The following is a 144,179-nucleotide window of genomic DNA, read 5'->3' as shown; positions in this document are numbered from 1 at the left end:
GTAGATTTGCATTAAGTTTGGTTGTGTGTATTTTGAGGGAGTGCAAAATCACGGTTTCGGTTTCGTATAAACCCCCAATTAGTTCAGGGATTTAGAAACAATATTTGCCCTAAAACCTTCCCAAAGGGTAGGTGGATTCTAAATATGAAGTTTGGTGGAAATATATCCAGTAGTTTTCAAGTTAGAGAAAGACAAACAGACCAAACAAACAAACAAACAAACAAACAAACAAAGAAACTAACTAACTAACTAACTAACTAACTAACTAACTAACTAACTAACTAACTAACTAACTAACTAACTAACAGACACCAAGGAAACCTACCCTTGGACAGATGGATGCTATATATAAAATTTGGTTCAAATATCTTGTTAGTTTTCAAATTTGTAAGAAGTACGCTTTACACGCACCCGCTCTTGCGTTAAGTCCGCTGGGATTTGTACCGAAAAACGGTCCGTTAATGATATCTCCCTTACTAAATCCTGTTATCGAAATGATGCACATGAGAAAAAAGGTTTAGAAATTAATTTTCATTAAGGCAGGTTGATTTCCATTAAGTTCGGTTGTGTACACTTTGAGGGAGTGCAAAATCACGGTTTCGGTTTCATAAAAATCCCCACTCAGTTCAGGGATTTAGAAACGATATTTGCGCTAAAACCTACCCAAGGAGAGGTGGATTCTAAATGTGAAGTTTGGTGGAAATATATATTTAGTAGTTTTCAAGTTATAGAAGGACAGACAAACAGATAAACAGACAAAGACACTAACAGACAAACAAACAGACAAACAGACACCAAAGCAAAAAATGATGCAGATGGTCATTATTACACCTTGAAAGGATACCTGTACGGAAATTTCGCCAAAATTATCAATGTACAGACACACAGTCGTTACGATTTTATTTTTAGCGCTAAAACCTACCCAAGGACAGGTGGATTCTAAATATGAAGTTTGGTGGAAATATATCCAGTAGTTTTCAAGTTATAGGACAGACAAACAGACAAACAGACAAACAAACATACAAACAGACACCAAAGCTAAAAATGATGCAGATGGTCATTATTACACCTGAAACGGATAACAGTAAGGAAATTTCGCCAAAATAATCAATGTACAGACACACGGTCGTTACGATTTTATTTATATAGATGACAGATAAGCATGACCACGTTGAAAAGTGCAGACTTCCACTTCGAGATTCATATCTCCTAAACAGTTTACGATATTAAGAAACGGTTTGCCCCATCAGACGCCTCATTTATCGCTCTACATGTTTGTTTCTAAACCATTTCCTGGTATCTCCCATATTAAGGGGGTAAATTGATTTCAAAGTTTGAATAGGGTGAAATTTGGGTGCATTTTTAACACTTTACATTACATTTTGCCTACATATGTATAAGCTAGCATCATGAAATTTGGTACACATATGTCCCTTAATCGTGCCAATGTGCGCACACAACGTGATGATCCTATCATTCTTATAAGTGTGTCAAACAATAAACTATACTTGTAAAAATCACCAAATTTACGAACAATCCAGAAATACGGCCAAATTTAACGTATAAGGGAGAGAGATAGGACAAAATGTCACAGGAACAAAGTTGTAGATCACTCCGAATTGAAGAGACATTGTGCCATCCGTTTTGTGATACGACTTACCGTTTAGCCAAAAAATAGCTCAAAAGGAATGTCTGCACAGTCATTAAAATTGCCTCAATATTTCGATATCTTTGGGGGTAAAAAGTGAAAAATTTGAACATCTTGGAATTTTCCCGTCGGTTAGGGACCAAAAGCTATAATTTCACCAAATTTCAATTGTCTACCTCGTCTCGCAGGTTGTGCCGCCATCTTGATTTGGGGGGATGGGGGATAAAAATGAGGAAATTCCCGAAAATTTTTAAGCCCACGAAACCTATAGGTTATCGTTTTGGATATACTATACGACTGTGTTCTTATGCTGAGCCCAAAATTTGAGCCCCCCCCCAGCGTGCCCCCTTCAGGGAATTTTGAGAATTTGCGATTTTTCTAGGGATCCTGGGGTCATCAGTTTCCCTCGTACCAAGTTTCAAAGTTCTGAGATTTCTGGAAGTGCCTCATTAATTCACGTCTTTTTTCATTTTTAAATAGTTATATATACATCGCTCCAGCCCGACTTGCTTTTATATATATAGATGACGGAGAAGCATGAGCACGTTGAAAAGTGCAGACTTCCACTTCGAGATTCATATCTCCTAAACGGTTTATGATATTAAGAAACGATTTGCGCCATCAGACGCCTCATTTATCGCTCTACATGTTTGTTTCTAAACCATTTCCCCATATCTCCCATATTAAGGGGGTAAATTGAGTTCAAAATTTGAATAGGGTGAAATTTGGGTGCATTTTTAACATTTTACATTACATTTTGCCTACTTATGTATAAGCTAGAATCATGAAATTTGGTACACATATGTCCCTTGATCGTGCCAATGTGCGCACACAACGTGATGATCCTATCGTTCTTATAAGTGTGTCAAACAATAAAATATACTTGTAAAAATCACCAAATTTACGAACAATCCAGAAATACGGCCAAATTTAACGTATAAGGGAGAGAGATACGACAAAATGTCACAGGACCAAACTTGTAGATCACTCCGAATTGAAGCGACATTGTGCCATCCGTTTTGTGATACGACTTACCGTTTAGCCAAAAAATAGCTCAAAAGGAATGTCTGCACAGTCATTAAAATTGCCTCAATATTTCGATATCTTTGGGGGTAAAAAGTGAAAAATTTGAACATCTTGGAATTTTCCCGTCGGTTAGGGACCAAAAGCTATAATTTCACCAAATTTCAATTGTCTACCTCGTCTCGCAGGTTGTGCCGCCATCTTGACTTGGGGGGATGGGGGATAAAAATGAGGAAATTCCCGAAAATTTTTAAGCCCACGAAACCTATAGGTTATCGTTTTGGATATACTATACAACTGTGTTCTTATGCTGAGCCCAAAATTTGAGCCCCCCCAGCGTGCCCCCTTCAGGGAATTTTGAGAATTTGCGATTTTTCTAGGGATCCTGGGGTCATCAGTTTCCCTCGTACCAAGTTTCAAAGTTCTGAGATTTCTGGAAGTGCCTCATTAATTCACGTCTTTTTTCATTTTTAAATATTTATATATACATCGCTCCAGCCCGACTTGCTTTTATATATATAGATGACGGAGAAGCATGAGCACGTTGAAAAGTGCACACTTCCACTTCGAGATTCATATCTCCTAAACGGTTTATGATATTAAGAAACGGTGTGCGCCATCAGACGCCTCATTTATCGCTCTACATGTTTGTTTCTAAACCATTTCCCCATATCTCCCATATTAAGGGGGTAAATTGAGTTCAAAGTTTGAATAGGGTGAAATTTGGGTGCATTTTTAACATTTTACATTACATTTTGCCTACTTATGTATAAGCTAGAATCATGAAATTTGGTACACATATGTCCCTTGATCGTGCCAATGTGCGCACACAACGTGATGATCCTATCATTCTTATGAGTGTGTCAAACAATAAAATATACTTGTAAAAATCACCAAATTTACGAACAATCCAGAAATACGGCCAAATTTAACGTATAAGGGAGAGAGATAGGACAAAATGTCACAGGACCAAAGTTGTAGATCACTCCGAATTGAAGAGACATTGTGCCATCCGTTTTGTGATACGACTTACCGTTTAGCCAAAAAATAGCTCAAAAGGAATGTCTGCACAGTCATTAAAATTGCCTCAATATTTCGATATCTTTGGGGGTAAAAAGTGAAAAATTTGAACATCTTGGAATTTTCCCGTCGGTTAGGGACCAAAAGCTATAATTTCACCAAATTTCAATTGTCTACCTCGTCTCGCAGGTTGTGCCGCCATCTTGATTTGGGGGGATGGGGGATAAAAATGAGGAAATTCCCGAAAATTTTTAAGCCCACGAAACCTATAGGTTATCGTTTTGGATATACTATACGACTGTGTTCTTATGCTGAGCCCAAAATTTGAGCCCCCCCCAGCGTGCCCCCTTCAGGGAATTTTGAGAATTTGCGATTTTTCTAGGGATCCTGGGGTCATCAGTTTCCCTCGTACCAAGTTTCAAAGTTCTGAGATTTCTGGAAGTGCCTCATTAATTCACGTCTTTTTTCATTTTTAAATAGTTATATATACATCGCTCCAGCCCGACTTGCTTTTATATATATAGATTTTGCATTTAAGCCCTAAATTTAATGAATCGAACTATCACGACACGTTAGCCTCTAAGCTAAGAGTAGCAACCATCTTGCGCAAGCACCCTTAAAGCGTCTCATAAGGAGTTATGTATAGCCGCCATCTTGTGTCCGCCATCTTGCGCAAGCATCCTTAGGGCGTCTCAAGCCATTTTGTGCAAGGACCCTTAAGCCGTCCCATAAGAGCAGCCGCTATCTTGCGCAAGCATCCCTAGGGCATCTCATAAGGAGCCATGTATAACTGCCATCTTGCGCAAGCATCCCAAGGGCGTCTCATAAGAACCTGTGTATAGCAGCCATCTTGCGTAAGCACCCTTAAGGAGTCATGTATAGCCACCATCTTATGCAATTAGCGTCGAGAGAGGGCTGCTGTAGAATTTTTCTTTTTAAATTATCCGCCACCACATTTCAAAGGTATCTAGCTAAAGATGGCAGCACTGCGGATGACAGGTGACGAATTTACATCTACTACGATAAAGAGGGCAGCACGGTGCTCTCTGTATTAAAGATGGCGGATGACAGCTGTCAAAAAAGCACATGGCTATGTTTACCAAACAAGAGCACGTGGAATTTGCTGCCATCACATTTCAAACTAAAGAGGGCAGCACTATGCTCTGTTGATTAAAGATGGCGGATGGTAGCTGTCGAAAAAGCACGTGAGTTTGTTTCCAAACAAGAGCACGTGGAATTTTTCAATTTGCCGCCACCACATTTCAAAGGTATCTAGCTAAAGATGGCAGCACGGTGCTCTCTTGATTAAAGATGGCGTATGATAGCTAACAGAACTTTTCAAATTGCCCGCTACTACGTGCTTAAGGTAGTAGCCATAAAGAGGGCAGCACGGTGTTCTGTGGATTAAAGATGGCGGATGACAGGTGATGAAATTGCCCGCATGATAGTAGCACAGTGCTCTGTTGATTAAAGATGGCGGATGACAGCTGCACGTAGCTTTGTTTCCAAACAAGAGCACGTGGAATTTACCACCACCACATTTCAAACTAAAGAGGGCAGCACTGTGCTCTATAGATTAATGATGGCAGATGACAGCAGTCAAAAAAGCACGTGAGTTTGTTTTCAAACAAGAGCACGTGGAATTTTTCAATTTGCCGCCACCACATAGAGGGCAGCACTGTTCTCTCTGGATTAAAGATGGCTGCTTGTCGAAAAGCATTTTTCAAATTATCCGCCACCACATTTCAAAGGTAAGTAAATAAAGAGGGCAGCACTGTGCTCTATAGATTAAAGATGGCGGATGACAGCTATCAAAAAAGCACGTGGCTGTCAAAAAGCACGTGGATTTGTTTATCTCGAGCTAGTGAGGTTAAGTTGGTAGCACTAAGGTTTAGGCCCGTCAAGATGGCAGCACTGCCGATGACAGGTGACGAAAGAGGGCAGCACGGTGCTCTGTAGTTTAAAGATGGCGGATGACAGCTGTCAAAAAAGCACGTGGCTGTCAAAAAGCACGTGGCTTTGTTTATCTCGCGCTAGTTAGGTTAAGTTGGTACTACTGAGGTTTAGGCCCGTCAAGATGGCAGTACTGAGGTTAGCGATGCGTTGTTGTCGATGACAGCTGTCAAAAAGCACGTGGCTTTGTTTATAAATCTGTCAAAAAGCACGTGGCTGTCAAATAACACGTGGTTTGTTTACCTCATGCTAGTTAGGTTAAGTTGGTACCACTAAGGTTTAGGCCCGTCAAGATGGTAGTACTGAGGTTTGCGATGCGTTGTTGTCTGTCAAAAAGCACGTGGCTGTCAAAAAAGACGTGGCTTTGTTTACCACATGCTAGATAGGTTAAGTTGGTACTAGTGAGGTTTAGGCCCGTCAAGATGGCAGCAGTGAGGTTAGCGATGCGTTGTTGTCGATGACAGCTGTCAAAAAGCACGTGGCTTTGTTTACAAATTCAAATCTCGCGCCAAAATTCAAATTTCCTGCCAAAATTCAAATTTCCCGCGGGCGGCGGCGGCGGCGGCGGAGGAGGAGGCGGGCGGCGGAGGAGGCCGCAGAACTGTCCCATTATACTACTACTCTCGTATGTGACCACCTTCAAGTACCGCCGAGCAACGTCGGAATTGAAACCGCAAGCTTGAGCTCAGAAGGCTCTGCCGTCTGAACTACTCAGCCCGGTACAGCATATAACAAGTTCCAAACAGTTCGTACCCTTCAATAAAAATTGAAATGGCGTATGACTTTTAGTGCCGCGAGTGTCTGAGGACAAGTTCGGCTTACCAGATGCAGGTCTCTTGATTTGATTCCCGTAGGCGACCTGCGCGTTGTTATGAGGATGAAATGATGATGAAGACGACACATACACCCAGCTTCAGTGCCAGTGAAATTCACCAATTAAAAATAAAATTTCCGAACCTGCCGGGAATCGAACCGGGGACCCTTGTGAAAAAAGCCCAGCACGCTAAACATGTAGCCATAGAGCCGCACGCGTACTCTGCCGTAATAAATGAGCTACGAGTATAATTAATGTAAGAGCATCGTTTATAATACATGTTTACATGCAATGGACTATAATTATTACTTAAACTTTTTACTATTAATAATATTGTAAATGCATTTGCAACGGTATAACATTAGCCAATATTCAATCTACAGTATTCTATCCACCTGTACCTATTGCAAACTGAATGTCAGCTGATCAAAATATGTTATTCATAGCGTAACAATTAATGCGGCGATCTTGAAACGACTCCAGCATTTGAATGACAAACGTAGGGGAACACATGCATCTGTGGAATTAGTAATGAAATCTAAATTGGAATTCCTCCTAATATCACCGTTACAACATTGCCCACATTAAAGCATTTGAATTTTCCGCCAGTGAATTCAATCGGAGGACTACCGGAGGTCTCCGGAGGACGAGCGAAAACAACTGCTCCGCTCCGCTCCTACCGTTCCCAGCTCTAGGCCTACCTGAAGTTATAATTGTTGTTGTTGTAGTTGTTGGAGCAGTTATGGGCTCTATTATTTCACCCGGTCACAACACATTACCGTGACATCACACGCAATTATTCTATTTTTCACTACGAAGGTCTCAAGAGAGTTGAACACCATGTCTATGTACACATCTTAAGCAACGAGGAACATAAAAAAGGAATTGCGCAGAAACAGAAAACAATGGAAGCAAGAGTATGTAACCGTGCGAAAGAGAAAAAAGACAGTGATTTACAAATGAATATGAGAATCATCCAAATATTGATTGATAGCATGTAGACTGACTGACAGAGCAAATGCAACACCAAGAAGGAGTGGTTCGAAAGGGATGAAAGTTGGGGAAAAAACAGAGACGGTACGGACGAATAATTGATGTTTATTTCAAACCGATATGCAGGTTACACAATGCGCACGGCATCGACTCAGTAGGATGTAGGACCACCGCGAGCGGCGATGCACGCAGAAACACGTCGAGGTACAGAGTCAATAAGAGTGCGGATGGTGTCCTGAGGGATGGTTCTCCATTCTCTGTCAACCATTTGCCACAGTTGGTCGTCCGTACGAGGCTGGGGCAGAGTTTGCAAACGGCGTCCAATGAGATCCCACACGTGTTCGATTGGTGAGAGATCCGGAAAGTACGCTGGCCACGGAAGCATCTGTACACCTCGTAGAGCCTGTTGGGAGATGCGAGCAGTGTGTGGGCGGGCATTATCCTGCTGAAACAGAGCATTGGGCAGCTCCTGAAGGTACGGGAGTGCCACCGGCCGCAGCACATGCTGCACGTAGCGGTGGGCATTTAACGTGCCTTGAATACGCACTAGAGGTGACGTGGAATCATACGCAATAGCGCCCCAAAACATGATGCCGCGTTGTCTAGCGGTAGGGCGCTCCACAGTTACTGCCGGATTTGACCTTTCTCCACGCCGACGCTACACTCGTCTGCGGTGACTATCACTGACAGAACAGAAGCGTGACTCATCGGAGAACACGACGTTCCGCCATTCCCTCATCCAAGTCGCTCTAGCCCGGCACCATGCCAGGCGTGCACGTCTATGCTGTGGAGTCAATGGTAGTCTTCTGAGCGGACGCCGGGAGTGCAGGCCTCCTTCAACCAATCGACGGGAAATTGTTCTGGTCGATATTGGAACAGCCAGGGTGTCTTGCACATGCTGAAGAATGGCGGTTGACGTGGCGTGCGGGGCTGCCACCGCTTGGCGGCGGATGCGCCGATCCTCGCGTGCTGACGTCACTCGGGCTGCGCCTGGACCCCTCGCACGTGCCACATGTCCCTGCGCCAACCATCTTCGCCACAGGCGCTGCACCGTGGACACATCCCTATGGGTATCGGCTGCGATTTGACGAAGCGACCAACCTGCCCTTCTCAGCCCGATCACCATACCCCTCGTAAAGTCGTCTGTCTGCTGGAAATGCCTCCGTTGACGGCGGCCTGGCATTCTTAGCTATACACGTGTCCTGTGGCACACGACAACACGTTCTACAATGACTGTCGGCTGAGAAATCACGGTACGAAGTGGGCCATTCGCCAACGCCGTGTCCCATTTATCGTTCGCTACGTGCGCAGCACAGCGGCGCATTTCACACCATGAGCATACCTCAGTGACGTCAGTCTACCCTGCAATTGGCATAAAGTTCTGACCACTCCTTCTTGGTGTTGCATTTGCTCTGTCAGTCAGTGTATTATAAAAGGAGACGTATCGGTAAGCAAACAAGAGACGTTTGTAGGGAGAGATTTCTGGAGACTGATAAGACGAGAAATAAAAGCCGGACGAGAAGAATCATACACACGGCATTGGAAAATTAAATGATTTACATCAGCAACCGGAGTACCACATAGACAAGAGGAATGGGGAGAGAGGTTAAATCGATGTTTATACAGAGGAGTAAGGGCATGATTAAAACGAAGGCGAATAATGTTTGTAATGTGACGGCGAGAATAGTTACCCTGCAGATACCAAGGATGGGGAGAAATTCAAGGCTGGATATTGTATTAAAAGCGACCTTTATAAGAAGCAAAACGAGTCCAATCTTCTTGCCACTGAGGATAAGCAGAATGTTTAAGAATAGGGTAAAAATCGGGTAAAGGAACGGCAAGTTCAAGTAGGGATTTCCCATCATGAGCAGCTCGCTTAGCGAATAAATCCGCTTGTTCATTCCCATACATACCCATATGACTACGGACCCAGACGAAAGTGAGAACAACCCAAGATTGATGTAAGGTATAAATTAGACTTTTAACATGATACAAATACCAGTTAAAAGGAAGATGAGAGGACATTAGCGACTGGACGGCACTGAGAGAATCGTATTAATAGCTGCTTTAGGTATACAATGATGCTTAATGTACACGAGAGCTTGACGAATAGCAAACAGTTCCGCAGTATAGATGGAAAAGTAACTGGGTAAACGATAGAGTTCAGCAACATTGGTATCGACAATAAAGACCGCTGCTCCGACGCCAGAAGAGTTTTTTGAGCCGTCTGTATATATATATTGACGCCGGAATCACTTAGAGCAACACGTAATTTTTTAAAGGGAGGGCCAGTCAACGAGGAACCAGGAATAGCGGAAGGAAAATAAGATGTATAGGAGATAATGATAGAAGGGAAAAACAATAAACAGTCAAAATGTACTGAATAAAATGGAGGAGAAGGAGTGCGTAAGATAGCATTTTTATAGGAGAGAAGAAATTGATATGCATACAACAAAGTAGGCATCTTACGACGGCGGTCATGTGAAAGAAAGGAGTATTTATCTAATAACTGCAATTTAGGAAGCAATGGGTGTTGAGCCACGGCAAATCGTTTAAATAAATATTTAGATGTTATTATTTTACGGCGAATTGGAAGAGGGAGCTCACCGGTCTCGACAAGAAGAGCATTAGTACGGGTAGACAACAATGCTCCAACACAAGTTCTCAGGACTTTAAATTGTATAGTATTTAAGTGGCTGAGAGAAGAATCAGGCGCGGTACCTATAACATGATCGCAGTAGTCGAGTCTAGAGCGAACAGTTGCCGAATATAACATCTGAGCTGTGCCAGGATCAGCACCCCATGATCGTTTGGTAACCGCTTGGAGAATTTTAATATACGCATCAGAAGAATTACGTAACTGATTAATGTGATGTTTCCAAGATAACGAGCGATCTAGCATGACACCAAGGTATTTATGGGAGGAACAAAAAGGAATGACATGAGAATCGAAAACAAGTGGCTCAGAATTAAACCGACGCTTAGAAGTAAAAAGCATAGCACAGCATTTGGAGGTGCAAAGTTGAAGACCATGGAAAGTAAGCCACGTAATGACTTGCTCCATTAGCTGATATATATGGTGACGACACACATCGACATTACTATGAGAGTAATAAAGAACTATATCATCAGCATAAAAGAGAATGCGAGCTTTTTGGGTAACCAATTGTTCAAGATTACTCATATACAGGGCGAAAAACAGACCACTTAAAATGTCTCCCTGAGGAACACCGACAGATGACAGACGCAAAGGAAGAGAAGAATAAGCGGATTTAAGTGAATGCTTCCGATAGATAAATAAATTACCTACGCAAGATGTGGAGAAAATGAGCAGGAAAACCTTTCTGCGCGCGATTAGCTCAGAGAAGACGAAGGGGTATGGAGTTAAAAGCTCCTCTTATGTCCTAGAAAATAGCAATAGTACTGTCCTTACGAATTTGCGCTAATAAGATATCTATAATTAAAATGTTAGTAGCATCTTAAGCACAACGACCTTAAAAGTAGGCGAATTGATATTTGGGAATTGAATTATAATATTCAAGAGACCACAAGTGTCCTAGAAGGAGAATTTTTAAAAAAAGCTTTCGGATACACGAACCAAGGACAATTCCTCGAAAGCTGTTAGTGTCAGTGTGAAGTTGACGAGGTTTAAGGATAGGCACCAAAAAATCATTCCAAGAGGTAGGAACAGAAGTAGTGAGAAGAATGTTATTATAGAGAGCTAATAAAGCTTGTTTAGCGCGTAAGGGGAGGATGTGGAGCATATCGTATGATATATAATTAGGGCCTGGAGACGAACTCTTTGCGTTACACAAGGTGGCCTCAAGTTCAGGAAGGTGTATAGGTTGGAGTAATGCAGCAAAGCGGGAAGAGCAAGGAGACGTGGGAATATTAAGATCGGGCACGACATAATCAGGAGTGAGTGAATTGAGAAAGATAGATAGGACCTGTGGAGGGGTAACAGAGGGTGGAATGTGTTGAGAGGCTCGGGTGAGTAAGCAAATTTTACTCCATAATTGAGAAGATGAAGTATGAGCGTTTACGGAGGAAATAAAGGATCGCCATGCAGCGCGGCGTTTAGAAAGAAATACTCATCTAGCATAAGCAATATGTTGTTTAAGACGGAAATAATGTTGAGGGGCTATTGTTTTTCTATATATCCGAAATAAGCGGCGTCGTTTGAAAACAAGATTATGGCACTCAGAATCCCACCATCGTAAAAAAGAAGAGGGACGAGAAGAGTGGGGGAAACAAGTTTATAGGGATGGTAAAGATCGAGATAATCTTGTATAATTTGAGAGTAGAAAAGGATAAAATATTATCCAAAAGAAGCTCAAGACGATGGGTAACATAAGAGCTGAAAGGTACTCGATCAAAGTGATGGAGGGAACGAACATTACTGATACATGTAGGAGTGGAAGAAGAACTAGGAAACCTACCAAGACCATACGTAAGTATAATAGAGAAATGGTCGCTAGAATGTGAATCAGTAAGGCGATGCCAAGTTACAACCAAAGCCACTGCAGTACGGCATAATGATAAATCGACAGCACTTGGAGGAGAGCCGGGAGGAGGGAGGCGCGTGGGAGAACCATCATTTAAAATGACAAAGTCGTGCGATTGAGAAGCAGTGAGGAAATAAGAACCCAGGGAAGTATCACTACTGCTTCCCCACACTCAATTATGAATATGCTATAATGCTATAATGAAAGGGGAAATTTCGGTTATCAAAAATTGTAACTCATATTGTTTAGAAGGAATACTCCTAGCTTTCCACTGCAGGATTCGTAGCATCTAAAGAGAACATAGTGTGCACACAATCACGAAGCTTATAAAGTGTATGTGTAACATGTGGCTGGTCCCCTAATAATTGAATAAGTTTAGAAGTAGTTGATGAATACCATTTGAAGATGAGCCTCTTGGCGTAGCACAGGGGAACTAGATGATTGAGAAGGAGCTGAAGGGAAACACTGAGAATTACGGGACGTAGACGGAATAGGGGACGGGGAGGATGAATATGAAGTGGATGGAAGGACCGAGGTATGTGAAGACACTGGGTTGGGTCTGATGAGATTGAGATACCCAGACTTATCAAAACCAGGTAGTGGGATAGGACGGGACTCTTTCGTAACCACCTGAGTAAATTTACGTTTCCTGGGGGCTTCCACGGGTGAAGAGGAACGAGTAGAAGGAAGAGGTGGAAAATGATGGGTATTATTGGACATGTGTAATTGGGTCGAGGGCATTCTAGCGGATGCCCCGGAAAAGGATAGATTTTCTGTACACATTAGCTTTTTAAGGGCAGTTTGCTGTTGATGAGCAGGACAGTTTGATGAGCCTGTATAATGTTCCTGGTTACAGTGAACACATCGGTGAATGTTTTCCTGACACTCAGATGTAAGATGATGTAACGCACAATGTCCACGTCGGGGTGACTTAGCCTGACAGTTCTTCATCGTATCTCCATATCGCTGACATTTGGAGCATATTACCGGAGAGAATACGGAAGTGTGAACTTCCAAACTTATTGGGGAAGAGTCTGAGAGCGAAAGACAATCGTAATTGTTCCAGTAGGAACGTAGGTCACTCCACTAAGCCGCTTGACCGATTTAACCCGAACATCAGATTTGATGTGTTCAAGAATGTCAGAATCAGAAACGTTCTTTTCCAGACCAACGCGGAAGATATTTGAACTGGGAATATACGCTTTCAAAGAGTGAGTTTCAAGCACTGAATGACGTAGAAAGGAATTAGCTTGGATCGCGGAACTAAATTCCACCAATAATCTATTTCGTCCCTTGGGCATTATACCTTTCACAAAAATATTATCGTAAAACAATCGCCCAAGCGCCATGGGATGCAGCCCACCAATGTTTTTCGACTTAGCTGATTCACCAAAGACAATAAATGGACCAAAATCAGCTTGTTGATAAGCCTCCAACTCCACAGGAGATGGGGGAGATGGCTGAGCGTCATTAGACTGTTGAGGTTGTAAGGGCTGCTGTAATGAATTCGTACTTCAAGTGAGATTAATCAAATCAGTTTGCATAGGCACAGCTTCTTCATGACCAACATTGTCATTGGATGAGGGGTCCGGTGCCTCATCTGCTCCACTATCGGTATCCATCGCCGAAGCTTACACGGACACACACTCGTCCAACTTTCACACACCACTTGTCACCGCAAGCAAACACTAGACTGCAACCAAAGAACGACCCGCACCGTACGAGACACACGGAAGAACTGAGAATACTAGATGCACTACACACACAAGTGTAATGAAATCATCTCAAACTAGCACGACATCTGTCGGCATGAAGTTATAGAACACGATCACGGAGGAGCGTGTGTCCAAAGAGTAAATTATTATTAGAAAAGCTCACGAATGTGCATTACATAGATTATTGACCATTTTGGTCCTCGCTGTAATCACACAGAGATTTGTCGAAGTTTTTACATCTTGTGATGTGATATATGTCACAGAACTGATCACACAACGAACACTCACATTTTTCGCTTGGGTCGTGATAAGACATATTTCATGGTGCTACCCGTGCACTGCTAATTTGATTATCACATGTCTTTAGGCCAACACCTCTTAGTTATAACGCCTCACAACTGTTCCGGATGTCTACTCTGTCGTCACCACCAGGAGGCAAGCTTGAACCTTCTCATGGCCGAGTGCATCAATCTCGATTAACGAGCTGCTAATCATAGATTACTTAATGTACGTTTACAATTTAACCTCCGTTTAGGAAGACTGCCGTGCACCAACCGTAACCATTGATTAATCGGTAATTATTACTGTTTATTTAGCGTGGGATTTAATCAGTGATCATACGAAACCACGATACTGAACGCGCTCACTTGTATTTCGTTCGGCAGTTGTTTCGTGGGAAAAACGAGTACGAATACACGGGTATCAAAAGTGCGCATATAAGGTAACGGTACGAAATGGAAGAAAATAATAGGAAGGGATGTGCAAATTGCACTGATTTCGAGACAGACATCTTCACTGAATCAGTTGTCAAATATAAGGATGTTGTCGAAAACAAGAAGACTGCAAAGAACAAGCTGAAGACCTGGAAAATAATAGAAAATGAATTCAATGTAATTCCCGGTGAGCATATTTATTTACAGTCTTACTGAAATGTCGAAATGAAATGTCGTATGGCTTTTAGTGCCGGGATATTCCAGGACGGGTTCGGCTCGCCAGGTGCAGGTCTTTCTATTTGACTCCCGTAGGCGACCTGCGCGTGGTGATGATGAAGATGATGAAATGATGATGAAGACAACACATACACCCAGCCCCCGTGCCAGCGAAATTAACCAATTAAGGTTATAATCGCCGACCCGGCCGGGAATCGAACCCGGGACCTTCTGAACCGAAGGCCAGTACGCTGACCGTTCAGCCAACGAGTCGGACACAGTCTTACTAATAAACAGTGTATAACTTTTAGACACCGTTTATGTGCAATGTGTAGAATTCTTCTGTGTGTACACCTGTTATAGTTATTCACAGACGAGGGCCGTTGTATAGGACGAGTGATCACTGTGGTAAAATATCCAACTTGTCCATGAGAGAAGCGCGCAGTGAAACATTAATGATCTCCACGATGTTTTAATGCAGAAGTAAAAGACTGGAAATGTTAGTAAAACTAAGCACTTTAAGAGAAGGGGTAGTCCATTCTCCTGGCTAATGAAAGTTTTAAAATGAAATATCGATTTACGATATCGGAATTAATTTAATGCAAAATCCAGCAGGTGGCTCTATGAGACTGGTACTTATTACCAGTGACAGAATTATTAGGTACTAGTGGAAATAATCTAGCGCTGAAATATTTGTATTACCGTTCTTTTCTTGTTCATTTGAACATTCTACTGCAATTTTTTCCCTCTTTCCTAATCAAGAAATACCTACAAGATGATCATAGCATGAGTGAAGAGACTATAGCACATGAGGGTAGCCACCGCTCTCGCCGGCAGTGGAAGTCTTGTGAAAAATATAGCAAATTCTGTGTTGTTTTCTCTCGTTTTTCAATGGTAGACCAGCCTAATAAATATTTGAAGTGTCGTGTGATTGTGTAGTCAGCTAAATACTCGTAATGGTGATGGTTCGAGGCCTGTTTATGTCTCCACCAAGGTAGTTTCCATGCAACAAGTTGTGACATGTTAAAATCCCAGGCTAAGCAAGGGACATGTAGCTATCTGCATGATAGATCCCAGAAGGCACTGGCGCAATGTGAGTAACCCATGTTTACTCTACTTCACAGCTGTCGATGGTGATTTATTCAAAATGTATGTCTGTGCTCATTATCACTTTGATATCTGAGCCAAGTGAAGGCCATACGGTTTTCAGTTTAGTTAGAACATGTGGGCAGTATAATTTGTATATGGATTTCGGTGTCCGGCTCCATGGCTCAATGGTTAGCGTGCTGGCCTTTGGTCACATGGGTCCCGGGTTCGATTCCCGGCAGGCTCGGGAATTTTAACCATAATTGGTTAATTTCGCTGGCATGGGGGCTGGGTGTATGTGTCGTCTTCATCATCATTTCATCCTCATCACGACGCGCAGGTCGCTTACGGGTGTCAGATGAAGAGACCTGCATCTGGCGAGCCGAACTTGTCCTCGGGCACTCCCAGCACTAAAAGCCATACGCCATTTCATTTCATGGATTTCGGCGTGTGTATGTGCATGTTTCTATCTTTTGGAATGGCTAGTTTGGGTATCTGGGCATAGGCTAGGTATTGAATGGTCAACTTGTTGAGTCAGAGTGAAGACGGATATGACAGTGTATCAGCTCTGCATTGTAGCGTATTGTTTTAAGTGTCTTAAATTTGATATCTAATTCAATAACTTACGACCAAGATTTGTGTGTTCTAAAACTGTTTTCAGTTATGTCATGTTCATGAAATACTTTTCAGGTTAGGTTTGTGTTTTCTTCTTGCCATGATGTTGTAGTGTAACCCGCCGGTATATTATTATAGTGTAAATTCAGTATAGATCCTTGTTGTAGGTTGTAGCAGGAGGCTAGTGCCTATTCCAGTGTTGTTCGATATAATACATGCCTTTATGATATTTCAAATCATGTCTTTGATGGAATATAAGTTATACAGGCCAATAGATAAGTGGTTGTAATATCATCGATGAAATATATGTTATACCGGCCAGTAGATAAGTCACACAATGTCTTAAATGAAATATAAGTCTGGTAGGCTAGTAAATAAGTTCAATAGCGAGTCTTCGAGGAAATATGTGCCCTGTTGTGTTGATACGAGTTGTTTGTGAGTCTTTGGTAATGGGCCATGTTTTGTTATGAAGGATGTGTTGAAAACAATCTTACGTGTGTATCCCACTGATCTCTATACCTGGATGGCTGGTAGCTTGGGTAGCAGTAAGCCAAATAGAAGATGACTGGCGTAGTAAGATGGCAGCGAGCGCACGGTGCAGTAGACCACGAGGAGCGCGCTTGCTTTGTTTATGCTTAGTTCAGTGACGCCAGGCCTCTTGATTGTAGTTCCACGAGTGTTCTGTGCTGTGTTATTGCAAAGTAAATAGTAGTGTATTTTACGAATCTAGGTTCGTTGCCTTGTACTATACTTGTGGATTACAAGATTCAATTTAAATATGTACGTGTTTATCTGAAATATGAATGAAGAAAGATTCTACGGGGTATTAACATACCGCAGTGTTCAGCTTATGGATGTACAAACAGAACCGATCAGGTTTCCAGAAACCGAAATCATTTCATCGGGGAGTTTTATACTGTACATAAGAATCTTCCTAGGGTAGTGTTTTGAGTTTTAGGTTTATTGTATCTTATTTCGCATATTCTGGGAGCAAAATGGCAATTAATTTTTGTAGGTTTCCTTTCTCGAGACCCGAACATCTAAGATCATCGATTAGGAGTATCAGGTGGGAGAATTGGGAGCCTTCTGATACAGCTGTTCTCTGCTCGGATCACTCAGAGGAAGACTGTTTTGATAGAAATGGACAAATTGTACACCTTAGAAGTGATGTACAGCCAACTGTCTTCAATTTTACTGAACACTAACTGCAAGTAAAGATTTACTTATTTTTTTATTTCTCATAATTAAACTGACGGTTTCGATGAAATAATTGACGCGACCTTATAACAATCTTAGAAAATTAAGTCTGGAGGAATTCTAGACCTTATTTACATCAGTAATAATTATGGGTTTCAGACACTGGAGTGGTGGGAGAAGGGAAAGTGTGGTGGGTGTTTGGGGCTATCCCATTATACTATTCATGGTATTTGGGACTCTTTTAACTGGTGTTACATATTTCTGATGATGACTATCAATATCGCTTTGCTAGCTGAATTTAATTAAAGAAGTCTGTAATAGTAAATTAAGCTGTAGGTAATGTGATATATTGACAAGTTTTGAATATTTGCTGGTTTTATAAATGTGTACATTTGCTTCAATGATATTTTAATTTGATAATATGCGCGTTCTTTCATGGAATCAATCAATACTGATCTGCATTTAGGGAAGTCGCCCAGGTGGCAGATTCCCTTTCTGTTGCTTTCCTAGCCTTTTCCGAAATGATTTCAAAGAAATTGGAAATTTATTGAACATCTCCCTTGGTAAGTTATTCCAATCCCTAACTCCCCTTCCTATAAATGAATATTTGCCGCAGTTTGTCCTCTTGAATTCCAAATTTATCTTCATATCGTGATCTTTCCTACTTTTATAAACACCATTCAAACCTATTCGTCTACTAATGTCATTCCATGCCATCTCTCCGCTGACAGCTCGGAACATACCACTTAGTCGAGCAGTTCTTCTTCTTTCTCTCAATTCTTCCCAACCCAAACATTGCAAAATTTTTGTAACGCTACTCTTTTGTCGGAAATCATCCAGAACAAATCGAGCTGCTTTTCTTTGGATTTTTCCAGTTCTTGAATCAGGTAATCCTGGTGAGGGTCCCATACACTGGAACCATACTCTAGTTGGAGTCTTACCAGAGACTTATATGCACTCTCCTTTACATCCTTACTACAACCCCTAAACACCCTCATAACCATGTGTAGAGATCGGTACCCTTTATCTAAATCCCATTTATGTGATTACCCCAATGAAGATCTTTCCTTATATTAACACCTAGATACTTACAATGATCCCCAAAAGGAACTTTCACCCCATCAACGCAGTAATTAAAACTGAGAGGACTTTTCCTATTTGTGAAACTCACAACCTGACTTTTAACCCCGTTTATCAACATACCATTGCCTGCTGTCCATCTCACAACATTTTCGAGGTCACGTTGCAGTTGCTCACAATCTTGTAACTTATTTATCACTCTATAGAGAATAACATCATCCGCAAAAAGCCTTACCTCCGATTCCACTCCTTTACTCATATCATTTATATATATAAGAAAACATAAAGGTCCGATAACACTGCCCTGAGGAACTCCCCTCTCAACTATTACAGGGTCAGACAAAGCTTCACCTACTCTAACTCTCTGAGATCTATTTTCTAGAAATATAGCAACCCATTCAGTCACTCTTTTGTCTAGTCCAATTGCACTCATTTTTGCCAGTAGTCTCCCATGATCCACCCTATCAAATGCTTTAGACATGTCAATCGCGATACAGTCCATTTGACCTCCAGAATCCAAGATATCTGCTATATCTTGCTGGAATAATACAAGTTGAGCTTCGGTGGAATAACCTTTCCTAAAACCGAATTGCCTTCTATCGAACCAGTTATTAATTTCACAAACATGTCTAATATAATCAGAAAGAATGCCTTCCCAAAGCTTACATACAATGCATGTCAAACTTACTGGCCTGTAATTTTCAGCTTTATGTCTATCACACTTTCCTTTATACAGAGGGGCTACTATAGTAACTCTCCATTCATCTGGTATAGCTCCTTCGACCAAACAATAATCAAATAAGTACTTCAGATATGGTACTACATTCCAACCCATTGTCTTTAGTATATCCCCAGAAATCTGATCAATTCCAGCCGCTTTTCTAGTTTTCAACTTTTGTATCTTATTGTAAATGTCATTGTTATCATATGTAAATTTTATTACTTCTTTGGCCTTAGTCTCTTCCTCTATCTCGACATTATCCTTGTAACCAACAATCTTTACATACTGCTGACTGAATACTTCTGCCTTTTGAAGATCCTCACATACACACTCCCCGTGTTCATTAATTATTCCTGGAATGTCCTTCTTGGAACCTGTTTCTGCCTTAAAATACCTATACATACCCTTCCATTTTTCACTAAAATTTGTATGACTGCCAATTATGCTTGCCATCATGTTATCCTTAGCTGCCTTCTTTGCTAGATTTTATTTTCTAGTAAGTTCCTTCAATTTATCCTTACTTCCACAGCCATTTCTAACTCTATTTCTTTCCAGTCTGCACCTCCTTCTTAGTCTCTTTATTTCTCTATTATATTAAGGTGGGTCTTTACCATTCCTTACCACCCTTAAAGGTACAAACCTGTTTTCGCATTCCTCAACAATTTCTTTAAACCCATCCCAGAGTCTGTTTACATTTTTATTTACCGTTTTCCACCGATCATAGTTACTTTTTAGAAACTGCCTCATACCTGCTTTATCAGCCATATGGTACTGCCTAACAGTCCTACTTTTAAGACCTTCCTTTCTATCGCACTTATTTTTAACTACCACAAAAACAGCTTCATGATCACTAATACCATCTATTACTTCAGTTTCCCTATAGAGCTCATCTGGTTTTATCAGCACCACATCCAGGATATTTTTCCCTCTGGTTGGTTCCATCACTTTCTGAATCAGCTGTCCTTCCCATATTAACTTATTTGCCATTTGTTGGTTATGCTTCCTGTCGTTCGCATTTCCTTCCCAATTGACATCTGGCAAATTCAGATCTCCCGCTACAATCACATTTCTTTCCATGTCGTTTCCCACATAGCTGACTATCCTATCAAATAATTCCGAATCCGCATCAGTGCTACCCTTTCCCGATCTGTACACTCCAAATATATCAAGTTGCCTATTATCTTTAGAAATGAGCCTTACACCTAGAATTCCATGTGTCTCATCTTTAACTTTTTCGTAGCTTACAAATTCTTCTTTCACCAGAATGAAAACTCCCCCTCCCACCTTTCCTATCCTATCTCTACGATACACACTCCAGTGCCGTGAGAAAATTTCTGCATCCATTATATCATTTCTCAGCCATGATTCAACTCCTATTATAATATCTGGTAAATATATATCTATTAAATTACTTAATTCTATTCCTTTCTTTACAATACTTCTACAGTTCAGCACTAACAATTTTATGTCATCCCTACTTGATTTCCAGTTCCCTGTTCCCTTATCACCGCTCCCTAGGCCATCCCGTTTCCCTGAATGTACCTCCCTATTACCCTTCCAAACAAATTTCCTAACTTATACGTACCACTGCGGTTTAAGTGAAGGCCATCCGAGCGCAGATCCCTATCTCCTACCCACTCATTAGGATCTAGAAATTTCACTCCCAGTTTCCCACATACCCACTCCATAGTCTCATTTAAATCCCCAATCACCCTCCAGTCAGTATCCCTCCTACACAGTATTCCACTAATAACAATCTCCGCTTTCTTAAACTTCACCCGTGTTGCATTTACCAGATCCCACACATCTCCAACTATGTTGGTACCAACGTGAAACACTACCACCTTCTCCTTCCCCTCCTCTCTCTCTTCTACTTTCCTCAACATCTGCCTCAACCTAATTCCTGGATAACATTCTACCCTGGTTCCCTTTCCTCCACACACTTTCCCCACGTGTCTAACGATGGAATCCCCCATGACCAGAGCCTCAACCCTACCCACCTCATTTGATCCCCTCCCCTCTTGGTCAGCCCTATCTTTCCTGATAGCTGCAGAAGCTACTTCCTCCTCCCTTTTCTCCTTCCCATGACCCTGTTCCACCTGTCTTTTCCTATCCTCTACTCTACATTTCCCTTTCCTACCTTTTCCCTTCCTCCTACTTCCATGCATCTCAGCAACAGTTCCCTGTCCCTCATCTTCCCTCTGTTGTTCTACCTGGAGTGACTCGTACCGATTTCGCACAGACACCTGTCCTGAATTCTGATCCTGAATAGAGCCCTTGGCCTGCAATCTCCTTCCCCTTAGAACATTAGACCACCTGTCTTCTACAACTCCTCCCTTTCCTTCCCCTCCCTCTTGTACACCTACTGTAACCTGTACATTGTTTGAGGGAGTCCTATCTTCCTTCCTGTCTTCTGTGAGAATCCTAATTATCTCCCTCAAATTTTCCAACTCCTCCCTCATACCCCTCAATGCCTCACCACACCCACAATAAGTACACTCGCGCTCCTTAGCCATTCTTTACGGGGGGAAAATTATAAATTAAAAAAATTAAGTAACTTATTTGCAAAAAAATAAATGAACGGAGGGATATATTGTCTGGGATAGTACACAACAATAAGGTAATTTATATACGACTACACTACAATACTACTTAGTCGTGCTCTATTTTTTATCCTACAACCCCTAACAGGATAAAAACTGCTGTTAATTACTGAATATCGAAAGTGATACACAAGAACTACACAATTCCAAACTGCAATTAAGCCTATCCTAATTTCAACAATATTTTAGTAAGAGTTTCTACGGATACATCTACTACACCAGTACTACACAAATATTTTACAATAATAAAATAAGCACACTAAATTCTAATAGGATATTACTCGTATACTACTGTACAGTACACTACAGTAATTTTTAAACTACTTTCAGACGTATCCTAATTACGATACTGGTACCGTACCGTATGTCACTACTAAGCACAACAGAAATGAAATTTGCAAGAACTACTGTACTCAAAGATTACCAACGAAGCTAAATGCTTAGACAAATTATTATTAGTATTAGGGTCTAATAGAAAAATTATTATTAGTATTAGGGTCTAATAGATACACACGAAAGATAACACACGAATATAGCAGGTAAGATACGGCACTATCTAAATGTACTGTATCTATACTACAATGTATCTGCACTACACTATACTGCGTTTGGTTAAATGCTTAAGTATCAAAAGGATTGTCGTACACGGAGAAAAACACGAATATAACTGGCAAGATACTATCTAATATATTATACCTTATCTTCACTACAATTCTACTGAAATGTGGTTATGTGATTATTACAGCTGGTTGATTACTATTATTATCCCTACTCCACGGGACGGAGAAAAAAGTCCTTAATTAGGCCTACTGAAAAGTACGAGGTTGTCTACAATAATTTTTCAAATATTTCTGTCAAAACAGTAAACAGAAATGCATTATCAAGCACTGATTACGATATGTCGAATCGAGGCCTGTATAGTGAGCTACGTTTATAGGTACATCATTTTAAGAATGCATAATTTCGTGGCATACACGTATACCATTTACAGCAATGTTTCCAGAAACTGATTTTCACTCGTATTGTGTTACCGATCGCTAATTGCATGTATTCAGCACCTAAGTTAATATTTGTCGGCCGTTACTATACACTCATGTTTATTGCTATCCCGGAGATCTACTGAGCTCGGAATGACGTGTCAGTGATCCCAATATCCTTATGCTTTGAGTGAACATGTCTCTATATTTTTAATTATTCCAATGCGCCATTAATTGCGACTTAAAATTGACTATATTATCATTGCTTGCCCATAAGGAGAGCTCTATGTTGAGTACGCCAACATGGTGAACCGCGCGCTCAACTTGGCGTACTTTCTCCTGAAGCGGAGACCTGCCATCAGCGATCCATGTATAGAGATCAGTGGTGTATCCCCTTGAGCACTACATGTGATGACGCATGTGTCTCTTCAGGAGTAGATTTCCCTGATAGAGTGTTGAAATATCATCTGTCTCTTATACAAGGCAAATACGTGGCAAATACTGTACGTTGTATTTCATGAAGTAAGGTTAACCGGAGTCATCTAAGTTAATATCAGGTCAAGATGATGAGTGAGACATATTAATTTTGTAACCCTATTTAATGAGTAAATTAAGTTGCGGCTAGAGTAGAAACCTTGTTAGCATGTTTAGAGACCATTCTGTTAAATTTCATATGGTATTCAGTAAGCATTTTTGCCTGGTGTAGTGTTTTAAGTTAGTGATATATGGACAGTGTCCTTTAAGTGAAATTTGACATTGTCGTATGAAATTTTGCCCTGTCACCAGCAGGAAGGCCTTTTTCAGCTGCTATAAGAGCTCACTTCTGATCAGTGAGATGCTCAGGGCCTCAACCATGCTAGATCCTGGTTCATTGAAGAAGTGTTTTTATTAATGCCAGACTCAAACATATGTGCATGCATGAATTGCATCTTCTTACCTTTGTGAATGTTAACAGTTAATGTTAGACAATCCAAGAGTATCTCTTTTCCTTCATGGCATCATATGTCTGCCTGTGTGAATGGTGTTTTGACACATCGTTGTCATGTCCTAGTGTGGAGTGTAGAGTAAGGTCACCTGTACTCGCGTGACGGTTACGTCAGCTGATTTAATGTTGTGTGTCGCCTGTGTTAATACTAGTTCATGTTCATTCTAACCATAATTCCTAAACCTAATAATAAAGGTGGCATAAATAATAGTGAACCTATGCTAATATTTGATAATTAATTAAATAATATCTTATACCCAATTTGAGCATGGATGTTTGATATTTTTGTGGTGGTTAATCGGTTTAGTTTGACGTGATAGTGAGTCATGTATGCCACGTCATCCAATACCAGCATTAACCGTCGCCAATTTGACTGACCAGCTGCAACGGGCGTGGCACTCGATCCCACAAAATGATATACGGTAGGCACCTGCATGCACGTTCACATGTTTGAATTCAAATTCGTGACAACTACCGTGGTCGCGCATGCTTGAACTTGTGACTCGGAAACTTTCAATCAATCAATCAATCAATCAATCAATTGATGAATCAAGCAAGCAATAAATCGGTCAATCAATCAGTCAACCAATCAATCAGCCAGCCAATCAATCGATCAAGCAATCAATCAGTCAGTCAATCAATCAATCAAGCAATCAATCAGTCAGTCAATCAATCAATCAATCAATCAATCAATCAATCAATCAATCAACCATTAATCAATCACCAGTGTTCTGCATTTAGGGCAGACGCCCAGGTGGCAGATTCCCTACCTGTTGTTTACCTGGGCTATTCTTAAATAATTTCAAAGAATATGGAAATTTATTGAACATTTCCCTTTTAAAATTATTCCAATCCCAACTCCTCTTAGTATAAACGAATATTTGCCCCAATTCGCCACCTTGGTTATCTACGTAATGAGATCTCTCCTACTTTTAAAAGCATCACTCAAAATTACTCGTCTGCTAATGCCCTTCCACACCACTTCTCTACTAACAGCTGGGAGCATACCACTCAGTCGAGCAGCTCGTCCCCTTTCTCCCAAATCTTCTCAGCCCAAACCTCGCAACATTTTTCTAAAGCTAAAGTTTTCTCGGAAATATCTCCGAACAAATCAGGTTGCTTTTCGTTGGATTTCTTCCACTTATTGAATCAAGTAATCCCCGAAAAGAACCTTCACCCCATCGACGCAGTACCTCAAACTGAGTGAACTTTTCCAGTTGTACAACTCACAATCTCACTTTTCACCCCGTTTATAAACATATGCCTGATGTCTTTCTCCAGTCGCGCCCAACTTCTTTGTTACTCTATACAGTAAGACGGCGTTCACAAAAGCCTGATTACTGATTCCAGTTCCTTATGCATACCTACCACTTATATATGTACAAGGAATATCCAATAACACTGACCAGGAATTCCCCTGTTATACATATTATTGAATAAATCAACGACTTCCCGCAATTACGGGCTGCGACAAAGGACAAAGGAAGCGTACCAGGATGCAGAATGTTTCATCATATGTCTGTCCGTACAAATGAGATTTCAGGGTATGAACACGTTTACATACGGTGGTGGTAACTGGGCTTCTCTAACTTCTTCCAGGGCAAGTTTTGTGCCACGAGTACCACCATTAGGCTCTTATTTCTCCAAGTAATTCAGCTGTTATTTATTTTTATAGAACGGTAAGGTGCGCCCTTTTTAAGGTGAACTTCAGTCGGCTGGCCGACATAGCACTCGAATGGTTGGATCGATAATGAAGGCTTTCTTGTCCTTATCTTTAAGGGCAATTATGTCAATTCGTTTTGTTATAAACAAATCGTGGACTTCTTCATGTACACCCAAGTTTTTACTGCGGAGTTCTGCAATAACTGATCTTATCTTGTGGTGAGGTTAGTTTCTCAGTACTTCTCCGCAGGCGTTAGAACCGAGAACCTAAGATAGTGTTTCTCTCTGATCCATCTGCGACAAAGGTTTCCGTCCTGAGTTCCGAACTGCAGAAACATTTGATATCATCTTGATTGTCTCTCGCCATTCGCTACACGACAGTCCGATTGTTGGCCGCAGTGTACTCTTTATACTGCTTTACATCGATCCCCTTCGGAGGCAAAAAGCACTAAATTGCCATTTCACGACTTCTCAGTTCTTGGCGGATTTTTCTTGGATTTGGGAGGTCGCTGCATTTATTGCAGAATCTGTTAATATCTTTGATGTTAAAGGCCTGTGAACAATGCGTCGTTTCAGTTGGCAGATCATGCATCATTTCTGGCTCTGTGAAGAGCGTTGCATGCGCTTATTTGTTGCAGATGTACTTCACAGGTTGCTTTAAAAGGTCCGAGGTATTTGAATCTTATATCACGATACAGAGCACTAACTGGTGTATCCATATGTAACTGCGAAGTTTCCTTTAGGGAGCTCTTTAAACTGGTCTTATTTCACAAGTCTGAAAAACATACACAAGAGTTGGGCTGCCTGCTTTATTGAAAACAATGAACATTTGATCTGCCCTTAAAATAGGTGAGGCTCTAAGCGCATCTAACTTCATGCGCATTATTTTTAAAGAAGACATTGCATCAAAGGTGCGTGTTCCGTTAAATGTGACACCAATATATCGATTTTTTCCCTTTCGTTTATAGTACTAATTTTATAAATTTCGTTAATATCGAAGATTCCATCTCCGAGCTTCCCATTCTCAATACATATGCCCACAAATTTGTTGCCATTTATGAGCAAACAGATATCCTCGAACAACGTGATAGCATTGCGTGTCAATTCAAGAGCTGCTTCACGCACACTAAATCTCTCAAGTTCTATTTTCTAGAAATATAGCACGCATTCAGTCACTCTTTTGTCTAGTCCAAATGCACACATTTTTGCCAGTAGTCTCCCATGATGTAGGTAGATCACTCATGAGCTTCAGTGGAATAAGCATTCCTAAACCCGAATTGTCTTCTATCGAACCAGTTACTAATTTTGTAAACATATCGAATATCATCAGAAATAATGCTTTCCGAAAGCTTACATATAAAACTTGTCAAACTGACTGGCCTGTAATTTTCGTCTTTTCCTTTATACAAGGAGTTACTATAGCACGCTCCGATCATTTGGTATAGCTCCTCCATGCAACAGCAATCATATATTGTACTATATCCCAAGCCAGAAATATTAACAAATCCAGTTACTTTTCTAGTTTTCAATTTTTGTATGTTATTGCAAAAGTCTTTATTATCGTAGGTTAAATTGAATAGTGTATTAGTATCAGTCACCTCCTCTATCTGGACATTTTACTTGCAACCAACAACCTTTACATACTGCCGACTGAACAAATGTGCCCTTGGGCTATGACCTAGATGTTAGGTCCTTTAAACAAGTATCATCATCTGCCTTGTGTATATCTTCACATACACACACCTTTTCTGATTTTCTGGAACAACGTGATAGCAATGCGTGTCAACTCAATAGCTGCTTCACGTACACTAAATCTCTAAGTTTTATTTTGTAGAAATACAGCACTAGTTCAATTACTGTTTTGTCTAGTCCAGATGCACTCATTTTTACCAGTAGTCTCCCATGATGTACCCTATCAAATGCCTTAGGGAGGTCAATCATGAGCTTCCTGGAATGTTATTCTTGCAACCTGTTTCTGTTGTAATAGTAGGTATCCATATTCTTCCATTTTATACTAAAATTAGCAAGACTGCAAATTTATGACTGCCATTATGCTATATTTAGCTGACGTCTTCGCTATATACAATTTCCTGATAAATTCCTCCAATTTCTCGTTACTTTAACAACCATACCTATCTCTATTTCTTTCCAAACTGCAGCTCTTTCCAGTATTCCTACATTTCTGTTATAATACAGCGGGTCTTTACCATTCCTTACCACCTTCAAAGGTTCAGACCTGTTATCACATTCCCCAGCAGTAGTATAAGTCAGGGATTCGGCAGCCACCGCCACCGAAGGACCCTCCGCCGCCCCCACCTCCATATGCTTCACCGCAGCGACCTCCGGCGCATTGACCCCTGGCAAGGTCATGTTTGTAAACAAAGCAACGTGCTCTTGTTTGTAAGCAAAGCCACGTGCTTTTTGACAGCCACATGCTTTTTGACAGCTGTCATCCACCATCTTTAAACAACAACGCATCGCTAACCTCAGTGCCGGTATCTTGATGGGGCTAAACCTTATAATTGCCAACTTAGGCACGTGGTAGAGGGCAATCTGAAAAATTCTACATGCTCTTGTTTGTAGACAAAGCAACGTGCTCTTTAACAGCTGTCATCAGCCATGTTGCATCGCTAACCTCAGTGCTGCCCTCTTTATGATACCAAACCTTATCGTGGTGATGTGTAATTGGAAATCCACGTACTTTTTGACAGCTGACATCCGGCATCTTGCATCGCTTACGTCAGTGCTGCTTTCTTTACGGTACTAAACCTCAAACTGGTGGTCGGAAATTTAAAATCCAGGTGCTTTTTGACACAGCTGTCGTCCACCATCTTGCATAGCAAACCTCAGTGCTGCCCTCCTTAGCTACTACCTTTGAAATGTGGTGGTGGGTAATTTAAAATCAACGTGCATTCTTGGCAGCTGTCATCCGCCATCATCAATCAAGAGAACACCCTGCTGCTATCTTTACGGCAATTCGGGCAATTTGAAAAATTCTACGTGCTGTTTGACAGCTGACATCCGCCATCTTTAATTAACAGAGCATCGTGCTACTCTCTTTACGACACTAAACCTTACGAGCGGGCAATTGGAAAAATTCCACGTGCTTTTTGACAGCTGCCATCCGCCATCTTGCATCGCTAACCTCAGTGCTGCCATCTTTAGCTACATTTGAAATGTGGTGCTGGGCAATTTTTAAAATTCTACGTGCTTTACAAACCCACATGCTTTTTGACAGATGACAAGCGGCAATGTTTAATCAACTACTAATTTTTAAATGTAGTGGCGAGCAATTTCCACGTGATTTATGGCAGCTGTCAGCCGCCATCTTTAAATACATGCACATGGCTTATTACTACTATCTTGACGAAAGTAAAACATTATAGCGTGGGACTTAGCCACGCCGCAAGCAAGCAAGCTACCCCATAGTTATAAAGCAAGCTGCAATTCTCAACATACTATTATTCTCTATCGAACAAGTTTAAACATGCTTCGCGAAGGCAAGAGTGAGCACGTGCTGCAGCGATGACGTCATTGTGCATGTTTAGATTTGCAGATTACAAACGAAACATAACAAAACTAGAATCGAACACTGTACTCGATGTCGCTAACTTCAACATGCGGTCAGAACATTGTTTGATGCGTTCAGATCAGTAAATAAGTGCTTAAAACATAACAACACTAGAATCGAACACTGTACTCGATACAACATGTGTTTACATCATGTCAGGGAATACCTCTGTTCTAAGAAGATCACATCACAAAAGAAGTGATTGAAACATAACAAGACTAGAATCGAACACTGTACTCGATACAACATGCATTCAGAACATTGCTTGATGTGTTCAGATCAGTAAATAAGTGATTAAAACATAACAAGACTAGAATCGAACACTGTACTCGAAGTCGTTAACTTCAACGTGTGATCAGAATAGAACAAAGAATAAGACTGGAATTCTTAACAGCTTGCGCAAGATAGCGGCTGTTATAACCTCCACCTCTACCTGCTCTGTCAAGGCATACCTCTATCAAACATACAACGCGATCTTATGCATAAGGCAGTGCACATATCGCGTAGCCAACTCGCTCAGTAAACGATAATATGAATATAGCAATAGTACAACCTCAATGATTTGCCTAGTGTAAAAATAAAAACTACAAAAACACACTGTGCACATATCGCGTAGCTAAATCACTCAGTAAACTATAATATGAATATAACAAAAGTACAACTTCAATGATTTGCCTAGTGCGAAAATCAAAACTATGGAAACGCACTGTGCATATACTGCGTAGCCAACTCGCTCAGTAAACGATAATGTGAATATATAGTCCATCTTCGTAGTAAGCGTCTTTCTGGACGACCGGAGGTGTGGCCTGGCCTCGTGTGCGAGGAACTATGGGAGCGTTCGCGCTGGTGGTCGGGGAAGAACTTGAACCTTTCCTCCAGCTGACACAGTCGAGTTCAGGCAGCGGACGTAGCCCTGGGAACTGACTGAAATAGTGTGGAAAGCTTAGGCGCGATACGTTCCCGGGTCGGGGTGGTCATTATGCAATGGCTCATTGGTGTACATACATCACACTAACTCAAAGGTGTAGGAATTACTTAATATGATAAACTAGAGAAAATAAAATAGTACCGTACATTGTACAAATCGAGTCTTATATTTCGATTGTCTGCCTTAAAACCTTGTCAATTAACTACACAGGCCTTTGAGCATAACATTCTAAAATTTCAGTTCTATTCCAGCACGGAAATACTTCGTAACTTTCGTCGTAAATGTTGGTGACGTCAAGAAATCAGAGGGTCATGCCTAAAAGAATTCATATCGGATGATGCTTTCGACACAACGTGAAATAAATCTCAGTGTATAGTAAAAGTGGAGGTCAATATTTTGGCACACTGTAGCCTTTAATTTATTCTTATACATTCTTACGAATATGAATATAAAGGAAGTTCGTTTGAAACTGTACTGTACTGTATACCAAGGAAAGGCGCATCGGTACGCGCTATCAGTTCATCAATCGCCTAACGAATAGGAGGAAGTTGTTTCCACTGACAGCCTGGAGATATAATCTACTTAACGTGATTTCTAGTGAAATGCGTATAAAAGAGATTAATTAATGCAAATTTGTCGGGAAAATGCAGAGAAGAAGCATTAGTAGAAATACTTCAGATACTTTCATAATAACATTAACAATGTCTACTTTTCTTGTCCATCAGAAGAAATATAATAATATATAATACTCTTGAATAACCTGCTATTGTTATGACAGAGAACAGATCTCCTACAGCAACAGCAGCAACAAAAACAACGAAAACAGCAATAAAATGCTCCGGAACAATAGACAATATAAACCTGTCTCATAAAATCAGAGCAAAAATATTATCGGACTTCTTACGTGTTCTATGATCACTTTTGTTTAATATTTGGAGTTCGGGGATCTTATTTACAAATTATTCAGAATAATCTTCACTCTCGTCTGAATCAGTGTCATCTGAAGTTTCACCGAGGTTGATGTCGGACTGGTCTAATTCTAATTCCTTATGCATGGTGTTGTCACGCTCCCAGTATTCCTGCTCAGTGTCTTTTACGTGGTCGCAACATTTTTTCCGTTTGTCTTGCGAATACTGTGCAAGCAATATCCGCAAAGAGCTTCCTTTTTGTCGAGTGTGTCTGCTGTCAAGTCACGAGTGATCTATAAGACAGAGAAATATTTCGTACAGAATAAGCATTTTTATTTATATTGGGAATAGGAGCGCGTCATTTATGAACAGTGAAGGCATTAGAGATGCTATGGCACACATTTTTATGCTAAAAAACTAATTATGCTGTATTACTATTAATTGAGATATATTTTTTTTGCTAGGGGCTTTACGTCGCACCGACACAGATAGGTCTTATGGCGACGATGGGATAGGAAAGGCCTAGGAGTTGGAAGGAAGCGGCCGTGGCCTTAATTAAGGTACAGCCCCAGCATTTGCCTGGTGTAAAAATGGGAAACCACGGAAAACCATCTTCAGGGCTGCCGATAGTGGGATTCGAACCTACTATCTCCCGGATGGAAGGTCACAGCCGCGCGCCTCTACGCGCACGGCCAACTCGCCCGGTGAGATATATTCTTATCACGGACCTCTCCTTTGATATCTCCCCAAACCGACTCAGTGTGATTGAGATCTGGATGATATGTTTCATATGTTCACTCATGGTATAAACACTTTCACGTGCCTAGCCTCGCAGTGGTCTCCCAGATTTAGAAGAGGACCTAGAAGCCATGCTCGTCACTTCAGTAATTTCAACACGTATCAACACGCGCCGCTTGAGAGACGTTTTCACTTCAGCGCTAGCCTGGCGACTGGACCTGCTGTAGGAGTGGGGGGACGATAGCTCCCACCACTGCATGCGCAACCATTTCTCGCGCAGGACGCTTTCAACCAAAACGGACTATAGCAAAAGTACAACTTTAATTATTTGCCTGGTCTTGTGCGAAAATCAAAAACTACTGAAAAACCTTACCACGTAGCGAACTAGCTTGGTCACACATACCACAAGGCTAACACGCAACATGCACACAACATATTTATGATTTATTCTTTTTCCTCCTCCCATTTTTACATGTAAGTATGTTAGGTGTAGTATCTCGCAACATTCTTGTCCGTTTATTGAGAGAAAGAGTGACGTGTATACGTATATCAGTGTTCTGGTCGATAACCCGTGTTATGATGTATTTGCAATTACTGAGCGTGTTAGCTGTGCGGTATGTGTGACCGAGAGAGTGGGCTACGCAGTATGTTTTTATTTTATTCTCACATAACGTGTATACGTATATCAGTGTCCTGGTCGATTGCTCGTGTTGTGATGTATTTGCAATTACTGAGCGTGTTAGCTGTGTGGTATGTGTGACCGAGAGAGTGGGCTACGCAGTATGGTTTTTATTTTATTCTCACATAACGTGTATACGTATATCAGTGTCCTGGTCGATTGCTCGTGTTGTGATGTATTTGCAATTACTGAGCGTGTTAGCTGTGCGGTATGTGTGACCGAGAGAGTGGGCTACGCAGTATGTTTTTATTTTATTCTCACATAACGTGTATACGTATATCAGTGTCCTGGTCGATTGCTCGTGTTGTGATGTATTTGCAATTACTGAGCGTGTTAGCTGTGCGGTATGTGTGACCGAGAGAGTGGGCTACGCAGTATGTTTTTATTTTATTCTCACATAACGTGTATACGTATATCAGTGTCCTGGTCGATTGCTCGTGTTGTGATGTATTTGCAATTACTGAGCGTGTTAGCTGTGCGGTATGTGTGACCGAGAGAGTGGGCTACGCAGTATGTTTTTATTTTATTCTCACATAACGTGTATACGTATATCAGTGTCCTGGTCGATTGCTCGTGTTGTGATGTATTTGCAATTACTGAGCGTGTTAGCTGTGCGGTATGTGTGACCGAGAGAGTGGGCTACGCAGTATGGTTTTTATTTTATTCTCACATAACGTGTATACGTATAACAGTGTCCTGGTCGATTGCTCGTGTTGTGATGTATTTGCAATTACTGAGCGTGTTAGCTGTGTGGTATGTGTGACCGAGAGAGTGGGCTACGCAGTATGTTTTTATTTTATTCTCACATAACGTGTATACGTATATCAGTGTTCTGGTCGATTGCTCGTGTTATGATGTATTTGCAATTACTGAGCGTGTTAGCTGTGCGGTATGTGTGACCGAGAGAGTGGGCTACGCAATATGGTTTTTATTTTATTCTCACATAATGTGTATACGTATATCAGTGTTCTGGTCGATTGCTCGTGTTGTGATGTATTTGCAATTACTGAGCGTGTTAGCTGTGTGGTATGTGTGACCAAGCGAGTTGGCAACGATAGTATGAATATAGCAAAAGTACAACTTCAACGATTTGCCTAGTGCGAAAATCAAAAACTAAGGAACAAACTGTGCACATATCGCGTAGCTAAATCGCTCAGTAAGCGATCATATGCATGTTGTATCGTATTCGATTCTAGTCTTGTTATGTTTTAATCACTTATTTAGTAATCTGATCTGCTTAGAACAAAGGTATCCCCTGACATGTTCTAAACACATGTTGTATCGTGTTCGATTCTAGTCTTGTTATGTTTTAATCACTTATTTAGTAATCTGATCTGCTTAGAACAAAGGTATCCCCTGACATGTTCTAAACACATGTTGTATCGTGTTCGATTCTAGTCTTGTTATGCTTTAATCACTTATTGAATAATCAGATCTGCTTAGAACAAAGGTATTCCCTGACATGTTCTGAACACATGTTGTATCGTGTTCGATTCTAGTCTTGTTATGTTTTAATCACTCATTTATTGATCTGATCTGCATAGAACAAAGATAATCCCTGACATGTTCTAAACACATGTTGTATCGTATTCGATTCTAGTCTTGTTATGTTTTAATCACTTATTTAATAATCTGATCTGCTTAGAACAAAGGTATCCTCTGACATGTTCTAAACACATGTTGTGTCGTGCTCGATTCTAGTATTATTAGGTTTTATTCACTTATTTAGTAATCTGATCTGCTTAGAAAAAAGGTATCCCCTGACATGTTCTGAACACATGTTGTATCGTCTTCGACTCTAGTCTTGTTATGTTTTAATCACTTATTTAGTAATCTGATCTTCTTAGAACAAAGGTATCCCCTGACATGTTCTAAACACATGTTGTAGCTTGTTCGATTCTAGTCTTGTTATGTTTTAATCACTTATTTAGTAATCTGATCTGCTTAGAACAAAGCTATTCCCTGACATGTTCTAAACACACGTTGTATCAAGTACAGTGTTCGATTCCAGTCTTGTTATGTTTTAATTACTTATTTAGTGATCTGAACAAATCAAATAATGTTCTAAACACATGTTGTATCCAGTACAGAGTTCGATTCTTGTCTTGTAATGTTTTAATGACGTATTTAGTAATCTGATCTGCTTAGAAAAACGGTATCCCCTGACATGTTCTAAACACATGTTGTATCGACTACAGTGTTCGATTCTAGTCTTGTTATGTTTTAATCACTTATTTACTGATCTGAACACATCAAGCAATGTTCTGAATGCATGTTGTATCGAGTATAGTGTTCGATTCTAGTCTTGTTATGTTTCAATCACTTCTTTTGTGATGTGATCTTCTTAGAACAGAGGTATTCCCTGACATGATGTAAACACATGTTGTATCGAGTACAGTGTTCGATTCTAGTGTTGTTATGTTTAAGCACTTGTTTAGTTATCTGAACGCATCAAACAATATTCTGACCGCATGTTGAAGTTAGCGATATCGAGTACAGTGTTCGATTCGAGTTTTGTCATGTTTCGTTTGTAATCTGCAAATCTAAACATGCGCAATGACGTCATCGCTGCAGCACGTGCTCACTCTTGCCTTCGCGAAGCATGTTTAAACTTGTTCGATAGAGAATAATAGTATGTTGAGAATTGCAGCTTGCTTTATAACTATGGGGTAGCTTGCTTGCTTGCGGCGTGGCTAAGTCCCACGCTATAATGTTTTACTTTCGTCAAGATAGTAGTAATAAGCCATGTGCATGTATTTAAAGATGGCGGCTGACAGCTGTCATTAATCACGTGGAAATTGCTCGCCACTACATTTAAAAATTAGTAGTTGATTAAACATTGCCACTTGTCATCTGTCAAAAAGCATGTGGGTTTGTAAAGCACGTAGAATTTTAAAAATTGCCCAGCACCACATTTCAAATGTAGCTAAAGATGGCAGCACTGAGGTTAGCGATGCAAGATGGCGGATGGCAGCTGTCAAAAAGCACGTGGAATTTTCCAAATAGCCCGCTCGTAAGGTTTAGTGCCGTAAAGATAGTAGCACGATGCTCTGTTAATTAAAGATGGCGGATGTCAGCTGTCAAACAGCACGTAGAATTTTTCAAATTGCTCAAAGTTCCGTAAAGATAGCAGCACGGTGTTCTCTTGATTTAAGATGGCGGATGACAGCTGCCAAGAAAGCACGTTGATTTTAAATTACCCACCACCACATTTCAAAGGTAGTAGCTAAAGAGGGCAGCACTGAGGTTTGCTATGCAAGATGGTGGACGACAGCTGTCAAAAAGCACCTGGATTTTAAATTTCCGACCACCAGTTTGAGGTTTAGTACCGTAAAGATAGCAGCACTGACGTAAGCGACGCAAGATGCCGGATGACAGCTGTCAAAAAGTACGTGGATTTCCAATTACACATCACCACGATAAGGTTTGGTACCATAAAGAGGGCAGCACTGAGGTTAGCGATGCAAGATGGCGGATGACAGCTGTCAAAAAAAGCACGTGGCTGTCAAAAAAGCACGTGGCTTTTTTTACAAACAGGAGCATGTGGAATTTTTTAAATAGCCCGCTACCATGTGCCTAAGTTGGCAACTATAATGTTTATCCCCGTTAAGATAGCGGCACTGAGGTTAGCGATGCGTTGTTGTTTAATGATGGTGGACGACATCTGTCAAAAAGCACGTGGCTTTGTTTACAAACATGACCTTGCCAGAGGGCAATGCGGCGGAGGTCGCTGCGAAGGGGCCTGCTGTAGCCGCCGAATCCCTGACTTATACTACTCTCAGCAATTGCTTTGTTATTTCTATAAGTTATTGTGGCTGTACATGCTGGAATAGGACCGAAATTAGGATTTACAAATCAAGAATGACTGAACACTAGTGTAATTAATTTATAAAGAGATATACTTTATTAAGAAACCACAAATAGAGGAATGCTCTTGTGGACATCAAAAATATCAGATCTTCATTCTTGTGCAGCCATTTTATGAAATGTTAACAAAATAAGTAAATAACTGAAAATGCAACAATTACTGTTGGAAGGGTTAATCATTAACAACTATTTTTACCAATATATTGAAAACAAGACTGGAAACAACACAAGGAAGAGAAGTGCCTTCCAGACAGCAAAACTAAAACTAGTGATGGGTAGCTAGTGAATGATTCGTTCATAATGAACGCTTCACTCCCATGAAGTGCGAACTAACCATACAATCTCAATGAACTGGTAGTTCAAATACTTCACAGCTCATTCGCTCGCTCACACTCTCTCTTCCCCGCTCTGGCTATCTCCTTCACTCCCAGTCCCATCCTACCTGTCAACTGTGTTATTGCACTGTTAAAGACGCTGCCAGTCCGACAGGTTTAGCACATCTGACATGCAAATAAAATGCTTACCTTGTGAATCTGAAAATAAAATATGCGCTGAATCCACAGCCGAAAAGTATCTTCCTTGCAGGAGTGTTTATCTCATACACAACACTTAATTAATAAATAAAACAAAACTGCACTTGGGGAATAAACTAATTAAATAAAAATATTGAAATGAACAGACTTTGTATGAGTTCCTAACAGTGACGAATACTTTGAATCCACAGCAGAAAAAGTATCTTCCTTGTAGGAATGTTTATCACACATAACACTTAAATAATTAAACAAAATTTCACTTTGAGGAATGGACTAATGGAATAAAATTAAAAACGAACGGACTTCATGTAACTTCTTAAGCAAATGTTCAGAGATTTACATTTAAAAACATTATTTGTTCCACTCTTTTCCCAGTCAGGCGAATTCTTCTGCCTGTTATATGGTGTCAGGGCTTCGAGAACATTATTTCACATGACGTGGAGGTTGCAACAATACACAGCCGAATTTTAGCCAGTTCAAAGTGTGCCGTTCATACGACCACTTAAGTGGATTTCCTTGTCTCTGTAGTAGGGGTTCCTGCAAATATTTATCCACTTCCACTATGGCAGCAGCTCTAGAGTGTGGATTATTCTCTATCCTGGAAACCACCTCATCGAATTCAACCCAGAGACAATAAGTAGATTCGGCGATGGCATTGGATGTGTTCGACACATATCTCTCACAGTAACCTATCTGGTTTTATTTTGCTTTCTCAGCAGCGTTTTTGTCAGAAGACCCTACATACAGAAGAAAATCTAATAATTGCAAAAACAATCAAGTTCACTGTAATAGGCATTTATATAAGCCCGAACACAGACATAGAAGAAATAATGGAGCTCCTAACGCTTTCCTTCAGGAAAATTCCAAACACAGAAGAAAATATCATACTAGCAGGAGATATGAACTGCAGACTAGACAAACCCGACATGAAATGTAGAGCTGTCCTCACATTTCTTGATGAAGAAAACTTCAAATTAGTGAATGACCCAAAACATAAAACTTACTTTGCCCACAATGGAAGTAGCACCATCGACCTGGTATTCCATAAAGGAGACGATATACACATTCTAGAACAAAAGGGATTGTGGACTTCTCCAGTAACCCCGCTGAGAAAACACATCCCCATACAGACCAAATTCTCACTCAAGATTCCAAAGAAAGTTATAACAACAAATGAAAAAATCACCGTATCCAGAAAGATAAACTTGGCAGAACTAGAGAGAGCATTAGGAAATGTAACTGAAGCAGAAGAGGCAATCAAAGAAAGTGATTTAAACAAAGCCCTAGCAACAATCAACAATATGCTAAAAGCAAGTATAACCCACAAAATGAACACAAGAAAAGCTCAACCGTGGTTCGACAAGGAGTGCTACACAGAAAGAAAAATCACATTAAATGCGTTGCATAAAGCCAAGATAACGTCAAAACCAGAAGATCTACAAATATCAATACATAGAGAAAGAAGGTGAAAAAACCGCTGAAGAAGCAATAAAAGACCCATATGTAGCCATTAGACCCAGAAGATCATCAAGAAGTAGCAACGTGGGAAACGCACTTCACTCATATTCTCAACAATGCAAGGAAACAGGCGGCGTACGAAATTGAATACAACAACCAGCTTGAAGCGATACCTCCCATCACCAAAGCAGAGGTGTTAGACACTATCAAAGTTACAAAATGCAAAAGAGCCGCTGGACCAGACGGGTTTTATAATGAGCACCTTAAAGAATCCGCGCAGCATCTAGCAGAAATATGGTCCAAACTGTTTAATAAATGCCTAGAAGTAGGAAATATTCCCGATGAATGGAGAAAATCAACATTTATAACCCTCTATAAAGGGAAAGGTGAAACCAGCGACCCAAACTCATACAGAGGAATCGCTCTAGAAAGCAATATCTTCAAGCTGCTAACAAGAATCCTAACCAACAGGATAGTTGAAGAAGTAGACCCCAAAATGCCAGAAGAGCAATTTGGATTTAGAAGAGGAAGAGGAACCCTGCATGCAATCCAAAACCTACTCAGTGACATAGAAGAAGCACAACGGCTTCACAAAGGAAAATTTTATGCAGTCTTCATAGACTATACAAAAGCCTTCGACATAACAGACAGGAACATACTAATGTCAAAACTCCAAACTATGGCTGGAAATACTCCCCTTACAGCTCTAATAAGAAATATTCTGGCATACAACCAGATCACCATAGATGATGCGACCCATAAAACAAAGGAAATCACCCAAACTAATGGAGTGCTGCAAGGTGATCCACTCAGCCCCATACTATTCAATATTGCCACCACGGACGTAACAAAAGCAATCAGAGAAAGAGCAAAGGATGCAGTGATCTACATATATGCAGACGACATGGTCCTAGGGTCAACAAAGAAGGAAGAGCTCCAACACGCTTTCTTAGCGCTGGCTGAATGGGCAGGAAATAACAGCCTGAAAATAAACTGGAAAAAAACTCAACAGATGGTCTTTCGGAAAGGCGGACGAAACGCAGCAAACGACAACATAGAATACGAAGACGGCAAAGTGGAAATAGTAAACTCATTCAAATACCTGGGAATAACCTTACAGACTACTGGGACGTCCAGACTACACATAAAAGACAAAGCAATTGCAGCCATGAAAGCCATGTACGACATCAACAATCTACAGCAGTTATCCTTAAAAACAGCTATGCGCCTATTTGACACAACGATCCTACCAATACTCACCTATGGAATCCACTTGATATGGGAAAGACTAACAAAGAGAGACCTGGCCACCATAGAAGGAGTTAAGGCAAAATTCCTAAAGACCATAATGGGCATTTCAAAATACACGCGTTCCCGCCTAACATACGAACTAGCACGAGAACCCTTTCTTATTGAAGAACTGAGGATAAAACTACCACTGCCATCCACAATGAATGTAGAAGCACACCTAGCGGAGAGGCGGAAGAAGAGAGAAGAAATTCCGCTAGAGTTCTACAGCACACATGCCATGTTGGATCGAAATTGGACGAACGCCAACCAGAAGCTAAGATATGTGATAATAAAACTAGCAGTACACGGGTACCACCATAAAATATGTAAAAATATGTCTTATCACGACCCAAATGAAAAATGTGAATGTTCTCTGTGTGATCAGTTCTGTGACATGTATCACATCACAAGTTGTAAAAACAACAACAAATCTCTATGCGACTATAGCAAAGACTAAAACGGTCAATGATCTTTGTAATGCACATTCGTGCGCTTTTCTAATAATAATAATAATTTTGTCAGAAAACCCATGTAATTTGAACCGGGGATCCAATAACGTTGCTTCTGCGAAAATGGTATTTTCTTCTATATTGCGAAATCGCCTATTTAACTCCTCCACCAGCTTCTCGGCCATCTGCTTCACATCACCACGAATTTCAGAGTTATTGGCAAATCTGCAACACCATCTTTTCAACGACCGACTGAGTCTTTCACAGCTCATTTCCTCAGTACAATCTTTGAAAACTTTCAACACTTCGCAGGCTTGTGTCATGCTTGCAATGTCGTCTGTGGTCAAATTTAGAAGATCAGAGTAATTTATGATTACAAGCGACATCAGGGAGTTCTTGACATCAACTATTCTTTGTAGCATATCAAAGGCTGAATTCCACCTTGTGGTTGTATCCTACTTTAACGTTAGGACTGGCTCTTTCAACTGTTCCTGCAACTTCTTGAGCTTCATGCTGGCCTGCGAACTTCTTATAAAAAAATCCATCAATATTTTCACTTTGTTCAGTATGTGTTGAATGTACTGCAACCCATTGTGAACAATCAAATTTAGGATGTGTGCTAAACAGGGGATGTGTTTCCAAGCTGTGAGTCGTATTGCTGCCACAATATTAGGAGCATTGTCACTAATTGCACACACGACTTTTTCTTCAATGCCCCTTTCCAATGTAACAGGTCGCAGTTCTTCGGCGAGGTTTTCTGACGTGTGTCTTTCGTCGTACTTAAAGCACTCTAGGAGGGACGATTCCAGCTTCAGTGTGCTGTCACTGACAAGTAGCTCACCCATCCATTGTCAATTGTCCATTCTGCAGACTGAATGTTGGTTTTCACCACTTCCTTCGTCATGGCGTAGAAGTCTGTTCAGTTTACCCACGAACTTCTGAAAGTGTTTGCTCTCAACCACAGTTGCAGGAGTGCGAAATCTATCTCCTGATTTATTTTGTTAGACAGAAGCTTTGCAAAATGGATAGTGTTCCTTGATTCTGGGGACGGATTACTGTTGGTAAAGTGGCACTGCTGGCAGTTGATGTTGCTGGGTGTGGGTCATCCTGGTTGTCTTCTGGAGAAATACCGACAGGTGCAGTACTAGGAGGCGCTAAACGCCTGGCAGATAAAGACACTGTTGGGTGCATCATGCAAACATGACGAGCAAGATTAAATGTATTTCCTCCTTTGTACGAAATTTGCTTCGAACAAAAGTTACACTTAGATTTTCCATAACTTAATCGGCGAAGAAACCCCAAATTTCACTACTTTTACGGGATTGCGAGTTGCTAGCCATTGTATAACAGTGAAGAGATACACAAACTGCTTTCGGAATACAAGAAAGAGGGATTTTACCTCAAATGGTACCAATGGCCCAACATGACAATTCACTTTTTGAATTTCAAGGATTATTATTCCTGACAAAAATAAAATCAAAAAGAAAATTAATGAAAGATTCATCAAGGTAGATAAATAGACATTTATGGCAGTGGTAATCAATCATTCTATTTGGGATTGTATTTTAGGAGGAAAAATTCTTACGATATGATGAAAACGTTGGTAACCCTGGTGTTTTCTGCCACAGTACAGATAAAAAAGTTATCACGTGGCAAATAAAGAAACTGTTCAGTGCATCAGGTTTCTCTGTTTATCTTTTGTTTGTCCCTATCAACCATCATGTAGATGTTGTAAGCCATTTGGTCTATAACAGCATAGCTCTGCCATCTGTTGTTAATATTATTAAGTATTATGAAGCTTTATTGAGTGAGTGAGAGAGACACTGTGAACGAAGTCGTTGCTGAACGAAATACTCAGCAGCTTCATCAGGCTTCATTACTTCATGAACGAACTACTTCATTTGAACGATTCACAGTAAAGAGTGTGACTGAGTGAAGTACTGTAGTTCATACGAATGAACAGGTTCGACCCATCGCTAGTTAAAACATGTAACCTAACATCGAAGAGGAAACAAGCGAGTGTCCATTTTATCCCCTCACACGAAACCTCTCAAGTTAATTCCAAGTAAATCAGACCAATCTTCCGGTAGCTGTAAACTTGAATGTTAAACATGACACTGAACTTTAACACCTACTCCTATATTAGGGGTATTTTCAAGCCTACGGTCTGACAGGTCATCAAAAAATCTCCTTTTATACGTTTGCAGGTGTAAACGTTATATGTATGAGTAGAGCTGCCAGCTGTGAGGATTTGGCCCCGAGATTGAAGGTTTGGTATCTTAACTCCGGGATCCGTGTTCAAAAATAATTTATACGGATAAAATATTTAATAGTGTTGAAAATAAAATACATACATCCTTTTCATATTCCCATGCCATTTGAGGCGGTTATGACGGGATGACATTGCCTATTTATGTTGCTACTGGCAAAGTTTGAATGTAAGCTCTTATTTACTTGCCGTGATAGATTGATAATCGACAACTTATTGCTAGAAGCACGGTAGATACCACGTCTTTAATGCGAACAAATCAGACAAAAATTCTTTCTAAACAAAATTTGCCTTTCGGTTATATTATACCCAACGTTCGGTTCCAAATTAAGTGCATGAGAATGAACCATGCAGGCTCATCGGAATCAGTGATGAACGAGCCGAGACAGTGTGTTATCACATTTGAAATCACTCGTGTAACGACATAAGTTTGTAAAGTTTAGGCGGTAAAAATAGATAACTTCGCTGAAAAATATCGAAGTTGCAAAAACCCAACCTCTGTTAATCATCACTTGACCACATGCCTTAACATTCAGATGTTAGGTGTGCCTTGGTTGTTCCATGGCGAGTGTGGCGAACTCCGGACCACCCTACAGATGAATTGCAAGTATAAGAAATGCCTCGATAGAGTACACCTACATTCTTCGACTTCACAGCTGTGTCCATCATAGTGAGGAACTACGCACACAGGTGTGTTACCACCATACTGATACTGCGATTAACATTAGGTAAGTGAAAGATCCAACACTGTTAAAGAATAATTCGTCCCTTCCTTGACCACATTGCAGAACACTTCAAAAATTAGCCATCCGCGATGCGTGTCATTTTTCCATTACTTTCGCAATTTATTATTTCCTTCGAACATTCGAAAACCAGATGTAACCAGTCGCATTATAGCTTATGGCAAATTTAAATAATCGATCTTGTTCTCTCAACTCACGCACTGTACCATTGTAACTGAATCCTCAACATTTAATGAATAATAGGCTTGCATGATTTCACTGTAATGGTCTGGATATTACAAGTCAGTTTTAACTCAAGTGCCTCATCCAGAAACTACATGCTGAGCTAGATGAGGAATACGCTGCGGATTTTTCCTACATTGTAATATTTTTGTTTTATATTTCATGTCATCTCTAATTTTGGCCGTCATATTTCCACAACAAAGAGGTAGATATTTCCATGTATTACTGAATCGCATGGAATTGAATAGCCACGCACATTTTCAGAATTCTGGGTGTGTATATCATTGTAATAACAGTTGAATCATCAGCATTTAATGAATAAATAATTGGCGAGATTTCACTGTACTGTGTAACACAAGTCAGCTTTAAGCCAAGTGCCTCACCTTGTAACTACAGGATGAGGTGGTAACTTGCATCATTGCATGAGGATCCCATCAATATGGATGCCTCTTTTAATAAGCGCCGGCCCCGTGGTGTAGGGGTAACGTGCCTGCCTCTCGCCCGGAGGCCCCGAGTTGGATTCCCGGCCAGGCCCGTGATTTTTCTCTCGACCTGAGGGTTGGTTCGAGGTCCACTCAACCTACATGATTAGAATTGAGGAGCCGTCTGACGGTGAGATAGCGGCCCCGGTCTCGAAAATACAGAATAATGACCGAGAGGATGCGCCGTGCTGACCACACGACCCCTCGTAATCTGCAGGCCTCCACGCTGAGCAGGCCAAAGCCCTTTCAAGGGTGTTAAGTGCTGTGCAACGTCAACAATGGACATCAGACCAAAGAAGCACCTTTCTTCATTCACCAGAAGAAAATAACGTCACATAGTGTATTTAGAAGATGAATAAATACATAGAACGCTACATGACAGCGATCCCAGAACCTTCAGCATGCCGATTACATTTATCAGGCCGCAAACCAGTAGCCGACAACGAGCAGGCCGCGCCGGCCCTCACAGACCTAGCAATATCACAATCCAAGCTTGTTGCCAGTTTTGAGGGAAAAGCCAGGAGATGGTCCAGCCAACCAAATGATTTCTATGCTGCACGGGGAGCCAATTAGGATGAAATAAGAAACAGCAGCCAAGGTACAATTGAAGTGTCAGTGAACGAAAGAGTTAAAACTCAAAAAGGGCATTTTTGAGATTTTTACGTTTGTGTTTAGCTTATGTCGGCCTCTACACACTTTTCTTCAAAAATCATGGAATTTTATTTGTAACACTTTCGTTCAATGCCATGACAAATCATAGCGTACATTAATTCAGCATTTTGGTAGAAGCTGGCACCGTTAACAGAAAGTGGGTTGCCTACATAAAGAAATGTCTGTAAATCGGGGATGCAACGCGCGTCAGTGCAGGAGGCGGTGACTTCAAAGCACGAGGGTGTTGTGTCAAGTGGAGTTGCTAGAAGTGTGTGTCGCCTGTTGTGAAGACGGAGCGGCGAACGAAGGTCTTTGTGTGTCGAACATTTTACTTTGAATTCTAAGCAGTTAGAGACAAGAATCTTTTAAACTCCTCTTAACAGGTATAAGCAGAACATTTGTAAACAAATCAAATAATAGCATCAGTTAGCGTGTGTACTGATCCAGACCAGCTTATAAAATTGGTGCTACATAATATCTACTTATGAGTGGACTGATTATGTATATTGTATATGGGTGATGGACTAATTAAATTCAGCACTACTCAATTATCGACCGAGAGTGGACGGACTTTGGGGCAGTAATCACACCAAACGCTTACTGGTATTCTTTGAAAGCAGAAGACCATGAGTACGAGTATCGTTCGCGGTAATCGTAAACAATAACGTTCGTGCGGCCCACGAATTCAGAGCAATCAGTAACCAGCCCGATGTTTGATGCAGCATTAACGCATTTTGGAACCACAAACTCACCCACGTCCTTCTCTGAGGTCAATATTAGAGCCATAGACCATATACCACCAATTGCGGCCTCTACATGTCCGACGGACGTCTCGAGATAGAGACAAGGAATGTCCTAATCGCCATAACTATGTAGGAGAGAACTAACCACACACGATTATGTACATAAATATGTAAATATTAATCATCAACAATGCATTGCGGCGGTTTCATGTTTTCTAACTACCTGGGACATGATTGTCCTCGTACAATTGACAGATTGCCTAAGGAAGTACTAGCCATAGCTCTGGAGAGATCATTACAAGCATTATTTAAAACCGTGTAACTCTCCCTCTGAAGTTGATAAGTGTGTCCATAAGACATGTCACATGCAAGTTAAGACACTCGCTGAGGACTTGACCGAACACTTCCAACAAATTGAGGGGACGCTGACGTCGGCGTTTTACCCGCTGTTCCAACATGTCGCATGTCAGGTGCTAGCAATTAGAAAACAAACTGATTTATTGCACAGCTAAGCAGGTATTTCCGAAGAGAAAGGACGGTAGAAATCAAGCAAACTATTGTACGGAAGAGGAGTTTAAAAATAAGTGCCAACGACTAAGTTATTCCAGATTCTACGATTGGTGTAACATAACTTGAGCAACAATAATTAAAGAAACTGGTATGAAAGTAAATAAGGAGTCAATAGCCACTGCACCATGTATCCTGAATTTCTTCTTTGTAAATATTGTACAATGATAAAGATACTTGTACTGAATGAGCACATCCTTGATTCCAATATAATTGGTACATTATTAGACATTATACATTTTCCAGCTAATTCAATCTTGGTTGCCCGCGTTTCGTCTCAGGGTGACAATATGGGCTCATCAGGTGGTAACCAGCTAAACCATTAAGACGCGTGGCCAGTGCAAATAGAGAAGGCCACTGCATAGGCTACTTGGAGCCATAAAAATTGATCCCTGCTAGGCCATCAGGTGACATAGATATCATATTAATCTATTAAGATATATGTAGGCAAGGATATACTTCCACTGTGTTATCCACAAAAGTAAGAATATAGAAATGTATTAGGAGGAACTTGTTGGACAAACATACCTTCAGACAGAGGAAAACTTTACTAGACTTCTCCAGAGAGAGATAAATAATAACAATAACAGTAATAATTTTGTTGCCTTTACATCCCACTAACTGCTCTTACAGATTTCGAAACCGCCGAGGTACCGTAATTTAGCCCCGCAGGAATCCTGTGACGTGCCGGTAAATCTACCGCACGATGCTCACGTATTTTAGTACCTTTAAACACCACTTGGCTGAGCCAGGATGGAACTTGCCGAGTTGGGGTCAGAAAGTCTGCACCACAGATGTCTGAGCCACTCAGCACAGATGCTGTTTAAGAAAGGATAATTTAGAAAAACATTGCACTACGTACATTGCAAGTGTCCAGCCTTTCACGTGAGTTAGTTGACAGGTAACACCAACAATTGTACCACTGAGAAAGTTTATTATTCTTTACATCGCTATCGATTGGCCTTCGGCAACAGCAAGTTAGCAGTCGCCAAACAAAATGAGACTTTCGACACAAAGTTATCTGAGCGTTCAATACAACGGTGTGTGCGTTCTGTAATATCCTTTATAGTATGAGCTACCAGGTCAGTCCGAAGGTGAAATATGGGCTCCTTTATCAAAATGGTATGATGGGTCTGTAGTGTATCGAGTATATTCTCCGTAAAAACCTGCTAAGAAAACGTATGACACGACTTGCAACACAACAGCGAGGGTGAGAGAGAGGAGGTGTGCAAGAACATTTGTCCAAATTCATTATAGCTATATTCCAGATACAGAGTACGAGTCAGAATATGTACAGTAGCTCGAGTGAACGTTTAGGCCTATCATAAAATTGACATCAATAGTGCGGCTGAGGCGTGGAATGTTTGACCAGATATTTTCCGCGACAAGCCTTCCACAATAGCTTTTACCTCATTCGTAACACCAGTATAAACGTTACCCGATTAAATGAGTAGGTGCTTACCAAATTAAATTCTAAAGAATGATTATTAACAAATCTGTTACCACGCTATTAGCGCATTTCATTATGGATGAGCATGTGTCTTGTAAGACGATACTTCCAGGGAAACGTTGTACCACATTCATTACAGGAGTATGGACGCACATCGGTATGGAGTCGGAGATGTCGAATAAGCGTTTTCTTGTAACGGAAACGCCCACCACATTCATTACATGTGAAAGGACGAAGACCAGAATGGGTAAATACGTGTGCTCGAAGATAAGATTTCTGGGAAAATGGATAACCACAATCACCACAAACGTACGGGCGCTCTCCAGTATGAGCTGGGAGATGTCGTTCAAGATGAGATTTGAGGGAAAAAGAATCACCACACTGATCACACGAGTAACGGCGGACCCTGGTCTCAATGCAGACGTGCTTGTTAAGCACTCTTGGCGCACTGAAACCTTTACCGCACTTCTCACACAAAAATGGACGTTCTCCAGTATGACGGCGCATGTGTCGACTAAGCCCGTTCTTATCACGAAAACCTTTACCACATTGCTTGCAAAATTCCGAACGCACTCCAGTATGAGTGAGCACGTGATGTTTAACATGCGTTTTCCGGGAAAACGTATTTCCACATAGATCACACCGGTACGGACGAGTGAGCACGAGCATACTTTTCTTTAACTTGTCGCGTAATCTTTTATCTTTATCCTTACACAAATGTCGATGCATTCCTTTAACAGCGCGCACGTGTTTACTAAGCGTGCTCTTGTGAGAGAAACTTTTACCACAGCCATCAGAACAATATGGACGCCCTTCACTATCAGCGAACAAGTGTCTTCGAAGATAAGATTTATTATGGAATGTTTTACCGCATTCATTACAACAAAGTGCCCTTTGCCTACTGGGATGGACTGACTTTTCTCCTGAGTGAGATGACAGGCGTAGATTGCGTATATTACGTGGAAGCAAGTTGTATATCACCTCACTTCTATTTTCCTTCTTTAACTTCTTGCAGCTACTGTCACTCATATCCACTGGACCTCTGGAAAATAATGAAAAACTAGAATACAGAAAACACAAAACTTATTATTTTCTTCCATGTAAGAGGACAAAATGAAGTATAGGATCCAGAAGTAAATTCTCTGTAGGTACTAAAATGCATCTCATCACATTACAGGGTAACTTCCCAACATATAATCTAAACAGCCTGACACAACGGTGGGTAGACAGACGGACATAAAATGTTCTCTTTGATAGGGTAGGATTAGGGGCCGTATTTTTTGGTAATAGCGATACGCACGAAATTTTTCATATCTTCCTTCTAGCCTATATAATGACCTTGTAGGTACCATACCGTAACGTATTTTAGCGAAATGAACTCGCGACATATCCCGAAATCTGACTTATTACGCGAATCGTGCAAATAATCACGAAATATACCCGACATGGTACGAAAAATGCGAGATTGTATCGGAAAAGATCTCCAATAAACGTGTAAATGCTTCTGAGAACTTGAATATAGTAGTTTCCTTCTCAGTTGATTGATAGCGCTGTATATTCCCTACACAGTGCACACAAAGCGATGAGCCCTGTGTATCGGAGGTATGTGTATTCAGTTCCGCGATCATTAAGGCCCCATTCACAATGCAAACGTAATCGTAAACTTAACGACGTAACGTAACCGTAAAATTAACGTAAAATTTGTGGTGTTCACAATGGAGCGTAACATGGACGTGAAGTGTACAAAGCAGCCATGTTATTTAGCACGGAAGTCGAGTTTTAGGGTATCTCGCAGTTTTATATTTTAATATCTCGGTGGAATCAAACAACGTGGTAGCGGAATTCATATTATTTCAGACGTCTCTTGATTTACACCTGGGAGCTACTTTATGTATATGAAAAGGCGAACTAAACAACGGTGCAGAGAATGGGTTCATCCCTTGAATCAACTAAGGTTATTTCAGAGCGATTTCGGTAATCTTCTCTAAGAAATTACCCTCATCAGTTCCTTTTGTACATGCGGACGAAACCTGAACTGTTTGACACTATCTTGCGATTTGATTCCCCTTTCCTAATAAAAAGAAGTGTAAGGTCTCCTTTACTGACGTCTATACGCCTAATTATCGTACTCCTATGAGATGTTAGGATAATATCGTTTTCGTAAACTAGTAGTCTGTCGTAATGTTAAGAGATATATAGCCAATACAGGGGTACTGTTTTATCTATGACAGGAATTGTCTCTCGTCCGGTCGCCAGCGCTGCAATTTTGTCTCCCGTCATTTACCGTCAGACTTCATTGCTACAGCATATTTAATTCCACGTATTCTTTTTCGGTGCAGCCTCTTTGTAATTCTTTTTCCTTTTGTCATACATTCACACAAAGATTGTTTTGATTGGCTGCTTCTTAAACCAAACGTAAAATTAAACGCAAGAGCTTGGAGTTTGCAATCCCTTAATTTTACGGACTAGCAGTTAAGTTTACGTCGGCGCATTGTGAATGGTACTATTATACAACATGGCCGCTAACTTCTAAGTTAACGTTAATTTTAAGTTTACGTTACGTTACGTTTGCACTGTGAATGGGGCTTAAAGAAATCATAAAAAATCTATATCTGTTATCGATTACAGCAAATGGCGTTGTGGTCGTAGCATGATCGGTTGTAGATCGCTTCCTACGAGATACACAAGGCCGGGAAATACAGCACACTAGATTTGTCCTCGAGATATTTCCGGCAAGCGCTGCTAGAGTTCTCTTTACTGTTCTGTCTCGCCTGCTCACTACAACACGTTCGAATATGAAAAACTATAAAAATTAATTAAAACTACTAATTTCAGAAGGTAGCAAACATATATGAGATCAAAGATAGACCAAGAGCAGTTGTTTGACTTATTTTCTACAACGCATATTTTACAATATGCTTAAACGAAATAAGTAATTCACGAAAGAAGCAGAGAAATCTGATAGCGAGTTTGTCACTTCTTACCGATTCCTTTAATTGTGCCTCAGAGTATCCGATAAGCGGATCGAGATTGTGGTCATAAATAACTTTGGGTTTAATCGCCTTTCACTAATTATCAGCGATCCAATCTTTTCCTCCGCACATCTGATATTTTGACATTCGTGTTGAAGCCGCTGTTTGGTGAGCGATGTTACGCAAATATTTAGCGTCGTTTCACCGTATTTCTCTTTTTTCTTCCCGTAAAATTAAATTTGTGTTCGCCTCTGTGGTGCATTAGTTAGTGTGATTACCTGTCACCCCCGGAGGTCCCGGTTCGATTCCTGGCCCTGCCACGAAATTTGAAAAGTGGTACTAGGGATGGAACGGGGTCCACACAGCCTCGGGAGGTCAACTGAGTAGAGGTGGGTTCAATTTCCAGCTCAGCTATCATGGAAGTGTTTTTCCGCGGTTTCCCACTTCTCCAGGCAAATGCCGGGATAGTACCTAACTTAAGCCCACGGCCGCTTCCTTCCCTCTTCCCTGCCTCTCCTTTCCAATCTTCCCATCCCTCCACAAGGCCCCTGTTCATCCTAGCAGATGAGGCTGTCGGGAGAGGTACTGGTCATCCTCCCCAGCTGTATCCCCCGACCCAAAGTCTGGTGCTCCAGAACACTACCCTTGAGGCGGTAGAGGTGGGATCCCTCGCTGAGTCCGAGGGAAAACCGACCGTGGGGGTAAGCGGATGAAGAAAGAAGAAGAAAATAAAATTCGTTCTAACAGGAATAAACCTCCTAAATGACCAATTTTAGCATGCTTTTCAATTTGGTTTGCTTTTTTGTCAAATTCAGATACCATAAACCTTTTTTTTTATCTAATTTCATTACCCGTATCCTACTTCTCAATTTACAGATTGCTTTTATGCAATCTGGTATTTAATTTTCTCATCCGTATATTTTTTAGATTTAACAGAGATACTCGTAGACTTTGCTTGATATAGGAACGAGACTTGTACTCCTTTTTCGTTTGTGGCTGACGTATGAAGATATGGTATGTTCATCGTTATCTGAATCGGAACTTTTACTAAATTATGATGACAACACATCATTTTTGGGAGCTGGACGGTTCCTGCTTTTGACATTTTCCTGTTTATGAGCAGGATACACAATGAAAACAGAGGGAAATTTGACTGATGTGCTTACACTGAAATCTGTTTTATGAGAAGAATTGCTAGGTACCTAAAGATATCCTACTATATCACTTCGCTAGAAATAGCTTGCTTCCATTTCTCCGTTAAACCGCACTCGGAAGGGAAACTATGGAACGTCAATTTTCATGGTTTTGTAGCGTCATCCGAAACAGAGAGGTACACAACAGTGCACCTTCTTCTCAACCTCACAGACACTCACCGACAGAAACAATATTCACAATAAATTGCACAAAATCAACACAGCATCACAATGACTCCGCATATCACAAAGTTAAATTTCGCCAAGAACAGAACGGAAGCCTGACATCCAGCGGCCAAATCGTGAACACGGTCGGGCCGCTTTTACAGCGACAAATGAGTAGCTACGTCCCGGCCTTGTATATACCGCAGGCAACGTTATAGATACAGCAGTGTGCATTATGCTCTTTCGCAGTGAGAGTTCGCCACTTATGAACTTTTATCAGCAAATATCCAGCATTTAAGTAAAAAATGCTGAAAACTAAAGTCACTACTGTTTTTCCAAGGGCCGAATAATACTACAGTGAGGCGTTCTATGTATTTGATGCTGCAAGAAATATTCTAATGTTGTAGCACTTAGAGCAATTAAAGCCGCAATTACCCCAAGTGACAGCACCAGAGGTCTGACCATGCACCTAAAGGCACGGTTCAGATACATGGAAACGTGCAAGACTAAGACATTTAAAAGGAAGAAAGGCACTTACCATAAGAAAGAACAGAGACCCCAGAGGAGCGGATAAAGTGCACCTGGTCATGTCAAATTATTCCCCCCCTTTAAAAGGAAAACACCAACACCTTGGGGAACAAAGAGATATTTAATCAGCAAAATTAAGTACTTAACAAATAGAAACGAAAATCCTCGCTGGAAAAATAAAATTAAATATTAAAACTTAAAACTTAAACCAAAACCCTACGGTCGACCGTTAATAAAGAAAAAAAATATTATTTAATTATTATTTAGGACTTAGTAAGACTACGTAGATTAATGAAACACCTTATCAACTCATAAGGTTTCTTACAAACCAAACGGTTTTTCAAACATATTTTCAACCTTGAAAAACAACCTTGCAAGAAACAGGTTTTTGTTATTGATACTGAAAACCTTGTTTTGGATGTATCCAAACGAGCCACTACAAGGATGGGTAGGTATCACGTACACTTTTCTCGAAATCAAAATAATAATAATAATAATAATAATAATAATAATAAGGTGCGAGATACCGAGAAGAAAAAAACAGAAGGAAAAATTAAAATGCCCAAGAAAAATTAAAGGGACCAAGATAAACTGCCCACAAGGCAGAATTCATAACAGGCACACTAATCCAAGTCATCAATCCCATCACAACAACATCAACAACCTTAGCATTTCCATGGCAACGACCAACAATCGGTCAAGGGAAGGAAAGGGCCAATCACAAGCCCCAAAACAACAATAGGCGAATACTCACAAAGGACAATAGAAAACCGGATCCAGAAAATAACCCAAAACCAATAAAGAAAAATTTAATATAAAAATTAAAATGAAATAGAGAAGCAAGAAAAGAAGAAAGAACCGGAACAGAATATACACGTAACCCCCACATCCCTGGAGCGACTCGCTTGGTAAATCATTCCAGTTAAATAATATCCTTTTACCACAAAACTTTTAGGCCTAGAAAGCCATTAATAAACATCAAGTTTCCAAATTACGATTTCGAAGAATCCAAAAAAAATGTGCTCACATAGCACGCAAGTCCCAAGTTAACAGACGTAAATTACACATGCTATAAGTTCCAATTAACAAGCCAAAAATTTGAAATTCCACAAGGCAAGACTTAGTTTTTAGATGACGCAAATTACATCGTGTCGCACACACTTTCTTCACATAGGGAAATTTTCAGGTCTTTCACAATAAATCAGTAAAAGCTTAGTTGGAACAACACTTACAGTTTCATCCAGATGAAGTTGTGAGGACGCATCGGTAGTACATTTTACTTACGTATATTGCATAAAATACAATTTCCAGGCGAGGAATATTAAACAGAAATAACTTGCAGTTTTCACCAGGGCCAAGCCCTACGAATGTAACCTTAACCAGGCTCGAATATTTTTGGAGAAATCATCTCGCTAGGGAGAGAGAAGCGCCACACGTCCATCTCCTTCTTCTCACCAAACAGCAATGGCGTCTTCCCGAGATTCCACAGTGCACAGCCACAGCGATCACATGTGCACAGTAGGTGACCCACCGAGTGGTAACGTAGTTCGTGAGGTAGTACATACCTACGCCACTAGAGTGCAGGAGAATACAGTAAGGCACAGACAGGACGTGCATACAGTCAGCTGGACAACAAATAACCTTTTCAGCGGCGAAGTTTCCAGCTTATAAGTTTTGAAAAGAGGGAATAACGAAGCGGCGAGCCACCTCTTAAGAACACAGTTTTTCTACAGCCATGTGGCTAGTTCAAAAATATTTAGCGAGAGGGTAAAATTGTTACGCAGGTAACAGTCTCCCTCCCCGAAACTTGGCATGTACAGCACATGTTTACCATCATAAGGCGGTGGTCTTGAAGCAAACTAAGTTTTTGGTAGAATAGTCCTAATGTGGAAATGACCACCAATCGCTAGTCTCACTTTATGCACCACCAGCAGGACGAGTCCAACAATCATCAAGAACCCGAACATATGTGATAAGAATTAAGAAACAGTACAGTTCACCTAGACGACACCAAATGTCTATCCACTTTCAATAATAATGAAGTTCTATGCACCAAACTGTGCAACACACAAGTCGCAGGCAAATTATTAATGGTCCAGATCACAGGGAATTCTTATTCTCTAGATTTCTTGCTAAACTTTAATGTGAACAAATAACTTCCGCAAGTTCGTATGCGTCATCTGATCGAAGGTTACGCTACCTTGTGGTACATTCACACCTTTAGGAAAGGTTCATAAATGTTTGCTGTTAGAACATTAGACCTTCTAGGTCTTAACTGCACTCGATCACATACCTAGACTTAAATCACTACATGTTTGTCAAATTTGTAATTTTTTATAGGACTTGCGTTAGATAAGAAACGCCTTCATATGGTTTCCACCCCTTTGTTGGGATGGTAACGACAAACCCAAAAGAGAAAAACGCCCAGAAAGGGAAGGGAAGAGAGAAAACAACATTGGTGAGCGTAAAACACAATCACAAGGTCCAACCGGAAAATACTAAACCTAACCTTAAACTAGATTAACATGACTTAAGATTACGGTATGGCACAGGAACAGAATACGATAATTATTTAAACAATCCATACCCAAATACCTAATTACATAACATTTAAAGTATAATGCCAACTAAAAAATATGGCCAAGGATACAATTTTCAATACACAAGGAAAGCAATAACCTAGGAAACCAATATAGTTATCTCCACAGAACACCTTTCAATACATACAACCAACCCTACCAGAATGGCTACACAATAACGTCATCATCGACAAACAGAAACCAGGAGGCTAACGTTACATAGGAAAAAAAACTAACTTACAGATAAGCACCAACACAAGGATGCAGAATGATTCCCATAACAGAAATGCTAAGAGAAACTCCCGTCCATACATAATATTTTGAAACCAAGACCCTGACCCAGGAAAAGGATGTTGAAAAACGTTACACAGAACTACAAGTTAATTAACCTTACAACCTCCTATTAGTTTAATCTAAAACGGAATAGAACCACCAATCAGTGAGCCATTTAACAAGACTAAAACTCTTTAAGTACATGACCAAGGTCAAGAAATAAATTTTGCAATAAATCAATTTTAACTCCACGTATACACTCCATGCAAAACCCAAATAAACAAGAAACAGGATTGGATATAGTTTACCTTTTTTTATATTACCATTAAGAGAAACTCCCAGAAACAGGATACTAGGTAAGGATCAAAATTCATGGGTTACAGTAAATAATTACTCAAGACAAGATGAATGTAGAGGCTGCAGTTGGAGACTTCAAGATCTTTCAGATGGAGGGTACGCGTATAGTTGGTTATCAGCAACGAGCCAAAAGCAACACCAAGCACAGAGTAATAGGAGGGTAGCAGAGGTCATGAACCACAATCTTTAACACCATGAAGAAACGGGACAGAAATTGGCCGAAAGGAAATAGAAGTGTTACCCAATCTAAAATCATATTTCACACAATGTTACCACATATACAAACATATACCTTAACAATGGGCGACTCAATCAATTAAAAGGTTCAATAAAGCACCTCAATTAAGCAACGCCTTTGATTATGGGAGCACAGATCTCACAAGATTCCCTACCGGCTATCCACAACAGATCACGGACAAATCCGGACTAGAAATAAGTGATACCCGTAGACTCACACTGTGGCCACTCAGTCACAGGTACCTCACCAAATATAGTAGAAGGTAAATAAGATATGAAAGGTAGGTCACGAACCAGGTAGCTGGAAAACACTCCAAATAACAGAGAAATAAGAAACACAACTAAACAACCACATCACCAGATAGTGGGAAGGTTTCAATGCCGCCTATGAAGCACCAGCTGATCCCATACTCAACTGGCGCACCGTAGGACGACAAGATGATAAATGATAGCCAAGGTATTCAAACACTCCAGAAGGAAAAGGACCAATAGGCTGGCAGGTTATTTCGAGAAGAACTTTATAGTACAGGATAATTGCATGATGACATCAGATTACTAGGGTATGCAGAGAATTAAAATCAAAGAATAGACCAGGTCATACAGAAATCACACTTTATATGCAAGCAGATAAGACACATCTACAGTGAGTTGTAAATCCATGCCAGAATTTATTTCCCAATCTACGGGGACACAGGGTAAATTAAAGGCAACACAGCCCATACCGAAGCGCCATAACAAGTAACCAATACTACACGACAACAATACAACTATAATGGACCACAACGGACATGCGTTAGCTAAAAAGGGAGGAATACAGCAACTACCCTCAACAACATGTCGTGAAGCCATCATTCCACCTCACAAGGTAAACCTAAAACCAAACCACGGTACCGTTTACAACTTTACTAAGACAGGACCGAAACCAATACCTACTAGGCACGAAAGGAGACCGCACTCCTCAGGTTCAGGATCCATTAGTGCAATACGTGCAAAACACCACAATAACAAATAGACTGGGCAGGACGACATGGAGCTACAACTCGTTTAAATAACATCCTACAAGAATAATACACCACTTTAGAGACTAAAACCAGGGAAGAAAGGACTTCAGAAGAGTGTAGAATTAATACCACCTGCAAGCAGAAATACAATGAGAAACCATTAAGTTAACCACCACTACCAGGAAGGAAAACACAAAGAAAAATTTTCCAAATAAGGTTAGCCGGGGCAGAATTTTTCTCACCAGAAAACCACCGGTACAAGAATGATTAGGAATAGATAACTCAGTAAACCTGGAATTCACAACAGATAACAGAAATGCCCCAGAGAAGGACATCAGAGCACTCGCAACCTAGGGAATCGTGTCACCAGAAGTTGGAGACAGAAGGCAGTGAAGACTGTGAAGTCCATTCCGTAAAGACAAACAGCCAACCACCACCAATTCCGATTGACAGAGTTCCGCCATTGCCAATACCCACAGGCAAAACAAAACATACCCAACAGGACCTAACAGCGGGTATATCCAGATCCTAGTCAATTTACACCAACAAGAACACCAAAGATAATTCGTTTCAACAAAAGCACACCAAACATTACCACAATTCGAATAGATAACCGAAATATTACCCGCAAGGAATCAGATAACACGAACTAGGGCCAAAAACTAGAACAGGGCAAGATAAATAGGGGTTAGGAGACTAACAGCTTTCCTACTGGATAAACAACAACGCACAGAGCAGAAATTTGCCTACAATTTTCCAAAATGAGCACCAAACCAAGGAAACAGCAGTTCAAGAGCTAATAAATAAATTTATGATAAAAATTTTGGAAACGTAAATGATCAGGATATAATCGAATTATGATAGACGGAGCTGACCTGCACCCAGACCCAAAGAGTAGTTGGATATTAACAATTAAGAAATTGGGTACCAATAGAGCAAGAGAAAGTACACACGCTTCTCGCAAACCACAATTACCTTTTCAGAATACAATGATTAGAACAAGTACACGCTAGAAAGTATTACATGGTCATGCCAAGAATCACCGGAGGCGTGAACGCAGCAGATAAGGTACCAAAAGCTTAAACACGTGGTAAAAATTCGCACCCAACTAAGCAACCATGTTTGACAGGAAAAGAAGTTAAGTACAATAAGCAATACCAAAAACTCCTCAAAATAAATACAGTACACGAGAAAAGGAAGAAAAAATTACATGATAAAATTCACACCAGACCAGAATAATTACATAATAACCCACGGTGACCTATCAAATTTGCTCACTGAAAGGTAGCTCTCATCCGCAAGTCCAAACATGCATTAACCTGTTTTTAACTGGGATAAATGAACCCGTCTAATCCTCTTGGCGATGGGGTCACTCACCAGTACCGACACCGGAGATAAAAACTGTAAAATAGTACAGGGACCATGATGCCGAGGAGCAAGTTTGGCTGAAAATTTGTTAATAGCCTTGCTAATGGGATAGGTCTTGACAAAAACTTGATCTCCAACCTTCAGCCTAGGTGACTTTCTACCCTTGTTATACTTAACCCTGCCTTTCTCATAGGATACTGACAACTTTTTCTTGGCTTCATCCCAAATTTTCTGAACGTCACTTGGTTTAGACAAGTCTGGAAGAAGATCATCAATGCCCAGAACATTGGATATAGGGGAGTACGGGGTGTAGCAGAACATAAGTGACATGGGGGTTTTACCATGAGTTTCATGTGTGGCAGAATTGAAGGCATGAGCCAACCAGTGCAGGCAAGAGTCCCACTTGGATTGTTTATTGTGATGATATGCAATTAGGGCAGATTTGAGGTTCCTGTTCATTCTCTCGGCGTAAGATGGGTTAGGATAGTATGGGGTAGTGGTGACATGGGAAATGCTCAACTCAAAAAGGTACTTCTGAAACAAGTGACCGGTGAAAGCACTGACATTGTCAGAAACCAGAAACTTGGGGGGGGGGGCGAAGGATGCGAAGATAGAATTTAGGCAACTTATAGTCGTACGAGCAGTCGTAGATCTAGTGGGGAAAATCCAAGAGAATCTAGAAAACGCATCAATAGCAACAAATATATGAGTGTTTCCTAAGGTAGAGCGAGGGAGCGGACCTACGAAATCGATGAATAACCGTTCCATAGGGCGAGAGGCTTGTGAGGAAGATAATAGACCCACACGGTTGTTCAAACTAGGTTTACTGATAGAACAAATTTTACAGGACCTAATCATGTTTCGGATATCACCATCCATTCTTTTCCACACGAAGAATTGTCTAATTTTCTGCCTAGTTTTAAAGGTGCCTAAATGGCCACCAATGGGACACGAGTGATAGTACTTGAAGATGGTTGGCACTAAAACCTTGGGAACAACAATTTTGAAATTTGCGTCGCTTCGACCTTTACAGCATAAGACACCCTTCACCAGAGAATAAGGTTTGACCACGATACCATCACTAATTTTGTCGATGATTTCTCTCAAATCAGGATCAGCCTATTGATGATCTGCATACTCATGGTACAACAAAGGTAGATCCGAAAGAATGGCACCCACACTAGCAACATTAGTTTCATCATATTCTTCAACCTTAGATTTTTCATCAAGACCAAAACTTCCGTCAAACATTCTACTAAGGCTGTCAGCGATGACATTTTCCGACCCCCTAATATGCTTTACTTGAAAACTGAAGGCTGAGATCCTATGCGCCCATCTAGTGATTCTGCCCGTTCTTTTGGGACGGTTCAAGACCCAAGACAGAGCCTGATTATCTGTTTCTAGATCGAAATTTACATGTTCAATGAAAGGTCTGAATTTTTCAAGAGCAAACAGCACGGTCAAACATTCTAATTCATAGATGGAGTACTTACTCTCCAGATCATTGAGGATCCTAGACACATAGGCAACCGGTCTACGACCATCCTCATATTCCTGTAAGAGTACACCAGCAACTGCTTTTCCTGAGGCATCGGTTTGTACAATAAAGCGTTTACTAAAGTCGGGTATAGCCAACACAGGAGCATTTGACAAGGCAAGCTTCAGGGTCACAAAGGCTTCTTGCTGGGAGGGGCCCCAGATGAACTTGACATCCTTACGTCTGAGATGATTTAGAGGAGCTGCTATCTCTGCAAAATTTGGAATGAACTTCCTGAAGAAGTTCACCATGCCCACAAACCGTGCGATGACTTTGACATCTTTAGGGGGTTGAAAGTCCCTAATAGCCTGAGTTCTAGAGTGGTCGATGGAGACACCATCAGAGGAAACCACATGTCCAAGGAAAGACATACTCGGCTTAGCAAACGCTACCTTAGACAACTTAACAGTTAGTCCAGCTTTTCTCAAGCGATCCAGGACTTCTCTAACGTGTTCGACATGTTCTTCAAAGGAATTTGAGAATATTACCAGGTCGTCAAGGTAATGAAAGACGAACTTGATTTAATACCTGAGAGTATCGAATCTAACAGCCTCGTAAGAACGGCCACACCACAAGAGATTCCGAACGGCAGCCTCAGAAATTCGTAAAGGTTCCAATCAGTAATGAAAGCAGTCAGTGAAATGGATGACTTAGACAACGGGGCTTGGTAATACGCCTGATTGAGATCTGACACAGTGAAAAACTTGGCTCCTGAGGACCACCCAAAACAAGTGTGCAAATCGGGTAAAGGGATTGATTGCAAGATGATCTTGCGGTTCAAAGCCTTGTAGTCGATTACAACACGATAGCCCCCAGAGGGTTTAGGTACTAGAAAAACTGGAGATGCGTAAGGAGAAGTGGACGGTCTAATGACCCCATCGGCCAGCATCTGATCAATAATCCTTTTGAGTTCTAACATCTTAGGTGGTGAAAGGCGGTAAGGAGGAGATCTAACAGGGGTGTTATCAGATAGCTCAATCTGATAGTCAAGAACATCAGTAACTCCTAACTTGCTAGTGAACACATCGGGAAACTGGTGGCACAAGTCACGCACACGATTAGCTTGCTGATAATCCAAATGACTAAGATCCAACTGATCTATTTCGTTGTTCTCCCTAGGTAGCGGCCTACCTACACAAGAAACACTGAAGGTACCCAAAGGAGCATCGATAATATCAAATTTACAATTTGAGGAAAATTTAAAGTGAAATTTTCTAGCCTGGAGGTCCAAAATTAAACCAGTTATTGACAGGACGTCCGTACCTAAAATCATGCTACACGCTAGCTTTGGAGTTACCAAGCAAAGAACCTTCCAAGTAAAATTACCAATACGCAATTTCACATCAACAGACCCTAAAATTTTCATATTATCCTTATTAGCCGTGACACATGCAACATTGACCTGCTTCAACTCAGGCAGTTTACAAGGGGACCTCATTTCATCATACCAATTAGCATCAATTAAGGTGACGACGCTACCCGAGTCCATAAGAGCAACAATGGGTTCATTATTCAGTTCCGCCTTCGCGAAGGTACTTTTAGACTCAACCAAAGCAGAAATCTTATTGCATTCCCGCGGGCAAATAACCTTTTCAGAATCCACGTAACATTCTGGCGCAAGCGATTCACCAGAATTACCAGGTCTTAGTCATTGACTACGTTTTCGAAACGAAGTAGGGCAATTATTTTTAGGGTGTTGCCTCGAGCGGCACAAATAACAACAAGGACCAGAGCCACGCTTGACTGAGGGGCAAACATTCCTAAGGTGATCACGTGACTCGCAATTATAACATTTTTTTGGAATTCCACTATCCCTAGCTTGAGGCGAAACAGGGTTCACAGTAGGAGGAGGGTGGCAGATAGGTCTTGCAGCATCCCCGTGCTTTACATCTTCAGCAAAGGTACACGCAGCTTCCAATTCAAGAAAATTAGTCGGACTCTTTGTGAGGGAGAGGTATGAACGATAGGCAGGGGAAATACCTTTCAGAATACGGGCCACCATTTCCTCTTCTGGCACCGAAATTCGAAATACCTTGCAATAAAACTGCAAGTCTAGTACATAGTTTAAAAGATTTTCATGGAGCAATTGAGTCCGAAAGCAATACTGAGGAATCAAACTTTGCAATGCTAAGGAAGGAATAAATTTAGATAATACAAGTTCATGAAATTCCATAATCGTTAAATTATTTGAAATTGCTTCAGAGATTTCACGTTTCAAAATTCCCTCACAATGAGAGAATAGGGCTCGGAAAATTCCTAAGTCATCAACAGAATACACACTACCCGACTCTGTCATTTCTACCAGGAACCTCAGAAACCTGGTACTTTCTTCAATAGAATTGACGGAGAAATTTTTAACTCCATTGAAAAGATCCTTTAGGGAAGAGTGAGAAGGAGCACAATTTAAACGGGCTAACAGATTCTCAAGAACAGGTGAGATTGCACTACATGAAGCTTGATTATTAAGTGAGGCATCAGCAGGACTAGAAGCATTGTTAGAATTAGGAAATGAGGAGGTTTCCCTCTCAACAACCGATAAATTCTCCATATCCTTACTTGCTAGCATTATGTCTATAGTAATTGCCACGTAAGGAAATACCCCAGAAAGTAAATATCGCCGCCCGATGCTCTTCTTTTCTCTTTTTTGTAATGGCTGATCACTGCTGCCAACCTGCCTGGTTACATATTAAAATCATCAGACATAACCATAACAAACTAACCTCAATGTAAACACCGATAATGAATGTTTCCCTACCCTAGTAAATGATAAAAGATAAGATGAAATAAATCAAGATAATTATGAATATCTCCTCAATGAGGAATTAAGGAAATAAACACACTTTCTCACTTAAATTATCTGTCTTCTACTACTACTACGTATTATGCATGCAATTATCTGTCTTTATTTTGACATACAGTAGGCGTACTATAACCATATTCTTGAAAAGAGGGGCGTGTTAAACGATGCAATTTATTTAATAAGTCTTTGCAGGGTGATTTTCGAAAGTTCCAGACATCCAATGACTTCCCTTTCTTTTGCGCGAATATTTCCTTCTCTCTTCAATACTGGTAACCAGTAAGGAGAGAGATTGTTGGGCATATTTTCAGCCTGCAGGCTGGTTATATCTTCAAGCTTATCAGGAAACATATAGGAATACTAATGTGCCAAGCTCCGTGAACGGAATTTAGGTCAGCTTTCAAGTTCACTGCGGATTTGAAAATAATAATGTTATAAGTTCTACTGCCAAAATTTCGTCCCGCAAGAGTTATTTCATGTACCGGTAGATCTAGACATGAGACTGGCGTATTTGAGCACTTTCATCATTTCACACAAACTATGTTATTAAATGCATTATCCGAACATGCCACAATCCTACTTACCTGGTATTAGCCAAATAGATTTACAATCCCACAGAAAAAGAAAATATGCTTTAAATATTCTCGCAAATGTATCACTAGTGACTTTAACGGCAATGCGGTGGCAACACGCACTTCACGCTAGAGCAGTGATTGAACGTTGCCAACGTGCCAGATTAACGGTAAATGTAAGACGTCGTATCGGCAAGTAGGGTCCCTAAACTGTATGGTTACCGACACTGAAAAAGACCCAACAGCAAGAAAAGTAACCATAAATCAATATCTTAATATTACAGGGGAGAAAGGGTAAGGTTGCACCCTTAGGGTACGTCCTTACACGGAGAGGACTATAGTTCAGCAGAAATACTAGAAGCAATGGTTAACAGCTTAGTACTTTCAGAAATAAGACTGGGTTGGGGGCACATAGTAATCAAATCTTGGATGCGACCTAAATAATGCCACACCCTAGCCTCAAGTCTGTTAATCTCCCCCTTAGTGGGGGAAGTTTCAATGAATTCTTGTCTGACAATCTCAATTTCGGTAAGAGAATCGGTAATTAAATTTCGGGACTCACCAAAGTTGCAGCACATCTTTACAGAATCTAGATTAATAGGAACCTGGACATGCGATGTCAGCAAAGCAGCGCACTCAGCAACAGTGTTAGCAGGATTGATACCCCTGATAGTGAGTTCATAAACTAGCTCTGATTTGCTGAGCAGGTATGGGAACAGCACAGCCCTCGCCATAGTTGATGTACATGAAACAATAAATTAAAAAATTAATTCAAATAAAAGCGTTCCTTTCACAGGAAGATACATTACAAGTTTCAGTTTTTACTGTCTTTGAATCCTCAAATAATTTAAAGTTCCCCCATGACCAGGTTTTTTAAAGGGACAATGCAAAAAAACAGGTAGTTGGCACAAACAAAATAGATAAGCTTAATGACAGGGAGATTAAAGCATATAGTACACAGTGCAAAACAAATTTAATGAGGATTCAACAGACCTACAGTTAGATCCAAGCAAGAGCACACAAATCAATTAACCAGAGCTCTGCTGCCACGAACTCTAGCACTTAGAGCAATTAAAGCCGCAATTACCCCAAGTGACAGCACCAAAGGTCTGACCATGCACCTAAAGGCACGGTTCAGATACATGGAAACGTGCTAGACTAAGACATTTAAAAGGAAGAAAGGCACTTGCCATAAGAAAGAACAGAGCCCCCACAGGAGCAGATAAAGTGCACCTGGTCATGTCAAATTATTCCCCCCCCCCCTTTAAAAGGAAAACACCAACACCTTGGGGAACAAAGAGATATTTAATCAGCAAAATTAAGTACTTAACAAATAGAAACGAAAATCCTCGCTGGAAAAATAAAATGAAATATTAAAACTTAAAACTCAAACCAAAATCCTACGGTCGACCGTTAATAAAGAAAAAAAATTATTTAATTATTATTTAGGACTTAGTAAGACTACGTAGATTAATGAAACACCTCATCAACTCATAAGGTTTCTTACAAACCAAACGGTTTTTCAAACATCTTTTCAACCTTGACAAACAACCTTGCAAGAAACAGGTTTTTGTTATTGATACTGAAAACCTTGTTTTGGGTGTATCCAAACGAGCCATTACAAGGATGGGTAGGTATCACGTACACTTTTCTCGAAATCAAAATAATAATAATAATAATAATAATAATAATAATAATAAGGTGCGAGACACCGGGAAGAAAAATACAGAAGGAAAAATTAAAATGCCCAAGAAAAATTAAAGGGACCAAGGTAAACTGCCCACAAGGCAGAATTCATAACAGGCACACTAATACAAGTCATCAATCCCATCACAACAACATCAACAATCTTAGCATTGCCATGGCAACGACCAACAATGGGTCAAGGGAAGGAAGGGGCCAAGCACAAGCCGCAAAACAACAATAGGCGAATACTTACAAAGGACAATAGAAAACCGGACCCAGAAAATAACCCAAAAACCAATAAAGAAAAATTTAATATAAAAATTAAAATGAAATAGAGAAGCAAGAAAAGAAGAAAGAACCGGAACAGAATATACACGTAACCCCCACATTCCTGGAGCGACTCGCTTGGTAAATCATTCCAGTTAAATAATACCCTTTTACCACAAAACTTTTAGGCCTAGAAAGCCATTAATAAACATCAAGTTTCCAAATTACGATTTCGAAGAATCCAAAAAAAATGTGCTCACATAGCACGCAAGTCCCAAGTTAACAGACGTAAATTACACATGCTATAAGTTCGAATTAACAAGCCAAAAATTTGAAATTCCACAAGGCAAGACTTAGTTTTTAGATGACGCAAATTACATCGTGTCGCACACACTTTCTTCACATAGGGAAATTTTCAGGTCTTTCACAATAAATCAGTAAAAGTTTAGTTGGAACAACACTTACAGTTTCATCCAGATGAGGTTGTGAGGACGCATCGGTAGTACATTTTACTTACGTATTTTGCATAAAATACAATTTCCAGGCGAGGAATATTAAACAGAAATAACTGGCAGTTTTCACCAGAGCAAAGCCCTACCAATGTAGCCTTAACCAGGCTCGAATATTTTTGGAGAAATCATCTCGCTAGGGAGAGAGAAGCGCCACACGTCCATCTCCTTCTTCTCACCAAACAGCAATGGCGTCTTCCCTAGATTCCACAGTGCACAGCCACAACGATCACATGTACACAGAAGGTGACCCACCGAGTGGTAACGTAGTTCGTGAGGTAGTACATACCTACGCCACTAGAGTGCAGGAGAATACAGTAAGGCACAGACAGGACGTGCATACAGTCAGCTGGACAACAAATAACCTTTTCAGCGGCGAAGTTTCCAGCTTATAAGTTTTGAAAAGAAGGAATAGCGAAGCGGCGAGCCACCTCTTAAGAACACAGTTTTTCTACAGCCATGTGGCTAGTTCAAAAATATTTAGCGAGAGGGTAAAATTGTTACGCAGGTAACAATGTGTAAGTACCGTAATTGTCGCATTACGTGAAAACGAAGAGACACGTGCGATAAATACTGTAGAGAATCAGAAACCCACAAAAAGAGGAAGATTGAAGCAAATGAACATAATTTTAAGCGGCCAAAAACAATCGGCGATACTTTACACATCGCAGAGGAGTTGAAAAGTAATAGAGAGCAATTTGCAAACAACAAAAGCATTCATGCAAGCCAGCATTTCTATAGGAAAACTGGATAATCCTAGCATGAGGACATGTATGAATATGAAACGAAAGGTAAATAATACCAACTTAATATGACGAAATTAGTAGGTTTATTGTAAATAAATTGCACCGAGCTCGATAGCTGCAAAGTGCGGCCAGTATCCAGTAATCGGGAGATAGTGTGTTCGAGCCCCACTATCGGCAGCCCTGAAGATGGTTTTCCGTGGTTCCCCATTTTCACACCAGGCAAATGCCGGGACTGTACCTTAAGGCGACAGCGGCTTCCTTCCAATTCTAGGCCTTCCCTGTCCCATCGTCGCCATAAGACCTATCTGTGTCGGTGCGACGTAAAGCAAATCGCCTGGTTCAGTTGTTACGTCCCACTAACTATTTTTACGGTTTTCGGAGAGGCCGAGATGTCGGAATGTTTTCTTTATGCGCCAATAAAACTAGTAACACGGGGCTCACGTATTTGAGCACCGGACGGAGCCAGGATTGAACCTACCAACCTGGGCTCAGAAAACCAACACCTTAACCGTCTGAGTTACTCATCCCCGGCCGGGCAGCACCAGCATATCCATGATATATGGCCTTGCAAAATGCAGTGAAAGCACGTCTCATAGAAGAGTATTAAGAAGACATTGTTAGTTAAGTTTCAGGAGGTTCGATAGAAGACCACAGTAAATTTGCACCAAGTGTTCGCAAACATTTTGGTTTCCGACGTCTAATGTGGTCAGTGAAAGGGGCTGCTTTGTTTACAAAAATATACTTTCTGACTGTCGCGCAACTCTGAATCCTGATAATGTTGAAACATTGCGTAGGTTTTACTTTGGAAAGAAGTCATTCGAAATGTAAGAATGTGTAGAACCAAACCGAACCCCACGGCACTTAACGCCCTGAAAGGGCCTTGACCTGCCCAGTGACCGCTGCTCAGCCTGAAAACCTGCAGATTACGAGGGGTCGTGTGGTCAGCACGACACATCCTCTCGGCCGTTATTCTGTGCTTTCAAGACCGGGCCCGCCATCTCACCGTCAGATAGCTTCTCAGTTCTAATCAGGTAGGCTGAGTGGACCTCGAGCCAGCCTTCAGTTCGAGAGAAAAATCCCTGACCTGGCTGGGAATCGAACCCGGGACCTAGCGAGAGGCAGGCACGCTATCCCTACACCACGGGACCGGCAAAAACGTGTAGACTATGTATAAATTCCTAACTTCCGTCTAACTTCATTTCGAGGTTTCAGTGATTTATATAGGCCTACCGGTATAACATTTTGACCGAGCTCGATAGCTGCAGTCACTTAAGTGCGGCCAGTGTCCAGTATTCGGGAGATAGTAGGTTCGAACCCCACTGTCGGCAGCCCTGAAAATAGTTTTCCATGGTTTCCCATTTTCACACCAGGCAAATGCTGGGGCTGTATCTTAATTAAGGCCACGGCCGCTTCCTTCCCACTCCTAGTCTTTCCCTGTCCCATCGTCGCCATAAGACCTACCTGTGTCGGTGCGACGTAAAGCAACTGGCAAAAAAATATAACATTTTGTATATTTGGTTGTTCTAAGGTTTAATAACAATTTATTACATTACAAGTGTTCACTTTAAAACCCTAATCACAAAATTAGTTAGATTTACCCCATACCATAAGGAATAGAATATTTCACAAGAAACATCGATCAGTATGACAATTTATTTCACAAAATACCTACCGAAGTAGTGTTAGTTTTAACACCGAAATCAACAGTTTTATTTAACCAAAAATTAAGGCCCTTAGGTAGGAGGCTATGATATTTCACCAGAGTGGGTAGGAAGTTTTGCTGAAGACAAAACCAGTGGAAAATCTGACAGTGCATACTGTAAAGAGTTGGCAGAGGAGTAGGTAAATAAATAATCGAGTAGTGGCTTCTAAGATTTACTATCTAATTTCTTATTCTACACATTAAGACACAGGATTACCGAGAACAAATCATCACACTCAAAGGAAAGGACACACATCACTACCGTTCTCTCCTATTCTCTCTGTCAACTGTACACTGTAATCAAACAGCGGCTGTACACTTCACAGCTCGTGCGCATAACAAGACAACCTTATATGACCACGCAAGATGGTCTTCGTTCTTCAAGGTCCCGCGTCGCACAGGTGCACTGATTCGCTTTCGTCGTCAATCTACGTTGCAGCAGAGAAATCCGACAGTCACAGTTATACTCACTCTTCACAGCACTGTCCTCAGCTGCACATTCTCGTCGCGATCGCTTGTAATCACCCACTGACTGAGTTCAAAACTGAACTGAGTTGCGCTTGTCCACTCCTTTATACAAGGAAACCAAACATTCCAGAAAACAAGGCAGAAGGCTCCAGGTTCGGCGCTCTCATTGCCGCTATCAGGGGAATGGGGAGATGGCGGGACTTGCAACACAGTGGTCCATGAATGGTGGTCGCAGAGGAAGCGGACGGGCCACAGCAGGTACCGCCAAAACCATTACAATTCTCTGACATACGTAGCGGGCCTATGGCCTCCGTAAAGAGACACACACAAACACCACAACCAAGGTAACATTCAGAAGACTTTCAACATCAAAACTGAGGTACGACAACGAGATGGTCTCTCGCCCATTTCGCTTAATAAATAAAGGAAAATAAAATGAGACTACAAAGACCAAGTCAGGCGTCTGCCTTATGCCTTACTAGCGAAACCTGCGAAGAAGCTGCAATTGCTGATTAGGTCCTACGTAATGTGAACCGCTCATCACATCATCAGGAGTATCTCATGGCATTCTACAGTTCACTTCAATGCTAATTAGCGCCCAAGTTAGCGCACGTTTACTCTTCCCAGGTTGCGTGTCGCGCGCTGCCAGTCACGCGTACTTAATGTAAACGAGTCACAATTTCACCTGCAGGCAAAAGCGTTCTCACTCTGGTGCGACAGAGAAGAGCATACCCACGCCAAGTTGAGAGAGCAAAGTAGGCCACAGCCACTGCATTCAACCCCGGAAAACATTAACTCTTCGCTCCCTTTCCCGCAAAAGCACCACTACCATTCCACAAGACATCAACTGTTTCAAAGACATTAATTACAGAAATCACGTAATACTTGATGGATTTCCATGAGTGAAAGCTCATAATAATTGGCTAAGTTTATGCAAATTTTTCACACTAAAAGTACTGTATATAATAGATATTTAACCAAGTACGCAGCATACAAACATCCTGATAGGTGCGAGCCAGATGGTAAACTCCTCCCACACGTAGCCACGGAGATTACGTCAAAACGTACGACGCGATGGTAATGAGAATCGATCAGTGGAAACCGCAGTGAACGAGCTTCAATTTGATATATCAGCCAGTATTGGGATATTCCGATTAGCGGAGCGAATTTTCATAAAGGGGAGAAATTGGCTCTCTCCACCAGGTCTAACACGGATTCACTATTTAGGAAGATCGACTCAGAGCAAGCCAGAGTTCTTTGATATCTCCAGTTGCAGTGTGATGTGAGTGATTCTTCAACAAGTCTTTGTTATAAAGTGATTGATAATTCAGTAACTATTCCTTGTTGTCTACGACTTTAATAGTAATTGTACCGGGCGGTACACCCCTACGCTGCAAATTTAAATCTTGCGCCAATAAATCCTCCTCTAGAGGAGAAACTCTGAACTTTAAAAACTGGATCAATTCATAATTTTCTCAGAAGATGTCACTGTGTGAATTTCGATTTGTTTTTGTTTTCCATTGATCAAGAAGTGTGGACATTCTCTTATAGATGTCTCTACTAAAAACGATGATCATGCACCCTGGTGCGAAGTTATGGAACTTTCTGAAGAAATTTTGTATTCATAAGTATTCTCTTTACTAAATTTTGTTCTTTCATTTGCGGGTTGGCAATATTAATCTTTTCTTTCCGCCAGTTTTGAAGTTAGCCAATCAATTACTTCTGTAAATAACTTTTGACTTGTTGTTATTTGTTAAACCTTGAAATTCTATGTGAAAATTGTTAAGTTTTGTATTTTCAAAAATACTAATTTTTATGAAATTTTAATTCATATCTCGGCTTTGTAGTTAGACCCATTCCAGCCTGCAGCTTCTTTCACGTCTACATTCCACGGGTAACCCCGTAACAAGTGGTAGCAGAGCGTGGTTGAATGGGTCTCATTTAAGCCCCTTTTGACGGCTAAACATTGCATTTAACTTGAACTCTTAACAATTTTCTCAGTTGCTGGAATTTTCCTTCCTATTTTTTCTTAATTTTGTACAGTTTCTGTTATCATGTCCGGCCCTCGCGAAGACCTCCACCCCGGCTATTTGCGCTAGGAGGAATTAATTTGTGAATTAACCATTAGAAATGTTCAATCTGGAGGCACGGTTGCGGTAGACACAAACAAACCGAAGGAGTCATTAGAGTTACCAATTTGTATCCCAATCTTGGGAGAGAAGGATATTCATGACGCTCTCTCCACGATCACTGACAATACTACTGAGCTAGCATCTGTAGTTAGTTTTTTAAGTGAGTGATCCATCTAAAAATCAACTCAAAAGAGTACAGGCTAGATTGCACCATTTTTCCAATGGAGTTAGTGATCTATTATCTCTTAAGTTAAACGACGTTCAGGGGTAGGAGGCTATTGCTCTTGTTGAATACCTTTCTAAAATGTCCAGTAAGTTTAGTCATTTGTTATCCGGATCTGCTACTCCCAAAACCGAAAAGCCCTCTGTGGTAAACATAGCGAGGAGGATTCTTCCAAAGGGGAAGAATGTAGAACACCTACCGCTACTCAACAGCTGTCGGCTCCACTAGGAAAGGAGTCTGATTGTCGTACCTCAATCCCACCGTTTGTGTTGAATAATGCAGTCTATGAAACTGCTTCTCCGCCCCTTAGGCCCTTACCTACTATGTCACTCGGGTTCAGTAGTTTGCCTCACCCTTTAGCGATGTTGCTTAGGGGTATTTCTAAGTTCTCCGTTAACACTACTAGTGATGTCATTTCATTTTTAAGATTTTTAGTAGAGTTCCAGGATCACGCTCTTGTGTTTTCTCTTTCTCCGTGTCAAATTCTTCAAATTATTTACCCCTACTCCATAGGCGTCCTCTCGGACAAGATCGTTAGAGCAATTGCTGAACAATCATTTATAGAAGACTTCCACGCCCATCTGTTACCTAATTTCATTCCGGCTAGGGCAAGGTCCTCTCTAATACAGCAGTACTATTACAGAGTACAGCGAGTGGATGAAAACTCAGCAGACTTCATCCAAGATATTAAATTTTACACTAGGATGTTTGCTCCACATTTCCCAGAAGATCAAATTGTACAGGCCATCGTGGAAGGAATTTCACCATCCTACAGGTCCTATTTGTGTTTCGCGTTGCGTCCGCAAAATTTTGCCGAGTTTGAGGCTATGGCGATCTCAGCCGAAGGAGTTAGATATGCCGACACATTACGTGTCGCGAAGGACCCCCCCCCGTCGTTAAGTAATTTTTCCACCTCGCCGAACCATCACAACCAGCAAGTGCTATGTTTGTTGATCGCCAGTTCATCTCCGGAACATGTGCACTTTGATCAAATCCAATGGGACAGAGAACGGAGCAAGGTCATCCTAAGGCTGTTTCAAGTGTGGCTCATTTATTCACATTGCCAAGAATTGCCCGAATGCTAATAGCATCCCCTCCTGCTCAACTTCTGGTGCAACTTCCACCAACGCCAATAAGCAAAAGTGACTAGTGGTATCGGCTGAGTCGGCGTGTTCACCTTTTTCAGGCTCAGCCCCTGTTAAACCCGACGAAAGCTCAGGGAAAAGTCTGGGCTCCTCTAATATATAATTCGAAGGTCCCAAAGAATGTCTTAGGACTGCGGCGGATAACCCCGCACCTGTACATTTCTCAAAATGGAGTTGAATAATGAACCCGTTACCGCTCTATTAGACTCTGGAAGCGTGTGTTCAATTATTTTGGCTGAATGGTATTCGAAATTAAAGTCTGTCTGTAAACTGTCTGTTTATTGTCCGTCTTAGGTTCAATGCGTTTCGGCTAACACTTCTCCATTAAAAATTTTAGGTTTCATCTTTGCAAAAATTAGGATTGCTAAATTTACTTGGAAAGTTAAACTGTTTGTGGCTAAGCATTTGTCTTGCCCCGTTATATTGGGAGCGGATTTCATGTCTTTTACTGGTCTAGTGCTCGACATTCAGAGCAAGTCGTGCACGTTCAAATTTCCGAGTAATTTCAAGATTACCTTACCAAAATGTAATTCTGTGTTATGTTCATCTGTTTCGCCTACCCAGAATGAGATGTTGTTAAACCTTAGACATCTACCTGAGGAGCAGGCAGAGAGTATTAGTAAGTTGTGTCAGTCATTTCCAGATGTTTTTTAAGATACTCTTGGTGTTACTGACCTTATCGAATACACGATTGAGGTTACGGATTCGATTCCAGTCCGATTTCCACCTTATAGGTAGTCTCCACCTAAAATGAAGGCTCTGAAAGAGATCATAGATCAAATGTTAAAAGATGGTATAATTCGACCCTCTAAGTCGGCGTATTCATTGCCTATTTTCTTATTTCCAAAACCCCAAGGTCGCTTCAGGCCTGTGATTGACTATAGGGCTTTAAATCGGAAGGTGGTGTTACAATCTGTGCCCCTTCCCGGCCTTCACTCTTGTTTCTCATGGTTTCGGAAAGCTAAGTTCTTCACCATCTTAGACCTTGATCAGGCGTATAACCAGATCCCTCTAGCTGAAGAATCCAAACATCTTACAGCTTTCGCCACGGATTGGAACTTGCATGAGTACAACCGCGTGCCTTCCATGCTCCCCACGGGAGCAGCTGTGCTTACGAGACTGTTAGACAGTCTTCTCCGACATCAAATTCGAGTACTTATATCCTTATCTTAATGAAGTCGTCGTATTTTCTGAGATCATTGAAGAACATCTAGATCATCTGAAAGCGGTCCTAAATCGCTTACGTTAGGCAGGGTTAACTGTGAAGTTATCTAAGGTTGCTTTCGCTAAGCCTTCCATGTCATTTCTAGGGCATATTGTGTCGCCCGATGGTGTCGCTGTGGATCATTCTAGAACACAGGCCATCCGTGATTTCAAACCTCCCAAGGACATCAAATGTATTGCCAGATTCATTGGCATGGTGAACTTCTTCAGGAAATTTATTCCTAACTTCGCTAACAGGGCGGCGCCTTTGAACTTACTTCGTAGGAAAGGCCTCAAATTCGAGTGGGGGCCTTCTCAACAAGCCGCCTTCGAAGATCTCAAATTAGCTCTGTGTAATGCCCCTGTTCTTGCCATGCCTGATTTCTCGAAGAAATTTATCGTCCAAACCGACGCGTCGTCGTCAGCAGTGGCTGCAGTCCTTCTTCAAGAGACTGAACTAGGGAGGCGACCTATCGCCTATGCATCTAGGACGTTATCGGCTCAAGAAGCCAAGTATTCCTTCTATGAACTTGAAGGTTTGGCAGTCTTATTTGCGCTACACAAGTTCCGCCTCTATCTGGAACATGTCAAGTTCGACTTGGAAACAGATAACCAAGCCTTAAGCTGGGTCTTAGCCAGGCCGCGTCGTACTGGTCGCATAGCCCGCTGGGCCATCAGAATTTCTGCTTTCCAATTTGATGTTAGGCATATAAGGAACTGAAAATGTTGTGGGAGGCGGACTAAGCCGTATGTTTGCCAATGATGTAGAGACCTCTGAACAGGAAGATAGCTCTTCATTTCCCGAGTCCATACCTCCCGGGGTGAATGCCCCCATGTTGTTTAGGGATATTGAAAAATATCAAGGTGAAGATCCGACGCTGGCCCCTATCATGGAAACCCTTTCTTCTGGGGAACATGTCGTCCCTTATGTATTGAGGAATGGTGTTTTATGTTGCCCGTCGGGACATGATAAGAAGATGAAAGTTGTGGTTCCAGCTGTTCTTGTACCTATGATCTTCAAGTACTACCATGAGACCCCATTAGGGGGCATTTAGGCATTTTCAAAACCCGAGAAAAGATTCGAGAGATGTTCATTTGGAAAGGTATGGACGGTGAAATTCGTGAATTGGTAAAGGCTTGTAAATCTTGTTTGCTTAGTAAACCCACCATGTCCACTAAGCTAGGTCTATTGTCTTCTCACCAAGCGTCGCGCCCCATGGAACGTCTCTATATCGACTACGTAGGACCCTTCCCCCAATCAAAGGGGAATGCCAAAAATTCATCCTTTTGTGTGTAGATGGTTTCACAAGATTTTCCTGGTTATTCCCGACTAAGCTGGCTACAGCTCGGTCTACTATTTCTTGTTTAAATTCCATCTTTGCTTCTTTCGGTCCGTGCCAATATATTGTTTCTGACAATGCTAAAGCTTTCACCTCCAATCTCTTCCGTAAATTCTGTTTTGATCTGTCTATCTCTCACGTAACTACTTCGGCGTATTATCCTCAACCATCTTTGGCTGAACGGGTCAATCGTAATCTGAGGTCGGCTCTAATTGCGTATCATCATGATGATCGTTCCACGTGGGACACATCACTGCATTGGTTGGCCTTCGCTTTGAATTCGCCGGTTCATGAATCTCATAAGTTCACTCCAGCTTCGTTAATGTTTAAGTTCGTACCCACCACGCCGCTCTCTCACCTTTGGTCTCTTAGTGATATTCTACCAGAGACAATAGATCCAGATAATATTAGAGATCTTTGGAAGAAGGCCACGGCCAATGTTAAAGTTTCCCATGAAAAGATTTGGGAAAGATATGATCGTGGACGGAGGCCCAACAATTTAAAAGTAGGAGATCAAGTCATGATTAGAAACTTTGTTCCCGCGGGCAAGCTTGCCCCCAGATTTCATGGGCCGTGCACCGTTTTGGATTTCTTAACTCCAGTAACATTATTAGTGAGCAATCCAATCACCGAGAGGATCTTAGGGTTCACCAGTCTCAGGTGAATCCTGTGTAATGTCATTGTTAACTTAGCCGTCTAGGTTTTGCAACGGTGTAAAGATTATATTTTGTCCTTTTCCAGAGGACTTCTGCCCCAATTCATTTTCATTGTTATAGAAATAGGCATTTCATGTACGACCTTGCCCTCTGCTTACTCTGCTGTCCTTTCCCTTACGGCTATTACCAAGCTCCCGTCTCCAGCTAAACCATACCAGTGGCTAACAATTTCCACGCCGCTGGCCCCTCAGCCTCACCAACAAGATCGTACCCTAAAGCACAAGTTAACAACAACTTTTTTCTCACCAACAAGATCGTACCCTAAAGCACAAGTTAACAACAACTTTTTTCTGTCGCCGAGATCTTACTGTTTCAGTGCCCCGCAGCCGTTCGTCGCCTTACCTCCACCGTGGTGGGGTATGGGCCCACTTTACTCCCGTGATGTCCTTCTGTGTACGGCGCGCCGGAGTCTATCTCCCGGCAAAGGATGATGTGCGGCGCACCAACCGCCAGCATATCTGGGGACTATAAATACACTTCGCAACTGCGGCGTTCTTCATCACGACTACCCCTCTCATAGTAGCGGGTGAGGTGTATCTCAGGGTACTTGAGGGGTCCGGGCGACCTCGACTGGACATCGGCAGCGGCGGCAAGTCTTGCCGTCAAAATTAGCAACGTGAATTTGGCATTCTACGGCAACAAAGACACTCTGAATCTGGAGTTTAACTAGTTATCCAAAAAAAAAAACTTTATAATTATTTTTCTTTCTTCAAAATTCTTCTTCTATTCAACGTTAAAAGACTTTTTCATCTATCAATGTTTCTTCCATGTTCTTCCAGCAATCTTTTCACAAGGAAGTTGAAATTTCCTCCAATTGATTAATTTTTGGTAAAACAAAAAACTTCTTCTATGGCACCCCTTGGAAGGACTTTTTTTGTGGGGGAGGCCTGTACCGGGCGGTACACCTCTATGCTGCAAATTTAAATCTTGCGCCAATAAATCCTCCTATATAGAAGGAACTCTGAACTTTAAAAACTGGATCAATTCATAATTTTCTCAGAAGATGTCACTGTGTGAATTTCGATTTGTTTTTGTTTTCCATTGATCAAGAAGTGTGGACATTCTCTTATAGATGTCTCTACTAAAAACGATGATCATGCACCCTGGTGCGAAGTTAAGGAACTTTTTTGAAGAAATTTTGTATTCATAAGTTTTCTCTTTACTAAATTTTGTTCTTTCATTTGTGGGTTGGCAATATTAATCTTTTCTTTCCGCCAGTTTTGAAGTTAGCCAATCAATTATTTCTGTATTTTTTTTTTACCAGTCGTGACTTTCTTCTTCGATTTTGTATGTGACTGTGTTCTCTAGCCAATAAACGCCTGTGGGTATGTCTTAATTATTCATGAAAGGTCTCGAATCTTCCCCGAGGGTATAAAAACTGCTGATTTTCCTGTCTCTCGGCCACTTTATCAACATCTAGCTTAGTGTATGGACATGTAGCAGGAGGCGGGAAGCGCCTCTTTTATCAGTCAGCAGCCCTTTAATAAGGTAATGGCCATTTTACATCTTAATTTTTTGCTAGCTCAGCAGTTAAACCCGCGGGGCAGCTCCGAAACCTTTACGTTGTAACCTATCTTTCAAGCATGTAATCTTCCATCGTTTTTGTAAAACTTCAAATATCTTTAGCTGTAAACCGGGGATAGAGAGTGATTTACTCTCTTGAGCACCCCTTCATTTTTGGTTAGAGGTGACTACATTTTGGTAACTGATTTCTTCCCTTCTGTAATGTCTTAAATTTTTCTTATACGAGTCACCTCCATAGTTTGGGAATAGCCCCTGTTTCTTCGGCCTAGCGCCTTTTAGGTTTTAAAATGTGTATTTAGGAGTGCCAATTCACGCCTCCATTCATTTTGCTGTTTGGTCCATTTACTTAACCTATTATTTTTTGACCTAGGCCCAGTAGGTTGGGTACAAGATAGCCCCGTTTCATTTCATGTATGTTGTACCTTGTAGGCAATTAAGTGTAAAATTTGATATGGCCTTGTAATAGGCTTGAAAAATAGAGAGCGGGTCAGCTCTTTTCGGTGTCAGAAAGGTGCCTCTGGGAGGCTTGATATTGCTAGGTCGGAGCAAGTGCTCCATGTTATTAAGGGATTTCTGCCCTTTGGAAAATATGTGTGTGAGCTGAGAACTCAGAAATTGTAAAACTTGGGGCTCGAAGCCCAGATTGGTAAACTGTCACTAAATCTTGGCTTTTCCTGGTCTTGTACCTTATTATTTGTTGACTAGTTGTTATTTGTTAAACCTTGAAAATCTATGTGAAAATTGTTAAGTTTTACTATTTTCAGAAATATAACCCTTTATGAAATAATAATAACAATAGTAATAATAATAATATCAACATTGATATAATTGTACAAAAATATGTGGAATTATTCGTACTCTCCGAGGACAAACTAAAGCTGAGACAATGAATATTCATGCAACGTGTGAAACCATCGAGTAAACTACACGGGAGCTTTCAAGTGTGACTTAAATGCTAGTAGGCTACGCCTCAGTAGAATTCAGTATACGAATTTAGCAATGTCAATGAAATCGTGGAGGAACTTTGTTAGCTGTGTAATATCAAATGATAAATTGGGAGACGAACAAACGGCTCACTGATATTGAATTTGGAAAGGGCGGTATCAGCTAAATAACAAAATTGCAGTAATTAACTCTGTAACCAATAGAAACTAATGTGACAATAGGCCGAGTTGAAATCATACTTGTCATGACATTATCAAGTAGCCAGTGAAAATGAAATTCAGATCATCTGTGACTCAGGGCCTAACTGCTGATAGTGGATTCGAGAGACAAATGAGGGAGAAGTGATGGGGTAAACGAACAGTACAATTACTCGGGCAGGAAACTCGAGTCTGAGTTTTCTCTGATTAAAATGTCGCGTAACATGTCACAAATTAACATAGTTATACTAAGCTAATCCCCTCATTTGGTTGTGTATCAGCGACGTCATCATCCTTGGGAGAAGATCAAAGTGCAGGAGGTCTGCACGTACTTGGCGCATCGCAGAACTTCAAGGCCTTTTTAACACAAATGTAGTTCAAGTCATCATGGGAGCAGCCCATCTACTATCGAACTACGGACTCTATGCTGTTGGCGCTGCTGCAATGTTCAACTAAGGACCCCAGGTAATGTGCCAGTCGGGGGGAAACTGTTGGCGTGAACCAGACAAGTGTTGAGTACCATTCTGAAGTATTAGAGATTCGCAGTTTCCATTAAAATGTAAATATATTAATTGCATGCAAATGATGTAGACTGTAGATTAGGATTTTGCACTTTCAACAGGAAAAAATAGGTCCTTATAAGGATTTATATTGATTTTCTTCACGGTTGTATGACCGTACTTTATTTTCATTTTCACAGGACAGATTGCATGTTATGTTTATGACGTCTTAGTTGAATTAAATGTTGATCAGGGTAATTGTGTAAAAGGGATTTAAGATTCAAGTAAACTCACTCCAATTTACCATCAGTTATATCCAGTATGAATCTTCAGAAACATTCTGAACTTTCTATTTTTCGCTTCACATCAGTATTAGACATCCCTCCTATGTAAATTAAGGTTAATGATGAAACAACAAGAAGATGAGACGATAGTGGGTGTGATTATAAATATGTTATCCTTAGATCGCAAGTGCTGATATGTATTTTGTCCCCAATCGATAGAATTTCTTCTGTAACTTGTATGTATTGCTATCCCACGGGGGAGAGGCGAAGCTTTTAGCAGATTACTGTAATAAGTATGTGGTATAAGAAAGTGTGAATTTTCCCCCAATGATATGAATAATACACATGATAGATAATTCTGCGCTGTGAATATGAATAGGGCTGGATTATAGCAGTTTTGCGGTAATGATATTAATGGCATAGGCCCTATTGAAAATAAACAGGGATGAGTAAGTAAGCAGTGACGAATACTGCATGCAGACCGCGTGTGTCCCGTTAGTTTGAAAGCGAGAGTGGTTGGCCCAGACTCTTAGTTGGCCTGCGAAGTTATTCATGAAAAGTCCAGAATGCCCGAAAGAAAGAGTATACTGCCGCTGCATTTAAAGGGCTCGTTTCAAGGCTGGCATTCTTTCTCCGAGACAGTTTTACTTGCAATAACTTGTGGAAGAATATCGTTCAGTAGATTTGCAGTTATCATAGATGAGAGAATTCCCACCACTCTTTTACATAAATCATACCGTTGAGGGGTTTCAGATGAGACACCACTCGCCCACGCTGTCGGAAGGGACCTGGATCATTTCTAGGCAGTATCAGTGGGAGTCATACCTGCTATTACCTACTGCCGATGGATTATACTGTCCGTCATCTGCTATATGAATGTGAAGTGTTTTATTTGCCTGTCGGTTATTCTTCAGGAGTGATATTTATCATGTAATCTAAGGGTCCTTGGTTCATTAAAATGTATCATTACAGGGAACAACGTTGTTGGGGTTTCCAATTATACAGTAGTGTTTAAGTAAAATCCGAATGGAACACGCAGCATGTAAATATTTATTCATTTACGAGTCAGATAGGGTTTTAAAAATGAACGTGACGAAGCAAATTTCGTACACTTCAAAATGTGATAACAATTAACTTAACAAAAACCTCATTTAACTTGACAGCCCAATGATACATTCGTCACCTGACTATGTAAATTAATAGTATGAACTATGCAAAAATACGCAGGATATGCCTTCAAGTAATTGTATGTGTGCATAGGGATGCGTGTGTGAAGTGTTAAGTGTTCAAAATGGTTGATCAATTCTAAATGTTTATATATTTTCTGAGCGAAAAGCGATTATAGAAATACGACTACAAGGACATTAATGCCTCAAGAAATTCAATATATATATATAATATGTATTTATGTTGTGGCATATCTAGCAAAGGTTAAAACGTGCTTTATTGGTAATTAAATTGTCATTAAAAATTAATTCATTCTTCTCATTGCGTTTATTGATAATATTCGCCTACTATAGATTATTAGATTATTGGATTGGACTTCGACACCAGGCTTTGTCGGAGGTATCATCCAAGGTGCTCCATTTTAATGTCATGTTACAGGACTATTCTAATCTATTGATTTACTGATACTACGAAAAGGGTAACAATACGACTGTAGAGATCGCATGACAAGACCAAGTACTTCGCAAACTTGCACACCGGACAAGACACTTTGACCATTCATACGAGTGGGAGAGTTGATCTTTTCAGTATCTCAGTGAATGGGTTCTGCTGTTCACTACACGCCTCTCAACTCCTCGTGTGCTTTCAAGAGAACACGTGATGGTGTCCATATTTCCAGCAGGAGACCTAGCAGGACGCAAACTCACTATGTGCTTAGGGTCCAAGGAACCTATTGCTTAGCGCTGAGACCGTTGATTTAAGTTGTAATTACCTGGTGTTTCATTCTCTAATAGTACATACTGCATGTTGCCTGGTGTGAAATACTGCAGTGCTAGTTGTCCTCAGAGTGGTATGTACGAGACTTAAGCATAATTCCGGAAGTAGTAAAAGGTACGCCTATACCTACTGTATGTCTCAAGTATTATTACAATATTATAAGTCCACCTGTATAATACAATACAATACAATACAATATTGTATTGTATTGAACAGGTGGACTTATAATATTGTAATAATACTCGAGACATACGTCAACTACAATACGGAACCAAAATGAGAATAGTTACTTGTAACTTGGTAGCCAACCAGGCAAAATCCAAACTAAATATACCTACTGTAACCGTAAAAGCTTGTTTCGATGGCTAGCTGGACACGAGACTCAGCACAGGGGTGTCCGGTCTTTATCTGACTTATTACAGAGGAGAGGGAAGTAAAATAACATAACAGAATGCTAATTTTCATTAAAAGTTTATTCATAAAATAAAGTCAGAATTTAACATCACCTCAGCACAGCAGTTACAATGAGTTACTTTTCCTGGGATTGAACTGGTCCTGGTACATTGCGGGGTCGCAATGTTTGTTCATGGTGACACCATTTTCCAAGCTGGTATCGAATATCTAGAAGGTCCAGAATATCTAGGAAGTCTGGATGATCCAGGAGCACTCGTGGTCTTGGTTGAAACACTGCACTGGGATACGACATGGATTCAAAGTACAGTAATTGATCTGCACAAATGAGATTATGATAAGTAGCGATATTCAACAAGTCACAAGCGGCAATCAATTGTCTTCACAGTGGGATTTCACTAATTAATTAGAAGAATACAGTCATTACTGATTGATTAAATTGAACTAAAATTTAAACTTGCGATGTATCAATCACGTAAAATAAATGTCACCTTATTAAAGTTAAGTGTGAGAACATCATCCGAATAACGACGTAGAAAACAAGGTATACTGTTTTAAGACTTCACACAACATCGAATGAAAAAGAATAAGTTCCGTGAATTTAGTCCGTTCACTACTGAAAATGGCAAAAGAAAACACGGTCCTTCCTGGAAGTTCCTCGGTTCGACACAAGTCTTATCAGGATCATTATGGAATATTGAATGCACCAGATCATTTAAATGCAGTACTGAGTTTATGCTCACATAAGAGTCTGGTCACTTGTAAAATAAAATCTGAGTTCGACAACACTGTTAAATAGGATTAATTGTATCAGTTGTTCGTACAATTTGAAAAAAAAGGTTCCAACACCTTTGGTGGAATAATTATGCACTATGATGCTTCACTACCATAAATTCCATAACCTGAACAGTCTGAACTATTGGATTATGTTTCACTACTGGCACAGTTTATCATTTGTCCAGATAAAATGGACACTTCTGACATTTCACTGACGATCACGTTTCAACACTTTCAGTATTTAATGTACAGTTAATCACTGTTGTTCAAATACGAACATCAAATTATATTAGCGTAACATTGTATTGGTGAGAAAATGTAAATTTCAGTCACAATGTTCTCATAAATGGTAAAACTCCTCAACTGTTCACATTTCAACTTAGGCACAGTTTCTATCACCACACACACGACACTGAAAATATTCTAAGTCTTATAATGCGTCGTAGTACGCGTACTTAAACTTCACAGAAGGTCGAACTAACAACTTACATGATGAAAGCGGAATACCCAACAGCCGGCCGTCCGATCTCGACTGTGGTACAAAGTGAACTGGCTTCACAAGCGAAATGCCTGCCTTTTTATTTGGTATCCCCAAGAAATTGTAATGGCTAATAACTTCCATAATTTCCAACAGATCTCTTTGAAACTTGGGAGTCGTGATTATAAAGAAAATAGGCTACACGGTGATATAGTTCATTTCTTCATATCTTAATTCACTCACAAGGAATTAATGCTAGAATGGAATCGAACATTCCATCGGCTGATGTAATATAGCCTTGACCAAGTTCCCCAGTTTGTGGCAGGTTGATTCACTGGACTGGTCTAGTTGCAGAAATGACCAACAGCAAGGTCATGTTCAGACTCCCAAGAACACCTATTACAATATGGAGAACAGAACTGTGCAGGTAATATTAATAATGATCCTACAGGCTTAACTACTGCATGGTGCCATCCATGCAACCTGCTGATCACTAGATACTATGGCTGAGTTATTTTAGTTTTTTGGGATGACAATGAGTGGGCTACCGGAATTTTCTAACAAGACAGGATGGAACCAACAACTTGGGACCATGAGCAAAGTGCAGGCGACAGAATTCAATAATGATCTGGATGGACCTGCACTGGCTTTGAAGCTACAATGTTGGGATCCAGAGGCCAACACTCAAACACTTGTCGACAGAGAGGGCTACTGAACATATACATAACAAATTCCATATTGCCAAGTTTCAGGGGAGTAAAATCTAATTAAGCTTTACTTTACTTACGTGTCTTCTTCTTTGAAACGTGGGACGAGCTGCCCGACTGTGTGTTCATCTACGCATATTTCATCCTTAACACCTGCAAAAGGCTGTAAGGAACAATTATGCAAAATAAAGTAAGAAATGTACAGTAAACAGGTATCTACAGTAAAAATATAAAAATAAACATGACATAGCTGACACAGTAAAATTCACAGTTACACAATAAAAATAACAATTTATTCTCCCAATGTAAAAAGGAAATGAAAAACAAGTGTCACGTCACAATTATGTGGAGAAGAGGAACTCGTAATAGGATGAAGAGGACAGCAATGGAAGGGGGAGCAATAGAAGGGAAAGTTGAAACATCAAGGACAATCTCCACATCCCTTCCCAGAATGTACTGTCTTGTGCTCATACAGTTATGCATTTTTAAATGATTTGTGACTTGTATGTTCCATGTGTTCCCAGAGACAACTCTGATCGTCAATCATACATTGGATCTGAACCTGAAAGAGGTCAATTTCTTGCCCATCATGTCCAAGTTCAGTCAAAAAATAGACAGTTGTTGGACTTCTCATTCAGTATTCAGCTTCTAAAGGACTGTGCTGGACCTGTGTACTAGGAGTAGCGAGTCCACCTCATACCCTGAAGCCCCGGGCTTGATTCTCAGACAAGTCAGGGATTATTACCAGAATCTGAGGAATAGTTTGTGGTCTAGTCAGCCTATACGAGAACAATGAAAGAGTTAACTGACAGAGAGAAAGAATCACTGGTCCAAAAAGCCAAGAATAACAGGTGAGATGATTTGTAATGCTGACCACACTTCAACTGAAACTGCATGTTTTCAGGCTGAGGAGCAGTCGTGTGTCAGGCCAATGCTCAGCAGGGCTGGATGGGTTTAGGTTTCATCTCGAAAGGACTCTGTTCAGATGCGTAGTTTGAAACTACCTACAATATTTCCTAGAACATGACCAGAGCAGCCAACAATTATTTTAAATGATCATTCAACTGACATGGACTTTATTCCATACACAATGTTTAGATTCCAGTTACCTCATGGGTTTTTGAAAGAGAGAAACCTTTTACTTTGCTTCAGCTGTTCTACCAATGTAACAAAAATGCTCACTCTGTCAAACAATTGGTCTGTTCTTAAGAAGGTGAAATGTTTGAATTTAGTTAATTGTCATCGAGTATTCCATCACTAGAACAAGGGTCAATTGAATTCATCAATCTAATGAAAGCTGAAGGAGCATATCTAATGTTGTATATTTTGAAGCCAACAATAAGCAAATGAGAAGAAAGCTCCAAAGTCTTGTGTACAAAATGACACAGAAAGAATACAACGTTCCAAAGTACCTTGGATAAAACTGCCCTTCAAACTATCAAGGCTGAGTTCTTTTCAGATGAGTCTCTCCAGGATTGGCTGTACCTAAGGGTAAGTCTCCTCGAATACGTAGGATTATATAGACTTTTATGTTAAATTTTATACAGGAAAGGCAACCCCATTAGTTCACAACAACAAAGATTCAAGCTACAGCCTGCAGCAACTTCACAAGAAAACACGTTTGAAACTGGACATTCTCCTAATAATTGCATAGAATGGATCAGAAAGAACGTTAGGAGTAGCAACGGGAGCCATAATGGCTGATGATGTTTTCAATGGACTGCGCATACAGAGATTAGAGAGACCACAGAGGGAAAAAAAATAAACACATTCTGAACCGTTATCAAAGATGGTCAATTATCCCTAGAAGATGAAGGCAAGTATGGGAGATGCCCAGGAACTTTTCAAGGGCAGCCAACACCCTAGATATCGAGATATACAGGCAGGTGAAGGACCAAAAATCACAGCAAAGAAGCTGAAACTTGTAATTATCTTCGCATAATAGGATACGAGTCCAGATGAAATTCAAGCAGAAATGATTAAATTTATGGACGAAAATGGTATCAGAATACTTACTGTACTGAGCATTCAGTCCTACAATATAACACCCATAGAGTGCTTGGTGTTAAACTTCAGGCTCAACTCATACAACCCAGGATAATCAGTTCCATGGACCATATATTGCAGATATTCCTCAAAATTATCTACCGCGGAATCCATCACAAGTGCGACAACCTCAGCGAGACACACAGTGGTTTCTGTATTCGTCTTGGAACACGTGAGGCAATGTTTGCAATTCAATTGTATACGTTTGATTTGTGGACTAAGGAAAATCTCTGGATCATTGTCAGTATGGTAAAATTTATAAAGCAATTCAAGTGTATACGTTTGATTTGTGGACTAAGGAAAATCTCTGGATCATTGTCAGAATGGTAAAATTTATAAAGCACTGGAACAGAAGACAGACAGACCTGCAAATTATTACCAAAAACTCAAGGAGTGAGGCAGAAACGAATGCAATACCCTCTTCTCTTAACCATCTACTCAGAGCAGACACACATACTGAAGCACTTGAGTGGGTTCCGAAAAGATACAAAGTTTATTGGTGTTCTTTCCAACAGTATACAGAAGCAGTATGTGATGACACAGTGCTGAATGCAGACTGCATTCTGGGATTTCAAGAACTAGTCACTACAGGCTATGAAGTACAGCTTGTGCAAAAAGAAGAGAACACTGTAAATAAGATGCAAATCAAATGGCAAAGTTCTTCATATTCAAACCAGTGCAGTGGTTGTCACTGTCTAACAGTTTATGAAAACAAGAAGCTTTGATTGGTACTATACTGAAACCCAAATCTACTAATCATTGGGAGGGGCATTTTCTAAGAGATTCCCTAAGTCTGAAAATAGCGACAGTGAATGATCCATAGTGTTCTATCAAGCGAAAAATTTACTGAGCTACGTGTGTATGTGTAATTTTCGGAACAATGTTTAAAAGTATTCTCAACAGGAATTCTACAATTTAGGATAAGGTTGAATGTATCATACGGTCTGGATTGTAAAATATCCTCGCTTACACTCCCCTATGTATGCTCATGCCTTCCACTGCATCGCTCTTCCCTGCAATGCTCCTCCTCTCCTGCACAAATGAGTGATCACAATTTGCACAAACTTTAAGTAAGGATTGCGGCTTGACCTTAGCTCCAGAACAACAATGTATAAGAGAAACCTACACCACCTGAAATTCTTCTCCTAAATTAAACAGTGGATAGAGGAAGCATACGGTAATTCATATCCTGAAGTAATCCAAGAATAAAGCTCAAATAGAGAATCACGAAGTGTTGTGTCCTCTTCATCCTACTAAATGCTGTAGAGCCCTACATATTTCATAAACAAGAGGAAAGAGAATCCAAACTTTCAAGCTGTGGACATATCGGAGAAGGTTTCTTATTTTACAATTTGTTTATCGTTGCACCAACAGAGATAGGTCTTACGGTGACGATGGGATAGGAAAGCGCTAGGAGTGTGAAATCACCAACTGTAGCATTAATTAAGGTACAGCCCCGGCGTTTGCTTGGTGCAAAAATGGAGAACCATCTTCAGCTCTGTCGACAGTGGGGTTCAAACCCAGTGATTTTATGGGTGGAGCGTAATGAAAATAAAGAGCTCTTGGCCTAAGCTCATCCATACAATTAAAATGAGTAGTCTGGAATATATGGGTCATATTATGAGGAAACCTGAAAAGAAGAGTCTGCTACTATTTCAAGGAAGAAATTTATGCAAAAATGGACCTGGCAGAAGATAATCTCCTTGGAATGATATTTTGAAGAAATGGGTTGGAACTCTTCGATATATGACGATAGGAAAATAACCCTGCTCATAGCCAAAATCCAGTAAAGGTAAGGTAGATAACTGTGATGAAACCAGCTACTAAATGCCCCGTAGTGAGGGGGTTAGAACAATAATAACTGTCATATAGTACCTAGAATAAGATTTTGAACCATGAGAGGCATACTATATTCTTTTACATTTTATTTTTTGTACGTCTGGGTATGGTTCCCATTTCACTTTTGAAGGTGGTGACGTGTAACTATAAGTTCATAATTGTCCTGTGGAAAAGTTAATATATTAGGCAAATTCTTCAGATGAGGACGAAAGCAACCATCAGGGACGGCGCTATATGAGTTGGTTCCTATGGTAGGAAGGCGTGATCACAGCAAAAATTCATCGGCGCTTGGTGGCAGTCTGTGGAGAACAAGCGACATCACGGAAAACATTTACAAGTGATAAATATCATTTTTGATCAGTAATCAATCAATCACTGCTGATCTGCATTTAGGGCAGTCGCCCAGGTGGCAGATTCCCTATCTGTTGTCTTCATAGCCTTTTCTTAAATGATTGCAAAGAAATTAGAAAATTATTGAACAATTCCCTCGGTAAGTTATTCCAATCCCTAACTCCCCTTCCTATAAATGAATATTTGCCCCAATTTGTCCTCTTGAATTCCAACTTTATATTCATATTGTACTATCAAGGTACAAACATATAATAGAAAATAAAAGAAACCGATATGGTGACATCACAGTTGAAAGAGAAAGCCGTTGACTTGTGAATGTTAAAGAGATCTCCAACAACCATTTGAAATCTTCCTGTAGCATAAAACCTGAGTTATTAGTAACATATACATGGGTGACAGCGGATAATTTCTTTGAGTAAGTTTTTGTAGTGTGTTCCGTAACTTTAGTTCCAGCCATTCCAACACATCTTTCGATAAATGAAGTCTCATTTTGAACATTTGATCACTCATTTCAATCATAGGATTCCGTCTCTGCCGAAAGACGTGAGGAGCTCATCGTAAAATCAACTCTTCCTCATCAGACAAAATGTCGGAATAATCTGACATCCCTGCTAAAAAAATATATACAGTATATTACACAATTGCTTTGTTTTGTAAACTTGAAACACAATTTGAAATAATTAATTAATGAAGCAGTATCATAAAACTAAGTAACAACAACGTGTTGGTATTGCAGTAGGCTATTGTTTATATGATATTCACATAACCTGACTTCTGAAAAAATCGAACGATTTTTAGCAATATTATTTAACTACTAGCATTGAAGATTTTTATAACTCACCTCAATATTATTAAGGTACGGTATTCTTACGCTGATACGCCACAAGGAAACACTTCTCAAGTCTTCAGGTATAGTTCAATGTTTAATATGATTGATAATGATCTAGGTTCAAGGAGATTAACCAATGAATATTCGGCAGTCAAATCTGAACTTAGATCGAGACGAGATGATCTTACATTAGCGTTTATACAACGGAAAATCAAAGTTCAACTTGACTGGCAGCCATTTTTCCTCGTTAAACTCAGATCAAATGTTTTATACAACCGGGCCCTAAAGACACCAATCAAACTTATTAGTCTACTGTTGTCCTAATGGAAAATTCTAAATTTTCATGGAGGGAATTAGATATTTTTCACCAATAGAGCATGTCAAAAATGTCATAAACATATCAGATGTAAGGCTTATCAGGCATTTGCTCAATTAACCAGCATTTCACCTTAGGTCTGACACTAGACTCATCAGAGTGGGATGTGTCAGACCTTACCCACTGACGCTGGAGTGTATGCAGGTGAACTTATCAGAAGCCCCTATAAGAGGCACAGTCTGATAACTGCAAACAGGAGATAAATCTCCACAATGGAATTATTGCCCGTGGAGAGTTATCTCCCGTATGCAGTTATCAGACTGTGCCTCTTATAAGGGCTTCTGATAAGTTCACCTGTATACACCCGAGCGTCAGTGGGTAAGGTCTGACACATCCCACTCCGATGAGTCCAGCGTCAGACCTAAGACGAAGACGAATCACTGGTTAATAGAGCAAATGCCTCAAAAGCCTTACATCTGATATGTTTTTGACATTTTTGACGTGCCCTATTTGTGAAAAATATCTAATTCTCTCCATGAGAATTTAGAATTTTCGATTTGGAATTGTTAGGCAGGCAATAATTCCATTGTGGAGATTTATCTCCCGTATGCAGTTATCAGACTGTGCCTCTTACAAGGGCTTCTGATAAGTTCACCTGCATACACCCCAGCATCAGTGGGTAAGGTCTGACACATCCCACTCTGATGAGTCTAGTGTCAGACCTAAGATGAAATGCTGGTTAATAGAGCAAAAGCCTAAAAAGCCTTACATCTGATATGTTTTTGACATTACTGATGTCCTCCCACGCCATCTGTCCACTGAAAGCTCGGAACATACCACTTAATCAAGCAGCTCGTCTCCTTTCTCCCAAGTTTTCCCAGCCCAAACTTTGCAACATTTTTCTAACGCTACTCTTTTGTCGCAAATCACCCAGAACAAATCGAGCTGCTTTTCTTTAGATTTTTTCCAGTTCTTGAATCAAGTAATCCTGATGAGGGTCCCATACACTGGAACCATACTCTAGTTGGGGTCTTACCAGAGACTTATATGCCCTCTCCTTTACATCCTTACTACAACCCCTAAATAATAACAGTAAGTTAATTTATTAATTTGTCCACCTAATCAATACAATTGTATATTAACTAGTTATTATTTCAAAGGAAAGCAGTTTACGACTGGGTGGAAGATTGGAAAACAGAACACACATTGGTGGACAACAGAGCCAGTTCTGGAAGGAATGTAACAGTGTCGATACTAGCCAACGCTGCCGGGTCTAAAAGGCCATACAAGGAAACGAATGCATCACATTTACGGAAATGAATTCAGCTACGAGAATTAGCCAAAACGCCCTGCAATAGGGCATGCACGACCACTTACAGTTGGGGAAGGTGTCATCCACGTTGGTGCCTAGACTCTTGTCTGCAGACAAAAAGCAGAGGCGTGTTGACGTGTGCAGATAACTTTTGTAATGCCATGGTCAAAATGTAGCCGAGTTTACGGCTAGGCTTGGGACTGGTGATGAGACAAGGCTTCATTATCATGAGCCACAAACGAAACAACAATCGATGTAAAGGAAGCATAGGGGAAGCCCACCAACAAAGAAATGTTGAACAGTGCCATCAGTTGGATTTTTGCAGTGGTCACACCTTCTTTCCATAGGTACGAAGTCATACAGTGCCATCCCAGATGGATGATTTCCATGTTGTCTGCTCCTACGCGGACACTGTTGTTATGAAATGGCTATGACGAGGGCATTCGTTGGCCCCTGTGCGTGTGCTGCTCCCAAAAGGTGGAACAAGACACTAGTTACATGTCACCACCTTCAAAAGTGAAATGTGAACCCGGACACACAAAAAATAAATTGTAAAACAATATAGCCCTTCGCACATGACAAAAATATGATAATTATGTTTAAAAGACAGGCAAACTCACCATAAATACCATCTTTACAAGGACATTCAAAATTTCTTTTCTAAAATGACGGGTCACTCGTTGAAATCTATTCAGGAGATTTCTCACAATTTCCATTATCAGAATAATGGTCGTCAAGATGTTAGATTACTTCAAATGTGTTTACCTGTGTTTGTCCTGGCTCTGCCAACTCTGATTTGGTTTCCTCCTTCAAATGTGTCTCCTCTGTTGTAAGTTCATAATTTTCCTGCGGAAAAGTTAATATATTACGCACATTCTTCACACACATCTGGCAATTTAGTCACATATGAATGAGCTAGTAAATAGTTTCAGTTTCAAAACTTCATTATTGTTTTTCAGTGTGGAAATAATAAAGGCTGCTTGACCTGTTGGTATGCAATGGGGGTACCGACTACCAAGTGTATGTGTAAATACAAATGTGTACCACAACGTAAGACAAACAGGTATAAGTACCAACATAGCTGGGGATGTGTGGGATCTGGTAAATGCAGCACGGATGAAGTTTAAGGAAGTGGAGATTGTTATCAGTGGAATATTGTGTAGGAGGGATACTGACTGGAAGGTGATTGGAGATTTAAATGAGACTATGGAGTGGGTATGTGGGAAACTGGGAGTGAAATTTCTAGATCCTAATGGGTGGGTAGGAGATAGGGATCTGCACTCAGAAGGCCTTCACATAAACTGCAGTGATACATATAAGTTAGGAAATTTGTTTAGAAGGGGTATAGGGAGGTATATTCAGGGAAACAGGGTGTGCTAGGGAGCGGTGTTAAGGGAATAGGGAAGTGGAAATCAAGTAGGGATGACATAAAACTGTTAGTGCTCAACTGTAGAAGTATTGTAAAGAAAGGAATAGAATTAAGTAATTTAATAGACATATACTTACCAGATATTGTAATAGGAGTTGAATCATGGTTGAGAAATGATATAAGGGATGCAGAAATTTTCTCATAGAACTGGAGGGTGTATCGTAGGGATAGGATAGGAATGGTAGGAGGGGGAGTATTCATTCTCGTGAAAGAAGAATTTGTAAGCTACGAAAAAGTTAAAGATGACAAGCACGAAATTCTAGGTGTAAGGATCATTTCTAAAGATAATAGACAACTTGATGTCTTTGGAGTGTACATACCAGGAAAGGATAGCACAGATGCTATTTGGGAAACGATAAAGAAAGGAACGTGATCATAGCGGGTGATCTGAATTTACCAAATGTCAATTGGGAAGGAAATGCGAATGACAGGAAGCATGACCAACATATGGCAAATAAGTTAATATGGGAAGGGCACCTGATTCAGAAAGTGATGGAAGCAACTAGAGGGAACAATATTCTGGATGTGGTGCTGGTAAAGCCAGATGAGCTCTATAGAGAAACCGAAGTAATAGATGGTATTAGTGATCACAAAGCTGTTTTTGTGGTTATTAAAACTAAATGTGAAAGAAGGAAGGTCTTAAAAGTAGGACTGTAAGGCAGTACCATATGGCTGATAAAACAGGCATGAGGGAGTTTTTAATAAGTAACTGATGATGATGATGCTTGGAGTTTAAAGGGGCCTAACATCGAGGTCATCAACCCTTAATAAGTAACTATGATTGGTGGAAAACGTTAAATAAAAATGTAAACAGACTCTGGGATGGGTTTGTAGCGATTGTTGAGGAATGTTAAAATAGGTTTGTACCTCTAAAGGTGGTAAGGAATGGTAAAGTTCTGCTATATTATAACAGGGAAGTAAAGAGACTAAGAAGGAGGTGCAGGTTGGAAAGAAATAGAGTTAGAAATGGCTGTGGAAGTAAGGAGAAATTGAAGGAACTTACTACGGAAATTGAATCTAGCAAAGAAGTCAGCTAAGGATAACATGATGGCAAGCGTAACTGATGGCCACACTAAGTCTAGTAGAAAATCAAAGAGTATGTATAGGTACTTTAAGGCAGAAACAGGTTCCAAGAAGGACATTCCAGGAATAATTAATAAACAAGGGGAGTGTGTATGTGAGGATCTTCAAAAGGCAGAAGTATTCACTCAGCAGTATGTAAAGATTGTTGGTTACAAGGATAATGTCCATACAGAGGAGGTGACTAATACTAAACAAGTATTAAAATTTACCCTTAACAGAAATGACATTTACAGTAGGTTAAAAAGTTGAAAACTAGAAAAGCAGCTGGAATTGATAAGGTTTTGGGGGATATACTAAAGACAATGGGTTGAGATATAGTACCATATCTGAAGTACTTGTTTGATTATTGTTTGCATGAAGCAAGTTTGCCAAATGAATGGAGAGTTGCTATAGTAGCCCCTGTATATAAAGGAAAGGGTGATAAACATAAAGCTGAAAATTACAGGCCAGTCACTTTGAGAGGTATTGTATGTAAGCCTTGGGAAAGCATTCTTTCTGATTATATGAGACATGTAGGCAAAATTAATAACTGGTTTGATAGAAGGCTGTTTGGGTTTAGGAAAGGTTATTCCACTGAAGCCCAACTTGTAGGATTCCAGCAAGATATAGCAGATATCCTGGATTCCGAAGGTCAATTGGACTGTATTGCGATTGACTTATCTAAGGCATTTGATAGGGTAGATCATGGGAGACTACTGGCAAAAATGAGTGCAATTGGACTTGACAAAAGAGTGACTGAATGGGTGGCTCTGTTTCTAGAAAATAGAACTCGGAGAATTAGAGTAGGTGAAGCTTTATCTGTCCCTGTAAAAATTAAGAGGGGAATTCCTCAAGGCAGTATTATTGGACCTTTTTGTTTTCTTATATATATCAATGATATGTATAAAGAAGTGGAATCAGTGATAAGGCTTTTTGCAGATGATGTTATTCTGTACAGAGTAATAAATAAGTTACAAGACTGTGAGCAACTGCAAAATGACCTCGATAATGTTGTGAGATGGACAATAGACAATGGTATGATGATAAATGGGGATAAAAGTCAGGTTGTGAGTTTCACAAATAGGAAAAGTCCTCTCAGTTTTAATTACTGCATTGATGGGGTGAAAGTTTCCTTTGGGGATCATTGTAAATACCTAGGTATTAATATAAGGAAAGATCTTCATTAGGGTAATCACATAAATATGATTGTAAATAAAAGGTACACATCTCTGCACATAGTCATGAGAGTATTTAGGGGTTGTAGTAAGGATGTAAAGGAGAGAGCATATTTGTCTCTGGTGAGACCCCAACTAGAATATGGTTCCAGTGTATGGGACCCTTACCAGGGTTACTTGATTCAGGAACTGGAAAAAATCCAAAGAAAAGCAGCTCGATTTGTTCTGGGCGATTTTCGACAAAAGAGTAGTGTTACAAAAATGTTGCAAAGTTTGGGCTGGGAAGATTTGAGAGAAAGGGGACGAGCTGCTCGACTAAGTGGTATGTTCCGAGCCGTCAGTGGAGAGATGGCGTGGGAGGACATCAGTAGACAAATAAGTTTGGATGGTATCTTTAAAAGTAGGAAAGATCACAATATGAAGATAAGGTTGGAATTCAAGATGACAAATTGGGGCAAATATTTGTTTATAGGAAGTGTTACAAGTTGTCCATTTCATGACCGTATCGATGTTTAATCAAGAAGTAAGTATAAATAACCACCTAATCGATACTTTATCGATTAGGTGGTTATTTATACTTACTTCTTTTATAGGAAGTGTGACGTGAAAATGGCAGCTAATATTTATTTGACATAATGGAATTCTAACATGAAAACGTCTACGATTATTTAGTTATCTGGCATGTCTACTTGTGAAACGAGACGTTATCTATCGTTCATTGTTTGAAACTGTCATCTAGTTGTGGAATTTTGCATGCACACTTAATTCAAACTATATCTCGTACTGTTACGTATTTGCCGCCGCCTTGCGCAGTGTGCGAACTTTGAATGCTGGGAGCTGTGAACTTCCGCCTTCACTGTCGGAGAGCGGGGAAGTCTGGCTGTTGCGTTGGAACTTTCAACATGGCCACGTTAAGTGGTGCTCTTAAAGAGACACCTTTGCGTTATGGGAGAGCCTTAAGAATGGAGTCTGACTCTTGTGGATAACTCCGTGCACGTTAGGGCTATGCCCTTTACCTTTTAAATACTTCTCAGTGTGCTCCAGCCTTAATTTTTTTATTGGTGTAAGAAGAAAACCTTGTGTGTGTATTAACCATTAAACAACATGGCAAGTATTGGTATTGGATAACTCTACTCATGTAAGTACTGGAAAGTCTATATTATGCAAGTTATCTCGTACAGCCAAGGACCACATCCTTCGTAACTTTTCTTGCTTAATTAAAAACTGTCAACGTCTGCAAGCAAAATTCATTGTATCATAATGCACTAAATTTGTAAAAGTATGTAACTAAATTATGTGGGAATTTGGAATCGCTAGTTATGCATCTATGAGGTTGTATTTTGTGCGAGTTTTTTTTATCTTCCTGTGTTGTGGTTCGTACCTTGTAGCCTACCCATTCTTTGAGGTGCTTATTATTATTATCGTCGTGTTTATTATTATTTTCTATTATTTCATTTTGATGTTGATTTTCCTTCCTAATTTTTTTCTTCGTTGTTTGTATTTTCCTTCTAACCATTGCTGTTGCCTTTGCCGGTTAATTATTTGGATGTGATCGTTATTGCATTGTACAGTCATTAATTAATGATACCTCATGTACGTATCCTAGTGTAATCCAAAGCCCCCTTCTTTCTGAATTATCTAAGCTGTAGGCTAACTGCTTAAGAAAAGAAAATGTAATTTCTAACCTCTTACATAAATGAGGCGGTCCGTTCCAAAACTCGTCTTATCAATCATAAGTGATTTTTCAGGAAAAGCGAAAAACCTGTAATTTTTGTAATATAAGTCTCACTTGTTTAAATGTATTACGACGCGTTCAAGTGCAATGTCATAGGGTCGTCTTACTGAAGAATTATAAATATAATTAATAGAACGTCCATAAATTACATTTGTATTTTGGATAAGACGAGTTTTGGAGCACCCAAAAAAGTTCAAAATATATTACCTCACACAACTTATTTTTAAACAAGAAAAATGAAAGTACTGAGAATATAATGTTGTAATAAAACTTGCCAGTACACTCATGCACCTTTTTGCTATCAGTAAAATCATATTCACAAATAAATTAAACACAGCAGTGTGATTTATCATATTTACATCCTATCCATAGTATTTGGAGAGAATTCTTCCTTTATAGGCTACACTGCACTCACAATAGAAGTAACTTGAACAATAAAACATCACTTTGTTGTTAATCAAACTTTCAAATATGTTCTCTCCTCTTGAGATCCATCACAAAGAACTTCTGTTTCTTCAACAAGATTGTTTTCGTCTCCAGAAATTGAGGTGAACAGATTCTTATAAAAAGAAAGCAACTCATTCCTATCCCAATCCATTCCAAAATGCTTTTCAAGCGAACTTTTTACGTCCTTTACTTTGGTGGGATTCAAGTTTACTCTTGGCAATAATTCAGGTGGCATTAGCATATCTCGCAGGCGTTTTCCCTTTTTCATTACGGATTTTCCTAAACCGATGTCTTAGTTTTAATGAGGTTCTCCCCATAAGGGTGACATTTCCCAGTGAGTCTTCGCTAATAACAAATCGTTTCACTGAAGAAAATTCAAATTGCCAAGATGCAGGCATTTTCATCATATTTTCAGAAACCATTTTCCAATTATTCACCGAGCAGTCTCTGCCAAACTTGAAGACTTCGGCATGTTTGCTAAAGATATCTTCATATTCTGCTGGATTACAGATTATAGGGCATTTCCGTATCTCTCTCTCTCTCTCGACTTGAGCAAATACCCTGTCAGAGGGCAGAAATGAGTGGCCTGTCATAGGGAAGACCAATTCAACACTTTCTATATTAGGCGGAGCTGTGTGTGTCAAGAAATATGTGCACATTGCAATCATTGTAGATTTGCGGTTCTGTCCTCCGCAGCCATCCGCACGAATTCGTACAGTAGTGAAGTTTGACAAATCAGTTTGTGATAATCGATGGTAAATTGCAGATGACGTTTCATTAGACCCCTTGTTGAATTCATGATCCATCCATATGTATGTAAAAACATTCTCCTTTGTCAACTTGGCATGTGAGGTACCCCTCACAATGGTAAAATTATAGGTGTACAATTGGCGACTGTAATAGGCAATTTGATCTGGAACTTTTGGATTCACAAGATTCTTTTGGCAGTCAAATGAAAATATTGCCATGCTGTCCCTTTCTTCTTGGAGCTTTTTGAAAAAAGCTGCAGCCCTTAGTTTGTGTACTCTAAGTTCCAAGATTAAATCATTCTTCAGTGATACGTTCGAACTTTCAAGTTTAATTTTCTCCTTGAGCTCTATGCACTTTGAGCAAGCATCAGTAACTGGTGTTCCGAATCCTAAATTGTAGCAACGCGTAAAAATTTCACGGCAGAACCACCGCTTCACCCTCACTTCTTCAGGTGATTTCTTGTTATACATTTTGTAAAGCTTAGCGATGCTTAAATTTCCGGGTAGATACTCTCTGACCGATGCCTTTCCGCGGCAATAGTGACTTTCAAAACACTGCAAACTTTCAATGAAACGTTTCACGGAGTGCCTCTTTTCAGTGTACTCTGGTTTGATCCTAGCTCCACCCCTCTTTTCTGTTGGAAGTTTCCCTGTCGTGAAGTGATTTCTGGCAATCCTCTGAACCCGATCTTTGCTGACATGCAATACATTCAAGAATGTCTTTTGGCAGACCTGAATGTGAAACTGCTCTGTATTAGCAAGTTTCATATATATTCCACAACAAGAGCAATATTTTCGGTCATCTTAATACACTCTATTCACAGCACAAAACTGCATGAAAGAATAACACAGTTCAAGAACAACTCAAAGAGTGGAAAGACTGGCATAAAATGCGGGTATATTATAGCATGAGTCACGTGCTGAAATTATCCATTCCTATTGGTTGATTGTATATGGCGAGTTTTGGAACGACAAGCGCCGTGGATAAGGCGAGTTATGGAACAATAGCCTATGTTTGGTGACAGATTTCTATGGGAAAAGGCAAGTTTTGGTGCTTAATTTTGTGTTAGAACTATCACAAACATCACCAAGAAGACAATGCTACCTCTAACTCATTTTTTTAAAAAAATGGATAAGACGAGTTTTGGAACGGACCGCCTCAAATAATAATTATTATTATTAATTTTAATAACATCAAATCTGTTAAAAATTTAAATTTGCTCGTCGATATTGAACTTAAATTATGCCATTCTCCTTTCGTTTTCTTGTCACATTCTAGTCATTGTTTGGGTTCACTGCCTTTGTTATTATTACGTAATGGTCATCCCTTTCTTATCTTATCTGATGGACACATTATTAATTTTGGTGGCTTTGGTGATTATAATGGGATGATGGCTTGGCGTCGGTAAATGTCACTCCTGTTGTCTGCTTCCGTGTTCTGTTATTATGTGAGAACGTATATAGTATCGTTTCTATTGATATTTTTTTATTTAGTTGGGATAGTTATACACCTTTGTTTTATTATAATTTAATCCGGTTTGGTTTATTTATGTAGATTTTATTCGCGGTGGCGCGGTTGGAGCCACTGATTTATTGTACGTGTGTTCTTGTGTGTGCCTTTGCGTGTACCTTATTGTTCGTTAGTAGTGTTGCAAATTTCAATTTTTTAACAGTGTTAATAATAGCGGGCCCGCATCCTGATTATCCTCTGAGTATTTCATATTTTTAAATGAATTTCCATTTAATATTACCTAGAGTTATCATTCCAAAATTTCTGGTTGCAACCTATTTTCTCCTTTTAAAAAGTATTTTAATCCTTCTGTACGTTAAGGTAATGTAATTGACTATTTTATTTAATGGTATTAATTATGAGTTTTCCAACTTTAATTTTTTGAGGAAGCCTATGTTAATGTCAGCTTCATTTCATCTTAATTTAAATTTCATTATAAATTACTGTCCCTCCCTTTTGTTTTAATTTTGTTTTAATTGCATTTTTTTAAAGGGAATATACATATTTAGCTGTTCTTATATTATACCGATCTTCAAATTTATTTACTAAGTAAATATTCTTTATTTTAAATTTAATTTTTCCTTCATGTTTTTGTCCTCCACGCATCGTGTTTTGTGCTATTGCCCTTATGGTAAGTATTGTGTTTGTTTTCATTTTGATGTTTGTGCATTGGCATTGTGTTGTTTTGTGTACTTCTTGGTAAGGTTGCAGAAAGGGGAGTTAGGGATTGGAATAACTTACCAAGGGAGATGTTCAATAAATTTCTAATTTCTTTGCAATCATTTAAGAAAAGGCTAGGAAAACAACAGATGGAGAATCTGCCACCTGGGCGACTGCCCTAAATGCAGATCAGTAGTGACTGATTGACTGGAAAAAAGGGATAATAATACCTTGTTTAAAAAAGGGGACAAGAAAGTTTGTAGTAACTATAGAGGAATCACACTTACACCGCAAATAGGTAAAATACTGGAAATGGCATTAGTAAGAAGAATGCAAGTTGATTCACGTCGCACTGACACAGATATGTCTTATGGCGACAACGGGGCAGGAAAGGGCTAGGAATGGGAAGGAAGAGGCCATGGCCTTAATTAAGGTACAACCCCAGCATTTGCCTGGTGTGAAAATGGGAAACGACAGAAAACCCTCTTCAGGCTGCCAACAGTGGGGTTCGAACCCACAATCTCTGGAATACAGGATACTGGCCGCATTTAAGCGACTGCAGCTATCGAGCTCGGTGAAAGAAGAATGAAAAGAAAGATTGAAGGAGAGTTATGAGAGGAACAAATGGCTGCGTCTTAACCTTTTCACTGCCGAGTTTTGATGACAAGTGGACCCAATCTTTAGCATGAGACAGCTGATGGAAAAGAACTGGGAATATGGAAAGGATCTGTTCATGACTTTCATAGATATAGAAAAGGCATATGGTAGTGTACCCACAGAGATGATGTGAGAAACCATGGTAAAAAAGAGACTCAGAAGAGAAATATTAGAAATGGTGCAAGCAATGCACAACACCTGTGTTAGCAGAGTACTGACCCTAGTTGGAAAGACAGAAGGTTTTAGGGATAAGACTGGACTGAAACAGGGGAGCATGCTGTCACCTCTTTCGTTTCAAATCAAATCAAAATCATTTTATTTACAAATGAGGTGTCTACCTCGGCAGCAAATGGTACACTAAAATACATCATTGTCAAGCAGTAAATTTTAAATTAACAAGAGAAGAAGACATTTTCCTAGAACAAAATATTATACAATTTACACTAACAAGATTTTCCATTAAACACACAGCTCAGCCTTAATAAATACAACTAGTACAAGATTAAACTTTACACTGCATTTACTTTTTTAACTTTTTTACCCATTTTGAGACCTAAATAGCATAATGACCTGCTGCGTCTTAACCTTTTCACTGCCGAGTTTTGATGACAAGACGAGCTCTCTGGGCCGGGTTTTTTATAAGGAAGAAGCACTTTAAGCGATACATGTTTACTGATACAATTACAGTAATGGAATGCATATGTCCCCTAAGCACCGCAGGCCAATATGGGGTCGGGGATGAAGTGAGATTATTTTTACACCATATTTTTACGGCCGGATGCCCTTCCCGATGCAAATCTCAGTTGAGAAGGTAATGAACATGAAATGAATGATGGTGAAGGAATCGGCTGTGGCTTAGGAATAGGAACTGCAAAAGGGAAACAACAAAGAAAGAAACATTCTGAGGACAGCTGACGGTGAGGTTCGAACCCACTCGCCAAGTGCAGAGCTTGGCTCCATAGCCGTAGCATGTTAATACGCGCAGCTACTCCGCTATTACTGAAATATAATATTGTTGATCCAAGAAGTGGTATTATCAAAATCATTTACATTTGGGGAAAATAATTTATCTGAAGAAGAGGTGACAATTCTGCATGAGGTTCATCATTACTACGTTGTCTCGCACTTCCTTGTAGCTCAGTAACGCAACTTAGATATTCTCCATCTTCATTATCAAAATATAGATATGAATGTATCCTTCAAGACGCCATGACGGCTATACGCAAGCGGGAAAGATATTCCACTCCAATGAACTTGAAATAACACCAGATCGCTTTCGAACCACGTGAAATGGAGCATTTCCACGGAATCTCAAAGCATGACACGATATTGCGTACATTTGGAAGATTGATGAAGTACGAGGTGCGGCAATTAAATAACGAGACTGATTTGAAAAATGTGATTTATTGCAAACCAAGTTACAAAACACTTTTATCCCCTTCAATATACTCCCCTTCCCTATCTATACACCGTTGCATACGTACCTTCCTCTGTTCGAAGCAATGCTGTAGGCCATCTTTTGTCACCCTGCGCAACAATTCCGCCGTTTATACTTTACGTGTTCCACAGACTGAAAATGTGTTCCCTTCAAAACACTTTTCACTTTTGGGAAGAGATAAATGTCACATGGAGCAAGATCCGGCGAATACAGAGGATGTTCTAGCACAGGAATGCACTTGTCAGCTAAAAGCTGCTTCACAGACAGGGCGTTGTGAGCTGGTGCATTGTCTTGGTGAAGAATTCATGAGCCGTTCTTCCATGCATCTGATCTTTTCTTCCTTACTCTTTCCCTTAGCGTGATTAGGACTTCTTTATAGTATTGACATCGGTCTTTACGCACAATTTCGTTGACTTTCTGGACGTTTCCTCCACTTCTGACAGTCACTGGTCGTCCGGGACGTTCCCGACCTTCAGAAAACCGTTTGTGCCACTCAAACACTCGTGCACATGACATAGCATTGTCACCAAACACCTCCTTCAACATTTGAAAACATTCCATGGGTGATTTCTTTAATTTCACTAGGAATTTCAGGTTAAAGCGCTGCTGCACCATGATCGCGGCACGACTACACAACAGTGTCCGCTACAACCAACTCTCAAAAGCAAATTAAAACAGGTAGAATGACGAAACGAAGTGTGCTTGCTCAGGAAGCAACAAGGACAACCACATTCCAATGACAACCTCCCTCCATGCGACCGCGGAGTAGGAAGAGCGCAGTCTCCGCACCTCGTACACACTGCACAAAAACGTATATATACGGGTTCAGTGGACGAGGCACTGCGTTCAACAACGTTTATATACAGGTTTGGCAGTGAATGGATTAACCATGCACACAGATGCACGCTCCTAACCACACGGCTGAGTGAGAGAAAAGGAGACACCATGGTGGAATGAGGAAGTGAGGATAGTGGTGGAAAAGAAGACAGCCTGGCAAGAATGGAACTGAGATCAAACAGAAGAAAGCAAAAGGAAATCTCTCAACAGCAAACAGAAATAGGAGAAGAAAACAGTTAACAGTTCCCCGTCTTCCTTTTTCACCACCATTGTGGTAACTCCTTCTGTCCTCTTATTTCTTATAAGTCCATACAGCATCCTTTTATTGCCACTTACACCCTCTTTTGTTGTATATTCTTCCCAACATTTCTCGGAAAAAATTGTAAAATCAACAGAAATTAAAGAGATAAAGAAAGTGAAGATAAAGGGAGAGGTATTCCTCAAATGATGATGATGAATAAGTAGATAAAGATTTATAATAAATGACTTACAAATTACTGTAATTTTTCATGATCCTTTATTACTGTTCATCAAGAATAAATGAAAGTTCACAATGATTCCGCAAAGCTCGGTCAGCCAGAAACTGTTCTTTATACGTGGTTAAAAAATTCCTTCCACTTTGGCGAATTTCCCGCAAAACACAGTACGACAAAAGATAGTTCCTCATACAACACTTTATTAATCTGAGAAGAAATTGCTATTTTTGCTCCCTCTACGGTGTTTTAGGACTCCAATCCATTAGTTGGAGCATAGACATAAAGAAGGTCATTAGACTGATCAGGGAGGAGATATGTACAAGAAATGAGAAGTAAAATCAAGATAAACTAAAGAGATAAAACATGAAGAATTTAGATGAAGATAAAGGGAGGGGAATTCCAAAACACAGATGAATGTATGTATGTATGTAACTGTCACATCTCCTCGTAAGCCACTGGAGCAATTTCAACAAAACTTGGTACACTTATGACTTACTATCATCGAGACAGGAGTTACGAGTGGGAAATAAAAAATAACATCGGCCTGCGAAAAAAAAAAAGTCTCCCCGGCGAAAGTTGTAGACGTGATTTACGCTAATGTAAGTGTGCTGATTTCAAATATGTAAACCCTTTTGGCCTACCATGTACAGCCTTTTGCTATTTGAAATCCACGTATGACATACTGTTGTAATTTTGATTAAAAAAACACTATAATAGAGAATATATGTAATTTTAATGAGACATGATCAAATTGCAATGAATATACAAAAAAGAAGCATGTTAATTGCTAAAATATATGAATCTCACTACAAGAACACTATTGTTTGCTGCATTTTGGTGTGAATGAATACTGTGTTGATTTGCGTTTGTGTTCCTCAGTAGTGTTATCTCGCACTACACGACAGCAGTAATCTGTCATCATGGAGACATTCCATCACCCCTGATACCTTCATTCCATTTCTTTTAGATCCTGATGTAACCGCTCGCCATGTTCCTTGCTGAATGCTTCTAAATTTCCAGGAAAATAATCCAGATGACTGTGGAGGAAATGTAATTTTAAGCTCATGCGGCAACCCAAATTCTGGAAGTTGTACAGCATGGCTTCCACAATCTGTTGGTAGTTCCCAGGAATTTGTTACACACATCCTTGAATGATTCCCATGCCTGAAGCTGTGTTTCGTCCATCGTTGTACCGAATGTCTGATCCTTCATAAGCTTCTGAATTTGGGCGCCATCAAAAACGTTTTCCTTAACGTTGGCATCCGGCAGCCATGGAAATTTTTGAAAGACGTACTGAAGGCAGGGACTGCTTCTATCCAAACTCCTCATATACTACTTCATAATTTCCAATTTAATATTTAAAATTTTGAGGATCAATTATTGGATGATTTACAATGTTTTTTCTCCAGATACGAACAGTTTCCTCTTGGGCCACTCAGACACTAACCAGTGACGATCCCTGTCCCGAGAGTCCCACTCACACAGAAATCAGGGGTATTTTGTATGTCCTCCTTGCTGCACACTTTCAAATCACAGCACAGTAACCATCAGTGTTCATTGTAGTTCAGTGTCTGCAACATCATAGATAAATTGTGATAGTTTTCACGAAGAGATGTTGAATGGGCGACTGGCAATGAAGCAAGTTTATTTCCATTGTGCAGAAAAACAAATGTTCTCATCAACTCATCAATCTCGTCACAGGGAAATTAAAATTACCTATCTCCCTTCCCTTCCAGGAAGTGGGTGGGTACTGGTCTGTGATAAGTCTTCTGAAAATGATACAAACTCGTTCTCTGCACGTGCAAATGAGTCATGCACTCAAATGCCATTACTTGTGTATATTGCATCATGCAGCCACGCAAATTGCAATGTTAATATTGGCTAATTGACTCACGGAATTTATCACGTAATAGATTAAAATTTGCCAGAATTGACCCTAAACGGCAAAGTCACTAATCATTATACTTGAAATTCTGTCATTAAGTGACTTGAGAAAGACTCTCGCTGGAGTTGGCAGCACTGATGATAATGATATTTTGTGATAGTCGTTCTTTCTCCAGCCAGGAAGATGTGTAAATGGTCAATAGAAATTTAAAAAAGGGGTTAAAGCAATGAAGAAAAATGGTCGTTGCGATTAATCCCCTGTTTTAACCTTTATTGGACAAGCGGTTGATATATCAACCAGAGAATTACCCTTCGAAAAGGACAAGCGACCGAAATTTCAAGCATAGCCAAATCCGGCCAAAAGGTTCAGCAGTTGATATATCAACCACGTAATTTATCTCACACTTTGCCATGAATTCTGTCTTATGAAAATTATCCACTCATTTTGTTACTAATATATGAGTCACTACAATGCGCAATACCATGAATTATGGCTTACGAAAATGTGCAGAAGATTTTGGTGGCTGCTTTTCCCACTACACATAAAGCAATTAGTTCCATAAAAGCAGTAAACATGGCTGGACATGCAAGAGTTTTCCATTCTGTTAGTCAGAACGAAGTGCGGGAAATTTTGATGGACTCAGATTCCAATGAAGATGTATAAAACGTATCTGAATTAGAATAACCTGGGAACAGTGTTCTGTGTGGAAGTGAGAGTAAAAGTGATGTGGGTGATTCAGAATGGAGGGACACACTGCCCGGAGAAAAAGCAAATGTGTACCTCTTTACCGGCTCTCCCCCTGTATTATCTCGCTTACGGAATGAACATTTCAATTCAGATATTCAATTGATATTTACCGATGAATGTTTCGGAATACTTCTTGGAGAGACTAACTGTTACACATTTCAGATTTTAGGTGCAGATCATAAACAGACAGAAATTCAGATGCATGAACTGTACCGTTCCTTGGCCATAATTGTCCAGATGGGTCACTGCCAGAGAGACACACTGAAGGATTACTGCTCTACACAAGAATTTGAAGACAATAAAATGTAACCGCTTTCTATACATTATTAGGTTCCTAAATTTTGAAAATAATGACCACCCACCTGACAAGACTAACCCCAGTTATGATCAATTTAGAAAAATACGAAATGTATTCAATTACCATAATGAAAAATTTCCTTCTGTTTAGAACCCAAGAGAACACCTAGCAGCCAATGAACTGATAGGCCTATCCGAAGGCAGAGTGATCTTCAAGCAGTACATAAAAAAAACATACGTGTTTTAGTATAAAATGCACAAGCTCTGCGACAGAAATTGTCACATGTACGATATAATGGTCCACCTTGGGAAATAATGGCAAAACGGCACAGCAAACATCAATTCTACGCATGGAACACTTCTGCAGCAAACAAGGAAAGTACAGGGTGTAGGCCATAAACTGTTTATAGACAATCACTTTCCCTCTCCTGCCCACTTCAAAGATTTACGTGGAAGAAAAGTAAACAGCTGCGGCACCGTCCAACATAACCATAATAACATGCCAAAAAATTTCAGACCTAAAGATTTCAAACTGAAGAAGGAAGATATTATCAACAAAGTGAAGGGAAATCTCTACAATAAGCAGAAAAGATATGACAGAGGTGTATTTGCTAATTAACATGCATGATCCCCCACCATCTGGTCACTTTATGGATGACACTCAGACTGCATCGAAGCCTGGAATAATCGAGAGCTACAATGCACATATGTGTTATTGTGACAAGAGTGATCATATGGCCAATAGTTATGATATTTCTCACCAAACATGGAAGTTCACAAAGAAACAATTTTCCACTTGCTGAACATAGTTATTTTGAATACCTCCATCATTCACACATCATGTGAAGGAAAGCTGTCTCACAAGGAGTTTCAGAAGCTACTTCAACGAAATCTAATACATGCTGCTCAAGACATGAACCCAGAACTACCATCCACTAATCTTGGCAGACCGGTTACTAGCGTTGCACGTCTCCCTCACCTTGAAGTGAAAAGTTCTAAACGATGGCCGCAGAGGAGATCATCTTGTAGGTGCTAAGTGTGCTCCGAGAAGAAGGGAAAGGCATCAATATCGAACTTCCATTGTAAGGAATATGGTGTAGCACATCGCGTGTATCCTTCCTTCAAAATGTACCGCACCAAAAGTACTTTTTAAGGTCCGCGTTTTCACCTTCTTTTTTAAATTATTCAACAAAATATCTTGCTACTTCCCTGTAGAGTCTTCACCTCAGCATGGCCCGTTTTCTGTCCTTGCATCACCGCATTAGCTCCTGTTACTGAACTCGCTTATAACATAAATTGCATTGCAAGAGACAATTCTCATGGTTGGTCCGTATTGAAGCTGACTATAAGCAAATTATCACATAGAATAAATTGCTGTTGTTGTTGCTTGAGTCATCAGTACATAGACTGGGTTTATGCAGCTGTCCATGCCACCCTACCCTCTGCTAACCTTTTCATTTCTACATAACTATTGCATCCTACATCTGCTCTAATCTGCTTGTTATATTCGCACCTTGGTCTACCCCTACCGTTCTTCCCACCTACACTTCCTTCAAAAACCAACTGAACAAGTCCTGGGTGTCTTAAGATGTGTCCTATCATTCTATCTCTTCTTCTCATCAAATTTAGCTAAATCAATCTCCTCTCACCAATTCGATTCAGTATCTCTCCTCTCACCAATTCGATTCAGTATCTCTTCATTCGTGATTCGATCTATCCATCTCACCTTCATTATTCTTCTGTAACACCACATTTCAAAAGCTTCTATTCTCTTTCTTTCTGAGCTAGTTATCATCCATGTTTCACTTCCATACAATGCCACGCTCCACACCAAAGTCTTCACAAACATCTTTCTAATTCCGATATCAATGTTTGAAGTGAGCAAATTTCTTTTCTTAAGAAAGCTCTTCCTTGCTTCTGCTAGTCTGCATTTTATGTCCTCCTTACTTCTGCCACTGTTAGTTATTTTTCTACCCAAGTAACAATATTCATCTACTTCCTTTAAGACTTCATTTCCTAATCTAATATTTCCTGCATCACCTGCCTTCGTTCGACTGCACACCATTACTTTTGGTTTGGACTTATTTATTTTCATCTTGTACTCCTTACGCAATACTTCATCCATAGAATTCAGCAGCTTCTCGAGGTCTTCTGCAGTCTCAGATAAAATAACAATATCATAGGCAAATCTCAAGGTTTTGATTTCCTCTTCTTGGATTGTGATTCCCTTTCCAAATTCCTCTTAGATTTCCTGTACTGCCTGTTCTATGTAAACACTGAAGAGGAGGGGGGACAAACTGCAGCCTTGCCTCACTCCTCTCTGGATTGCTGCTTCTTTTTCAAAGCCCTCAATTCTTATAACTGCAGACTGATTTTTATACAGATTGTAGATAATTCTTCGTTCTCGGTATCTGATCCCAATCACCTTCAATCTTAAATAGCTTGGTCCAATCAACATTATCAAATGCCTTTTCTTATCTACGAATGCCGTATACGTGGGCTTGTCCTTCTTGATTCCATCCTCTAAGATCAGACGTAAAGTCAGGATTGCTTCACGTGTTCCTACTTTTCTTCTGAAGCCAAATTGATCTTCTCCCAACTCAGCTTCAACTTGTTTTTCCATTCTTCTGTAAATAATAGGTGTTAAAATTTTGCAGGCATGAGATACTAAACTAATGGTGTTGTAGTTTTCACACCTGTCAGCACCGGCTTTCTGGGGAATAGGTATAACAACATTCTGCCGAAAATCGAATGAGACTTCTCCTGTCTCATACATCTAACACACTAAATGGAAAATTATTTTGTGATAATTTGCTTATAAATTGCCATGTCAAGCAATACTATTGCTCCATATCTAACAAATGACTCAGGGAGGCTCATGTCCTTTATAAGATTTTCTTACATGCAATATTGTGTACAGTATGTTGAAATTCAAAAGTAATCTGATGTAATAAGAGGTTAATTGGACTTATTCATAAATCACAACTATTGTTTTATAAATCATTTACATCATTGCATTCCCCATTTCTAGAGTTTGCGGTTCATAGCATTTAAAAAAAAGAGATTTAGCATTTTGATTTTCAAATTTAGCATTTTGCACATCTATACTTCTAAAATTTAGCGTATTGTAGTAAATTGGTTATAAATAGGCATAATTTGCAAAATGGCACACGCAACAGTTGGGAGTAAAATCATACTTTTTAATCACACATTGTTCATCATGCAGTTTTGAATACATAGTGGAAAATAAGACAAACATCAACATAAGACTGCAAGAAGTATTAACACACACAAACATGCATATTTACAAACACAACTACAATGTGAAAAATTCTATTCTAAATGTATTCATTTATCACAGTACAACAGACCTGCAAAAAGAGGAATTTCAATGATTATTGAAGTACAACATGCCAATTGTTCGAAAGCTGTCCTCCTTCATGCAAGACCATCTATCAGTTACAATTGTGTGTACTTGCTAAAAAACCTCTCTACATTGACACTGTTCGTAGGGGCCCAAATGCACTGCAGTGCTGCCAAGGCAAAGGAACGAAGCTCTAACCTAAGTGCCATCAACATTTGAAGAGTGTCAGTGATTTTTCTTTTTCATTTTAATGTTCTGCAGCATTTGTTGGTGACATGCCTTGCAGCCCTCGACAGACAGTGACACTTCTAAAAAGTGGCAACTTACGCTTCAAAGACAAGTGATTTGGGTGCCAGAGCACTGTTTTGCCATGCAACTGCAGGATTAACTAAATGACATACTTCATTGAAAAATGCGTTAATATCACTGACACTCATGGACTTTTAAGCATAAAATGCTAAAATTGCACCTTAATTTCCCCTTGCTTTGTATTGTTTCTGCAACTCTCCAGCAGGTTTCCTATGGAAACCATCCGTCAGCACACCTCTTCAATTCTCATTAAATAGTGGAAAAATCATCCCATAACTTGTGAGCATACGCATAGGACAATCCCTCTAGTACTGTGAGTGATGTATTCATTTTCACGGATATCTGTGAAACAAACTTTATCTGAACTTTCAGCAGGGGAAGCATATCCTGATATCTAAACATATCCAACACCGAATGCCCACTGCTATGTAGGGAATTCTCATCAAGAGAGCTAAAGGACTCTACCAGGGGAGTGAAGTACTTGTCAAGATACTGGACTGAGCAAAACTAAGAGTTCCATCAGATGATGACAAGAGCTAGGAACAACAGTGCATTAAAATCAGAGAAATTATCTTGCAAAGAAATTACATAGGAGTTCTTCAACTTCCTGCAGTGGAAAAGAGCCATCTTAAGTTTTGAAACTTAATTCTTCAACTGTGACAGTTCCTTGAGAATAACATCCCGACAAGATGCAACTTATCTGCAACGCACTGAAGGTGAAGAAGATGGTCTGCAATTATTGTCCGTATTGCCTGGAAACATGTACCCATGCATCTGGCAGAGTCTGACACTACACCCAGCATGTTTGGATAACAAATATTATAGGTTTTGAGAGCATCAGTGATGCTGTCCCATTGGCAGTATCCTAAAATGAACAGCTTGCCAAGTAAACTTATTGTTCTGCAGTTGGCATGATCATCCTGAATAGAAGAGGAAAGACAGATCTGCCTTGATTGTCCGACATCCCATCTGCATTTACAGCATTCACCTCTGCCCTTTCTGAAACTCTGCATCGTTGAACATAATCTCTGCAGTTCTGCTGATCCTGGGAAACACATATGGGGCCATTAAAATTTTGCTAAACCCACTAATCATAATCATAATTAAGTTTAGAGGTAAGGACAAATACTCAGATCCTTTCAAACAGAACAAAGATGGCCTAGGCCACCATAGCTCAATTGGTAGAGCAACCGACGCGAAATCGGGAGGTTGTGGGTTCAGATCCCACTGGTGTCCGGCTGGCCATTTTTGTTCTGTACTTAACATCTCTTCAACACATACTATATGTACGCAACACGACCTTATACATTGAAAGTCTGTTTCGATTACAAATACTTAAACATTTTTTGCAGTGCTAACCTTTTTTTATAACGTTACTTGTTCGGGGTGTCGACATATGTGGATCTTTTGCCCCTACTGGCACCATATTGTATGAACCTGCATGTAATTGGAATGGCGGTAGTGTGGAATGTTGTGTGTGAGGAAAGGAAGATTAAGGATGTAACAGAATACCAATCCCCAGGCCAGGGATATTAATCATTACAATTAAAAAGCCCTGACCCGGCCAGGAATCGAACCTGGGGCCGCCGGGTGACAGGCAGATATGTTGCCCCCTACACTGCGGGACGAGACGCAGTGGTGGCCTAGTGAATCACTCAACGAGTTTTGAAGCTTTTCCCTATAAACTTCCATTTATATACATGAATACAAGTGATTATTTTATATCCTAGATGGTCTATTAAATTGCATCATTTTAAAATAACATCCATCCATGTTTGCTTTTCTTTTGCTCGAAAATTTGAATAACTCAGCCTAAAATACCATGTGAAGTCGTCATATTAGGAAACATGCATCCACGTGCTTTTGGTTGAAAGTTTAAGAGACCTAACCTAAAATTCAACATGGCTGTACAGCATTCGTAATACTTCAAAAAACCATCGATGTGGTTGCCTTTCTTTTGGGGGGGGGAGGAGGGGAGACTAGTTTACGAATATTTCACAGTAAATTAGGCTATACCACTCAAAATGGTATAAATGTATTTCAAACTCACATATAGGCAACACCCAAAAATATATCAGAAATAGGCACTTCCTTTCCAAGGTAGTCTTGTACAGCAGGATGGTCCAGCTTGTGGATGGGGATATTAGTCTGCAGGCACATCTTCACAGTATCCTCAATGAACTTTTGTTTCTCGGTTTTTGTGTTTTTTGCCTTTCTATTTATTTGTTATTGTAGCTTACCACAACTTCAGAATTAACCGAATTACACACTTCATTGAATAATATGTTAGTATCACTGACGATCATGGGCTACGAGAGATTAGTTATGCATTTTAGCATACACTGCTTAAATTGCACCTTAATTTCCTCTTGCTTCGTATTGTTTCTGCAACTCTTCAGCTGTCACATGCTGGTTGGGAAAAAATCGCTCCTTTTGTAGCACATGGTTTCTGCTCTTGCAGTGTTTATCTAAAACAACTTTTGTTCTTCCATTCAAGCCTTTGATTGCAAAGTTGGCACATCAATACATCTGCATCCCTTACATAAGAATGTTTCGATTTGTAACTCTTGGCACGCTGTTTGATCGTCACCTTGCTACTACCCATGGCTACCAGACAATAAATCCCTAACATACTTTAAAACAGAACTACTACTCAACACCTATGTCAAGAATAACCGACTATGATCAAGGGTCAACACAAAATGAATGAACACGTGTGTTTTAAAGTGTATTAAGATGTTTGGTAGTTCTTTGCAATTCTCTTTGGTAGCTGAAAGATGTTCCACACACTGAAAGGTTTAAGGAGCTGTAATAATTATTTCCCCTGAAATGAATAACAACATATATCTTATTTTTAAGAAAATTGCAATGTTTTTAAAATATGCTTTTTTGCTTAAAACCGAGAATTTCAAGTCTATTTCACACAAATTGTATAATTTCACATTTTGAAATAATTTTGCATTTTATCACTAATTCAAAATTGCTAAAAACCACTCGTAGGGGGGGTCATATAAAATGAAGGCACATACAGTGACAATGTTTCAACATATTTTGCACTTATCACAAATGATAAAACCACAAACTCTACCCATTTTTTATGGAATAATCCAATCCTTATTCGAAGTTTTTCTTTCAAAATCTCCAATTTCTACGAGAGTATAATTAAGAGGGTGTAGTTCATACTGTCGCTAGAAAAGAAAACTCTGGCTGGCATGGGCTTGGACCTTACTAATACTCTGTCTGCCAAAATACACATGCATGCACGCATACCATCTGATACAGGTGTGAGGAAGTACATAATACTAATCAGACGGTAAAATAGAAGGTGTAGAAGACATGGCCGAAGGAAGACAAGGACCTAATACTGTCAGGATTGGTAAAGAACAAGAGTTGGCTAAGGAAGATCATTCAGGAAGGATGAGAGCACAGAGCCAGGCATAAGTGAGCTGAAGCTATGGCTAAAATTAGCTAAGGGCCCTGTGGTCACCAAACCTTCCTCACTCACTTATATATCAATCAATCATCAATAAATCACTACTGGTATACACATAGGGCCGTTGCCCAGGTGGCAGACTGCCTATCAATTACTTGCATAGATTTTTCTTAAATAATATAACGGCCCATGGATCCCCTTTTGGTTGCCTCTTACTACAGGCAGGGGATACCATGGTATTATTCGATCACACCAACCCACAGGGCAAAATGATGATTGGTGAGAGAGAGCATTTTTATTATTGTTTTACAAATTGCTTTACGTCACGCTGACACACATAGGTCTTATGGCAACAATGCAGTCAGAAGGGGCTAGCCATAATTAAGGTACAGCCTAGTGCGAAAATAGGGATTCAAAGAAACCCATTATTGTCATTATCATTAAAATACTTTGCTATGATATTAAAGCTAATACAATTTCCTTTTGCCATTTGACATAAAATTAAAGTAGGTACGAGTATATTACCCGCTGCTAGTTAAAATTAGTAGTACTGGAGCTTACCTCCATTATATGCTCAGATGACTGCATTTACTTAAATAAGGAACTTTATTTTACAGATAATAAAAATTAATACTGTTCATTCACTCATTTTGTTTCAACATTTGGGGATTCATTTGAAAAAAAAAGTGTATATCTATTTTCCATAAGAGTTCACCTATTAGCTCATTTCAATCGATTATTCACCTGACACACTTAAACGAAAAACTTTCTTGATGTATCCAATTATTCTACGCGATACAACTGAATGATATTTGAAACTCATTTGATCATTTTATTTGAATATCCATTTAATCATTTCAAAATTTGGATGGAGTTTATTTTCTTATTAAAAGTGTTCAATTATCCCACTACTAACTGCCCAGGTAGAGGAGTATTATCATCATCCTCCTCCCATTGGTATTCAGTGACTTCCATTGCCATTGGATGTTCAGGATCATGTCACAAAAACACAACAGAGTTGTTAAAGGTCAGGTAAATGTATCCCTCATCTCAAGCTGACTGTTCAACTTCCATCTGGCTCCACAAACTTTCAAATCAGGAAGTAAAAAAAATTCTTAAATAAATTATTAAAATCAAGAGAACAGACGAAGATATAGTGAGAGTAAGCAGATAGAATATAACATGTCACTAAAAACTAAAAACCAAAAATAACACACAGACCCATTATATGACTTGAAATAAACATTTATCAGTATTGACCATTGATGACATAAAATCTAGTCAATCAGCAGAAATGAAGAGTAAAATTGAATAATTAGGAAAATCCGCATGCACATGCCAACATTGCCTGTAACCAGTGAGATAAGTAACAGAAAATTTTTTATTTTTTTTTGCTTGTTGTTTTACGTCGCACCGACACAGATAGGTCTGAATGTACAATATAACTATTTATAATAGTTTATTTAAATCCGCCTTGATCAATACACCCATTAAATGAAAGAAACATTATTTATTAAACCATACATGTTTCGGGAAATCTCAACCATTCCCTTCATCAGTGGTTAAATAGTGGTTATCTAACCACTGATGAAGGGAATGGTTGAGATTTCCTGAAACATGTATGGTTTAATAAATAATGTTTCTTTCATTTAATGAGTGTATTGATCAAGGCGGATTTAAATAAACTATTATAAATAGTTATATTGTACATTCAGACCAGTCAATACGGACCAAACACAATATTAACCTATCATGGTTAAGTTTATTAACAGATAGGTCTTACGGTGACGATGAGACAGGGAAGGGCTAGGAGTGGGAAGGAAGCGGCCGTGGCCTTAATTAAGGTACAGCCCCAGCATTTGCCTGGTGTGAAAATGGGAAAACACGGAAAAACATTTTCAGGGCTGCCGACAGTGGGATTCGAACCTACTATCTCCTGAATACTGGCTGCACTTGAGCGACTGCAGCTATCGAGCTCGGTAGAGAAAATCTGTTGGTGCAAAATAAGATAATATACAATGATTAATACTGCAAGAGTGGATTTGAATGGCTCATCTCGTGAAATTAGGAGTTACCATCAATTTTGCTAAAAACAGTGACCTAGAAGTCACCGCCAGTATTTATATAAAATAAAGAGGAGAAAGTCCATGGCACTAAGTGGATCTCCAACCAGACCTCAGTTTCAGGTTAAAAAATATCTCAACTGCCTGGGAACCAAACTGACACCCTGTAGATAAGATATATGTGCTCTATCTCAAGACCACAGGGCCAGATCAGTTATTTTGACACTGAAGATAACAAGTATTAAGTAACAAAAATGTACAACATGCACAATGCCATCAGTACCCATCCAATGGCCATTGAAAGAGACATCCTAGAATGTGCAGGAGCCCCAACAGACCACCACGCAGATGTGTCATGAGATGAGAGGACGACACCTGCAGATTTACTTTCAAGGAGAGTTTATGTTTCTTGTTATGTATCAAACATGATTCCAGATGAAATACTTGAACAATTATAGGTTTTAAAGTGTGATGAATCATTTAGAATAACCCTGTATTTCACAACCAAAAACGTGGAATACTATGATATTTCACTACCAATATTGGCAATAATTTCTTTTAAACAAATTGCCGAATTGTGAATTGAATTCCAGTCACAGTAAAATAATCTGGAATGATACTTACGAAAGATGAACCTGCAGTTCCTTCAAACCAGACTAGTTCGTCCTTGATCTCAATTTTGTGGTCCATTTCATACAACAGATGTATTTACATGAAATTGAGGAGAAAGTTACGGCAACTCACTGTCTACTGAAACAAGAAACATTAAATACATATATTACTATTATTAAAGTCATAGTTTATAAACCAACAAAATAAGCAGGCATACATCCCTGCAGCTTCCCGTGATTGTCAATTTGTTTATCATAGCCATACAGCCACTAGTCTTGCAAGAAATCCACATCAAAGAGACATGGCTTTTCTTTCAAACATCCCACATGCACTGGCTGGGACTGAACCATGGACACCTTCGTGAGAAGCTACTAACGTCACTACACTATCGGAGGTCCCTCCAGGCCTATAGACTGGTTTGATGCAGATGTCCATATCACCATATCCGGTGCTACTCTCGTGGCCCACAGACTGGCTTGATAGAGATCTTCAACATCACAGTATCCTTTGCTTACTCACTCATTTCTACACACCTATTATATCCTCCAACTGCTCTAATCAGTCCTATTACCCTATAAGTACGAGTTCTGGGTTTCTCAACATGTATCCTATGAATATTTTCTTAATGTCAACTTTTACCAAATCTTTCTCCTCTTATAAACCTGATTCACTATCTCTTTATTTGTGACTTGAACTGTCCATCCAACTTTTAACACATCTAGGTAACATCACAATTCAGAAGTTTCTATTCTATTTCTTTATGTGTCAGCATTTACCTATGTTTCACTTTCATACAATGAATACTCAACAGTAATAAGATGTTCAGAAACTTCTTTATGACATGGTTACCTGTATTTAAGATGAGCATTGGTTTTCTAATATTACTAATGTTATAACAGAAGTCTTCAATAGAGGGAGAGTAGGTAACAACCCCATGTACTACTCATGAACAATATCCTAAAACAGTTGGCGTGCTTATTCGAACATACAGAGTCTCAGTTATGATGCATTATGTCCAGATTTACCACAGATCTGCTAAGAACTGGCAGTCTACCTTGACTATTCAAACAGACAAAAATTATGCCATCATAAAACCTGGTAAATCCAAAGTATGACTAGAAAGCTTCAGACCAACCGAATCAAAAGTGCAAAAAACGTGAGCATGTGAATATTTTCAATTTCCAATTTAAACTGAATATCAATTCTTCAGAGGTTGAAGAACAGATTTGAACTTCATTGTCGGTTTCCACAACGAGTCACACACACAATTTGAGATTGTCTCTCAATGAAGACAGACTGACACCTTAAATTTTAGTATTGTGATTTCATCCTCATTTTTCATGTAACACACTGCACATGTAGACTAAGAGGTTCTCAACCTTACCAAAACCACTCACTGATTAAATTTCATTATGTATCACTTCTTTTCTCACTTGTTTTCATTGTGCTTTAACAATATTGTTATAAAATTAATTATGCATTTTTTAACGTTTTTTCACTGAAGATGGCTCAAATGAGCCAAAACATGTTTGATTAATATTACTCTATCTAAAGATGGAGTAATTTATTGAATAGGAGGAAAAATTAAATTCCTTTGTAAAGTGAAAACTGTCAATACGGAATGATTCTAATATCTCGTAATGTAAATGCCATCCAGGCAGGCAAGAAAGCTAACCTTTATTGCATACATACATTACATACATTATCATTATAGACTGTTATGCCTTTCAGCATTCAGTCTGCAAGCCTCTTAGAATTCACTAAACGTCGCCACAATCCTCGATTTGCAACTAGTGTTGTGGCTTCATTTAGTTCTATACCTCTTATCTTTAAATCATTAGAAACAGAGTCTAACCATCGTCGTCTTTCTCTCCCTCTACTTCTCTTACCCTCCACAACAGAGTCCATTATTCTCCTAGGTAACCTATCCTCCTCCATTCACCTCACATGACCCCACCACCGAAGCCGGTTTATACATACAGCTTCATCCATCGAGTTCATTCCTAAATTAGCCTTTATCTCCTCATTCCGAGTACCCTCCTTCCATTGTTCCCACCTGTTTGTACCAACAATCATTCTCGCTACTTTCATGTCCGTTACTTCTAACTTATGAATAAGATATCCTGAGTCCACCCAGCTTTCGCTCCCGTAAAGCAAAGTTGGTCTGAAAATAGTGCGATGTAAAGATAGTTTTGTCTGGGAGCTGACTTCCTTCTTACAGAATACTGTTGATCGCAACTGCGAGCTCACTGCATTAGCTTTACCACACCTTGATTCAATCTCACTTACTATATTACCATCCTGGCAGAACACACAACCTAAATACTTGAAATTATCGATCTGTTCTAGCTTTGTATCACCAATTTGACATTCAATTCTGTTGAATTTTCTTACCTACTGACATCAATTTAGTCTTTGAGAGGCTAATTTTCATACCATACTCATTGCACCTATTTTCAAGTTCCAAGGTATTAGACTGCAGGCTTTCGGCAGTCGTCAGCATAGGCAAAACTGCTCACTACATATCCACCTAACTGAATCCCTCCCTGCCATTTTATACCTTTCAGCAGATGATCCATGTAAACTACGAACAGCAAAGGTGAATGATTACAGCCTTGTCTAACTCCTGTAAGTACCCTAGTAGAGGATCTAGAAGAAAGCTGGACCAGAGTTTCGATAGAAGAATTCTGGACCAGCGGCAGCCACTGCGCATGCCCCCGTGCGCTTCACTCCCTGAAGGGGCCTCTCACTTGGCAAGGCACGTGCGGGGGGCGCCTCTCGCTGTCAAGGCTACACACAAGTGTGGAATGTCGCTCCTTGCGGTAGCTTACTACTGCTATGCTTAGGGTGGGTGGGCGTGATAGGTGACATCACTTGTTTTGGTGCGTAATTGAGTATCTTTTTACTGAAAGGTATTGTAAGACCAAAACAAGTTCACTATTAACCTCACTCTTCTAGTAGAGATTAAAAAAAAAAGATCCTCTATTGAGTGTAATAAAAGTGCTTAGCTCAATTATCAAAAAAAAAAAATATTCTACCCTACTTGCCTATGTGATTACCTCTTGAAATGTTTATGTTGGTGACAGGAAAGACATTTTGACAAAAATCATCATGTTAGATATGGTACTAAATTTATATAATTTTTTTTTTGCAGAGTTCTTTTTACTTGTTAGGGTGCATGTAGGAAATGTTAACTACACTTACCCAGAGGTCTTTATGTAAGAGGTAAATATTTCTTGAAAGACAAGGTTCTGTGAGTAGATTTGCTTCTAAAAGTTACTTGGTGGAGTTTCTCTCACTGCTCAAGGTGAGACAGCTACATGTTAAATAATTGCAGCAACTGGATTTGCTTGACAAGGTTACTTGCTGCCCAAAAGGTGAACAGGATATGAGATTTTTTTTTTGTAAAAAAGAATCGCTCCTCTCCTCCAGCTTTGGTCTGTTGAAGGTTAGCGAGTAACAACTCTAGCTAACTGGTTGGTGATGAGTGAAGGACAACACAAAAGTGCTTAGTTTAATTAAATAATAAAAATATTTTTCATGACTACTTACCTTTAATTATTTTTTCAACAGGATGCACATCTAGCTGTAATTCTTGACGATAGATACACGCATTGTTTACTAACCTTACATCAATAAATGTCATCTATGAAATATCATTGTACTAGGTAAAAAACAAATTTAAAAAAAAAAACTCGGATAAAGTCTGAAATCAGAGGTTGAGTAAGACATTCCGTTGTTACGAACGCGATAGTATGAATTTTTACATACGGAATAAAACAAAAACATCTCGCCATTTTTGTTGGATACGTCGGCAACTGTGTATACTCATCGAGGTCAAACAGCTCATACATGAGAGTGTCATGTCTGTGATTTCTTATTATCTTTGTCCAAGATGGCTAACACAAAAAAAATGCATTATGATCTCTGAACTAATAAATTAGTTAGGCAAACACATGATGTGCTATCTCATCAAAAATTATATCGAATATATATGTTTAGCACGGAAGATGAAATAATAAATCGTCTAATGAATCGGTTAGGGGTGCGTGAATTCACCGCAAAGAACAACAGCAAAGAACTTCAGTGAACAAAGACATCAAACACGACAGTGTTTTAACAAAACAAAAGAACGTGCTGCCACGTAGCTGAAATATTGGTTGAAAAACTGTAAAGCATGGTTTCTTTTTAAATAAAATATTACGAATTATTTCTTAATCAACCTCTGAATTGAGACAGTGTGTGAGTGAAAGCTATAATTTGTCACACCTACACAGGTTGGTGATTTGAGGATAGAAAAATAAAATCTGGTAAAGGATTCAAGGTTATAGCATTTGGATGGTGTAAAAACAGAAAAAAAAATATGTGTATGCATATATAGGTTAGGATGAATTATTCAAGCAACTCGAATAATAAGTGGAACATCACACTGTTTTATTTACCTGTTAGTTCAAAATACATGATTAAATTCTTTCTTACATGCTTCACAGTCTTTAATCATTGGAATCGCTCCGTCAAAACCATCAACCTCGTCTTGTCCTCTGTAGCAATAATGTCTGACACACGGGCTGCAAACTGCTATTTCCAGTTTTGCTTTTACATAGTAGGGTAGTTTCTCCCATGCTTCATCTAAATCTTTAGCGGCATATGTTGAGAGAAACCCAGATGGTAAATAGCGAATTAGATGTTGTGGCATTCGAAGTAAACTGCCATGTGTATAGTATGATGTAATAGCCTCACTTACTAATGAGAAATATATTGTACGTAAAGGATCAGGTTTAATACTTGGTGTACAAAGTTCACATTGACACTGGATGTTACGGTTTCTCTTCTCACCAAACTCATTCTTTACTTGTCGCTCCATGACTGATGACACGCACACACTGTTGTCAACAAAGAGAATACCTTAATATTTATTCACACACTTTTTTAAATAGTGTGCTACAGTTTACGTTACGTCACACTGACATGGTGTATACTCCAGTTAGCTTTAAAGTACACTTCTCTTAGCAGTTACCTAGTGTTAAAATAGCGAACTAGAGAGAATAATTTTATGATTGGCAACGAGGAGGATCGAACTTGTACTCATCTAGATGTGAGCGAATTCACTTGCTTTATATAAAAATTTTAATGCTAGGTGTAAGATAATCTCACATTATATTACCAGACGCAACTTTATTGTGTGTAAAATTATTATTTTGTAGACATATGTTTGAAGCGGAACATTCCTTTGTAGTGTATATCTATCCCGGATGTTTTCTGCAAGCAGCTTTCGCATAAACCGGTTAACGCCTTACTTCTTTCGCGGTCATTGCTGGTCATGGTCGTGCTTTGACCACGGTTTCATCAAGGCTACAAAAAAAGAGGATGCGTTAACTCAAGTGCGGATCGCTACGCAGCTTACTAGCAGATGTTGTATCCAGGCAGGTTTTTTGAAACTAGTTGGTTTTTTTTTTTTCAAATTACATATCACCGTTAGAACAGGTATATATACTGCGATCGCTTGCTGTAGGTACGTTACAGTTTCAAACTGCCTTCGAAATGCCGTCCGTCCAAGAAACTCTCTTTGAAAAGCTTCTCGCGCTGCGGGAAATAGTTAGATTAATGGAAATGTGTGAGATAAATAATATAGTAGAAGTGCAGGGCTCATTTGAAAGAGCGATCGTTAACAGAATTCGGCATATGACTAACGAAGAGTTTCGGCTTCTCGTTAGGCTGCATACACGTATTTTGTTACGGCGCGAAAGCCCGAACTTCAATATATTATTTATCCACAAATTTAGTTTCTTTTCGTGCAACGCGATGTTAGCAGAACTAAGAGAGCTAATGGACGATCACGGAAGTGATGGCGATATTTTTGGTGAGTTTTAACTTTTTTCTAAATTTCAAGACTTCGTCTATTGTCGGATTGCGAAAGATTTTAATCTTACATTAACTTTTTCTTTCTATATAGGAGAAGATTAAGAAGTGATCCTGGAGGAGGAGGAGAATTTAATTTATTTGAACTGTTATAGGTGAGTGCAAAAATATATTTTATTTATCTTGCTTTCTTTTCTGCTCTTAGGAAGATAAACTAATTAAATATAATTTTTTTTTTTTACGTCGCACTAACACAGATACGTAAAGGAGTAGGAAAAAGGTTGGAATTTAATATTAAAAAAATTACAAGAGGTTATCTTTAGTTAAATTTTGTTTATTATATTTTATTAAGATACATGTTACACAAATGTTTCGAATTAATTATGCAGAGTTGAGGTGGAAATATCTTCTTGCTTGAGGTAATGTCCAACGTTGTCATCAACAAAACAAACAGCACAGTTTCTTGGGCAAGGGAAGTCTGCAACAATAGAGAGAGGACACTATAAGATGGTAAATCTATCAGACATTAGAGTAAAAAATTAAAAATATATTATACTAGCGTACTTACTATTGATTTTTTTTTTAGAATACATATTCCTTCGGAATCCATGAATTATGCGTGGCGTCGAATCCTAGCCACGATACGAAAACTTTGTCGTTCTTTCTTTTTAAAATTTTATCAATGAGGTATATTTTAGGATGTTTTGTCTTCTGCAGTTCTTGTTCATAGAACGCACCAAATATTGGTTTATTTTGATAGTCGTGAAGCAAGTAAGTTCTCGGTGATGTTTCTTTTACTTTTCTTACAGTAAATAATTCATTACTCCAATTAGGAGTATAGCCCTTTGTAAAATATCGCTTAATTTTACTTATTCGTACTGTGTCACCTACTTTAAATTTTGGTGGATAAGGTGACTTCTTTTTCTTCATTTCCCGTAATTTGTACACAGTAGCAAGTTGTTGTAGATTGTTTGTGACGTCTATAGGTTTCATACCAATCGTACGATGTTTTCGATTATTATATTCATCTAATAGTTTTGGTAGCATGCGAAGCCAGTGGTATGATCCGCACGCCGAGAATTTCCTCCACATCCACTGCTTCAGTGTTCGATTGAAGCGTTCAACTACGCTTGCCTTCAAGCTGCTCCCTGTCGAATAGTGCTTAATTTTTCTTATTGTAATCCACTGTTGAAAAATCTTATTATAAAATTCTTTTCCCCTGTCAGTTTGCAGATGTTTTGGATAGCGTTTACATTTTGAATAGATGCGTTCCATATTCTCCACTACTTCGTTTCCTGTTTTTGTTTTAAGTGGAACTGCCCAGGCATACTTTGAATAAACATCAATAACAGTTAACATGTATTTATATCCACTATTAACTTTCGAAAACAGAGACATATCAACAAGATCCGCTTGATGTAAATCATCTCTCCCCCGGCTAATAACGCTCCGTCTTTCAAAATTCTTTCGCACTGGAGCGTGGAGTTCTTTCGCTATTTCTTCTCTGATATTGTTCATAAAGTATAGGTAAAAGAATTCGTTCTGTGTCGTCTATTCGTTTCTTGAATCGCAGTCGATCTATAGCCAGTTGTTGCCAGTTGCTTCTTCTGTCTTCACATCCAATTTCATAGATTACTGAAATATCCTTTGAGAATCTAACCGCTTTAAATATATTTGCGAACGGAAGTTCGTCCCACCGCGCAGTGTTCATTTATTCGATGTACCTCGACTTTCGAAGTTCTTCTTCGATTGACAAGATTTCGTTTTCGTGTGACGAATGACCAGCACTTCTAGATGCTATTAACTTTTTCAATCTCTCCACTAGACTGTTTGGATCATTCCAGTGAACTAATTCGATCTTCTTTCTTTGTTCATTTTTCCACTTGGCTACTTTTGATCCTCTTCCTGTACGTTTGTATTTGTGTACACTTACAAATTTTGGTGTGCTCCTTCCTTTTTTCACTTTTGCATCTTCTACTAATGGCTTGATAATTTTTTGAAATTTGAGCGATTTCGTGCCTCTCATTGGCTTGCCTGCGTCATACTGTTTCCTGTGCACGTTAGTGTAATTTAATATATGACTGTAAGCTGACAGATCCTTATCATCATACAACTGTGCGTCCGGATCTTTCTGAAATATTAATTCAAGGAGACCTTCAGTTAAAGGATAGTTAAAATTGTCAATTATAAGATTGTTATCGCGAAACAGTACTTTTTTCTCCCTAAATAGTGTTCTCCATGAACTACTCGAACCCCGAATATTCTATCAACTTTGTGTCTCAATTGTGGGTTAAGATAATTTTGCAGGAGAGTTGTAACCTTTCTGTCCAGAGTTTCTTCTTCTTCTTCTTCCGATTCTTCTTCTGCCTCATCACTTATATAACTATTTAATTTTCGATTTTTCTTTGCAACTAATCCATTCGAGTTAACTGTAAGCTGCTGTAGTTTATTTAATGGTGCAGTTATTGGTTTAAATGTTTCTTCTAACTTTAGTTGGTTTAAAGCCATATCTGCTTTAAGAGAGTTTTATTTTTTTTTTACATCTTTTCTTAATTTTGCTAGTCTATCCTTTACACGACTTTTTTCCACTATGTTCGCCTGCATTTTTTAAACTGAAGCGTAACGTCTATTGTTTTACTCATATATAGTATATTCAAAGAGTATATGGAGCGGAAGATCGTTAGTATTCCATTGTTCTGGGTCTTTTAGGCGGAATTGAATTTCATCACCTTCCTTTACAGCAATTGGTGTACCTACTTCTAATTCGATTGGATTGTTCACGTGATTAATCATCGCATATACCAGAGAACCACCTGTACTTGTTAACGGTATAAGTGTACCCGTGTAGGGAAGCTTATACATAAGACGACAGTTTTGTAGCATATATATTGGTGACTGATTTGACGGTAGACTGTTAATTTGAAAAAGAGCTTTTCTTGGTTTTTTGTGCAGTTCCTTTTTCATCACTTCAAACTCTTCTTTTGCAGTTGCAAACGTTTCTAAATACTGTTTGTTAACAACATCTTGCTCGTGGATAGGTGAATCAACATTTGTAATTCGTTTGTTCTTCATATTTAATTCTCCGTTAGATTCTACTGGCAGAGAATTTTTCTGAAGTTTAGATACGACAAGTTTTAACTCGTCAACTTCTCTCCGTGCAGCTGCATACTGTTCTACAAAGACTTTATTTGCAACATCTTTCTCATTTAACGGATTATGTACGTTAGTAATTCGCTTATTTTCCATACTCAAAGTACCACCCCCATCAACGTTTAGTTTCTGTTGATTGCTTATTTCATTCTTCAGTTTTTCGAGTTCTTCACGCGCTGCTGAATGTTTTTCCAGGTATGCTTTATTAATCGCATCCGTCGAATGAATAGGTTTGCCGATGTTTGTTACTCGTTTATTTTGCATATCTATCGATCCATCGTCATTCACTTGTAGTAGTCTACCTTTTGTATGCTTTTCTAAAAATAAAAGCGAAATTGCATCTTGTTCCTCTTCAGGATCTGCCACACCCGATATTCTCTTGTTGTTCATGTTGAGGATATTGTCAGTTACAGGAAGGTGATCATCCACAATATCACGTAAAAGAGAATCAACATATTCTATGCGTGCAGAAACGTCGTTAACTCGTTTCTCTAAATTTCTCTGCACATGGTTAGTGTGCGTACGCATTGTGTCAAGCGAAACTGCTTCGTTTCCATTCATCGCTGGAGCTATTCCTTTCAGCCTTTTGTTCTTAAAATCAACTGCATCCTCTTCTAGTTCACATATGTCATGTATTTCATTTTTAAGATCTAAAATGTCACGTTGTATTTCTTCTTTATTTATACTGTCCTTAACGGTTTTTAACACATAATTTTTATTACAAGCATCCTCCATGTTTATAGGATTGCCGACGTTCTTTAAACGTTTACCATGAATACTTAAGTTTCCGTCAGATGTTGATGTTACGTAATTTGTATTAACCATCATTTTTTCATCTACATATGATTTAGTAGCAATATCATGACGTGATGATGGTCGCGTTACATACACGTTACTGGTTCTGTTGTTTGATGCCATCGTGATGTTCTTTCTCTACTCAACAATTCGAAAATGAGTTCGTTAATGTATACACTCTCGTATTTATATCACATAAAATATATCGAATCCATTTCGATATCGACCTTTGCTTATTTCGCTATCCTTATCGATAACAAGAAAGCTGAATTTCGACTGTGACCAACAACGATAACATAAATCAGTGAACTGGTTGTAACTCATATCGGTGTTCACGTGATCGTCGTAGACATGCCGAAGATTTCTTGCATCTTGTTTAAACAGAATAATGAAATTAGCGTTGTCTCTAATAAGTTGTTTGGGAATGCAGGAATAGGTCTGACATAAGTAAAAAACATCCACGATATGGTGTCGACCTCTACTAAAGTAGTCTTTCATGTGCTGCTGTTTGTCGCTTGCTACATCGTCAAAAATAAACACGGAATTTCTTTGAGCTTTTTCTGGCGGTATTACTTGCTCACGATCAGAGTAAAACTCGCATTTTATTTCTTTAATAGATTTTAAAAGCTTCTCTAGCTCAATATATTTCTTCTGCGACAATGATTTTGAGTAAACATACACATTCTCAAAACGTAACCCGTTCGGTTGCAATAACAAATTAATCATTACATTAGTCTTCCCTGCATTCGATGGTCCGCATATGAGACAGCGTATTGTGTCCGGCAACAGTTTACTATGTTTATTTTTCTTTCCTACTGAACGTTTTGTGTCGTTCAGATTTGCAACAGGTAAAGATATCGATTGTTTTATTGTCTTCACCATCACTTTCTTTTGATGATGATAATTTTCAACGATCGAGTGCACAGTGGATTTCTTTTTTCTCAAAGTTATTGTTGATTACTAAATAAACACGAACTTTTTTTACCTTCTGTTTTACTTATCTAGTTCCAAAATGGTTCGTGCATCACACTACACGTAGTATTAAGAAGTGCTGGAAGAGCTGTCCTGTTATAGTGATCTAATACTATGTTGCCAACTTCACAACCTCTCATATACCGACAAGAAGGCGACCATTTTCTATGTTCTGTTAACGGATCATCATCTTTATCCCACGAAAATAATTCGATTCCGCAAAAAATACATTTAACTGCGTCTAGGTATCCCGTGAAGTAAAATCCAGCTTTAGCTAAACTTAAGGGGTCTATCCACGGTACACGCTATCTAGCGAAAGTCCTTATCCGATCTACCTCAGATTTTAAATTTAACGGACGAGGAATGTACGCCATGTCGCTGTAAAATGAGGAGAGCAGAAAAATATCTCTCTTATATATATATATCTTTCTACCTTTCAGAAAAAAAAAAGAAAAAAAAATAAACTTACATACATTTTTAGTATTCAACAGTTGCACATCGTGTAAAAATGTAATTCGTATATAACAACACACTTGATAGCAGGAGCTCTTATTTGAGTATGCTGCGTCGAAGACGCAACGTTGTAGCAGCTCCATGTAAACGAGTAGGGAAAGGAGGAATAATAGGCAAAGTTCTTAATAAAGCTATAGATAATTTACCAGTAGAATTGCACATACCAGGTTATGAATTCTGTGGACCTGGGACAAAGTTAGAAAAACGACTTAAGCGTGGTGATCAAGGAATAAATCTATTAGATAAGGCATGTAAAGAACACGATATCGCTTACGCTACATACAAAGACCAGAACAGAAGGAAAGAAGCAGATGAAATCTTAGCCTCTAAGGCTTGGTCTCGTGTAAACTCTCAGGACGCATCATTAGGAGAAAGAGCAGCTGCACTAGCAGTTACGGGTATTATGAAAGCGAAAACTAAAGTAGGTGGTGGTAGACGAAGAAGAAAATCAAAACATCGAAGAGAACGAGTAAAACCAAAAAAAAGACAACATGCTGTAAAAAAAAAAGAAAGGTGGTTTTCTTCCACTCCTTCCGATATTTGCAGCCTTGTCGGGCTTGGGCGGTCTAGCAAGTGGAGCTGCGGGCATAGCATCGGCTGTAAACAAGGCGAAAGCTGCACAGGAAGAATTAAAAGAAATGAAGCGCCACAATCGAATGCTAGAAGCGATGCGTGGGAAAGGGCTTTCTACTCGAAACAAAGGAAAGGGCATTTACTTAAATCCTCCAGCATACAAAAGATAATGGAAGGTCTGCCGAATAGAGCATTAACTAACATAGATCTGTATCGTTATGCATATCGTTTAAAAATTCCCTACTTCAGAGGTGTGTTTATGCGAGATACGTTACCGAAAATTTCTCGTAAAAATGAGAGTTGTATTTTGAATTTAGATCCGATAAGTAAACCTGGTTCGCACTGGGTTGCGTTCAGTAAACGAGGTGCGTATGTCTACTACTTCGATAGTTTTGGTAATTTACGTCCCCCTAAAGAGGTATTAGAATATTTAAGAAACTGTTACATTCGATATAATTTTCATTCTTATCAAACTTTTAATTCATCAATTTGTGGTCATCTGTGTTTACTATTTTTATACTGTATAAATAAAGCAAGACCTTAGTATTTGTGTTCAGTGTGCACGATGCCGTATGAAAGACGGATTACACTCGAGGGTAGAGGCTCGAAGATTGATGTAGTATTAGAAACTCCGATTTATTTGAATAGAGCTTCTTTCTATGAAATAGGTCTTGCCGCACTATTTACATCTAATAGTATTCGTAATGTCACTAGTAAAAATAATAAGTTTGCTATATATTTGAATGGTAAAAAAATTCTTTTGAGTGTAGCAGAAGGCATTTATGAATTCGAAGATCTTGTTGCAAAAATAGAAAGTTTGCTAACTATTAAAAATGTGAAACTATTTCTGCGGGAGTACACTCCAAAACTTAGTTTTTTTATCTCGACTATTAACAACAAACCTACTATGCATTCTCCGTTTGACATTGATTTCAATGTACCGAACAGTGTTGGCACTAGCTTAGGTTATCTGTTAAATGTATATGAGAAATATGCTAACCATGAATCACAGCTGAATGAAATAGGTAACGTAATCGTTAATAGCACAAATAACCAGATTGGTATTAAAATGAAGGGAGACAAAACAACTGTACTCACATTACCGGAAGGTAGTTACACTTTTTCGGAAATAGGAGCTCTAGTTCAAGAAGCAATAATTAACAACTTTCCTATTCTCGAAGAGGAGAATGACCCTCTAGATGGAGATAGTAAACTTATTACTATTACTTACGAAAAGACCTATCTTCGCTGTAAAATGTCCTCCAACCTAGACGTAGACTTTGATGTTTCCGATTCAATTGCTGATTTGTTAGGATTTTCACGCCGAAAATATGATGCTAATAAATTACATATTTCAGGAGAGATTATTAAAATTAATAACGTGAACTCGATTCGTGTATGTTGTAATCTCGTGTTAGGTTCCGGTTCCTACCTCAACGGTAAACAAACACATTCGTTATACAATTTTAAACCGCTTGTTCCAGCAGGCTATCCTATCGTAGTTCAACCGTCAACTATAAGCTTCTTACCGGTAAACACTAGTGTTATTCAACATATATCTGTCGTACTCGAAGATCAGTTCGAAAACCCAATCGACTTACAAAATGAGGATGTAACAGTAGAGTTAATTATTCGTCCAGTAAAAATACAGTAATCATATATAACATAAAGCGTACACTTATGTACTATCATTCGAGTAAGGAACAGTTGATCATCAACATCATGGTAGTAATTTACAACAACCAGTCAAAAAACCGAGGATTAAAAGAGGCAGCAGCTAGAGTAGTAAAATATAGAGTAAAGCTAAAAAAACAATCTCATCGTGTACGCGATAAGAAAAAATTAACCTCAAACAATAAAGACTTTTTACAATCGCTAGGCTACCGACTACTATAAGTTCTATTTCTCCTACAGAAACTACTTTACTCTCTTTTCGTGTGCGTAATCAAGGTAACATTACTCTCTTTTTGTGTGAAATCACTTTACAATGCTACCGACTGCCCCCCTAGGATAAAGCATATAAATTCTAATTCTCTACGAAAAACTACTTTAGTCTCTTTTTGTGTACAATCACGCTAACATCAAGGAGAAATATGTTCAACGTAACGGACAAAGTTATATTTGACAACAGAGTTGCTAGGCGGGAAGTAAGGAGCTATCATCCATATGCTGGCACGAAATATGAAAACAACGATGAAATTCGAGTTCCTGTACACAACCAAGAACATATATTTTTACCCTCTGAAGCTGATGTTCACATCGAAGGTGAAATAGTTAGATCAAGCGCAGATAATACACCTTCAGCTACAGCCGTTCCCGATCAAAACTTTGCAGCAAATCTCTTCGATGAAATGCGTATTGAATTGAATGGGAAAGAGATTGAAAGAACACGACGTGTAGGCACGACTAGTGCTATAAAAACTTTCGCCTCTTATTCTAAAAATGAAATGTTAGCGCTGCAAAATGCTGGCTATTTTCCATCAATTTCTACACCACCAAACGAAGCTAATATTATCCACGCGACTACAAAGCTGTTCCATGCAATTATCCCACTGAGTCTTCTTTGCGGATTATTTGAAGACTACAGGAAACCATTCATAAACTGTAAACTTGAATTTATCTTTATTCGTTCTAGAGATGACAAATGTGCACTGTTTTCAGCCAACGCGGAAGATACAGCTAAAGTCAAAGTACGAAAAATGTATATAAAGCTACCAACTCTAATACTGTCCGACGAGGAAGAAGTTAAACGCATAAAGTTAATCCAAAAAAATCCTTCTATTCCTGTAGCATTTCGATCGTGGAGTTATCACGAGTTACCTACTATTCCAAATTCAACGAAAATTAATTGGACTGTTATGACTACGTCACAAATAGAAAAACCGAGAGTTTTTATGCTTGCTTTCCAAACCGATCGTAAGAAAATTAATGTTTCTTCTTCTCTGTTCGATCACTGTAATATTCGATCCGTTGGTGTATTCTTAAATTCAAACTTTTATCCCTATGAAAAGGCTGTAGCTAATTTTAACAATGGCGACTACAGTGAATTGTATGATATGTTCATCAAGTTTCGTAATGCGTACTATCAGCTTGATGATAATCGTTCCGAACCGAACATATCACGAAGTGAATTTCACTCGCATTGTCCTATTGTTGTTGTTAATTGCATGGAACAGGTTGAATCGATAAAATCTTCCTCTGTAGATGTTCGCGTTGAAATTGAAACAAACGAACCTATTCCAGCCAACACTACTCTGCATTGCATTATTATTCACGATCGCATAATAAATTATAAACCACTAACGAATGAAGTATTTTTCTTCCAATAATCTTGCGCGAGTTTTTCTTCCTTTTTTTTTTTCTAATAGTGTATATAAACGAGAGAGTGAAGATTCTCTGCTTCAGTTCTTCGATATCAAGCACACCATGAGTGCAAAACCCAGAGGAGTGATAGTTGACATTCAGAGGTTACCTACTGGAGGTTACGAGATAGCCTGTTGTAATATAGATTCGTCTACAAATGTGTTATCTACTGCTCTATTAGGTATGAGTGTACCTAATTTAGATTTCACGCTTACGTCGTTTTTCAATCTTCTCAGTGAACAACAATACCAATATCTGGTTGTGTGCAACTGTGTTAATGAGTTACGTCTATTAGCACTGCAAGAGTATCCTCGTACATGCATAATTGACTTGAACACTATAGAAGGTGTACCTGATTTAAGAACAATGCGTAACGAGTGTTTCCCTGTTGAGTGCCCGCGCCATTTACCACATGTTGCAAGACATTCCGGCAGCTGTGCTATGTTCAACGTTCACGCAGTTCATAGTTGGCTAAAATCGTCAGATGGTGTGATGAGAATAGTGTGTTCAGTGATAAACAAATTTAAGAAAGAAGGTGTGAGCAGATTCAATAAATTTGAGTGGGCTTTCTTCCCTGAAAACATATTATCTATTTACGAACAACATCAGTTAAGTGCGCTCTGGCAGTATCTACCAGATCATCTGAAGGCGAACTTACACCAGGCTTGTCAGGATTCAGGAGCTAACAACAACGACATCGTGCGAGCTTGATATCGGCTACTAATACATCAATTATTAAGGTGAAAAAAAAAAGATATAATACCATCCTTTTTCCTTGCTTGTTTTTTCGGTTTTATTCTGCTTCTAACTAATTTATTTATTTTTTCTCCTCTGCAGGTGTCTCCTCATAGTGGGATCAACAACAACAACAACAACAACAACAACAACAACAACAACGTCTGAGCTTGATATTAGATACTATTTCATCAATTATTAAGGTAAAGAAAAAAAATAGTTTCCTTTTTTTTTTCTTTCTTGCTTGCTTTTTCTGTTTTATGCTGCTATCAACTAATTTTTCTTTCTTTTTTTCCCCTCTGCAGGACTCTCCTCTGGTAGCGGTCGAAGATTCAGTCTCTGCAGATCTCTCCTCGTGGTTGCAGTTACAAATTCAATCAGAAGTTTATATTATGAAAAACCTCTGTAGTTTCCTATTCAATAAACTTGATTGTAAAAAAGAAATATGTTCTCTTTTTTTTTTCATTCTCCTACTCCTACTTTAGTTAAGAGTACAAGGAATAAAAGGAGAGGCTGCGCAGGATAGTTTGAAAGAAAATCAACTTTTTGATCATCTAGTGTAGAGTTTTTTATTTTTTTCGAAAAAGAAAAAAGATTAAATAAAGGTTTACAATGCACTTTAATATATAAATGATAGAAAATTAACTTACAGTTCAATACTAGTTAGTACAATAGTATACAATGTACTTAAACAGCGAGTGTAATTCTATAAGATTCCTTTTTTTTTTTTTTCATAATTAAATAATTATAGTATGCAATGTACTTTAAAAGTATAAATACAGTACAATACATTGAATAAAAGAAACAGCGAGTGAAATGTTTATCTAGTTTGAAATTCTATTACATTTTTTTTCTTTAATTAATTACAGAATGAAACAAAAGTTTCTAAAGTAATCACAGGAGCTTCTCCTCTTATTACTTAATATTCACCTTCAGAGAAAATTACATTATTTTACATACAGAGGGGTAAACTGATGACAAAGTAGAGGAGGTGTTCACAAAAAAAGCAAACCTACTTTGCAAGATAGCTATACATTAGTTATACTTCTTTTCTCTGCAAGACTGTAATGTCCAAATGGTAATGTATTAATTTTGTTATCTGTGATGTACCTTTTGTCATCATTAGCTGTGAGTGCTAGTTTGTATTGACGAACCGTGAACACAGAATGAGAATTGGAAGTAATGCACACTTGTAGTTTGGTCACTTGTTCACCTTCATACAGACAACGTCTATACTGATCAATTGTAAGGTGATCGACAACATTTTTTTTGACACCCTTAGCTTTACATGTAGGTTTCTCTTTTTCACACAACTTAATAGCATACATCTTTGGTCTCAAACCTACAAATTCTTCAACAATACTTCCACCGTTTTCATCCTTCATCAAACCTATTTCACCTGAATTTTTTCTTTCAATTTGGAAAGGATTATTTTCATCATAATTTCCTGTATCAAACAAAACTGAATTTTCCTTCATAAACTCATAGATATCAAATGAAAAATTGTATATTAAACTGTCGGTGTCAGTGTAGAGTAGTTGTGAGTTTGATTCTGTGTTTCTCAAAATAACGTTGTAGTGAAAATCGTTCATTTTCATTTTTGACAAATCTAAAATTGTAGCACCGAGGTAAACCGGTTGATTGTGATGAATTTGAAGTTTCTTCATTTCGATAACCATACACTGTTCGTCTACTATAATACGACGTTTGAAGTTTGCTCTTGAGATCAACGTACCAGCACCATAACGTCCCTTCCACTGTGTGACCCATCTGACGTCGCGCAGCTTCCTTACGTTCATTAATGAACGACCAAAAATTGCGTTATTCATTAATTTATAGAAACTTTTCTCGAACTCATTTTTTGCTAACTTTCGTTTCTCTGTGTTCAAATCAATGTAGCATTTTAACCATGCGCTCTGATTAAACTGAATCGCTCTGTAAATGTGAGCTACTTTCATACCTAACTCTACACACTGTTTTAATAGCCTATAATGAAGAACATACCGTTCCTTGTTGTAAAGAGTGCTCATTAGTTTCGTAGATTTTTCAGGACACAATGGATAATCGGCATGTTTATCATGAAGTTCTAGCGGGTAGATTAAATCAACTTCTACCATAAACCCAACATCTGCTTCATCTCCTACATTCATAATGTCTAAATTCTCAACGTTTTCGACCCATTGAAAGCCGCCCGTTGGAAGAAACTGTTGCATAGCGAATCCATACAAATTGTTCACGTCAAAGTACATTATGTATGATTCCGGTTTGGACTCATCGTATGTTAACATGTACTTGTTATTTGCTACTGCATGCCGCGTAACGCATTGCACATTACCACCGCGTATGGAACGTTCGAAAAACTGCAGCATGTCGATATCCTGAAGTAATTCTAGCTGGACAGCTGTTATTTTCTTCATAGCACTCCATGCCATAGACGGTACCGTGTAGAAATGAGCGGCATCAATACCATATGTCTCTTTTCCACTCAATCTAAAGTTTTCAAATACATCGGCCAAGAGTAAAGTATCGATTTTCAAGTAAAGATCAGAATATTCACCCAACGATTTACAGTTAAACTTATTCCAAATAAGCTGAGCAAACGCGTAGTTTTCTTCTGAAACAGTTTCACCCTTTAAAGAGCTAAAGAATGAACTCCTTGACGGTAAACTAGTGTCGTCTAACACCTCCATACTAGTAACATATTCGTATGGAAATATCCCTTTCCGAGAAGCGAGTTTAAACTGTAAATCATCAGTGAAATACCGTCTCGTTACAAGCTTTGACTCGTCACTAAGTAATAGCGACATTTTGTCCAGCGAAAAAGGAATAAAGTTGTAAGTGTCTATAAATCTTAGTTCAACACACTGTCTTTGGTTATAACGTATAAAGTTTGAAAATCCTTTGTATCGTTCCATGTTCACTGCTAATAGTTTAATGTTCGTTCTGAGATTTGTCACAACATCCCCTCCCTTCCTATGCAGTTCTCTAATTATGAAATGACCATCATAGGCTGTCAAATTATGGAATGCTACCGGCAAGATAGAAATTTTACGATACTGTAAGTTACACAATTGATGTGCTGATCCCCTGTAAACACCCGTTAAATGACAATGATCGCGAACTTTAATTTCATTATCTGCAATTTCCTTCTCACATATGTGACATAATGTAGACGAAAGAAATTCATTTTCTTGCTCAACAGTTAATGCTAACATTGGTTTCGTATCAAAATAATAGGGCGCAAGCGTGTCCACCAAGTTATACATCTCATCTACGAACCATTTTACACAATCACTACCTCGATAGAGTTTGAAAGAGCACAAATCTCTGTCAAAACTACAGTGTAAATAATATGCTACGCTGTATGGCACATGTTCGTGAATTGGAGTTGAATGTGAGGTGACATCACTTGGAAAACAAGTAGACACAGGTTTCAGTATGCATTCTGTGTCAGCATACACAATAAAAGGCACTGGCTCTTTAACCTTATACTCGGTAAAGTACACTAGCCGTTCGCTATCCGAAGGCATTATACTTTTGCCCACCGGAAATTGTATACAGTTATTAGTATGCAAAGCTAATTTTTCCTTATTAGAAAAGTAAGACAAACACCGTCTGCAAATATAAATTCTATTATGGTTCTTTGTAAGAGATGAGCGCACAAGACGTGGAAGATTCTTAATCAAACAAAAGTGATACTTCTCACTGTCGCCAATCTGAAGCATTAGAAGATCTACGATCTTTTCACACGTTTTATGTGAAATGTACAAAGGTACAAGAGTAAACTCTTTTTTGTCATCATTCCGTCCTATGCACACCCAGTTGTTCTCGTCATACTGCGCTCCGAATACATTCACGGAGATTTCGTTTTGATCTTCAAATTTTCTCATGTATCTCATTTCCATCGGGATTGGTATGTCTTTTAAATTTAAAATTGCATTATAATGTGGATAAGAAGAAATGCGATCTACATGATGTTTAGCTGGAACTAAGCCAGCAACTACACTCCACGCAAAGCAAGCATCTCGTGTGTTCCGCAGATTAATAACTGCTTTCTTGTTTCGAATTGCTGTAGGCAACGTTAGACTAGTTGGCGACTTGCCCACGTGAAAACCTACATTTTTATTAATGTTTATCCGCAATTCGCGAATTCGTAGCAGAGACCATCCCGAATCACGAGCCTCGAACTCTGATAATTTTTTCAGAATCGGTCTCGTTACATGTTCGTTGTACCATTCTCTTAAATTAGTACCGTCAGTAATTTCAGCGTTCCTTGTATGAAAATAATTGTTATCGATTTTCTCGTGACGGACATGTTGTGTGCAGAGAACGGTATTTACTTTTAATGCTTGTGTCTTGAGTGCTTCCTTCACGTATTTATTAAACCACACGTAAGATTTATCTAGGAACTCTTCGGGGAGTAAGAAATCATTGTTAACGTTTACCACCGCTAGTGTGTACACTCTGCGCCGAAAAGCTTCCTCGATTTGTTTACACTGGAAAGCAGACAAATCTTCTATCTGAAAAGTTACTCCATTAACAGCGCGAGCGTGAAAATAAATTTCTAACATCTGATTACGCATTTCCTCTAGCTCGTTAAGATTTTCAATCAGCTTGAACTGAGCTTCTTCTCGCTCGTCGCTAGGTTCGAACCGATATGAAATTAGTATTGATCCATTTACCTCCCTCATAAACGCGCGAATGCGTTCAAACGCTCTATCGAAATGAGTTTGCATTCTACCCGCATCTTCATCTGTCTGTAAATTAATGTCTAGTTTCCTACGTTTGCTGCTCGACTCCATGACTACAAAAAAAAATTACGATTTGGTGCTAAATTTTTCAGCAATCTCAAGACAAGTCCAGCAGTTGCTGTAGCAACGACTTATCAAGAATGTACAATCCGTCATTACACAGTATAACCATCGAGCTAGGTCACTACCTTCTGCATCGCGTGAACAGTGTACAGCTTCGCTAGGAAACTCCTCCTGAAGCTTCCCTAGCAATGTATTACGGTAATAGGAAATGTTATTTGAATTTTGTGACGAAAAGGAAAATTCAATTTTATAAATTTCTTCGAATGTATTATAGCCAAGAAATAAAAGAAAATGTTCATTACTTGAAAGTTCACTCAAAAGAAATCGCACTACAGCAGCAGCTGTCACTTCCTGCTGGCTTTCGTAAGCTTTACTCAGGTTCGTCACATATACTGTATAACTGAAAAGAGAACCCCCTCTGTTCCATAGTTCAATACAATTAGCACTCACTTCTTGTTCTTGTTGTGCGCTCAGTTGTCCCGCTTCATCTTCAACAGGCTGTGAAGTAGCGACCACATCCTCCTCTCGATGTACTTGAAGACGACGACTCTGTATGCTTGGATATGCTTGATGTTCAGTTCCTGGTTTAATCTCAACTTTCTTCCACTTCATCATATTACCACCTCGGACCTGAAAAGACAACAAAACATACTATTTTCAATTAACAAAACAATTATGCGAATACGGCGGAAAAAAAAAAAATTTACATTAAGAACGAAAATACTCTCTGCATACTTACTTAGTTAAAATAGATGTCGTAACTGATGACATTCTACTGTAGGAAGCACACTTGATGGTAGCCCCTCTCCATGCCTCTGTACATCATTTTCAAGTTGTTTTTTAAAGAATTTATTTCTTCTATTTCTTCTGCTGTAAGTTTTGAGAATTGCGCCGGCAGGAAAACACTCACAGTCTCCTCATCTTCCCCTTCTATATCAACGATTATTTTCCTCCCAAATCTTGTTTCTACCGCTCTCAGCGCTTTAACCTTAAATGGATGGTTAAGTTGCAACTCACTTAACTTTCTATTATGAAATTGTGGTGCCTTGGCAATTTTGTTTAATTTCATTAACATATCCATTTTGTTGAAACTGCTATATCTTTTTAAAATTAACAAACTAAATAAACTTACACTTACTGAAGAGGAAAGAAAAGTAGTAGTAGTAGTAGAGAACTCTTCCCACTAGATGATAGTTTTCATGTTGTGCTCTGCTCCTTAAATACTCCCTGCCACCACCTTCACTCCTCACCAGTAGGCTGGACTTGTCACTAGTTCACCTTCACTCAAAATTACAACCTACAAAAAACATCCTGTTCATGACAGAGATAACCTTCAACAAGTTAGAAAGCGGATCTTGCCTAGTAACAGCTGCACTGTAGCACTCCTTAGTGTTTCCCCCTCACCCCTCTAGTAAGAGAGGAGTGAGGGATCATTTTTTTTTACATAAACTAACATCCTGTTCAGCTTTCACCAGCAAGTGACCTATTAAAGCAAATCCAGTTGCCACATAGTTACTGTACCTTGGACACAAGAGTAACCTTTCAAGAAAATTAATTACCTCTTACATAAAGACCTCTGAGTGTGTTGTCCTCATTCTACATGTGGTTGACCCCCTTAGGCAGTGAAAGCTACTCCAGCAAAATCCAGTCACAGCACCTTGCCCCCCCACACCTTTCAAGAATTAATTACCTCTCACATTAAGACCTTGCAGTATGTGTAGTTAACATTCCACACACGCCTTGCCAAGTGAGAGGCCCCTTCAGGGAGTGAAGCGCACGGGGGCATGCGCAGTGGCTGCCGCTGGTCCAGAATTCTTCTATCGAAACTCTGGTCCAGCTTTCTTCTAGATCCTCTACTTACCCTGAACCAAGAACTCAGTCTACCATCAATTCTCACTGAAGCCCAATTGTCAACATAAATGCCTTTGATTGATTTTAATAATCTACCTTTAATTCCATAGTCCCCCAGTATAGCGAACATCTTTTCCCTCGGTATCCTGTCATATGCTTTCTCCAGATCTACGAAACATAAACACAACTACCTATTCCTCTCGTAGCATTTTTCAATTACCTGGCGCATACTGAAAATATGATCCTGACAGCCTCTCTGTGGTCTGAAACCACACTGGTTTTCATCCAACTTCCTCTCAACGACTGATTGCACCCTCCCTTCTAAGATGCCAGTGAATACTTTGCCTGGTATACTAATCAATGAGATACCTCGATAGTTGTTGCAATCCTTCCTGTTACCGAGCTCGATAGCTGCAGTCGCTTAAGTGCGGCCAGTATCCAGTATTCGGGAGATAGTAGGTTCGAACCCCACTGTCGGCAGCCCTGAAGATGGTTTTCCGTGGTTTCCCATTTTCACACCAGGCAAATGCTGGGGCTGTACCTTAATTAAGGCCACGGCCGCTTCCTTCCCACTCCTAGCCCTCTCCTGTCCCATCGTCGCTATAAAACATATCTGTGTCGGTGCGACGTAAAGCAATTAGCAAAAAAAAAAAAAAAAAATCCTTCCTGTTCTCTTGCTTATAGATAGGTGCAATTACTGCTTTTGTCCAATCTGAAGGTACCTTACCAACACTCCACGCTAATTTTACTATACTCTATGAAGCCATTTCATCCCTGCCTTCCGACTATACTTCACCATTTCAGGTCTAATTTCATCTATTCCTGCTGCCTTATGACAATGGAGTTTTTTTACCATCCTTTCCACTTCCTCAAGCATAATTTCACCAACATCACTTTCCTCCTCCCCATGAGCTTGGCTGTTTGCAACACCACCATGATGATTTCCTTTTACACTGAGAAGATGTTCAAAATATTCCCTCCACCTCTCCAGTGATTCCCTGGGATCTATTATGAGTTCACTTGAATTACTCAAAACGCTGTTCATTTCCTTTTTCCCTCCCTTCCATTCTTTATTACTGTCCAGAAGTGTTTCCCTGCTGCTTGACCTAGCCTTTCAAGGTTATTACCAAAATCTTCCCTTAACTTCTTTTTGGATTCAACAACTATTTGTTTCGCTCTGTTTCTTTCATCTACGTACCAATCCCTGTCTGCCTCAGCCCTTGTTTGGAGCCATTTCTGATAAGCCTTCTTTTTACGTTTACAGGCTGCTCTCACTTCATCATTCCACCAAGATGTTCGCCTTTTCCCATCTTTACACACAGTTGTTCCTAGGCATTCCCTTGCTGTTTCTACTACAGCATCCCTGTATGCCACCCATTCACTTTCTATATCCTGAACCTGCTTACTGTCTACTGTTCAAAACTTCTCACTAATCATATCCATATACTTCTGTCTAATTTCCTAGACCTGGAGATTTTCTACCCTTATTTATTTGCAGACAGATTTCACTTTCTCTACCCTAAGCCTAGAGATACTTAGTTCACTACAGATCAGATAGTGGTCTGTATCATCAAAAAATCCGCGAAAAACTCTTACATTCCTAACAGATTTCCTGAATTTTTTTTTGCTATTTGCTTAACGTCGCACCGACACATATAGGTCTTATGGCGATGATGGGATCGGAAAGGCCTAGGAGTTGGAAGAAAGTGGCCGTGGCCTTCATTAAGGTACAACCATAACATTTGCCTGGTGTGAAAATGGGAAACCATGGAAAACCATCTTCAGGGCCGCCGACAGTGGGGCTGGAACCCACGATCTCCCGGATGCAAGCTCACAGATGCGCGCCCCTATCGCACGGCCAACTCGCCCGGTAATTTCCTGAATTCAAAGTCTGTTAAGATATAGTCTATTATGGATCTGGTACCCCTAGCCTCCCATGTGTAGCGGTGAATAGCCTTATGCTTGAAGAATGATTTTGTAACAGCTAAACCCATACTAGCACAGAAGTCCAGCAAACGCTTCCCATTCCCTTTACCTTCCGTATCTTCCCCACATTTACCAATCACCCTTTCATATCCTTCATTTCTATTCCCAACTCTCGTACTGAAATCATCCATTAGCACTATTCTATCCTTGCTGTTGACCCTGACCACGATATCACTCAATGCTTCATAAAACTTGTCAACTTCATCCTCATCTGCACCCTCACATGGTGAATACACGGACACAATTCTTGTCCTAATTCCTCCCACTGACAAATCTACCCACATCATTAGCTCATTTACGTGCCTAACAGAAACTATGTTGCGTGCAATAGTATTCCTGATAAAGAGTCCTACCCCAGACTCTGCCCTTCCCTTTCTAACACCCGTCAAGTACACTTTATAATCTTCTATCTCTTCCTCATTATCTCCCCTTACCTGAATATCACTTACTCCTAGCACATCCAGTTGCATCCTCTTTGCTGACTCAGCCAGTTCTACCTTCTTTCTTCCATAAGCCCCATTAATATTGATAGCTCCTCATCGAATTCCATTTCGTTCGCCAAGTTGTTTCCAAGGAGTCTCTCGCCTGTCAAATGGGAGTGGGACTCCATTACTCCCATAGGTCCGAGGTTTGCTGAAATTGTTCTGAGCTCGGTAAATTCATGAAGCAGGATGCTGTCCTACTTGCACATAGTCCAAGTGAGTATCTCTCCTCTAATGGGTTATGGACCACCGGTGAATTGTATAGTCCTAGCCACCTGAGCACAAGGAGGGCCACGACTCAGAATATGTCCTAGATGCCCACTCCCATTCCATAGCAACTGGTATCCCGACTCTCAGGACCACTTACTAGGCCACTCAGCCGTTGCCCATGGTTCACGAACTAGGACGTGACAACAGTAACCCACAAACTTGAACCATACCTTTACTGCAAAAATAAAGGTTGCTAAATTACGGAAAGACTCAAGTATTTTGAAAAAATGCTTGATTAATAATTTTAATCACAAATTTCAAAAATTCACTAAGAAAACTCATATGAACACAGCAAAAACTTGTGCAACTAAACATAAAACCGATAAAATATGGATTAAAGATGAAATCAAATTCCTCCATAAAAGGAAATCTCTTTTGAACCACAAACTATATGAAACTCATTCAGAAGTTTGTACCCTTCTTTGCCGCCTTGAATGGACATCCTTTCAATTACATGTCACTAACAAACTTGATATTATTCTGTTAAAGAAGCAAAACACACTTGACAAAAAATGGAATGCTCTTTCAAAAACAACCATAGCAAGGTTAAGATCCCAAACAGCGTAAAACAAAATGATTTTCACCAACCTGTAGTGAAGATAAGCAAAATGAAACTCGATGTCGATGATCTCTAAGTGCTGAGCAAGGGACCTAATCTTAATTCGGGTAATCCTTCCAACTGTGATCATGTATTTTCCACCATAGCTGAATCAGAATGAACTATTAATAAGTTACCCATATACATACAAGAAGTCCGATATGTAGTCAAATGTAAACTACCCTTAAACCCAACACTGCACACATAGCTAACATCCATAAACTACACAAAAATGTCAAAAACAATGACTTAATAATAACAAAGGACAACAAAGGGAATGTTACAGTAATCATGGATAAAAGTGACATCAACAAAGCACATATGTTTTTTTACAGAAAATAACTTCACAATAAAATACAATGAGACCTGAAAACCATTTTTTTAAACGTTTTGTTTTCACTTAATGACCTTGAAAAAACCAAAATGATTTCATGTATCCGAAGATTCCCACAGTGAAAGTGCCAACCAAGATCCATAAAGCCAACGTCCCCATAAGACCCATTATCAATTTTAGAAATAGTCCGCCTTATAAAGTATCTCAGTTCATTCACAAATTCCTTGCATCACATTATCATTTTTAAGCCAATATGTCAGTGGAAAATTTAATAAAATTTTGCACGAAAGTAGTACTTTAATTTATCCAAACACTACACACTTCATATGATATTATTAACATGTGTCCTAATGTGCCTGTTAACAACACTAATTAAGAACAATCTTTCCAAATTCAGCAAATTAAGCATAGGTGACATAGAATAATTCATTCAGACTCTGAAATTCGCAATGAATAACAATTTCATTTTCAATATGTCATTTACCAACGGGAGGGTCATCCAATGAGGTCACTGGCTTCAGGGATCCTTATGGATATTTACATTAATCATTCACAACATTCTCACATCATTGGTAAGATTAACGGCATTCAACATTAGGCACGCTATGTGGATGACACATTTGGTAGTTTAGACTCTCATATTACTAACAGCAACAAAGTACTTGAACTTCCTCATCTCCACTGATCAACATATAAAATTCACCATGGAGTCAGAAAACATTAATGTCCTTAATTACCTGGATTTAACCATTATGTGCAACTACACCAACACTCTACCCTTTAATATACACAGAAAAGCAACCCACACCATCATCACCATCCAACAAACTTCTCTCAACCCAGACATACATAAGAAAGCAGCTTACAATAGTACTAGCTGTAGTACCCGGCATTTCCCGGATAGTTTTTGAATGTTTACCTTTAATATTTGTATTACCAGTTAGTTAAGTGTGAAGTGAATGCTCATAGAATTCTTTTTGAGATTTTGATATTTTTACTTAACATGTAGTTTTAGAGTTATTTAGATGTATCTGACTTCAGGTTTTAGATTATTTAATTATCGAGTAAACACTAATCTCGGTCATTTTATACTATTTACTTTTAAGCCCTTCTCAGCTCCTACCTCGATGGAGGCTGAACGTGGACTTAAACGCAGTCCACAGCATCACAGTTCGTATCAGCGACACATAAACAATGGATTTCGACATTAATATTGGTTAATTTCCTTATTTTTGCACGTCAGCCCCTATCATTCCCCAACACCAGTGGGGGCTAGGTGTATCTGACCTCCACAGTAATGTTTTCTATATAGTAAGTTAAGTTTGATTGAGAGAAATGCTAGAACATACATCCTTAAACTCTGTCCCTATGGACGTTTTCAATTTTTTTGCCAGTTCTCATCCGCCTGGCGAGTAGTACTGAGCTTTATCTTAAATGGCATCCAGAGTGTCACAGTTCATTTCAGCGACCTCGAAAACTATGGATTAGACACAAATTTCAGTCGTTTTCGGTTAATTTTTACACTACATGTAATAAATATCATTTTTGGTCCGTATTGATGATATTAGATTGAAATAATAACATTAAGTTATTTATTAGACCACCTAATCAATACAAAATAGTCTTGGATGATTTACATAAATTTGTTAGCTAATAGTGGGACATGTTTCGCCTTCCCTGAAGGCATCATCAGCCATAGTCTTAACCTTAAATTAAAAATAAGCGTCTAAATAACATGTAGTGATGAAATGAATTTTAAAATCTTGAAGAGATTTGAAGTAAAATAACATTAAAAATAACAATGATGGTTTGAAAATACAATGTGATGAGATACAATGGTGGAAGTATTAACAAAATTAACATTAGAAGGCTGCTAAAATAAGTACAATGGATAAAACAACAGATTGTTATACAACAAGTAGTAAGATTGCATAAAAGTAAAGTTGATAGTCATGGCGGTTATAATTAGACGATGGCGAAAAATCTTATATAATCAAAGTAAAGAGGAGAGAATAAAAGTCAAAGTTAGTCGAGAGATCCGAAGTTCATCATGATCTTGAAGATAAAAGACGAAAGTCAGATGCATATGGTGAAGTTGTAGAACACGTTGAGGATATGAAGTTGGTGAATAGAAGTTGAAGAACAGTTTCAAATAGGATCACTATGGACCATCTCAAAATTTGAAGTGATGTTCAAATGTTGTAAATTGTGAGTTTGTAGATATTCTAGTTGAAAAAGCATATACAAGTGGAATCTGTAAATGGAAGCAAGAAACGTAGAGTTAATTGTGTGAAAAGATATTTGAAAAATATTTACAACATTTGAACATCACTTCAAATTTTGAGATGGTCCATAGTGATCCTATTTGAAACTGTTCTTCAACTTCTATTCACCAACTTCATATCCTCAACGTGTTCCACAACTTCACCATATGCATCTGACTTTCGTCTTTTATCTTCAAGATCATGATGAACTTCGGATCTCTCGACTAACTTTGACTTTTATTCTCTCCTCTTTACTTTGATTATATAAGATTTTTCGCCATCGTCTAATTATAACCGCCATGACTATCAACTTTACTTTTATGCAATCTTACTACTTGTTGTATAACAATCTGTTGTTTTATCCATTGTACTTATTTTAGCAGCCTTCTAATGTTAATTTTGTTAATACTTCCACTATTGTATCTCATCACATTGTATTTTCAAACCATCATTGTTATTTTTAATGTTATTTTACTTCAAATCTCTTCAAGATTTTAAAATTCATTTCATCACTACATGTTATTTAGACGCTTATTTTTAATTTAAGGTTAAGACTATGGCTGATGATGCCTTCAGGGAAGGCGAAACATGTCCCACTATTAGCTAACAAATTTATGTAAATCATCCAAGACGATTTTGTATTGATTAGGTGGTCTAATAAATAACTTAATGTTATTATTTCAATCTAATATCATCAATACGGACCAAAAATGATATTTATTACATGTAATGTCAATGCCAACCAGGCAATAGTAAAACCTAACAAGTACTTGAACCTAAAAATTAAAATAGGCAAGATTTCTAGAGATATCAAGTTTCTCAAAGATTGCTTGAAATTAGAGTTGGTACCTAAATTTCTCAAATCTTTACAAAGAAAAAGTCATCCCTATTCAAAATCTAATGCCACTCAAAAGAAAGTAAACAACATATGGTTGAAAAATGAAATTAAACTATTATACAAGAAGAAATCTTTACTAAATTTACAATTATATAGGACTCATTTGACCATCTCTCAGAAAATACTCCCACTTGAATGGAGCTCAGTTTTAAGGTACACTGACCTCAAACTATCTTACGTATTAGACAAGAAACAGAAAACCCTAAACCATAAATTACTTTGTCTTCAAGAAAACAAATGTAAAACTCCTGACCAAAATACAAACAACAAAGTGTCCCCTTCCCATTTGACTAACATTCCCACTACAATCAACCTATCTAATGCAACCTTCTCTAACCAAGAATTAAATCTATTAGATAAAGGCATCAAACATAATTGGCCTAATCACAAAAAGGCAGAAGACATCATCACTACCATCGCTGAAACCGAAACTAACATCGATAAACAAATCCCAATTGATAAACAGAATGACGTACGATATGAAGTAAAAAAGAAACTCCCAACTTTGATTAATGAGATAACATCTAATAATAACTACAATGTCTCAAAACAAATTCTAAACCTAAAATCCAAAATCCATAACAACA

General features: G+C 39.3%; 1 protein-coding gene across 1 annotated transcript; it reads right to left on the bottom strand.

The window, feature by feature from the left end:
• Positions 1 to 47,134: 47,134 nt before the first annotated feature.
• On the bottom strand, positions 47,135 to 140,165 carry LOC136865917 (zinc finger protein OZF). The gene is made up of 5 exons (XM_067142460.2): positions 140,087 to 140,165; positions 114,148 to 114,270; positions 90,016 to 90,096; positions 82,638 to 82,720; positions 47,135 to 48,116 (listed from the first exon to the last, which is right to left on the bottom strand). Exons 2-5 carry the CDS (start codon positions 114,211 to 114,213, stop codon positions 47,135 to 47,137), a joined length of 1,212 nt encoding a protein of 403 aa, XP_066998561.2. The 5' UTR covers positions 114,214 to 114,270; positions 140,087 to 140,165.
• Between the last annotated feature and the right edge of the window lie 4,014 nt (positions 140,166 to 144,179).

The sequence above is a fragment of the Anabrus simplex genome, chromosome 3 (assembly GCF_040414725.1).
Source record: "Anabrus simplex isolate iqAnaSimp1 chromosome 3, ASM4041472v1, whole genome shotgun sequence".
NCBI classification, from domain to species: Eukaryota; Metazoa; Arthropoda; class Insecta; order Orthoptera; family Tettigoniidae; genus Anabrus; species Anabrus simplex.
The sequence above is the reverse complement of the archived record's forward strand: the minus strand, read 5'-3'. Positions and strand labels throughout refer to the sequence as shown.

Excerpts from the sequence above, each read along its gene's own strand:
- LOC136865917 (XM_067142460.2), bottom strand. The coding sequence starts at position 114,213 with ATGGACCACAAAATTGAGATCAAGGACGAACTAGTCTGGTTTGAAGGA. Across the intron at positions 82,721-90,015 it reads CAGAGCCAGGACAAACACAG|CCTTTTGCAGGTGTTAAGGA; the intron begins GTAAACACATTT and ends TGTTCCTTACAG. Across the intron at positions 48,117-82,637 it reads CGTTTCAAAGAAGAAGACAC|AGGTCCAGTGGATATGAGTG; the intron begins GTAAGTAAAGTA and ends ATTATTTTCCAG.